The sequence below is a fragment of the Monodon monoceros genome, unplaced genomic scaffold (genome assembly GCF_005190385.1).
Source record: "Monodon monoceros isolate NGI ecotype Baffin Bay Population unplaced genomic scaffold, NGI_Narwhal_1 Super_Scaffold_18, whole genome shotgun sequence".
NCBI classification, from domain to species: domain Eukaryota; kingdom Metazoa; phylum Chordata; class Mammalia; order Artiodactyla; family Monodontidae; genus Monodon; species Monodon monoceros.
The window spans coordinates 17,879,408-18,001,303 of NW_021703774.1; the positions used below are offsets into that span (position 1 = coordinate 17,879,408).

General features: G+C 39.3%; 2 protein-coding genes and 1 non-coding gene across 3 annotated transcripts; all 3 read right to left on the minus strand.

Moving 5' to 3' along the window:
* Nucleotides 1–5,707: 5,707 nt before the first annotated feature.
* SLC30A10 (solute carrier family 30 member 10) lies at nt 5,708–22,039 on the minus strand. Its single transcript, XM_029229472.1, has 4 exons — nt 21,339–22,039; nt 20,583–20,660; nt 14,327–14,566; nt 5,708–6,661 (listed from the first exon to the last, which is right to left on the minus strand). Exons 1-4 carry the CDS (start codon nt 21,976–21,978, stop codon nt 6,162–6,164), a joined length of 1,458 nt encoding a protein of 485 aa, XP_029085305.1. The 5' UTR covers nt 21,979–22,039; the 3' UTR covers nt 5,708–6,161.
* Nucleotides 22,040–42,315: 20,276 nt separating this feature from the next.
* On the minus strand, nt 42,316–42,444 carry LOC114900158. Its single transcript, XR_003794775.1, has one exon. It is a non-coding gene; the product is annotated as a small nucleolar RNA SNORA18 (small nucleolar RNA).
* Nucleotides 42,445–51,732: 9,288 nt separating this feature from the next.
* Nucleotides 51,733–120,095, minus strand: EPRS (glutamyl-prolyl-tRNA synthetase). Its single transcript, XM_029228428.1, has 32 exons — nt 119,927–120,095; nt 116,104–116,188; nt 113,067–113,166; nt 112,051–112,207; nt 110,626–110,765; nt 109,251–109,345; nt 105,573–105,699; nt 104,682–104,874; nt 102,669–102,840; nt 101,029–101,262; nt 99,864–99,948; nt 99,370–99,429; nt 94,856–94,966; nt 91,590–91,726; nt 89,980–90,187; nt 89,254–89,366; nt 85,712–85,829; nt 79,943–80,299; nt 72,777–73,010; nt 71,483–71,745; nt 69,533–69,584; nt 68,846–69,055; nt 68,388–68,460; nt 66,983–67,062; nt 66,629–66,730; nt 65,436–65,591; nt 64,772–64,969; nt 64,127–64,300; nt 59,487–59,647; nt 57,005–57,083; nt 52,193–52,257; nt 51,733–52,086 (listed from the first exon to the last, which is right to left on the minus strand). The coding sequence occupies exons 1-32, from the start codon at nt 119,970–119,972 to the stop codon at nt 51,936–51,938; spliced, it is 4,536 nt and encodes a 1,511-aa protein (XP_029084261.1). The 5' UTR covers nt 119,973–120,095; the 3' UTR covers nt 51,733–51,935.
* Nucleotides 120,096–121,896: the final 1,801 nt, after the last annotated feature.

Genomic DNA, 121,896 nt, shown 5'->3' on the forward strand with positions numbered 1-121,896 from the left:
GAGCAGCATAGATCGTGGTGGGGAAGATGTCTGCATAAAATCGTTTCACCAAAAAACTTTGTTCCTGGTATTTCCCCAATCTGCACCCTCCAACATCCCTCCTACAAAAGCTTAGCGCCGCTGCCTTAGAGAATGAAGTCTCAGCTCTCCAGATGGGTTGTCCTCTCCCTGTTTCTTCACCCACTGAACTACCCCAAGGCTAGTTTCAAATGGAAACCTTCTGCGCTGTGCTTGACTCTTCATTCTCTCCTCTTCACTTTTACCCGTGTTGACAGTACCACTGTTTAGTGCCATTTAGCTTTAAGGGGTATTTAACTGACAAAATGGGATTACAGAGATGAGAGGAGGTGGGATAAGAGCAGGAAGGATGCGAACGTCAGATTGAAAGCATAAGATAATAAAATCCATTGACACTTAACTCTGCTCTCACCTATTTGATCTCCTAGGATTCCTACAATAACCCTGTAAGGAAGATAACACAGGCTTTCATCATTAACCTCAATTATAGATAAGAAAACTGAAGCACAGTGAAGTTAAATGATTTGTCCAAAGCCTCCAACCCGGAACACCAAGTGCTGAACCTATTCATTCATTCATTCATTCATGTGCCAGGTACTGTGGCACTGTTCCAAGCACTGGGATAGAGGCTGAAGAACACAGTGGTGGATTATACAAAGCCTTATTCTACTTGGAGAGACAGGAAATAAACAAATGCGTAATATAATGTTACCAAGCGACAGTGCTACGAAGCAACATTAAGGAAGGTAAGAGACACAGAGAGAGGCTGGGTTCTCTCTTAAATGGAGTAGTCAGAGATTCTGCAGCCTAAGCCCTAGAGTACTGAGTACTTTCACCTCTGCTCCATACTCCAGACTCTTACTGCTGAAGGAAGCTAATGGTCCTGAAATATTATGTAACCCTCTCCTTTTGCAGATGCTGCCCGGGGCTTAGAATGTGCACATCTGAGCACCAGAACCCGTCCAGCACAAGATCCCCCCACTCCCCGGCCATCCAGGCTTCAGGTAGCTCTCTTTAAACTCCCACAAAGGTGGACTGCCTTTTTCACATATAGATTATAAACTCCTTAGAGGCAAGAAGCACTTGTACATGGTTTACAATAAGTATAAGCCAATTAATCAGTTGACTGATGGGTAGCATAAAAGCAATTGAAAGAAATGGAAGACTGTTCCCCTTATTCAATAGTCAATTCATTGGAGAGATTTTCAGATCTATAGGGTCTCTCCCCAAAAAAGCCTAACCTCTCACCATTCCCTAAATCCCAGGAGCTCCCCTCCTACACAAACCCATTGGGTAGCCCCCACTAGAAAACCAGATCAGTCCAGGTTACAGTAAGTAAGGTAGCTGGGTCAATTGGTGACATTTCTGCCAAGAGTGGAGAGCGGCAGAGGGGTGTGAAATGGAGACAGAATTAGTCCTGAATTATTAAAATCAATCCACGGAGTTACTGAGTGGAAACTGACTATGGAGTAAGTGACAAAGACAAAATGCGTTCAGCTACTCTGCGTTACCGGTTTAATTTTCACAAACATCTCTCAGTCATATATTTATTTGAAAAACTTTTTATTGATAGCACCATTGAACATCTTCACTTTTAAAGGTATGCGTCTGTGCATACATCACTGGGGGACTTCACATGCAATTAGCGATGAGTTATTGAAACTTTGTGTCTTAGGGTTTCAATAATTCCCCCAAATGTGACAATTATACTTTGGCAAAATCACCTGTGAGGACAGAAGGAAGACTTTAAGCAACAAAACTCCACAATACTGTAACATAATTTCAGACCTCCAGGAAGGGGTTATTCTCCCTTGAAAATCATCATCCTTTCCAGATTATTCCCATCAGAATTCAGAGGAGGTTCAGTGTCTCTGGCCTGGCTTTGTACCAAGAGGAGCCCACTGATCCATCTAGCAATAAGCAAGAAAGTTCCACGTAAACAAAAAAGTCCAGAATGAAACACCTGAAAAGTTCCAGAAAAAAATGCACATTTTCATTAGCTAAACTCCAAATTCATAAGAACATTGAGATTACAGTGAGGATTAGGGTCTGAGGCAAGTTCCATTTGAGCAGCTACTTCCCCGATTCAACAGCTTCATTCCTGTTTTATTCCTGTGGCTAATCACATGTAAATACACTCAGAAGCACAAATAGGTGACAATTTATCAAGTGAACGACAAGGGCTATACAATAGGCATGCTTACTCAGCCTAAATTAGAAATCCAGATTAGGTTGCGTTTCGTCGTTTTTTTTAAACCAGTCTTTTTTGCGATCTTTAATTGCAAGAGTGTGAAGATACATTACACGCGGGGTAATTTAAAAACAGGAAATGTATTTTGTACTCTTGGAAAAAAATGGATATGATTTGGCAAAGGATTAAGTGAGTCATGAACAATAAAAAAATGTATTTAACATCCGAATTTGTCATAGCACTAAGATGCGCTGTTTGTCAGAAACCAGTAACAAAAAAATATCGTCAAGTTTAAAATTGGTAGGAAATTAAACACCTTAACTCCAAGAATCAATTGTGCTGATGTAACCCCTTCTAAAGACGACTGTATTTTTATAAATAGTTTTATCTAGCCTTTAAAAATATTTTTTTAAAGAGCAAATTCTTCAGAGTGATTATATTAAAAGGATTATTGGGCCCTGGAAAGGCTTTCATCAACAATATCCCTCAAGGACCCTTAGGTTAAGTCAGTGGCTCAGAACTAGGGGCTATTCTGCTCCCCAGGGGACCTGTGGCAATGTCTGGGGACATTGTTGGTTGTCACAACTTGAGGGGATGCTACTGGCATCTAGGGGGTAGAAGCCAAGAGATGCTGCTAAAAATCCTACAAGGCCGAGACAGCCCCACACAACAAGGAGTTATCCAGTTCAAATGTCAAGGACAAGGAGATTGAAGAAGCATAGCAAAAGCTCTTGCTACCTCAAAAGGCAGTTTATTACAATCCAAAATCTACCCCAGTGATTTCTTTGACATTCAAAGCACCCATTCCTACTGAACTTTGAAGTTCCTGATTTACCTCCACTAGAGTTTGGCCAGCTGGTGGCAAAAAAAAAAAAAAAAAAAAAAAAAGAAAGAAGGAAAAAAAGTAACTAAACATGGAGAGTATTCTAAATTGTTCCTCAATGTCTCCCTATTTTATTGATCAAAAAATTAAAAGGATAATATTTTTTTCTGTCAACAATGGAACCTGGTAGCCCCACGGGTATTCATAACGGACAAATGTCATGATAAAAAACGTAACCTCTATTTTCACAAACAGAGTTGAAAGTTGGAAAATAAAAGTAGACTTAATTTTTCCTATAGCTGGTGCTGAAATACGGAAAGGACTCTTTCCATAGAAATAGGAGGCTATCCCTCATCCCCAGGTTAGAACACCTGATGGCTGGTCCTGATCTGACACCCAGAGGATTCCCTAGACTCTTAAAAACTTATTTTCAGTTCCTAAAAAAAAAAAAAAAAAAGAGAGAATTTTCTGGAACTAACCTATGCACACAGGAACGCGAAACTGAGTAGCAGTATTTTTGTAATCTCAGGAAAAAAAACACTGTTGTTTAGGCACCACTGCCACTTTGCAGGGCTCATTCAAAGGAAAAAAGAAAATTTTTGTGTTTCCTTGGGAGAATTAAAATGCAGGACAACTAAAGGGAGAGTAAAACCCAAGTAAAAACACCATACAGCAGGCATCACGGTGCCTGAGTGGCAAATGCAAGCACCTAACCCGATAGAAAAATATTGCACTTAATTAGCTTGTTTGGACATTATTAAACACACCGAGCCCAACTGTCTTCAAAAGGTACTATTTCACATTGACTGCACTCCATAATTTGGTATGTTCATAAATGTCCATCGAGATAATTTTCTGAGGTTAGATTTAATTATGTTGGAATTAGCCTTTTCCTTTCCAGAAAAATACTTTAGAGATTAATTAAAGAACATTATTTGGATGTAAACTAATATGCATTCCTTTACCCAGCTGCACAAAAACTATAAAATTATAATTTTTCCCTTTTAATAAAAGCAGAATGATATGAAATCAAATTAGACCTTCAAATCTGGAAGTGAGAGACATTTCTTCTTTGGCTCCAATCAGTGTATCTCAACCAACATTTATACAAGAGAATTTGGTCCACATTTTACTGTGGTGAGTTTCACAGAGAATCCTCTGTTTTGTGTGAGTACATGCCATGCTTTTAATATTAAAAGCAAAAATGTTGCCTTATATCTACCCCCATTTTAGCTATTAAGTACATACTATATAATAGCTATAGTACATACTATATAATACTATTAAGTATATATGCTTAAGAAACTCCTAGGGATAAAAACATATTTAGGCATTTTTCTATTTACCTAATTCATGGCCAATTTAAACTCGGATAATAAATTTTCAAGGAATAAAAATTTTCCTATTCTACTGATCACAGTTGCTTCTTTATTTCAGCCTTAGAATTTAAAACTAAGACACAGTTTTTTAAATGGTGTTTGTGTTGAAAAATGTGGGTGCTTTTTCTGTTCCCAATCCAGCATTTCTGATGAGAACTGTGAAGATTCTAAACTGCGCAGACTCAATGCTTACAGCCTGAGGGATGATCTTTTTCAGTCAATTTTGCAACCCGTCAAAAAAGATTCTAGGGCTTCCCTGGTGGCAGCAGTGGTTGAGAGTCCGCCTGCCGATGCAGGGGACACGGGTTCGTGCCCCAGTCCGGGAAGATCCCACATGCCGCGGAGCGGCTGGGCCCGTGAGCCATGGCCACTGAGCCTGCGCTCTGCGACGGGAGAGGCCACAACAGTGAGAGGCCCGGGTACCGCAAAAAAAAAAAAAAAATTCTAGTTCTTTAGCAAGGCACCTCCCATTTTCTTATACTTATTTTGAGACTGTTCTGGTGAAAATATTGCTGCCTAAACAGTTTGTTAAATTCATGTCAGATGTTTCTCCAGTACATGCAACAAAAATCAGATTCCAATAGATGTATTTGAACTTGATAATATGGGTCAAGAGACATAAAAGAAAAAGGTAAAAGCTCCTTGAAACACATTAAAGGCAGCAATTTAATTCTCATTTCTCCCTTGGACATACACTTTTCCATCAAATTACTAGTTGGCAACTATAGTAAATACCTTAAAATATGTCTAATTAAAGGAAAGTCAATCTAGCTTATTTTTTGGGCAAGAATGCATACTCAATGCCATATATTCTCCTATCCCGAGAATACTCATTTTCTCCTGGTAAATGCTACATAGATCAATGTGATCATATAAAAGAAGACTGAAGGGAAATTTGGGCAAATAAGTAAATCATTAATAAGCAATAAATGAAAACAGTCCTAACTAGACTGACTCTAAAAGACAGTATATAGGTACTGTGTCATACTTAAAGGAGTAGAAATATTCCCACACTTCCAAGTGAAAAAAAAAGCATCTTATGTATTTGAACATTTGAAGCATCCTATAGCTGTAGTTCAGTTCACAGCAGAAAGTCTTTTTCTCTCTACCTCTCAAAATGAAGAAATCATCAAAATGCATTTTCTTCCTGCCTTTCCCCACCCCCAATAAACCTGACATCCTCTAATGTTCTGAGAATATTTTCTACCTTACTAGGTATTCGTTTTACGTTTATTCAAAAATTAGTCAAAGAAAAAAATTTCTGCAGTTATAGGACTACTTAACTTTCCTCTTTTATGATCTCCCAGTGGAATAGAAAAGAATATAGCTATTATGGTTCTTAAGTTTTTGTTTGATGTGCTTGGCTATGAGCTCACCTGAGAGTCAGCTAGCCATTCTAAGCAATTCCGAACAAAAACTACTTTGAATCCTGTTTCCACAATTATTGAGACCCAGCCTTCAATGTCCCTGATATGTATACTAGTGCATTTGCTTCGGAAAATAAATGTTCACACAAAACTGTTGAAGAGCAGCATGAAACACCCAGGATAATGTAAAAGGGTTCTCGGTCACATAAAAATTAACAGACAAGTTCAACTAACATCCCAAACAGCCAAAACCCTTATTGAACACAGAGCGTGTGCACACTGTGAGCGTGATCAGAGTCTATGACCCACAAATCTCTTCCCACAAGCCCAGCTAGTGGTTCCAAAGTGCCTCGCCTATACAGCTTACTGATGTGGGCACCAAACTAAAAATGTGTGCTGTTGACATAACGTGAGTCCTCCTGAGATTTGCTAAGAGCTTGTCCATGGTCACTCAGACAACCTTCCAAAGATACTTCAAGAGCCACTTCTGCTGTTTTTCGTCTCCCAAGGCCATCACTCCGGGACAAGTCCAGTGGGGGACAGCCATTGTGCTCGGCACAGCCATTGACATGGGCCAGAGGCAGTGCCCCGGGGGGACAGCACAGCTGCTTGGTGCAGTCCTTGGAGATGCAGGGTGAGCTGCAGAGCAGCTGCAAGTCCTTCTGCCCCAGGGGCCCCTTCAGGTCCACCTTCTCAAACTGGATGGTCACATTGTGGATTCCTGTGTTGTGGAAGATTTCTCGAATTTTTATACTGGCATCCTGATCTCCCCCATCCTGCTGATACTTGATGTGCAGCGTGGCAATGATCTTCCCACTTATAAGTTCCCAGATGTGAACTTCATGGACACTGCTAATTCCGGGCACGGCAGAGAGTTTACTCACTAGAATAGGGGAGAGAAAACAATAGCCAAGGTGAAGGTTCCATTTGAAACATGGAACCACCATGGGAGGATAGGGTCCCCTTAAGCATTCTCACCAGAATGATGTAGTTACTAAGAATAACAGGAAGCAAAATAGCTGTACCATATATGGCTACATCTTCCCATACATTTTCCCATAATCTTCTTCCTCTCTGAATTCCTCTACCATACACTGTTAGCCCATAAAAGGCAATTCAAGGGGCTTCCCTGGTGGCGCAGTGGTTGAGAGTCCGCCTGCTGATGCAGGGGACATGGGTTTGTGCCCCGGTCCGGGAAGATCCCACATGCCGCGGAGCGGCTGGGCCCGTGAGCCATGGCCGCTGGGCCTGCACGTCCGGAGCCTGTGCTCCGCAACAGGAGAGGTCACAACAGTGAGAGGCCCGCGTACCGCAAAAAAAAAAGGCAATTCAAGAAAATAAGTTTCATAACAATCCTCCCCACAAAATGCCCAGGGTGGTTGAGTTTACAAGGCATTTGACGCTCTGATGGACTGGAGTGGGAATATAAAGTAGGATGCCTTTTTTAAAGGGGATTTGGCAATGTGGATCAAAAACCTCAACCAGCAATTCTAACACTAGGAATTTAACTGAAAGAAATAACCAAATATTTATGTACAAGAAGGGCTCGGACAATGCTTTTTGTGTTAATGAAAAAAAATGGAAATCATTAAATCAATTATGTGATAGAATATGACACAGCTGTGAAAAAGTAAGTTGCATATTTAAGGATATGAGAAAGTGTATATAATGTATTTTTAAGTGAAAAAGCAAATAGCTAGAATGTATATGTGGTATGATAGTCTTTCCTCTTTTTTTTTTAACATCTTTACTGGAGTATAATTGCTTTACAGTGTTGTGTTAGTTTCTGCTGTATAACAAAGGGAATCAGCTATATGTATATATATCCCCATATCCCCTCCCTCTTGAGCCTCCCTCCCACCCTCCCTAACCCATCCCTCTAGGTGGTCACAAAGCATAGAGCTGATCTCCCTGTGCTATGCGGCTGCTTCCCACTAGCTATCTATTTTACATTTGGTAGTGTATATGTGTCCATGCCACTCTCTCACTTCGTCCCAGCTTACCCTTCTCCCTCCCCGTGTCCTCAAGTCCATTCTCTACATCTACATCTTTACTCCTGTCCTGCCCCTAGGTTCTTGAGAAATTTTTTTTTTTTAGATTCCATATATACGTGTTAGCATATAGTATTTGTTTTATTCTTTCTGACTTACTTCACTCTGTATGACAGAGTCTAGCTCCATCCACCTCACTACAAATAACTCAATTTCGTTTCTTTTTATGGCTGAGTAATATTCCATTGTACATATGTGCCACATCTTCTTTATCCGTTCATCTGTCGATGGACACTTAGGTTGCTTCCATGTCCTGGCTATTGTAAATAGAGCTGCGATGAACACTGTGGTACATGACTCTTTTTTTTTTTTTTGCAGTACGTGGGCCTCTCACTGTTGTGGCCTCTCCCGTTGCGGAGCACAGGCTCCAGACGCGCAGGCTCAGCGGCCATGGCTCATGGGCCTAGCTGCTCCGTGGCATGTGGGATCTTCCCGGACCAGGGCACAAACCTGTGTCCCCTGCATCGGCAGGCGGACTCTCAACCACTGCGCCACCAGGGAAGCCAACATGACTCTTTTTGAATTATGGTTTTCTCAGGGTATATGCCCACTAGTGGGATTGCTGGATCGTATGGTTTTTAGTTTTTTAAGGAACCTCCAAACTGTTCTCCATAGTGGCTGTATCAATTTACATTCCCACCAACAGTGCAAGAGGGTTCCCTTTTCTCCACACCCTCTCCAGCATTTATTGTTTGCAGACTTTTTGATGATGGCCATTCTGACTGGTGTGAGGTGATACCTCATTGTAGTTTTTTTTTTTTTTTTTTGTGGTACGCGGGCCTCTCACTGTTGCAGCCTCTCCCGTTGTGGAGCACAGGCTCCAGACGTGCAGGCTCAGCAGCCATGGCTCATGGGCCTAGCCACTCCACAGCATGTGGGATCTTCCCAGACCGGGGCACGAACCCATGTCCCCTGCATTGGCAGGCAGACTCTCAACCACTGCGCCACCAGGCATTTCTCTAATGATTAATGATGTTGAGCATGCTTTCATGTGTTTGTTGGCAACATGAATATCTTCTTTAGAGAATTGTCTATTTAGGTCTTCGGCCTATTGTTGGATTAGTTTGTTTGTTTTTTTGATAATGAGCTGCATGAGCTGCTTATATATTTTCGAGATTAATCCTTTGTCAGTTGCTCCATTTGCAAAGATTTTCTCCCATCTGAGGATTGTCTTTTCATCTCGTTTATGGTTTCCTTTGATGTGCAAAAGGTTTTAAGTTTCATTAGGTCCCATTTGTTTATTTTTTTTTCTATTTCCACTTCTCTAGGAGGTGGGTCAAAAAGGATCTTGCTGTGATTTATGCCATAGAGTGTTCTGCCTATGTTTTCCTCTAAGAGTGTTATAGAGTCTGGTCTTACATTAAGGTCTTTAATCCATTTTGAATTTATTTTTGTGTATGGTGTTAGGGAGTGTTCTAATTTCATTCTTTAACATGTAGCTGTCCAGTTTTTCCAACACCACTTATTGAAGAGGCTGTCTTTTCTCTATTGTATATTCTTGCCTCCTTTACCAAAGATAAGGAGACCATATGCACATGGGCTTATCTCTGGGCTTTCTACCCTCTTCCATTGATCTATATTTCTGTTTTTGTGCCAGTACCATACTGTCTTGTTTACTGTAGCTTTGTAGCATAGTCTGAAGTCAGGGAGCCTGATTCCTCCAGCTCTGTTTGTCTTTCTCAAGATTGCTTTGACTGTTCAGGGTCTTTTGTGTTTCCATAGAAATTGTGCAATTTTTTGTTCTAGTTCTGTGAAAAATGCCATTGGTAGTTTGATAGGGATTGCACTGAATCTGTAGATTGCTTTGGGTAGTAGAGCCATTTTCACAATGTGGATTCTTTCAATCCAAGAACATGGTATATCTCTCCATCTGTTTGTATCATCTTTAATTTCTTTCATCAGTGTCTTATAGTTTTCTGCATACAGGTCTTTTGTCTCCTTAGGTAGGTTTATATCTAGGTATTTTATTTTTTTTGTTACAATGGTAAATGGGAGTGTGTCCTTAATTTCTCTTTCAGATTTTTCATCATTAGTGTATAGGAATGCTACACTATTTCTGTGCATTAATTTTGTATCCTGCTACTTTACCAAATTCATTGATTAGCTCTAGTAGTTTTTTGGTAGCATCTTTAGGATTCTCTATGTATAGCATCATGTCACCTGCAAACAGTGACAGTTTTACTTCTCTTCTGATTTGGATTCCTTTTATTTCTTTTTCTTCTCTGATTGCTGTGGCTAAAACTTCCAAAACTATGTTGAATAATAGTGGTGAGGGTGGGCAGCCTTGCCTTGTTCCTGATCTTAGTGGAAATAGTTTCATTTTTTCACCACTGAGAACAGTTTCAAGTTCAGTGCTTGTGATTGGTCTGTTTATATTTTCTATTTCTTCCTGGTTCAGTCTTGGAAGTTTGTGCTTTTCTAAGAATTTATCCATTTCTTCCAGGTTGTCCATTCTATTGGCACAGAGTTTCTTTTAGTAATCTCTCATGATCCTTTGTATTTCTGCAGCATCAGTTGTTACTTCTCCTTTTTCATTTCTAATTCTGTTGATTTGAGTCTTCTCCCTTTTTTTCTTGTTGAGTCTGGGTAATGGTTTATCAGTTTTCTTTATCTTCTCAAAGAGCCTGGAAAAGGTTTTATTATTTAGTTTTTATTTTGTTCCATTGATCTTTGCTATTGTTTCCTTCATTTGTTTTTCCTTTATTTCTGATCTGATATTTATGATTTCTTTCCTTCTGCTAACTTTGGAGTTTTTTTGTTCTTCTTTCTCTAATTGCTTTAGGTGTAAGGTTAGATTGTTTGTTTGAGATTTTTCTTATTTCTTGAGGTAGGACTGTATTGCTATAAACTTCCCTCTTATAACTGCTTTTGCTGCATCCTATAGGTTTTGGGTCGTCGTGTTTTCATTCTCATTTGTTTCTGGGCATTTGTTGATTTCCTCTTTGATTTCTACAGTGATCTCTTTGTTATTTAGTAGTGTATTGTTTAGCCTCCGTGTGTTTGTATTTTTTACAGTTTTTTTCCTGTTATTGATATCTAGTCTCATAGCGTTGTGGTCAGAAAAGATACTTGATCGATTTCCATTTTTTTAAGTTTACCAAGGTTTCATTTGTAACCCAAGATATGATCTATCCTGGAGAATGTTCCATGAGCACTTGAGAAGAAAGTGTATTCTGTTGTTTTTGGATGGAGTGTCCTATAAATATCAATTAAGTCCATCTTGTTTAATGTGTCATTTAAAGCTTGTGTTTCCTTATTTATTTTCATTTTGGATGATCTGTCCATTGGTGAAAATGGGGTGTTAAAGTCCCCTAGTATGATTGTGTTACTGTCAATTTCCCCTTTTATGGCTGTTAGCATTTGCCTTATGTATTGAAGTACTCCTATGTTGGGTGCATAAATATTCACAATTGTTATATCTTCTCCTTGGATTGATCCCTTGATCATTATGTAGTGTCCTTCTTTTTCTCTTGCAGTAGTATTTATTTTAAAGTCTATTTTGTCTGATATGAGAACTGCTACTCCAGCTTTCTTTTGATTTCCATTTGCATGGAATATCTTTTTCCATCCACACACTTTCGGTCTGTGTGTGTCCCTTGGTCTGAAGTGAGTCTCTTGTAGACAGTATATATATGGGTCTTGTTTTTGTATCCATTCAGCCAGTGTATGTCTTTTGGTTGGAGCACTTAATCCATTTACATTTAAGGTAGTTATCGATATGTGTGTTCCTATTACCATTTTCTTTCTTTCTTTTTTTTTTTTTTGCGGTACGCAGGCCTCTCACTGCTGTGGCCTCTCCCATTGCGGAGCACAGGCTCCAGACGCGCAGGCCCAGCGGCCATGGCTCATGGGCCCAGCCGCTCCGCGGCATGTGGTATCTTCCCGGGCCAGGGCACGAACCCGTGTCCCCTGCATCAGCAGGCGGACTATCAACCACTGCACCACCAGGTAAGCCCCTTATTACCATTTTCCTAATTGTTTTGGGTTTGTTATTGTAGGTGTTTTCCTTCTGTGTTTCCTGTCTAGAGAAGTTCCTTTAGAATTTGTTGTAAAGCTGGTTTGGTAGTGTTGAATTCTCTTAGCTTTTGCTTGTCTGTAAAGGTTTTAATTTCTCTGTTGAATTTGAATGAGATCCTTGCTGGGTAGAGTAATCTTAGTTGTAGGTTTTTCCCTTTCATCACTTTAAATATGTTCTGCCACTCTCTTCTGGCTTGCAGAGTTTCTGCTGAAAGATCAGCTGTTAACCTTATGGGGATTCCCTTGTGTGTTATTTGTTGCTTCTCCCTTGCTGCTTTTAATATTTTTCTTTGTATTTAATTTTTGATAGTTTGATATGTGTCTTGGTGTGTTTCTCCTTGGATTTTTCCCTTATGGAACTCTCTGCACTTCCTGGACTTGACTGAATATTTCCTTTCCCATATTAGGGAATTTTTCAACTATAATCTCTTCAAATATTTTCTCAGTCCCTTTCTTTTTCTCTTCTTCTTCTGGGGCCCCTATAATTCAAATGTTGGTGCATTTAATGTTGTCCCAGAGGTCTCTGAGACTGTCTTCATTCTTTTTTCTTTATTCTGCTCTACAGAAGTTATTTCCACTATTTTATCTTCCAGATCACTTATCCGTTCTTCTGCCTCAGTTATTCTGCTATTGATTCCTTTTAGAGAATTTTTAATTTTATTTATTGTGTTGCTCACCATTGTTTATTTGCTCTTTAGTTCTTCTAGGTTCTTGTTAAATGTTTCTTGTATTTTTTTCATTCTATTTCCAAGATTTTGGATATCTTTACTATCTTTCCTCTGAATTCTTTTTCAGGTAGACTGCCTATTTCCTCTTCATTTGTTTGGCCTGGTGGGTTTTTACTTTGCTCCTTCATCTGCTACGTGTTTCTCTGTCTTCTTATTTTGCTTATCTTTCTTTTTTTAAAAAAATGAAACATCATTGTATATATACACACACAAAAATGATTTTTTTAGATAGATTAAGTCTTGTTTTATTGAATGACTGACATAAAATATTAAGAGTGGTAATTTCTGGGTGGTAGGATTATGAGAGATTTCTATTTTCTTATTTAGGCTCTTCTATATTTTCCATACTTTCTAAAATTAGTATGTATTTAGAAAGATGGTATTGAACAGTGATGACGAACAACCTGTAGCCAGCTAGAGTTTGAATCCCAGCTAATCATTTACTACCTGCATGACCTTGTAAAATTTACCCAGTCCCTCTGTGCCTCGGTTTCCTTATCTGTAAGTTAGGAATGATAATGACAGTACCTCATAAGTTTATTTTAAGGATTAAAATGAGTTAATATAAGTAAAGCATTTGGACAATATTACCTAGCATGTAATAAGTATCATAAGAGTGTTCCTATTGTTATTACACTCTAATTTTTTTAATATCTGCTTTTCAATATATCTATATTATTTTGTTAAAAGGCAATATAAGCCAATATATATCACAAGTTGCTTTGTATATGCTTCTTTTGTTTTTTCCATTGGCAAACAAGCCCCTGGAAGGAAAATGATGTGGTATATCTGCTCCTCGGAGCCTCTTTTACCTCTTTCGTCCTCTGCCTACAGCACTGGGCAAAGAGTAGGCATGCAGGACAGTCACACTGTAAATCATGCCTGTAGGGGGAAAGGCTATCCACGGCTGTTTAATATATTAAGACCTATCAAATCTAATTTCAGCTATTTGTCATGAAATAAGGTCTTCCAACTTTCAGCTGCATAGGGGGCCTGGGCTATAGTTCATGTTTACTGGCTCACTGATGAAGTAATGATAGATAGAATAATAGCAAATATTCATGAAAAAAATTGTTTTCCTATAAAAACTTCATCTCCATTTAGAAACACTAGAACTAAAGTTGCACATTCAGTTTCTCACCAACATCTGGAGAGTTCCCATTCAGACATCCTATAAAGTCTGTAAAAATGTTCTATCCTCAGATGCACATAAACTCAAGTGAGAGTTTGACCTTCTATTTGAGCAAAGCAAAGAAACAGATTCCACTACTGAATGAGTGAATTTAAATATGGTCCATTTTACTGTGTTATAGGACACACGGTGACTTGTGTGCCCACAAGAATTAGTTAACTAAAAAGCAGGATCTAGAATAGGAAGGAATGACTCATGTTTTCAGAATAGGGGGAATAAAAATCAAGTCCTGGACAGAGTGGCCTTATCTGAGTTAGAATAAATCTCTGACATGAAGGTAAATAAATAGCCCAGGAATAGGTATTGCCCAAGCAACACATTCTTAAAACTTTGCAGTAGAGTCAGAGAATGATGAGCTAAAAAGGACCTTTGGTTCTCGGAGCTGTGAGTCATCTTAGTAGCAACAGTCATCTACAAAACATGTGAGGATGTCTCTATTGCTTTGTGATTTAAAGTATTTCAGGAGACAGAAATCAAACACTGCTCTGAAATAATGCTGGCCCTTTGGCCTGAAGAACAGTCACTGGGCAGTGGTTCAAGATAAGAATTGCATGACTTACTCAGCTCTTCCATGTTGACGCCTTTGGGGACCATCTGCAGCAGAATGGCAGCAGTCTCCTTGATGAGTGGGAAGGCAGATGACAAAATAATGATGACCATGATGACAGTCAGGCTGGGGTCAATGTAGCACTGCCAGTTACATGGGTCCTCATGCTTCAGGGGAAGCACGTAGAATATGATGGCCGTAATCACCACAACCACCGACCCCAGGGCATCTCCCATCACATGTAAAAGTACACCTGTAGGGAAGAAAGAAAGACCAATAAAGCCCACGTGACACTCACTGACTTGGCTTCCCAAGTCTATGAATACCTGTTGCTATTTGTTCTCTGTTCAGTTAGAGCAGCAGGCTGGGTTTGAAAGCAAAAAACAACGGCCACTGCTGCACAAAAAACAAAACCTCAGGCCACCATCCCAGGACCCAGAGAACCTGGAACAGCCTAGGAAGATTCTGAGCTGCAGACACCTGCGGGAAGAGGGACTGTCCCAGTTCAAGGTGCCACATTGCTGCCACCTACCACCCATCAGAGGGCACCAAGCCGGAAACAGACGCTATGCAAATGGTTTCTTTTTCTTTCAGACAGGTGTCTGTGATTTCAATTGTTTCAAACATTTCTCTTTTTTTTGGGGGGGGGGGTGCCATGCCACGTGGTTTGTGGGATCTTAGTTCCCCAACCAGGGATCGAACCCAGGCCCACGGCAGTAAAACCACAGAGTCTTATCCACTGGACCACCAGGGAATTCCCAAACTTTTTTTTCCTAATTGAATTATAGTTGATTTACAACGTTGTGTTAGTTTCTGGTGTACAGCAAAGTGATTCAGGTATACATATTCTTTGTCATATTCTTTTCCATTATGGTTTGTTACAGATAAATATAATATTTATATTTATTTATTCTTTGTCTTCCCTCTACCTTGATCCATTTTCCCCTTCCCTAAATGCATTTACCTACTTCTCACTTAGCCTGTGGTCACTTAAACTGCCTTTGGTTTAAGAGGTCCTCCACAGTGTCCAGCAACATTCCCACTAAATAAAGAGCCCTTTGTAACAATAAAATCACATTTACATTCTACAGATAATAACAAAAATTGTGGATGCCTTTACTTAAGGGAACCACTTCGAAAGTTTTCGGTCATGAAACAGAAAGCATGTAATTCTAAAGAAGATCTAAGTGTCCAGTTGTTTGTTGGACACAGACTGAACTGGGATTTAGTGAATGGAGTGGAGATTTGTTAGGATTATAAAGTATAAACACAAAGGTTTTTTCTTTACAGAAAGCAACATCAGAATCTTTCTTTCCAAAGTATGGTTTGCAGACCAGAAGCACCAACATCACCTAGAAGCTTCTGAGAAAGGTAGAATCTCAGGCTCCACCTCCGATCTATTGAATCGATTCTGCTTTTTTTTTTTTTTTGCCGTACGCGGGCCTCTCACTGTTGTGGCCTCTCCCGTTGTGGAGCACAGGCTCCGGACGCGCAGGCTCAGCGGCCATGGCTCACGGGCCCAGCCGCTCCGCGGCACGTGGGATCTTCCTGGACCGGGGCACGAACCCGCGTCCCCTGCATCGGCAGGCGGACTCTCAACCACTGCGCCACCAGGGAAGCCCCGATTCTGCATTTTAATAAGATTCCCAGGTGACTGAAATGCACATAAAAGTTTTCAAGGCGCTGCTCTAGAAGAAAGTATATGGATTAACCCTCCATGTATCCGAGATTCACTCAGTAGAATTAATAATCATCCAAAATACTAACAGCTCACTCATGGCTGCAACTGAATAGTTTCACTTAGAAGAGGCTACTTCCTCCTGGCAGCACTTCTAAGATTCTGAGTAGCATCATAGGTCGAATGGCATTTTGTAAACACACTAAATGTAGTTTGTGGCAACCTCCCCCCGCCACCAAAAAAATACAAGAATAAAAAGAATCCCCACATCTCCTTCTGGCTGAGTGTTTACTTATGGTAATAGGGTCCCGATTCAATAAATACATTAAGTAGTCCCATTTTTAAATTCTGTGCCCCCTTCTTCCCACCCCACCCCTATGGGGGCTTCTTACTCCCCAGTCCCTGTCCTCAGCCAAAAAGAGAAACTCAACATGTTCCCAAGAGTTGGTCTCTACAGCTTGTTTCTCCAGGAGGAACTGAAGATCAAAGCTCTAACCTTCTCCAGGACAGTACAAAATACTACCATAAAAATATGAAGACCAAACATTTCCTATATGCACTCGACATCATTTTCACAGCCTGAGACCATCTGTTATTCTCTTTTTCATGGATGTCAGCCTCGTTTCCTCCATTAGACTATAAGTAACATGAAGGTGAGGGTCGTACCCTGCATTTCCTTTGTTTGTATTTTAGCACTGGAGGCATACAATCTAGGCACTCGGAAAAAAACAGTTTTCTGGTTGGTCAGTCATAACTCCCGCGACACAGAGTGCCTTCTGCCTTTTACTTAATTATAATAACTGTAATGCTAGCTAACATCTATGCACCAGACATTGTTGTATGTTGCAGGTATTTACACATTAAGTCCTCTTAAGGACTCTCTAAAGTGGTTACTCTCTCCACTCTACAAATGAGCAAACTGAGGCACAGAGTAGCTTAGTAACTTATCCAAGAGCACACAGCTACAAAGTGTTCGTGTGGGGATATAAATCTCCATAGTATGACTAGAGAACCATTGGGCATCCTGCCCCATCGAAGTCCTAAATTCCAGTTTCAAGTTCTCCTTCTGAGAAATCTCACTACCGGACCCTAAGAATTATATAAAAGAGTGTTCAAACTTATTTTTCACAGTAAGAATCTTATTTTGCATCCTAGCCCAGGCACAAACGCACACTGAAACAAATGTTTCTCGAAAAAACAAAACCTATCCTTACATGGGACTTATTACTATTTTCTATTCTATTTCATTCAATTCTAGTTAGTTTTCAAAATGCTGATCATACTTTACTAAATTGATTTTACAACCCAAACCATCGTGACCTTCAGTCTGAAAAACTGCTTACAACTTCATTTCACTAAATTCCTGAGATACTGCGGTGTGTTTTCTGGCCTTCCGTGCAAAGATGGTCATGATCTTCTGGGGACCTCAGTCCACTGGCAGGGCTCTGGATAAGTGCGTCAGTAACTTCCAGAGGGAGGATTATTCCCTGTGATGAGAAATCTCAAGAAAGGCTTCTCGAGACATGGGCAAGACTCTGAAGAGGAGACAGGCTTCAAAAGGCAATAGTCCCAGGCAGAGAAACTCAGAGAAAAGGTGTTCCAAGCAGAGAACTCAAAGGAGGCTGCAGGAGAGGTGTGCTTGTCAGGCAACATGGGAGACGGGTGCGCTACATTTAGAGTCACAGACCTGACAGTCTCTGTTGAGTCATGGATCTTGTGAAAGTCAACCTCTCTGAGCGGCAAGATTCTCACTGGTGAAATGGGAATAAGAACAGCATCTGCCTCACTTCTCGAAGAGGCTAGTTCTGAAGAGGACGTGATACTAGAAAAAAATGTGTATAAACATCTAACGAAAACAAAGCCGGTGTGTGTGTGTGTGTGTGTGTGTGTGTGTGTGTGTGTGTGTGTGGCAGGATAAACTGTTGAAATACTGCCGTGATTTGCTTTTTGCTATTAACTGTCAGGATCATAGAATAACAAGAGAGTCAGTAGAACGCTTGGAAATTAATATGACCTAATCTGGAGCTCTGAAACTTGTTAGTGACTCAACTATCTTGAATACATTCGTGTTGCATGTTGCCATCTCAAAGACTTTCAGGGATAATGTCTTATTATCATGCTAGTCAAAAGATGTTTTATTTGCTATTTCTATGTCTAGCTGAAATTTGAGTCACTTACTATGCATATATAATTTATAATAAAAATAAAATGTTGTAGAAATTTAAAAAAAATAGAGGACGTGAAACAACGTCTGAAAACCCACTGAGAAGTAAGTGCACAGAACTGATGGGAAGGCAATTCATTATGTGAATCCTCTGTGCTGTTCCCATCAGCCATGTATCTCTCACAACAACACAGAGATGTCAGCACTGCTATTATCTCCCTTATGTAGATAAGGAAACTGAAGGTCCAAGAGGGAACGTTACTTGCCCAAGGTCACATAGCTAGTGGAAGGCAGAGACAGAACTCAAACCAGATCCGCCTGCCTAAGCCCTCCTCACCCCACTATATGTATGTCTTAAATGGTGGTGAGACAGGCTGGGACCTGGGACCCTTTGCTGCAGTACTTGCACCTGGACAAACGTCTCCTTGAGCAGCAAAATCAACGAGCTCATTTGTATGAGGCATCTTTAAAAAAAAAGGCTCACAGATACAGAGAACAGATTGGTGGTTGACAGAGGTGGTGGAGGGGTGGGCAAAATGGGTGAATGGAGTCAAAAGGTACAAACTTCCAGTTATAAGATAAATAAGTCATGGAGATGCCATGGACATCAGGGTGAGTATAATGATGAACCTAGTGGCAGGGCAGGAATAAAGACACAGACATAGAGCATCGACTTGAGGACACCGGGTGTGGAGGGGGAAGCTGGGACGAAGTGAGAGAGTGGCATGGACATATATACACTACCAAATGTAAAAGAGATAGCTGGTGGGAAGCAGCTGCATAGCACAGGGAGATCAGCTCGGTGCTTTGTGACCACCTAGAGGGGTGGGATAGGGAGGGTGGGAGGGAGACGCAAGAGGGAGGGGATATGGGGATATATGTATATGTATAGCTGATTCACTTTGTTATAAAGCAGAAACTAACACAGTGTTATGAAGCAATTATACTCCAATAAATGTGTATTAAAAATAATAATAAATAAAATAAGAAAAAAAATAACCCTGTACCATATATTTGAAAGTTGCTAAGAGAGTAGATCTTAAAAGTTCTCATTATGAGAAAAATTGTTACTGTGCATAATGATGGATGTTAACCAGACACTGTTATTCATGTATTTATATTTATACTGTGGTGATCATTTCACAATACATACAAAGATCGAATCATTATGTTGTACACCTGAAACTAGTGTTATATGCCAATACTATCTCAATTAAAGAAAGAATAAAAAAACAGAATGTGCTTTGAAAAGGTGAAGTGCTATGATGGTGAACTCCATCTTAAAAACCCATTAAATATATATATAGAATATATATGTTATTAATATATATTATATATGTAATATATATTAATAACATATATATTCTATATATTTATATTTAAACTGAACCTAAAAAAAAGGATAAACTAAAGGATTATGAGTTTTCATCACAGATCCTCTTTCCAAAAAGATTCACCACCATGTTTTTTAGGAATTCCCCTGTTGCAGTTAAATTTTTTTAACTAATTCATTTAGAAATTTTTAGGAGCTCATGTGCTGCTGTCGTTCTTTTCTGATTTTCCCTCCAGATTCATTCTGGGTATCACTTTGTAAAACAGATGTGAGACTCTCAGAAATGAAGGCATTTCCTGCATTATTTGTTTTTCTTTGTATTATTTACCTCTAAGCCCCACTTCAGGATTCCTCAAACCATCTAAAGGTAAAGGGCTGCATAACTTTTGTTGAAATTCTCCATCAGATTGGGAATTGGGCTTTCTTGAATCGCTCTGAAGCAAAATCTGTGCCCAAGAAGTTGGAAAGGGGAGATGTACTGTACCATGTTGGTGTCTGGTGAGAAACCCACTTTTGAACTCCCAGGGCTCAACTTTGCCCTGGGTTTGTGACCTTGAGCGCATGGTAGGAGGGATGCAAGTGATGTGCCTTCCTCTGTCTCCCCAGAACCCCTTCTTTAGACCTTGAGGTGGAAACTCAACTGAACCAACAGACCATCTCAGGAGCAGTTTTCTGACCAAAATAAGTGAGGCAATGAGGGTCAGTCAGCAAGGTCACTTGGGGCGTAACCTTGGATAGATCCCACCTACTCTCTTCCAACCTTTATCAAAATGATATCCAATTCAAACAGGCTGCATTTTATGTTAGCAATATCCACGGGCGGGCAAAATCAAGCAGTAGCATGCCAAGGATCTGTGAGACTCTGGAGCAGGCAGCGTGAGCATGGGCCTAAGTGGAGCAAGGATAAATCATTAGCAACTCTGACTCCCCCAGAATCGATGCCGTGATTAGGCAAGAGATCTAGGTAATAGTCTCTGCATGTAACCAGCCTACTTTCTAACACACCTATGAAAAGGCAAACAGAAAGGAAGAGTCCAGCCCAGTCCATGCGTAACACTGAAAAGGATTTCAGCTTGACCCCAGGTCAATCCTACCTCTGATATTCAGGGCTTCGGACTTCTTCTCCTTTTTCATAGTCTCTTCTGGTTCATTCTGCGTAGTCAGGGAATCACCTGCATTCAAAGAAGAAACCTTGTGTTGTGTATAAGTTCTACAAACAAAAAGAACCAATGGACTCAAAAAAACGTTTCATTATTTTCAAAGCCCACTACCTCATCAGCCCCCCCACCTCTCCAAACACACAGCCCAGAGTGGCACATTTTGGCCTTTAAATCAGCCTTGTGATTCACCTTTGGACTTCCTTCACACTTTCATTCAAGTTCAAACAAACAAACAAACAAAAAAAGAGGCAGTGGGAATCCACCCCCAACCCCAAACCCATAACTCCCAGGGGGATGGACGGATGGGCAAAGGGGGAGGGAGAAGAACAAAGTGCGGATAGTATCCAATGGAGGAGGGATAGGTGGGGAGTGCTATCTGTTGTCCAATAATAATAACTGATTTCCGAAAGAATCAATACTCCTATACAAAGAGAATAGGGGAAGGGGAAAAGAAGCAAAGGGGGCCCGAGGACCCAGGAGGAAAAAGAAAAGAAATCGGGGGAATACGTTCAGTTAGCGGCACAGACTTAAAGCCGGCCAGCAGAGGAAATAGTTGTGGGTTTTTTGGTTTTTCTGTTTCTTTGTTTTTAAAGCAGACATGTAAAAAAGGGGCGTGGGGCGAGGAAGAAGGGACCGGGCGCGCGGGGGAGGGAAGGGCAACGCTGTCCAGAAGATGCAACCGAAAGGCACCTGCTACGTTGGAGAACACGGTTGCCCCCTTCTCGTCCTTCCTGTCCACCGAGGCCACTCGGAGGGTCACGGCCGAGTCGCGGCCGGGGGCTGGCAGGGCGGCGGCGTGCCAGCGGCCCTCGGCGCCTTGGGGAGCCGGGAAGACGCCGCGAGGGCCGCCCCCGGCCGCCGGCTGCTGATGCCGCTTCTGCTGGTGGCGGCGGCGGCCGCAGCAGGCGAACCAGGCGGCGCAGTCCCGGAAGATGAGCAGCCCTACCACGTTGACGGCCAGCCCCAGGGCGCCCACGATGAGCACCAGCTCGGGGTCATCGATGCGCTCGGGCCGGGCCAGGCGCAGCACGGCCTCCACGAAGATGGTGAAGCAGAGCGCGGTAAGGAAGACGGCGTTGCCGAGCGCGCCCACCACCTCGGCGCGGGCGTAGCCGTAGGTGGCGCTCAGGCTCCCGCGGGGGCGCCGGGCGATGTAGCCGGCGCTCAGCCCCACGCACAGCGAGATCAGGTCCGACAGCATGTTGAAGGAGTCGGACAGCAGCGCGATGGAGTTGCCCAGGTAGCCCGACACCAGCTCGGCCACGAAGAAGGCGATGGTGAGCACGAGCATGAAGAGCAGCCTGCACGTCTTGCCCGAGTAGCGGCCCATCCCCGCCCGGCCGATCGTCCCGCCGCCACAGGTCGGGGCGCGGCGCCCTGGACTCCGCCGTGGCCTGGTCCCCGCCTCCCGGGCCGCCCTGCCCGCCGGCACCCGGGCTTCTTATAAGGCGGAGGCGGAGGCAGAGCGGCCCCGGTCCCCGCACGTCCAGAGTCTAAAGGAAGGGCCGGGCGGCAGTATCTAAGGGACCTTTCGCCGCCTCCCCGACCCCTGCCCCTCCCTCGCGGCTCGGCCTCCCTTGGCACGTGGCCACGGGCCAGTGTCTTTCCTTCTAAGGACGGAAGTGGGCAGAGAGGAAAGCTGCCGAAAAGAGGGTGCGTGCCTGGATGGCACCCCTCACAGACACCCCTTAAACACAAGTGGTGTTCACCCGACGACCCTTTTTCTCCAGTCCCTCCAATCATCCCTGCCGTGACTGTCGGCTTTTAGTGATAAGGACCTTGACTGCTGCGGGGTGTGTTCGCAGTGGTGGACGTGAACACCTTCGCGTACGTGCCCAGACACCGATTCATTACAGATTCCCTAATAAGCTGGAAGCACCGACCCGTCCCACCCTGCCCTTCCGGGTGCTTCCTGCCTTGCATTTTGCGAAGTTGGAGCTGATTGCTCACTTGGCACTCCCACTCCAACACCACACATGGTGTAGCTATTTTATCCTCTCTTCTTGCTCACAGCCTTCATAAAGGGCACACTATCGCTTCTGTCACCCCCTCATGGCCCAGCATCATCCCTGTCCGCCTTTAGGAACTTGGCTCACAAGGTCACCTTCCAGAGGTGAACTGCAGGCAGCCCTGGGGGAGAGCTCAGATCACACTTCTGTGAGCCTGGCACTCCCTCCCAGCTCTCAGAAATGCAGTTTCTCTGTCATAGGTGCAGGTCCCTTGGCCACCAAAAAAAACAAGGCTGGCCTCCTCTGTGTACTTGTCTCCGTTCTCCATTGGAGAGAATACTCTCCTCACCCCCATGGGTCCCTCCCAGCATGACCTGATAGAGTTCAGTGACTAACCTATGTGAAGGCTTATTCCAAATAGAGCCTTTCTGTTGACAACAGGCTGTGTTCCAAGTAAACGTTACCCAGAAAAGGACTGTCTCCAGGACTCGGGGGAAAAACCAAGGATCGGGGTCCTTGAAGATGGGTGTTTGCTCTTGGTCAGTTCAGGGACCGGGGTGGAGGAACCTTGCAGGTTTCTTTATTGGTTTGTTTTGGTTTTATACTCTTGTCTCATTCCGAAAAAGATCTGAGGGTGAAGTCTGATGATCTCTCTTCTCCCTCCCCCATTCCCAACCCCTGAACTTTAACCATTCCTAAAAAAACACATCTGCTTTTGGCTTGGAGATGAATAAAAATGTCTCACTCCAAAACAGCCACAGAATCCATTCAGGGAACATTCTAATTCTAGTCCCATTCATTGCCTTAGCCTTGTAAAGCATGATCTTGTCTTTTAATGGTCCCCAAGGGTCCTTAACAAGATGCAAAAACTTCTCGGATCTGAGGGTTCCACCTTATACAAGATGAGCCTCGAAATTCTGGGACCCTGTGAGGCATTCCCTTCCCACCTCCAGGAAAATACCCCTACACTGAGAACTTGAGGAAATTGATCATTTAAAGTCTTCTCTAGGGACTTCCCTGGAGGTCCAGTGGTTAAGACTCCGTGCTACCAATGCAGGGGACACGGGTTCGATCACTGGTCAGGGATCTAAGATTCCGCATGCCCCATGGCGCGGCCAAAAATAAAATTAAAAAATAAAAAAAACCCACCACCGTTATTTCAAAAATAAATCAATAACTGAAGTCTTCTTCAAAAATTAGTATTAAAATTAGTATTAAAATGATCAAAAACTAAAAAGCAGTACGGATATACAGGCTGATGAAAGTTTTGAGGCTGAATGGTCTTGCACAAGTTCCTTAATCGTCTGGGCCTGTTTTCACGACCGTAAAATGAGGGTAATAATAGTGCCCTCTCATAAGGTTGTGAGGATTGAAGGGGTTAATAGGTGTAAAGTGATTATAACAGTGCCATTGTAACAGATTATAATAGTAAGCACTCAATAAATGTTATAACTGCTTATTTAAAAAATAAAAAAAGAAGCAGACAGGAAGAAAAAGAAGGTGTGGGATGAAGAAGAGAGTGGGCAAGAGAAGGGAAGAACGAAGTGGTCCAAAGGGCCACATGATAGTATTAATATTAGTAATACAGCATGTGTAACAAAATTGCTATTGAGCCACAGATGACACATTCTAATACAAGAAGAAGCTATGCCCAAGTACTGCAGACTATGAAACCCCTGAGACATGTAACCTATGACAGAAAGCCAAGCAGTCAAAATAAGAGAGAAAGGCCTTTCGGAGATCACTTGACAGCGTTAACACAGTCCCCGCTGACTGCATTTCTCTGTAATTCACAACTGCAAGAAAAACCTGAGACCAGCAGAAATATATCCCTTGTGTCTGTTGCCCAGTCATTCTCCTAACCAAAGGCATATAAGAAGAATCATGTCATTGCCCCGGGAAGGCAGTCAGTGGAACTAGAAAGCCAGCGGCTGAGGAAGCGTAGTGCCCTGCCCAGGGCCTAGTTCCTGACTTCAAGGAAGTCTAAAGACTAAGGGTGTCAACCAAAAGCACTTAAGGAAAATGTGCTGATATATATAGTTGTGTGTATATGTATATACATACATGTTGCTGTGTGTACATATATATATAGTTGTGTGTAAATATACATATATATAGTTTGTGTGTGTGTATGTATACATACACATCTATATATATATAGGTTATACATATATAATCTAAATTAATTGCCAAAAATTTAGACTTCATCTTATAGTTACTATGAATTATGTGGTTTCGGTAGCTTTTTTTTTTTAATTTTTATTGGAGTATAGTTGATTTACAATGTTGTGTTAGTTTCAGGCATATAGCCAGTGAATCAGTTATACATATACATATATCCACTCTTTTTTCTTTAGATTCTTTTCCCATATAGGCCATTAAAGAGTATTAAATAGAGTTCCCTCTGCTATACAGTAGGTCCTTATTAGTTATCTATTTTATATATAGTAGTGTGTATATGTCAATTCCAATCTCCCAGTTTATCCCTCCCCCCAACCCCCTGATAACTATAAGTTTGTTTTCTACATCTGTAACTCTATTTCTGTTTTGTAAAGTTCATTTGTACCATTTTTTTAAATTCCACATATAAGCAATATCATATGGTATTTGTCTTTCTCTGTCTGACTTACTTCACTCAGTATGCCAATCTCTAGGTCCATCCATGTTGCTGCAAATGGCATTATTTCGTTCTTCTTTATGGCTGAGTAATATTCCATGGTATATATGTACCACATCTTCTTTATCCATTCCTCTGTTGATGGACATTTAGGTTGCTTCCATGTCTTGGCTATTGTAAATAGTGCTGTAATGAACATTGGGGTGCATGTATCTTTTTGAATTATGGTTTTCTCCAGATATCTGCTTAGGAGTGGGAGCTTTTGGTTATTGAGCTCTGACTCTCTGCCTAGCCCTTGTGCTGAGTACTTTATAGTCATTATCTCATTTCATCCTCACAACAGCCCCATAAAATAAGTACAGGAAGACTTCAGAGATACTGTGGGTTCGGTTCCAGATGACCCCAATGACGGCCAGTGAAGCGAATATCACAATAAAGTGAGTCACACAGAATTTATGGTTTCCCAGTGTATTTAAAAGCTATGTTTACACCATACTGTGGTCTATTAAGTGTACAATAATAGCATTATGTCTAAAAATGCAATGTACATAACTCGATTAAAAATACTTTCTTGCTAAAAATGCTAACCATCACCTGAGCCTTCAGTGAGTCATAGCAGTAACATAAAGATCACTGATCACAGATCACCAAAACAAATATAATAATAATGAAAAAATTGGAAATATTGTGAGAACTTTCAAAATGTGACACAGAGACACGAAGTGAGAAAATGCTATTGGATAAATGGCCCCAATAGACTTACTCGATGCAGGGTTGCCACAAACCATCGATTTGTAAAACACACAATATCTGTCTACCAAGCATAATTAACCAAAGCACAAAAAAAAAAAAAAAAAATGAGGCATGCCTGTACTACTTTATAGGTGAGGAACCTAAAGCCCAAAGATTTTAAGTAACTTGGGCTTCCCTGGTGGCGCAGTGGTTGAGAGCCCGCCTGCCGATGCAGGGGACGCGGGTTCCTGCCCCGGTCCAGAAAGATCCCACGTGCCGCGGAGCGGCTGGGCCCGTGAGCCATGGCCGCTGAGCCTGAGCGTGCGGAGCCTGTGCTCCGCGACGGGAGAGGCCACAACAGTGAGAGGCCCGCGTACCGCAAAAGAAACCAAAAAAAGCAAACAAAAAACCTCTTTGCTGCTACACATCCAAGCCATATCCTGTAATATGTCATATCTATAATAAGGTTGGTGTTATGTTCAGCTATCATCTGTCTCTTCGCTATCAATTGCTTCCAAACCTAGGAGAGTAAGAAAGGGGTATTCTTAATTAGTACCTAAAGCCCTAACATGCTGGTGAGTTGGCAGGAACCTTGAGAAGGATAAAGGTGAGAATCTAGAGGCCAAACTAACACATGGAGATTGAGGCTTCTGGTGAGGCCAGGGCAGGCGCTGTTAAGTTTTAGGTCTCCAGTAAGTGTGAGCCAGGCAGGATTTTGACCTTGGCAAATGAAAGCAGCTTATTGCCTACAGAAGAATGGTTGTTGTTATAGATGTTTAAATAGGCCTTTGAGAGCATGAGTTTTTAAGACTGTTTTTTTACTGTGTGCTTCAGTCTTACTGTGCAAAGAAAGTGAGAGAGAGGGTAGTTTGCTCTCAAAAACAAGGACATTGCACCACAGGATGAGAGAGTTTTCTTCAGGCTAGACAAATGCAGAAAAGAAAAGGAGATGCACATCTATCTAAATATACTTAAAGAGGGGATTAGATTAGATCAGACTGGGAACTGGGAACCAAAGATATCTTTCAGAGACAGGAAGCAAGATTTCAGATGGCTGATTGGCATCTAGGAATGCACCTCACCACTCCCAGAGAAACCAGATGCAGGGACCTATTAAAAGTCATCCTCTTAGAACAGACTTAGGGTTGCCAAGGGGTGGAGGGGAGGGATGGACTGGGAGTTGGGGATTAGCAGATGCAAACTATTATATACAGGATGGATAAACAAGGTCCCACTGCATATCACAGGGAACTATATTCAATATCCTGCGATAAACCATAATGGAAAAGAATACGATAAAGAATGTAAATATACGTATAACTGAATCACTTTGCTGCAGTAGCAACTAACACAATACTGTAAATCAACTATACTTCAATAAAATAAATTTTAAAAAAATTTAAAGAAAGAGTCAATAGTCTTAACAAAAAAGGCGTCCTCTTAAAGCTATGATACCATCTGAAATAAAAGCAACTGGGGAATACAGCAATTGTCCCACATCTGCCCCATTGTCATATGCTGGGGATCTGTGTGAATGGAGATGATGCCCACCCACTGTGGAAGTGGATGAAAGTCCAGCCCAAGGGGAGGGGCATGCTGGGAAATGCCATCAAATGGAACTTCACCAAGTTCCTCATTGACAAGAACGGCTGTGTGGTGAAGCGGTACGGTCCCATGGAAGAGCCCCTGGTGATAGAGAAGGACCTGCCGTGCTACCTCCAGCTCCACAAGTGTGCTCCCCCGACCCGAGCCTGCCACCTGTGCCCCTCGGAGCCTTCCACCTGGTGTCCATGATAGTCTGCCTGAAAACCAGCCCCTGGTGGGGCAGACCCGAGAACCCGGCGTGCACCCCTGCCGGAGGAAGGTTCCTCGGCCCGGCTCACGGCTTGGCAACCCCACCCCCTGCTGCCTTGTGGGAATAAAACACACAATACAAATTGGAAAAAAACACAAAAAGGCCCTTTCTTTGTTTCTTTAGTTCACAGATCTTCAGGGTGGGGATGGAGGGGAGAAGACTTAAGGAGCTGCACCTGAGGAGCCTCATTTGCTCTGGGCCCCGAATAAGATGACAAGATCCTGAACGTGAAGCTGATGCCCTATGAGATGAGACTGTAGGGGTTTGGGGGGCAGCAAATGATTTTGTCTGTGGAAATGACGTGAACTATAGCTGGAGGGCAGACCGTGCAGATCGTTTTTTCCAAAGATGCCCACAACCATATCTCCTATTCCACAGGGAGACCTTGATGCTTCTATCCAGAAGTGTGTCTGAGGGCTTGATTCTCCTTCCATCTTGTCACTTGCTTGTAACCCATACAATCTGAGGTCGGGCCAGAAAAGGCATTGAGGTGTTTACCTTGTTTGATGGAACACTCATGTTTGAAACCTGACCCACCGTGGACGATGTCCTGAGGCCACGCTGTGTGAGGAAACCAAGCCCCACAGCAAGGGCATGTGTAGGGGTCCAGTCAGCAGTCCTGGACGTTGAGACCTCCCAGCCCAGGAGCCAGACATACGATGATGCAGCCTCTCACCATCACCTCGCTACCCCCAGCCTTTGAATCTTCCCAGCCGAGGCCTCAGACATCGTGAAGCAGACAAGCTGTTCCCACTATGTCCTTTCCCAATTCTGGCCCAGAGAATCGTGAGTATTATCAGACAATTGTTGTTTTACGCCACTATTTGTGGTGGTTTGTTACACAGTAACCAGAACAGGGAACCACCATGTAAAGACTGACAGAGCTATACCAAAGCTTCTACACAATTTGGAGCTATCTGAGAGGAGAAGCCAGGGAGATTAGCATAGAATATTTAAGGTGTCATTAGATGTCCTTCAAAGCAAAACAGTTATCGTGGATGTGGCGGTTTGCCTGTGTCCTGTTGGACAGGTCAAAACCAGACAGAGCTAGGACACCAAGGTCAGGGAGAAGGAGGATGAGACGTACTGAAGGGGATCAGGCAAGAACATAAAAGTGTGAGTCCAGGCCTGGCTTAGACTTTTGGTTTATTTGGAAAATGCTTTTCAAGTGAGATGATCCAACTCAGAGAGGTGAGAGTTGACGAGATCTGTTTGGACAACAGTTAACAGTTGCTTTTGGCAGATCCATAAACACTGAATTCATTTCCCTCACTGTGATAAGAAAAAAATCTATGTTGGAAAAATAAATGTCTGGCCCAGAAAACAAGGACCAAGTAAAAGGAAAAAAGTCCAACAAAAACACTAGCCTCATGTGGGGTAGAGAAGGAAAGAGAACAACTTTAAGAACTTATTAAGCCACGAAACCATGAGCAACTCAACTTAGCCTTCCTGAGAGAAGAGCACAAGAGGAACAAAAGCACTAGAAGCCCCTCCTACGCTTCAGAAGATTCAGCAGGAAGATCCACTCTGCAAGGCCTAAGGCAATCAAAGGCTGTGGGCAGACAATCTCTGGAGGGTCGGAAAGCAGCAGCACGAACAACAGGATGAGCTTCCAATGTTTCAAAACAGCTTCAGCTCAGAAATCCACGGAGACTGACCCTCAGGCTGAAACAAAGATGGGAGTGAGGGAGAGGCTTCCTCAGGAGGCAGGAGTCACAGGCCTAAGCAGCTCTGCAGCTGGAGACAGCAGCAGCAAATCCCTGAGGTACAGGATTAATAAGAGCCCACTCACAGGAGAGTGAGTGTAGACAGAGCGGAAACAGGCACTCAAGATGGAAATGGAATTCAGGAGTTGGCTTACTTGCATTCCTTCCTTCCTTCCTCCCTCCCTCCCTCCCTCCCTCCCTCCCTCCCTTCCTTCCTTCCTTCCTTCCTTCTATCTCTCTCTCATACACACAAACACACACACACACACACACACACTGACTAGGAAGGAAAAGTGCCACAAATAAAATCTGGAGCCTAGGATGTCATTGCTGCAAATTTCTAAACTCTGCAAGTAGACAGGGAATATTTTCAATGTCGCTCCCTGAAAAAGGATGCAGTGGCTTTACCAGATACAAAAATCTTGGTATCATTATTAACCTCCTGTTGTGAGGTCTGTGCCAGCAGAGCCAAGTCTGCTGGCACATACCAACCCACATCTTAGAGAGGCAGAAACCAAGAAGACTCCATCTGTCATTCACCCTTTCCTCTGACATCCTTGAGCCTCTGCTATGATCCTTGTAAGTAGTAATGAGGGCCTGGCTCATACTAACTGCTGAGTTCTGGGAACATAAACTTACCTCTATTAAATGCTCTAGCTCTGGGATAATATTATGTGGTTCTGTCAAACTTTTTGGACGCTTCAAAAAGTGTGGCAGGAAATTAAGAAAATACTCAGAGGCCAGAAATGAAGTGAAAGCCCAAATCCAGAAAGGTGAGTCGAAGCCGGAATCCGACTTAAGGATATCTGTCCAATAGACAAAAGCTCTAGCCTTGGATTTTAATAGCCACGTGATCAGGTATGGCATAAGAGACAAAAGTTAGATCCATGCAAGATGAGATCAGAGATTCCCCTCATAATGGTAAATCCTTTGGTGAAAGTTTGAATCAAAACAAAGCAAATGATAAAATAACAAAAACTCACTACCTCAAAGAAGACAGCATGGAAACTTGCATGTTTCAGCCTTGGTTTTGGGTGGGGAGAAAAACATCCCCTATGGGAAGTTAGAACGGTACTGTGGCCTTCATGTGGGAATGAAGTCTAAATTCTCACAATAATAATAATAATAATAGTCCTCAAGCAAAGAATTTTTAAAGTGCTTACAAGTTGGTAATGGCTTCAGGGACCCGATGGAAAGAAATGCAAATCTTCCGTGGAAAAATGTACTTACAATCTATTCCTCTTCCTCAGGGGGTCAACAGACTCCAAGTGGGAAACCTGAATTTCCACTTCCATCTTACAATAACAAAGCAGCACCCCCCTCCTCCCACCAGCACCATGTCAGAGAAGGCCTGCTCAAACAGAAAATTTAAATAAGATCCACAGTCTACCCCAAACGTCCAGGATTCGTTTGAAAATCTTTCATCATACCGAAAACCAGGGAAATCTCAACTTAAGTGAGAAAGGTCACCAGTGCTGAGATGACACAGATGTTAGAATTATCTGATGAGGACTTTAAAGTAGCCATTATAAAAATACTTCCACAAGCAATTGTAAACACAATTGAAAGAAACCAAAAAGTAGAAAGTCTCAGCAAAGAAAGAGAAGATATAAAGAAAAATCAAATAGAAATTCTAAGACTGAAAAATACAATAACCAAAATTTTAAAATTCAATGAGGAAGTCCCTGGAAGTCCAGTGGTTAGGACTCCATGCTCTCACTGTCGAGGGCCTGGGTTCAATCCCTGGTCAGGAAGCTAAAATCCCACATGCTGCACAGCATGATAGAAGAAACCTCCGTGAATAGGCTCAACAGTAGAGTGGAGAAGATAGAGGAAAAAATCAGTGAACTTGAAGATAGAATAACAGAAAGTTCCCTATCTGAGCAACAGAGAGAAAATAGGTGGGAAAATGAACAGGAGCTTCCAGGTCGTTGAACACATCAGGATGCCGGGATGGTGGTATACTCAGAGAGGGCATGGGAGCTCCACACCCCCTTAAATGTAAATGGTCTAAATATACCAATTAAAAGGCATAAGATTGGCAGAGAGACACCCAACTACCTTCATACCATGGAATAGTCACCAGTAAAAAGAAACCAACTACTGATACACAGAACAACTGGGATGGATCTTAAGGGCATTATACTGAAAGGAAAAAGCCAATTTCAAAGGTCACATATGTATGATTCCATTTATATAGCATTCCTGATATTAGAAGATTATAAAGATGGAAAGAGTGGTTTCAAGGGCATAGAGATGGGGAGTGAGGGTATGGAATTATGGGTATGATTATAAAAGGGTAGCATGGGGGATAACTTTGTGGTGATGTAATCATTCTGCATCTTGATTTTGGGAGTGGCTACACAAATCTACACATGTGGTAAAATGTCATAGAACTATATACACACATTGCACCAATGTCAATTTCTGAATAAGTGCAGGTACATCTAAAGAACTACCTAGACTACCTAGATTGCAACACAGAACAACAAAAAGTAGAAAATATGAAAAACAGGTCACAAGACATGGAGGACAGAGTAAGAAGATCTAAAATTATCTAATTACTGTTGCAGAAGGAGAAATGGGGCAGAGGCAAAACTAGAAAAGATCATATCTGAAAATCTTCCAGAATTTATAAAAGCTATAAATGCTTAGATTTGCGAAACGTGACAATTCTCAGGGGGGATAAATAAAAAGAAATTCACATTTGGAAATATTGTAGCAAAACTGAAGAACACCAAAGGCAAAGAGAAGATCTTTAAAAGGCGGTGAACTTATCCAACCTTGGATGTCCTGAAGGAATGACATCTATTCCAGTGGAAAACAATCCAGATTAAAACTACTGAAGGGATCATGACTCTCCCAGGCCTGAGAATGAACTCAGAGGAAGTTCCCAAACTGAGGAAGATTTGGTGTTTTGTGATTTTGTTTTGATTTATCTTTGATCTGGACTTTAAGTTAATAATCAGGGACTTTGACTTCTTCAGATAGAAAGTCATAAGGTCAAATATATTTAATTTTGAATTTTAATTTTTCCCTTATAATTTGATATTAACAGGGGATCCATGTTATTTAAATTTGGGGCATTTTAATATTACTGACATTGAATTATTAGACTATCTTGATGCTATCATTTCATGTCACTGTGTAATCTCTAATGAGCAATAATGAACATTTTTGGGGCCTCAGAGTTCATTTAACTTATATATTTTCTGTTCTAATCCATTTTAGCCGTTGAGGGGATGGGTATCAAAATTGCTTAACACTGGTCACAAGGAAAATACCCACAGGAAACAGTGGTTATTGTAGGGGATGCAGGCCTTGTGAATACTGACAGCAATACTATCATGATAACTGTCTATCTAGCTCTTCAAGGGGAGCCCCCAGTGAAGAACACATAAAGCTGGAGAGTATTGGGAGAAGATCGTTCCTCTGGTCTTGTGTTTCCATGAGAGGACCACCACGTAGGCTCTTACTGACCTCTTCATTCCCTCTCCAACCTCCATGTGAGAAGTCACTCCTGGGGTGGGAAGGTCTTCTCTCATTGGTGGGCTTAGTAAAAGGAATAGAAGTTTGGTTCAGCCCTCCCGTGCTTTACACTTTGAACTACCTGTCCTCGGAGTGTCCATTCTCTCTGCTCCTGGGTCCAACTCTGTGCCCCCCGTTGTTGAGCTTGGCCCCAAAGAAGATGGGTATGTTTACTGCTGAGATAAGTATAATATTAGGAAGCATTCTGGGACTTCCAAGGTCTATCCTCCAATTCAGTTTTTTCAAAAACAGAGCTACAATTTTTATCGCCATCTGACTATCTTTGATCCCTTAGTTCTGTTAGCTCTAGACTCATGAGTAGACATTATTTATTAGCCTCATAAAGTCCCAACAATGCCATCAGTCAACTCTGGTCAGGAGCTATAAAGCTGGTTACCGGCTCCCCTATTTTCTCTCCTGCAAAATCTCATGGTGGTTTCTTCAGGTTAACAATTCGACAGAAAACAGGTGGTCTGTCCAGGCAGTTCCTCCTTCAACCTGACTTCCTGGCTGCTCTCTTATAAGGATCCAACCTCTAGTTCTCATTGGCCTGAGTCAAGGATCATCTTTTTTTTTTTTCCAATGTCTCTTGGGCTGATACATTTCTAGTGTTGTCAAGGCAGATAAAGAACAAGACCACAGATACAGTTCATCGAAAATCACTTCCCTCAAAATTCTCTCAAGACACCTTCTCAGATGTAGACAATAAATAGCAGGACACAGATGTTGGAAGACATTCTTCTAAGAAAAAGGAGTCTCTAGATATCATTGCCTCTTATAAAAAATGATGACAAAACTAGTCTATGTCATAATCATCAGAGGGAGTTATACAAAATGTTTTATATAAATCTCAATGACTAATGTCTCCACAAAAGAGCAAGGAGGAGGCAAAAAATAACAAATATATTCTTTATATCTTGTAAGCATCTGACCAAAAGAAAAAAAAATAATAAGCTTACTTTTACCCCACTTTCCTGGAAAATTAAGCCTCTCAGTAAGGAAAATAGGAATATCTAACTAGGCAGAACTGCAGGAGAACGTTTAAAAGGCAAACCATCTTATGGCAGAAAAGAGGTGTGGAAATGCAAAGTCTTGGTTCTAACATCAGTTTTGGGTTAACTATAAAACACTTCATGTCTCGGTTTCTTCATTCGTAACTGGTAAATATGTGACTTGGAAATACGAGCTACATCTGCATTATTTTAATGAGTGATATGTTGACATGTTAATACCATTACAACCGTTTAAAATATATAATCTTTAACAGCTGAAAAATACAAGTAACGCCCTTCTACAAAGTGCTATCTTGAGCACTGAAGATGAGGAATGTAACATTTACGAGAGCCCTTAGAAAAATAATGCATCGTGAAGGTATTATTATTTATCAAAAGAAAAGCATGGAGATTCTTTAAAATAGGTGTAATGATACCTGAGATGAGGCTCATATGATTAAGTGTCTTCTGCAGGGTCAGACCCAGTGAAAGAGGGAAGAAGTTCCAGAACCTGTATTTTCCAGTTACAGTCCCTGCTCCAGCTGGTTCACCCCACTAAAGATGCTACTAACCTGTCATCAGGAAGACATGTGTTTTGTGAGGTGTTCCAGGAATGGCGACGGATCTGTATGGACCATACGTATGACTAACAGCAAACCGTTGTGTGTGTTGGCCCGGGATGAGGTCAGCTGCCAGTCCGTGGATGTGAAGTAGGCAAGGACCTGTCCACAGAGGGATCTTACTAACATTTCCTTTTTCCTTGTCCCTTCAGCCCTTGGACACTCACTACCAACCACCACCACCAAGTGTCATGTTGAGCAGTTTATACATGCTATATCCTTTCATCCTCACAACATCCTTAGGAGATAGATAATTCCCCACTTTACAGATCAAGAAACTGAGGTTTAGTAAGTTGAAGTAACTTTCTGGAGGTCATTTAGCTAGTGGAATTAGGATCAATTTGTGGTGTATTAATTTGCACTTTTTGACATGCAATTTTGTGATTATTTCCAAATAAGTTTTCACTGTCCATGATTTTTTTTTTCTTTCTTTGGTCAAGCAGAGTAGGTTTTATAATTCAATCTTCTAAGTCTTTGTCCTCTACCATTAACTCGCTGCATGATTGTGGTCCTGACTCTGTTTCTGTTTTCTTATCTGAAAAAGTAGAAATAGCAAGTATTCTTTCTCACTAATCATTTCACAAAACATATAATGCTCCAAATGTATGTGATATGCTGCTGTGATTATTCTCCCTAGACTTTCACAGCACCTGACAACTCACAGATGTCAAGAAAGACTTGGTTTTCATTAAGATTTAACTCAGGTGTCAGAGTGGCCTCTGCATATTAGAAAAATATGGCTGAGAACAGGGAACTGGTTTCTTTATCTTCCTTTTTTTATTTCGGTTGAATTTATTTCACAAACACGAAACAGGGGCTTCTCTGGTGGCACAGTGGTTAAGAATCCGCCTGCCAGTGCAGGGGACAAAGGTTCGATCCCTGGTTCAGGAAAATCCCACATGCCGCTGAGCAACTAAGCCCGTGCGCCACAACTACTGAGCCTGTGCTCTAGAGCCCGCGAGCCACAGCTACTGAAGCCCCTGCACCTAGAGCCCGCGAGCCACAACTACTGAAGCCCCTGCGCCTAGAGCCCATGCTCCGCAACCAGAGAAGCCACCGCAGTGAGAAGCCCGTGCACCACAACAAAGAGTAACCCCCACTCACTGCAACTAGAGAAAGCCTGCACGCAGCAATGAAGACCCAAAGCAGCCAGAAAAAAAAAAAAATTAATTATTATATTTTTTAAAAAACATGAAACGGCACATATTTTTCAGTCTTCCTTTAATCTTTCTTACTCGTTCCCTATAACTGACCCAGAACCCGGTCCCTGGGCAGCAAGAGAGGTGAGGCGGTACGCAAGCTGGCATGCACGTACAGAAAGAGACATAAGAGCACCTGCTCTGGAATAGATGCTGTGATCTGTGGTGGGTGTGTGTATACTTACCACTGAGTGCCCCTGTGGAACTGAACTGTTCAAAACGCTTGGAAAACAACAGTGAGTGTCAAATATGGACAAACAAGAAAGTAACAGCTTCTGGGAATGAAGCATCATACTTCCTAAAACTGTTTAATAATTATTGCAAACGCCCAATCATTGCAATCCTGCCTCTGAAGTAGAAAGAGTACTCAGGGAACCAAGATCTAGAAAGCCTTCTTCCCCTTTCTGGTTTGAAAAGCCGCCTTCACTTGTGAAGTTTCTGATCTCTGACTTACTCCGCGACTTGCCGCCGGGAGAGAGGCAGCCAATTCCCCCACCACCACCCCCAACCTTGCCTCTCCTAAACCCTCGGATCCCTGCCTACTTTGCTTGTCTCTAGATAAAATCTGCTCTAAAAGGAAAACGAGTTACTTTCAGTGTCTACAGGACTGTCCGTGTAAAATATTCCCATTAGGCTACAGCACTGAGTCAACGAGAAGCTTGTGAGAGCAGCTAATCAGAAGCCTGTTAAAAGCCACCCCAGCAAAAAACTTGGCTGATTACTGGGCTGGCACTGCCTCTAGTAGGTTGGCTGGGGAAATGTAATGCCACAAAGGTGGTGAGAGAGAGAGAAAGAGAAAGACAGGGAGGGAGAGGGAAAGAAAACAGTTTGGAACCCAAACAAAATGAACATAAATAAATACACAGGAAAGGTATTTTGTTAAAAAGTTTTTTAAATACAAACAGATGTTTTAGATCTAAATTGTTGTACACGGCAAGCCTATCCAGGACAGAGGTGCACGAAATTACCTTTGGTTTAAAATAAAAGCCAATGTACAGCACAGTATTTGTTCAAATGCAAGTCAAGGGCAAAGAGAGTTCTGTCCATTAAATTTTAAAGAAAACTCAAGCCTGAAAAATAATCAAAAAGAAAATGCAAACAGAAAAGATAATGTGAAAGTCAAGGTAAATTTAATAAAGTAAACAAGGAGTAGGAAAAATGCAAACAAAGCAAGTTTTGTCCCTAAATCTAGAGAAAGAAGGTAGTGGATGCCCCGTATTTCCTAGGATCTGAATCGACATGTTGTTTTCACCTCTCCTCCTCTTCCCCAAACACATTTATAACTCTCTTCCCCCAAATACACTCACACATATAGCCATCCAAATTTTGGACTTTAAACCTATTTTGTTTGCTTTTTTCTTTTGTGCTTGCAATTTTTACTTTTTTCATTTTGCTTTTTACTTTAGCCAAATCTGCTCCACCATCGCCTTTTCCTGTCGGAGATGAACACCCACTGGCTAGCTACTGATCTAAGGCTTCCAGACTCCCTGTCTCAACTAAATCTTCCAGACATTCTTTTCTCCCAGGTGATTTTTTAAATTTCTGCCTCCCTCTGTCTGATTCTTCAAAGTATCTCACTCCATGAGTCCTAGAGAGGTTTAAAGTCTTTACAGTACATACAGTCTGTTTTGCTAATATTTAAAATAAATTAGTGGTCTTATTTCCTACTCTTCTGTGATCTCAGACATAAAATATAACTCGTGTCAATTCCTACACCAGACAAAGCAAAACATGTAAAAGACCCATAGAACCGGGAGAGACTAAAGGCTTGCTAAGTAAAACATTCTCTTTGGCCACAGATCCCACCAAAAAAAGTGATGGATTATTTGATTCTGATCACTAAATCAGGAGGTACCACGGTTCTTTAGTTTTTAGGTACTTCAAAATGCTTTGAGCTAAAATTTAGATATATAGAAAATCTTTATCCTAAATTTGGGTTGAATCTTTTGAAATCAAGAACCATTTTTTCTTCATATTTTACACCTCCTGGTTTAAATCAATATGTATGGATTAATCACATTTTTTCTTACACTAGGAGATAGTTGGGTTAATGTCAATAAGTAAGATGTATCTAAGCCAAATATTTACTCTTTAAGCTTATTTTGGTGATGGGAAGGATATCAAAATGTATATTTTAGTGAAAGCGATAAATACATAACTCGAGACATAAATGCTAAGAAGCTAAGCAGCTATCCTAAAATCACTTGGAGGATTTCTAAATTTCTAATAGAAGAATTTCTAAAATTTCTAAAGATTTCTAAATAGAAATAGAAGATTTCTAAAATTTCTAATAAAAGAATTCAGCAATACAAAAGCTGCCAAAATAATAATTTTAACATAAGAACATGGACCTTAAAGCATTAGCGATGTGTGTATAGTACCTAAAATAATAATTTAAACATAGAACATAAATCTTAAAGCATTATCTATATGTGTATATAGTACCTATCATTACAATTATTTAAAGTAGAACACTATACAGCATCAAACACTTCAAGAGAAGACAGATAATCTGGAATTAAGACAGTAGAAACCCACGTGGTCAGGGTGAAATATTTGTCTTTAAGACTCTTGTTATCTGAGCATGGACAGAAACATTGGAAAGCACTGCTTCCCAAACAAGGGCTGAACTAAGATTTACCTGATAATAATTCAATTTATAAAAAAAAGAACTATGGCTGTCTACCAATTTTTGCATTGGTCAAACTCTTTGCCTAAATTGCTTTTGCTATATGCAGGTAAATATCATATGTCTAGAGTAAAGACAAAATTAGAACTAAAAACACAAGTTTAGTAATGGTGACACTACCATTGTCAATACTAACCATGGGTTTGATCAGCTTCCTTGCCTTAAACTTATACTTAGCAGTAAATATTTTTTTCTTGTATCAAATATGTGAATTTTATGATCTGGAACCTCAAGGAGAAATTTTTGCATGATGACTAATGTAAACAAGGCATAAAATCTCAAGTTAACTAATTATTGCCTTTTACAAAAGACGAGGTCCTAACTGATTCATTAAATCAAATAAAGATACAGACTCTAGTTTCTTGTCTGTTCCCTTTTATACTTAACACATACTGTAGGGATTCTCATAACATACATTCTACCAATAGGAAAACTTAGACCAAGATAGAATAAAGGACTGCTCCCAGCTGAGAAAGTTTACAATGGCAGGAAAGACAGCAGGAATAAAATAAAAGATGCAAACTCTTACTCTGAGGTCCCTGGGCTGAGTTATATGATGCCTTGACTAGTAAGAGAAAACTTTTTAGCATCAAATAAGAAAAATCTTTAAATTTCTTAAAATCCAGATAAGCAATTAGAATTCAGTGATACTGGGTGATCACATAATTCAAAGCCTTGCATTGTGGTTTCTTTAAAAAAACAATAACTAGTCTATACCAAGTGCCTATTAAGTGCTAAACACTTAGATTCCCATTGAGTCCTTACTGAGTCCACATTACAGGTGGGTAAACAGCCAGGTGAAGTAATTTGACAGCTGCCCTGTAGGAGAACCATGATTTGGACCTGGTCTGTTCATGCTATACGACTCCTTAAAAAGCACTGGGAATTGCTCTTCTGCAAGAAGCTTTTTTTCTTTTTTTTTGCGGTACACGGGCCTCTCACTGTTGTGGCCTCTCCCGCTGCGGGGCACAGGCTCCGGACGCACAGGCTCAGCGGCCATGGCTCACGGGCCCAGCCTCTCCGCGGCACGTGGGATCTTCCCGGACCGGGCACGAACCCGTGTCCCCTGCATTGGCAGGCGGACTCTCAACCACTGCGCCACCAGGGAAGCGCTCTGCAAGAAGCTTTTAACATATATTTTTAAAATTCCTTTTGTGGCACTGAAGAAACATGGTTCCATCTGATAATTTATCTTTTGGATTTATATTTTTTTGATTTATTTTTCTCTTCCAAGATTTAACTCAATCTTTTGAATGGATGACCCAATCAGTTTTGTACCCACTCTTAAGTCCCTCCTAAAGATTCACATGTAAATAAGCTTTCCTTTTTCTCAAACAGGACAGATGTCTACAATAAATAAATACAAATATTTCCATTCAGAAAAAAGAGCTAAGTTTACTAGATCATCTTCTTTATTTTTTCTCTCCCTTTTACATCACATTCCTTGAATATATTCCTAAGAGTTGATCTGCCTAACCAATTGTTTGCTCCTTTGTTCCATGTGAGCTGGTTATGTACCCCAATATTTTTTGAACATATTTTTAGGGGACATTGAAATATTATTTTTAAATTCAAACATAGTCGTGTCATGTCTGGGTAAACAAAAATGAGTCACTAATTAAAGCAGACTGCTTTCAATGGCGCCTCCACTTTCAAAGTGCTCCCTCTATGGCCACAGTTTAGTGCCTTTCCCCCTGTCTGCCTGTCTGCATATTTTTTCATTCCCTGTGACTAAAAAAGACCCCCAGCTGCCACCCAGCTCATAAGGAACTTTGGACTGAAAGCGACTCTTTGGAGAAAGACCTTTAGTAAAGTCCAGGGGACGAGAGGGTGATCAAATGAATGGGGGCCCTCTCCATAGCACCCCCAGGGGCCCCCTAAGATAGCACCTGCCAGGACTCTGACCAAACTACAACATCTGAGGAGCCGTTTACCTGTTTCAGCGTCTCCCTGGGGCCCTGGTGCCACGCAGTAACAGCAGTCCAAGAAGATGACATAGTTAAGAACATTGAAGAGCAGCCCTATGACTCCAGCACTGAGAATCAGCAGTGGAGCCTCTGTCTTCTGGGGATCAATATACCTTTTGACAGCTTCAACCAGGATGTTGAACATCAGGGCCACAGCAAAAATGGAGTTGCCAAATGCTCCCACAACATCTGCCCGAAGAAAGCCAAACGTGCTGTTCCGGTGCTGTTTTATACTGCTGGCCCTTACGCCAAAAAGACCAATGATCATGGAGACCAAGTGGGAAAGGACGGCAAAAGAATCGGAGGCCAATGAGAGGGAGTTGCCTATGTGGGAGGTCACCAGCTCCATCACGAAAAGGAGGGTGCTCACAACACACATGAGGATTAAACGGAAGCTTCTTCCCGAGTATCGCCCCATGGCGCTCTGCTCTCCACTGTCCCTCTCCCTTTCCTGGGAAGGCTGAGCTCTTAGGGGAGCAGCTACAGATGTAGTGATTACAGTTCCTGGATAACTCTCCCCTTCAGCCTTTCAGTGCCTGTCATATTTGAAAATCATCTTTTACGAGCTGCTATAAAGCCATAAAACAGTTTAAAGGGCAATTAAGCAAGAGATGTCACGTGAGCGGGGACTTACTGAAACGATGACACTGACTTCCAGATATGAACTTGAGGGCTTTCTTTTGTTTATTTGTTTTTGTGTATCGTTACAGAAGTTAAGACCCTCTGTGTCTGAATCACGCAGAAACTCACACGTAGCTGTGGCCTTCTCAGATCCCACGCTCCGTGTTTGCAATAAGTGCTCCGGTATCTGAGATAAACAATCGTATCTTGTTGACCTGGTGTGTAAATGGTTTTGAATTCTGTTTACTGCATGGAACAGGGAATATTCTAGGGTCACTAATCCAGACATTAGAGCTACAGTAAGTGAAAGACAAAGGAGAAGCTAGGGTGATTTTTTTTCTACTGCCTTGCCCACTGATCTGGAATAAACAAGCACCCTACTTCCAAACGTTCTCCATAAATAAGACAAGAAAAACATTCCTCCTGTTCAGGAAAGTTATAATACCTTTAAACTGGAGGAGCTAAAGACATAACCACAGTTAGTTTCAGGAAGAAGGTCAAATTCTAATTACTTGATTTAACTGATGCAAGGAAATTTTTTTTTTAATCTTATCATCTGTCACTTATAACCCTTAAAGGTTTACCAGTTCCCGAATATCTAAAACAGTAGCAGCCTCTATTGTTTTGAGTAGACTGCCTACAGTCAATCCTTTAAAGAAATATAGTGAAATCACTATACCCAATATTTTCTGAATTTGAAGTCTGATTACGATGGTTAATTTTTTTAAAGGTTTTTTTTAATTATGTGTAACACAGACAAAATTATTTAAGTCAACAAATTTTTAAGGAATTTCACATGTTCTGATTCTTTCCACTGCCAATCGCCTTAGTTCCTCCAAACTCATAATCTTCAAGATAAAATAGCCCTTTCAAAAAGAAGTTATCATGTAAGTCAGCCCACAATTCTTTTAGTTAGGCTTCTTTGATCTCCAGTGAAATATGGACACACTTCAAAATTCCCCACCTGTAATCTTTGGGATCCAATTTCCTCAAGCGATTTACTTTAGGACCATGTTTAGGGTCAGAAGATGGATCTGCCTGGTTCTGAATTTGACACCCTCTAAAAGTGTATTAGGTTCAAATCATATTCACTCCTAAGCCATCACACTCTAGAACAGTACAGATCACTGGGATATGCCAATACCTAAGATAAAAAGCTTGACTGTTAGGTTTTTCATAGTTTACTTGGCAGCTCTGTCTTGTAGTTCTTTCCCACAGATCTAACAGATAATTCTACGAGTAAAGGAAACCACACAGTTAATCTATGAGGCATTTCCAATAATGTAGGTTTACAGAAAAATCCCTGATGGTTAATTTTATATGTCAAATTCACTGAGCTTCCAGGTGCCCAGACATCTGGTCAAACATTATTGTGAGTGTGTCTGTGAGGGTGTTTTTGGATGAGATTAACATTTGAGTCAGTAGACTGAGTAAAACAGATTGTCATCCTTAATGTCAGTGGGCCTCCTCCAATCAGCTGAAGGCTTGAACAGAACAAACTAGCTGACCCTCCTGCAAGTAAGGGAGGAGTCCTCCTACTGACTGCCTTCAAGCTGGGACATTGGCTTTTTCTTACCTTCAGGCTCAAACCAAAAGATCAGCTCTTCCTATGTCTCGAGCCTGTGGGCTAGAACTTCACCATTGGTTCTCCTGAGTCTCCTGCTCACCATGTAGATCTTGGGACCTTCTCAGCCTTCCTAATCATGTGAGCCAATTCCTTTTAATAAGTCTATATTTATATACACATCCAATTGGTTCTATTTATCTGGAGAACTTAGACTAACACACTGACTTTGACTAAAACCTGATACTTTAGATGCAGCCTTAATAAGTTCCTTAGCATTTCATAATCTCCAATTCAGTTGATATTCTAACAGTGAGACTTCTAATACAACCAGGTTGTAAAAATTATTGCACTAAGACTATCTCGTTCATCCATCCATGCAACAAATACTGAGTTCCTACATGTCACACACAGTTCTAATCTCTGGGGAGACAGCAGTGACCAAAACAGAGAAAAATCCCTGACGTCATGAAGCTTACATTCTAATGGGGGAAGACACAGATAATGAACAAAATAGATCATAAAACATATTGCATGTCAGCTGATAATAAAAAATGATGGAGACAAATGAAGCACAGAAGAGGGATAGAGTGTTGGCAAAGGGGTGAGGTTGTAATTTTAAATAAAGTGGTCAGGGAAGAATTTACTGAGATGTTCTTAGAGTAAAGGAGGTAAGAAACTGGGCCATGAAGACATCTGAAGAAGATCTTTCTAGGCAGAGGAAGCAATGGGCATAGGAAGTTAAAGGACCACCCAAAGAGTTCAGCACGGTTGAGGAGGAGTGACTGAGGGAGAGAAATAGAATATGAAGTCAGGGAGGTGATGGAGGGAGGGGGCAGATCACATGGGGTCCTGAGATGGGAGATTATGGAGAAGAATGACAAGATCTAATTTATGTTTTAAAAGAATAATTGGATCCCATGTTGAGATTACATGGGGCAGAGATACCAGTTAGGGGGCTGTTGGCAATAATCTAAAGGAATTATGGGTGACTTAGACCAGGTAGGAAGTGGGAACATCCAGGCAGAACTAGCTATATAACTCATGCTTCTAGTACAATGGCAGTGCAGGATCCCTTGTTCAAAAATTACTGAGTTTTTAAATGGCACAGCCACTATGGATGGTATGGCAGTTCCTCAAAAAATTGAAAATAGAAGTGCCATACGATCCAGTAATCCCACTTCTGGGTATATATTCAAAAGAATTGAAAGCAGAGTCTCAAAGGGATATTTGTACACCCATGTTCACAGCAGCACTATTCTCAATAGCCAAGAGACGGAAGAAACCCAAGTATCCATTGACAGAAGAAAGGATAAACAAAATGTGATCTATACATACAGTGGAATATTATTCCATCTTAAAAAGGAAGGAAACTTTGACACACGTTACAACGTAGAAGAACCTTGAGGACATTATTATGCCCTGTGAAATAAGGCAGTCGCAAAAAGACATGCTGTGTGATACCAATTGTATGGGCTATTTAACATAGTCAGATTCATAGAAACAGAAAGTAGAATGATGGTAGCCAGGGGCTGAGTGGAGGAAGGTGTGAGGGAGTTGTTGCTTAAAGGGTTTTGAGTTTGTTTTACAAGATGAAAAAGATCTGGTGATGGGTTGCCCAACAGTGTAAACATACTCAACACTGAAGTGTACACTTAAAAATGATTAAGACGATACACTTTATGTTATTTTATCACAATTAATTTTTTTTCCTTATTCACAGTTTCAACACAGCAACAGCAGAGCATTAAAGCAATCCCAGAGCCCTGAATATATCCAGGATATATTTGAAGTTAGAGTCAACAGCATTGGCTGAGCAATTGGATGTGAGGTATGAGAGAAAGAGAACAGTCAAGGTGACACTAAGGGTTTTGGCCTAGAAGGATGCCATTGCAACTGAAATGAAGGTAAAACAAAGGTGACAGCTGTAGGAACAGAGTGGGAGCAAGAGGTGGAAATGACGTCACTTGGTGTATCTATTAGACATCCAAGTTGAAGCGCTAAGTGGAGAGTTAAACAAGGGGGTCTGGAGTTCAGAGGAGATGGATAGGCTGGGAATACATGATCTTGAGAGTTAACAATATACAGATTTAAAAGCCATAAGACTGCCTGAGATAACCAAAGAAATGAGAGAAAATAGAAAAAGAAGATACAAATACATAAGAGGGAAGGACCAGAGGGATGAAAGGGAAAATAGGAGAGTACAGTATTCTGAAGGCCAAGAAACAATGTGTTTCAAAGAGGAGGAGAAAGGATTAATCTCCAAAATTTCCAAGCAGCTCATGCAGCTCAATATCAAAAAAACAAACAACCCAATCCAAAAATGGGCAGAAGACCTAAATAGACATTTCTCCAAAGAAGATATACAGATTGCCAACAAACACATCATTAGAGAAATGCAAATCAAAACTACAATGAGGTATCACCTCACACCTATCAGAATGGCCATCATCAAAAAATCTACAAACAATAAATGCTGGAGAGGGTGTGGAGAAATGCGAACCCTCTTGCACTGTTGGTGGGAATGTAAATTGATACAGCCACTATGGAGAACAGTATGGATGTTCCTGAAAAAACTAAAATTAGAACTACCATATGACCCAGCAATCCCACTACTGGGCATATGCCCTGAGAAAACCATAATTCAAAGAGTCATGTACCACAATGTTCACTGCAGCTGTATTTACAATAGCCAGGACATGGAAGCAACCTAAGTGTCCATCGACAGATGAATGGATAAAGAAGATGTGGCACATATATACAATGGAATATTACTCAGCCATAAAAAGAAACGAAATTGAGTTTTTTGTAGTGAGGTGGATGGACTCAGAATCTGTCATACAGAGTGAAGTCAGAAAGAGGAAAACAAATACCATATGCTAACACATATATATGGAATCTAAGAAAAAAAAATGGTCATGAAGAACCTAGGGGAAAGATGGGAATAAAGACACAGACCTACTAGAGAATGGACATGAGGACACGGGGAGGGGGAACGGTAAGCTGGGATGAAGTGAGACAGTGGCATGGACATATATACACTACCAAACGTAAAATAGCTAGCTAGTGGGAAGCAGCCACATAGCACAGGGAGATCAGCTCGGTGTTTTGTGACCACCTAGAGGGGTGGGATAGGGAGGGTGGGAGGGAGGGAGATGCAAGAGGGAAGAGATATGGGAACATATGTATATGTATAGCTGATTCACTTTGTTATAAAGCAGAAACTAACACACCATTGTAAAGCAATTATACTCCAATAAAGATGTTTAAAAAAAAAAAACAAAAAAAAAACAGGAGGAGAGAACCAGCTGAGTCAAATGTTGAGAGAGCAAGAAACATGAGGACTGGGAATGATGAATGGATTTAACCCCATGGAGGCCATTGGCGACCTTAGCAAGAGGGCAAACATGAAGTGGGTTCAAGAGAACAGAGAGGAGAAATCAGAAATGGCAAGTACAGACAATTCTTTCAAGGAGTTTTACGGTAAAGCAAAAGGAATATGGAGCCAAGAAAGGGTATTTTTAGGTTGGGGAAGATAGCAGCACATTTGTAAGCTGATGGAAAGATCCAGTAGTGAAGAAGATGTGATGACACATGGGGAGGGTTGCTGAAGTGCCACCATTGAGAAGGCCAGAGGGGATGAGAGGACAAGTGCACAAGAGGAGGGGTTGCCCTTTGCTATGAGGAGTTCATCTGCTTAAATAGACATTTCTCCAAAGAAGACATACAGATGACCAGCAAGCGCATGAAAAATGCTCAGCATCGCTAATTATTAGAGAAATGCACATCAAAACTACAATGTGAGGGGCTTCCCTAGTGGCGCAGTGGTTGAGAGTCCGCCTGCCGATGCGGGGGACACGGGTTCGTGCCCCGGTCCGGGAAGATCCCACATGCCGCGGAGCGGCTGGGCCCGTGAGCCATGGCCGCTGAGCCTGCGCGTCCGGAGCCTGTGCTCCTCAACGGGAGAGGACAAAACAGTGAAAGGCCCGCGTACCACAAAAAACAAACAAACAACAAAAAAAACCCCTACAATGTGATATCACCTCACACCGGTCAGAATGGCCATCATTAAAAAATCTACAAATAACGAATGCTCGAGTGGGTGTGGAGAAAAAGGAACCCTCCTACACTGTTGGTGGGAGTGTAAATTGGTGCGGCCCTATGGGAAACAGTGTGGAGGGTCCTTAAAAAACTAAAAATAGAGCTACCATATGATCCAGCAATCTCACTCCTGAGCTTACATAGGGACAAAAACATAATTCAAAAAGATTCATTTACCTCTATGTTCATAGCAGCACTATTCACAATAGCCAAGACATGGAAACAACCTACATGTCCATCGACAGATGAATGGATAAAGAAGATGTGGTACATATATACAATGCAATATTACTCAACCTTAAAAAAGAATGAAATAATGCCATTTGCAGCAACATGGATGGACCTAGAGATTACCATACTAAGTCAGAAAGAGAAAGATAAATACCATATGATATCACTTATATGTGGAATCTAAAATAAGACACAAATGAACATATCTATGAAACAGACTCAAAGACATAGAGAACAGACTTGTGGTTGCCAAGGGGGAGGGGGAAGGCAAGTATTGGGAGTTTGGGATTAGCAGATGCAAACTATTATATATAGGATGGATAAACAACAAGGTCCTACTGTACGGCACAGGGAACTATATTCAATATCCTGGGATAAACCATTATGGAAAAGAATATGAAAAAGAGTATAACTGAGTCACTTTGCTGTACAGCAGAAATTAACACAACATTGTAAATCATGTACTATACTTCAATAAAATAAGTTTTAAAAAAAGAAGACGGTTTGTCTGAAACAGCAGAGAAGGAGGATATATGGACATATGAGCGGGGTAGATGTGGTGGAGGGTTCTGGGGGTTCTGTCCATATTTTCTCTCTTAGTGAAATAGAAATCAAGATGATCAACCAAAAGTCAGAAGGGGGAAGTATGGAAAATCCCAGGAGAAAGAAGTTATGAAATAATTGTCCAGGAGAGTGGAGAAAATGAATGAATGAGGGAAATATTATCCGATTACCTATTTAGCACATATAAAGTAACCCCGATGTGAACACTGTCGCCAGTCTGTTAAACCCCAAGCTCCTCACTCATTCAGCAGGTATTTCTCAATCACAGAATGTGGTTTTGGTGACATACTTAAAATATATTTGAAATACCCCTATTACATGAGACTTATTTAATAGGATCTGTTTATATCATTTCAGTACTATTGATGTTCCAAGCTCTTAAATCTTCCAGTAAAGTTGAACAAAGCCACTAGTTTAACATCACCTACTGAGCCATAGAAATGTGTTTGTATTTGTTGTATTAAAGCCTGATGGTGTGGCCGAATAGGGTAGTTTAATTTTCCAGCTGTTAACATCTCAAGTGTAGGGTAGTTCTCAGTGTGCTATTGGCAAGGATCATCTCATGACGTGTCAGTGTCAGTGTCACTAGGCAATGGCCTCCTACCATTGCTCCATCTCCCTGTCCACTTGATTGCCTGATTTTCCTTCTAAAATAGAACAGCTTTGAGGAGATAAAGCCAAGAAAGGGAAAAAGCGTGTTTGGTTTAACTCACTACTGTCTTCTCTGGCACGTTGTACAGAGCGAGCACTCAATTTATTAAAGAAATAAATGGCTAGCGTTTTCTAGACGTAGTAAAAATGACAAAGGGCCAAAGATATGTTTGCAAATAACAGGGTAGGGGTAGCTGCCTCCCCAAACTTTTGATGATCCAGACAGCCGCTGAACACCACAGTTATATGATAAATGACTAATATCAGTATTTACAACTAAAATCAAATATAAGCAGGATGATATATCCACACTCTCTAGTCACAAGGCCTTGTTTCTGCTTGTCTTATGGAGGGTTCCACTGCTGCTGATCTTAAGACTCAAAGCCTCTCCAGTAGCAGCCAAATGAGTTGCTGTTAATGTCCAATTCTCATAAAGGCTTCATGTGACTTACTGGCATAATTAGGAACTTTTTTTTTTTTTGGTCTGTGCTGGGTCTTCGTTGCTGCGTGCGGGCTTTCTCTAGTTGTGGTGAGCGGGGGCTACTCTTCGTTGCGGTGCGCAGGCTACTCATTGCGGTGGCTTCTCTTGTGGAGCACGGGCTCTAGGCACGTGGGCTTCCGTAGTTGCAGCACGTGGGCTCAGTAGTTGCAGCACGTGGGCTCAGTAGTTGTGGCTCGTGGGCTCAGTAGTTGCGGCACATGGGCCCTAGAGCTAGAGGGCTTCAGTAGTTGCAGCGTGTGGGCTCCGTAGCTCCGCAGCATGTGGAATCTTCCCGGACCAGGGATCAAACCCGTGTCCCCTGCATTGGCAGGCGGATTCTTAACCACTGCACCACCAGGGCAGTCCAGGAACTATTTTAAACACACTGTCATGGATAAACTAGAGATTGCTAACATGTGATCTATACCGGAAATCCCAGTGAGCAGAGCCAGTAGTAAATACACCTTGACTTGTCTGTTTTCTTTTTGCAAACCACAAACGCTAGGCACACAATTACTTTTGTGGCTGTAAGTCGGGTATCTAGTTAGTGGTTGTGGTCTGCAAGTAAAAATGGTGATTATTTCTTAAAGGGTATTGTTTGGAGTCAGGTTTATACGCCCTCTTGAAAAGCACCACCACGCTTAACGTGTCTCAAAGAGTTCTGATATTTTAGCTGAACCTCAATTTAAGAAAATAGACAATTTATCACATGTAGATTTGGGGTGAAGGACTCCTTCCTTAGCATAACCACTTACTGTAGAGTTCCTTTAAATAGTAGATTCCCTTAAAGGAGCAAAGGTCAAGCTTTTCTGTGATCAGCTCTACTTATCTGAAGCTTCAAAAAATAGCTTGGGGATTTATCTTTGCGACAGAGATGGCCACCTCCAAAATGGCCAGGGGCTACAGAACAAAATGTGGTTATGAGTCTTGATCTACTTTTCAGGCTTTTGTCAGGGACTGGCTAAAAATACCCTTGTCCTTTAAAGCATTTGCTAGTTTGCAGAAAAACTAAAACCAAAAAAAAAAAAAAAACCCCTAGGCACTAAGGTAGTATTGGTTAACTAGAGCTATAAACAAGGAGCAACTTCCAGGTGACCCTGCATCCCTGCCGTAACTAACATTAGCTATTATAACGTGCTAGGTATTGTTCTGAGTAATTTATAAGGTAGAGTAACTATGAAATAGATATTAGACTTCGTCTCCATTTTACAACTGAAGGAATAGGGAGCTTACACAGCTACTAAGGACAGAAAAACAAGATAAAGCATCCTGAGCGGCCACAGATCAATAAGAAATACTGATTCTGAGGACAAAAGTGTGGCCCAGATATTTAAGCTAGGCATATGAATATACATGCTCAAAACACCGATCTTGAAATCATGCTGTACTTAATCTTTCATTTGACAATTTCTCATCAACTGAAGGACAGTGTTGCTGTGTTCATACACAGCAGATACTTTGAGAGGCTTTGCATATGTTGTTCCTTCTGCCTGGAATGTTCTTCCTCTTCTATTTATTAAAATTCTACTCACCCTTCAAAACACAGCTCGAATTTCAAGTCCTCTTTTTGAAGCTTTGCCCTTTTTTGGTATATTTATCACTACAAAGTAGGAAAGCATATTGGAGCAGGGCACTGAAATAAGGAGCTATACCAAGTAGACTAGAAATGAGGGATAAAAGGCATTTCAGGCAAAGGGCCAGAGGTGAGAAATAGCACGTTGTTTTTAGGAAACCCCAAATGGTTAGGTTGCAAAGGACTCTGCTGGATTGGTTGAAAAGGAGACTGGACAGGCAGGCTGAACCAGAAGAGGCTAAAGGGTTTACATTTTATCCTGTTAGTGATTGATGGTGAGTCACGAAGGGATTTTAAGGGGAAGAAAAACATCTTAATAAACTGTACACTAGAAAAAAAAAAAAAGCCTGTGGAAATGTGGAATCTGGCCTGGAGATGAAACTGGAGGCCAGTATAGTAATTAGCATAAGAGGAAACAGGCAAGAAGGCAATCCAGATCTGTGAAAGGGTGGACCCAAGAGACATCAGAGGTCATAGCTGTTATGTTTTACAGCCAACTGAGTAGGGCTGCTGGAGGGGCTGCCTAGGAGGACTCTTGCGGTTCTGGTTTAGGTTACTGGGTCCATTTTGGTAACACTGATCTTTCAGGCAGGAAGCACTGCAGGAGGAACAGGTCTGCGAGTCAAGTGTGAAATGAGGTTTTGAGACAGGCTGCCCTGAAATGTTGACGAATACTCAAGGAAATCCAGTATGCAGTTGGAATAGAGGTCTAGAGGTCAGACTGGGAGATAAAAATGTTGGAGTCATCGTCCTATTAATGCAGTTTGAAACCATGGGGGTGAGATGAGGCTGATTAGGGAGCAGAAGAAGAGGACCAAGTATGGACACTGAGCTCTAAGAAGCAGGCCAAGGAAAGGAAGCCAGTGGAAGACACCTGACTGAGAAAAAGAGGCAGACAGGTAGGAGGGCAAGTCTCAGGAGTAATTTTAGTAAACACGGGAAACGTGTTATAGCAGCAGAACTGCAGCACAGAGCTATGGCAAGACAAGGAACTAAGAAGTTAGCTTTGGGCAGCAGTGGCAGCATGAGCTCCGTGAGAACAGTGGTGCGGTGGAGGCAGAAGCAGCGTGAGGAAGGACGCAAAACAGGAAGCAGAGAGGTGAGGAGGGCTGACCACTCTCTCAGAAAGCGTGACTGGGTTTCTGAGGACCCCAGAGTAACTACGAGACACAAGAGGGAGAGAGGAGCTCAATAGAAATCGCTTTTGTTACATTCGTGGTTGTGTTTTGCTTTTTAATCCGAAAGATTTAGGGCAACTTTAAATTCAGTACGAGTTACGGAAAAGAAGTACTCCAACAGAGAAGAAACAGGAAACTGGTGGTTCAAGGTCTGAAACATGAGGGATACTGAGATCAGAGCAGCTATCTTCACCTCTTCATAGGAATTTCCCTGTAGCATAGAATTCAGGTATTTCGGAAACAAATGAATACATGGAACAGTATTGGTTCATGATATTTATTACTGGGGTTGTTTACAGAAAAGTTTCTTTTCCACTACTTAGGCATAAGAATAGATATTTTTCTCATGTGACCTCCTTTTAGATCCTTTATTTAAAAAAAAATCATAAAACTGTCTATATCTGGGGAGATAATAGTATCAATTTTTTAAAAAGTGAGGAGGGTTGGAGATGGGGTTCTGTCTTATCCCTTAGTAACTACGACCAAACAAGGTGTAGCACTTGGCAGGGTTCTTGCCGCAGACGCACTGGGCTCCAGGCTGCAGCTCACAGAGTGGTCTGAAGGGGATGCAAAGGCTTTTAGCTCCCATCGACGGGGCACCAGGTTCAAGATCTTGATCCCTGAAATTAAAAACAAATAAGAATTCCATTCTTTTATGCCATACATTTCTATTCTTTTTCACTGCAATACCTCATGGGTTTTATCTGTTACATGTAATTATCTTACCTGGCAGTGGTCTTTTTGATCCAATCTTCACAGTCAATTTCCCCACAGAATGGAATCTGAGCAATCTAATAAGGAAAAACGTTCAGTATTTACATTCTGTAAAAGGAACATTTGAGTTCTCTATTAAACCTATAAGCAAAAAGGATAGGTCTCCCAGTCTTTTTCAGGCCATGGTACTTTTGCAAACCTGCTAGCAACTCCGCTCAGAGGTACTCGAGATAACAAAGAATGTCTTTCACTATCCCAAACCCACACATCATATAACATCCGGATGTAACAAAGAATCGTTGCAATATACTTAAATGTCCAAATAAACTGGCTGCAACATAGTGCTGAAGAGAAGGAACAAAGGGTGAATTCTGAATCTTTTTCATTTCAAATTTGCACTGCTGCCTGCTCTACCTGGCCACGTGGTTACGAGGAGGATAGAGGGGAAAGGACAAATAGTAAACTGATTTTTAAGTTGTTGTTAAAATAACAATTAACAGGGGCTTCCCTGGTGGCGCAGTGGTTGAGAGTCTGCCTGCCGATGCAGGGGACACGGGTTTGTGCCCCGGTCCGGGAGGACCCCACATGCCGCGGAGCGGCTGGGCCCGTGAGCCATGGCCGCTGAGCCTGCGCATCCGGAGCCTGTGCTCCGCAATGGGAGAGGCCACAACAATGAGAGGCCCGCGTATCGTAAAAAATAACAAAATAACAATTAACAATCAAGTAAACCTCACTTTATACATTCTTATTAAAAAAAACCGTGCTGTTTTTAACATGTTACAGGTAAGTGAATCATTTTTCAAGTCCAAGGGTATTTTAAAAGTCAAAAAAAGGGCTTCCCTGGTGGCACAGTGGTTGAGAGTCCACCTGCCAATGCAGGGGACACGGGTTCGTGCCCCGGTCCAGGCAGATCCCACATGCCGCAGAGCAGCTGGGCCCGTGAGCCATGGCCGCTGAGCCTGCGTGTCCGGAGCCTGTGCTCCGCGACGGGAGAGGCCACAACAGTGAGAGGCCCGCGTACCGCAAAAAAAAAAAAAGTCAAAAAAAAAAAAAAAAGTCAAAAATCATTTTGTATCAGAAACAAAAACCTCTCAAATTTTCTTTCATAGACCATTTAGAATAATAGGCAGTGGGACTTCCCTGGTGGCGCAACGGTTAAGACTCTGCGCTCCCAATGCAGGGGGCCCGGCCAGGTTCGATCCCTGGTCAGGGAACTAGATCCCACGTGCATGCCTCAACTAAGAGTTCACATGCCACAACTAAGGAACCTCTGTGCCGCAACTGAGGCTCTGGAGAACTGCAACTAACGAGCCCAGCTGCCACAATGAAGACCCAGCACAACCAAATAAATAAATAAATGTTAAAAAAAAAAAAGAATAGGCAGAATCAAGAGACCTGGGATTTTATCCTAATTTTGAAATTCACTGCCTATATGAAAATCTCTAGCCCTGAGCTTTCTTTTGTAAAATGTGGATACTGGACTAAACAAGAATTAAGATTCCTCACAGCTGTGAATCTTAAATTTTTCATCTCATGTCTACTTCAAAATGAGGCTTGTCTGCAATAATAATTATGCATTAGTCCTATAAAAAATTCCTGTTAGTAGCAGAGAGATCAAAGACATGGATAATTCCCAAACGTTAGAAATGCTAGTTTAAAAGCAACTAGAAGGTCATCCAGCTTCTTTGCCAACTTCCCATCAACTAGTCCCAGCCACACCTTCCATGCTCAAATCGAGTCCCTTCTGGAAACCCTTCCTTGCACTTGGGATTTAGTTAAACATTTTTCAAAAGGCTTCTCTAAGAAGTAAAGTAAAAGTAAATAGAGATGAGGACATTACAAAAAAAAGAGTAGTTCAACAGGAGAACGTTATTGCAGGGCAAGGAAGGGTTAGTTTTCTACATCTCTTGGGTTGACTAAGCAAAATATGTTAGCCAAATTCCCTAAGTTGATAAACTGTTATTTTGATGATGTGCATTAAGACAATAAAGAGGTGGTCAATTTCTAGGTATGGTGGGTGGGACGAACGGGTGAAGGGAAGGAGGAAAGGATGGTAATAACAAGTATTTTGAAAAATTTTAGTATAGGTTTTAAAATATATACTTAAATTATATATTAACAATTATATAATTATTTTAAATATATACTTTAATTAAATATACAAATAATATAAAATTAATAATTACTGGATATATAAATAATACAAAATTTAAATATAGAAATTGTTCAATGAAAACTGAAGCAAAAACAAACCTAGAGACATAAGAGCTGAAATAACACAAAGTTATTTACCTGTATTGAAACTTGGTAAATCATTAGCACTTATGCAAACAAAAAGCATGAAAAAACTGTACATTCATAAAAGAATTACAATTCATTCCAAAAGACAGAATAGGGGGAAAACTTTAATCAGTCTCTAATTATGTAATGATAAAAATATTAAGACAATTACAAAGAATGTTTTTGAATAATAAATTTGGCTTCTCAGAAATTTTACTTTTGTTAACTCACAACACTTAAAGCTATTTTTTATAACTTCCACAAAGTTTACAGTAAGTAGTCTTATTTTCTTTTCTCCAAGCAAAAAAAAAATCACTAAGCCTTGAGAAAGTATTTCTAAAGTAATAATTTTTAAAATTAAAATGGTGCAGCATGTGAACAAATTCAACAAAAACTGTTATTAGCTTCAAAGTGAAGTTTAGATGATATGACCTGAAATTTCTTTTTACTACGCACATAATTCACTAATATGAAAGGAGAACATGCATTTTTAGGCTATTTATTCAGCCATGGAAAGGTTTTTACCTTTTTATCTTTTATTATTTCTACATCTATGTTTTAAAAAGACACAATCTTTTATAATATATAATATCTTGAACTCTGCAACAGAAAATGGTAATGACAAGAAATATTCAAAAATCATTGATCAATAGATTAATAATGAATGTCAACAGTAATAAGTATGTTACATATAAATGACATTTATTTTTCATTCAGTTAAGATCATATCCCCTTGGAAAAATTTGCTAAAATCAAGTCCTATAAATCAGACATAAAAAAAATGTTTTTTTTCATTTATACCAACAGGGAAGAGTAGAAAATCAAACTCTCACCTACATTCAAGTTCTGAAGATCCCTTCCTCCTTCTCCCCTCTCAGTAAATCCACCTTTATAAACAACAGCCTCAAAGCTTGCTTGATGGTCAGTCAACATACCTAAGCTGACCAACCGTGAGGTGAGATGAGGGATGAAACTGACTACTGAATACAAGAAACAAAATCTGCTTGGTCTCTACACGATCTTTGGACACACAACTAAAATACTATATTCTGGTTCAGGAGAGATGTTGAAATCTCTCCTGTAGCTTATCTAATATTAGAATAAAAGATATGATTCCACTAATATTTGCTGAGATTCATTTCTTTGACAGCAATGGATTAACTGATACTCTATCGATTTATTAACTCTTATGCAATGTCTTTAAGACTGTACTGCAAAAGTGACTACCGTGTTTCTATAATAAAGGAAATTTTAAAAGTCAATAATTAATGGAACAAAAAGTTATTAAAAAATAAATTAGAGTGAAAGAAAAAATATACACGGAATCAGATGGCTATCCATTCTCCAGGCAGAGGGCTAGAAGAAATAGAGATTAGAAGTATATAGTCTGAAGTCACATGGCAAATTTCAGACACCAGAAAGGTGGAAGATTACAAACCAAGAATAACAGAAGGCTAAATACTGAAGAGTTATGATCTGAAGGGGATTTTGTACTCATTTCACAGATTAGTAAACTGAGAGCCAGAGAGATTAACATTTTCTCAGCTCATGCAATAAGAGACATATTAGGAGGGAATGAATATAGCCAAGCAAAGTTTTGTCTTACACCCTCAGCATGAATTAAAAAAAAAAAAAAAGATACAGAGGAAAGTACATTAACACATTTTTGACCAGACACATATTACAGCCACAGGCATTAGTTTCTGCAAAAATCCCCCAGTCGATAATGTGTTAAGCTGAATCAGAAGAGAAATCTAAATCCTAATACCAGGTCTGCTTCTGTACGGCTTGGGGTAATTTATTTAGACAGTGGTCCATGGTTTTCTCATTTATAACCTGGGGACACAGGACTGGCTGTATAATCAAACACGTGCACCAAAGTTCATGAGTGATTCATTCCAGGAATTAATAACTTTGCAAATCAAGACCTCTTCTTTATGAAAATTAAGTTTCGGCTGGCAACATCTGCATATACACAACACATAAAGCTGATAAAATCTTGAAGAGCCATTAGGGAAACCTGTGTGGTTTTAAGGAATCCAGAAGTACACAATCATTCTCAAAAACAGACTTAGAAATAAGTAATATGTTTCACTTATTATTCAGAAAGTTCAATCAGTTAAGATCTGGGTAAGTATATATGCTCAGAGAATAAAACGGGCCTTCCTTATTTTAGGAATCTGCACATTACATTTCTAAAACTAGAACAATGCTTACTTTAGGAACTTATATCAAACTGAGAAAACAAAATTTTTCAATAATAAAAATATTAGGGGTCATACAGAATGAATTTTGTCCAGCCAGCATAATGAGCATGAGAAAAAAACTTTTACATAATCAGTTTACAGTGTTATCCGAAAATGATATGTTGTAATGCTGCAGGAAAGACAGTGGAAAACAAAAGTATGTAATGCTGAGTAATATATAATCCTTTTGTGTGACAGGCTTTGAAAAAGGGATTAACATCATGCATAAATTCAGTGAGTCTTAAAACACCATTTACTGAAATATGTTTATATTCAAAACTTTGCAGAAGTCTCTTACCTTCCCAGAATCAAGTTCCTTCTGAAAGTCCTCCATTGTATTAGCCACAACCATATGAGTCTTAAGGTCTTCAGAAGCCCTATCAAACAATTAGAAAAGAATAAATATTTTTTCTTACTAATATAACAAAGTTTTTTTTTAATAGCATAATTTAATGAAAGAATAACAACCTGGAAGAGAGAAGAATTCAATATGAACGTCAACTCTGTCTCTAGCAGTGACATTCAGTAAATCTCAGTTAGCTCATCACTGCATAATCATGAACACTAAATAAATGGAGAATTTGCCAAGCATGCACAGGTAACAATTACTTTTGTAATCGCCATTAAATCTCTACTGATCAACATTCTAATTCCTGGCATTACCACTTATTACCTACAAGAGTCTGGGTTATTATTTAAACCTCTCTGGTCTTAGTTTTCCCTTCTACAAAACTGGAAAAATATTCAAACCTAACTACCATATCAAATTGTTGTTAGAATCAAATACAAACGCATGAAAATGTTTAAGAAAGGAAAAACACATAAATATACATTATTCGAGCTATTTTCACATACTATGTAAGTCTTTTGTAAGAACCTCAGGTTTCAGAAATGGGAATATTATTTTCTTCCACACTCAAAGTCACACATTACATGAGGTGGTGACCAAGGAAGAGAAGGCATATTTTTCTTTTCTGAACCTCAGGGCTAGACTTGTATGGACCCTGGCAGCAACTTGCTAGCTGTCCACCAAATCTGTTTCCTTTTCTTCCAACTTTTTTGCAGTGAGGTGGGCCCAAGTGACTAAGTTATAGCCAGTGAGATGCAGAGGAAGGAACTCGCCACTTCCCAGGCTGAAGCCTCAAGTAGAGAAGAAAATGCACCTTTTAGCAACTTACATTAATAAATTTACTGAATAAAAATGTCAACAAAAAACCCTGCTTTTTAGTCACTAAAGCAGTGGTTTTCCAACCAAGGGTGTACATGTGTATCACAGAGAGAGCATTTTAACATTACAGATAACCCGAAGGTATCTTTTTTTAAAAATAAATTTATTTATTTATTTATTTATTTTTGGCTGCATTGGGTCTTCACTGTTGCGCGCGGGCTTTCCCTAGTTGCGGCAAGCTGGGGCTACTCTTCATTCTGGTACACGGACTTCTCATTGCAGTGGCTTCTCTTGTTGTGGAGCACAGGCTCTAGGTGCATGGGCTTCAGTAGTTGTGGCTCGCGGGCTCTAGAGCGCAGGCTCAGTAGTTGTGGCGCACGGGCTTAGTTTCTCCACGGCATGTAGGATCTTCCTGAACCAGGGCTCGAACCTGTGCCCCCTGCATTGGCAGATGGATTCTTAACCACTGCGCCACCAGGGAGGCCCGACCCGAAGGTATCTTAAAACTAATGAATCAGAATCTCCAGGTACGAGGCTCAGGTAAGTTTCTATTCCCAAAGCTCCCAGGTGAGCCTGAGGAGAATCTCTGGAAAAGAACCTCTTTACTGAGAGCACTGTTCGAATGGCAGCAACAAGGACAGGCAGCTTTCTAATCTTTCGTCTCTGACAGTATCACCTGTTCTGTGTTCAGATGAACTTCACGTGAATTATGAATTTGTAGGCCAAATAAATCCGTGAAGTAACCCTTCAAAAGATATATTATCATTCGCATTTTCGGACAAGCAAGCCAAGAGAAGCAAAATCACTTGCCTAAAATCACATAAATAAGCACCAAAGCCAAGGCTAAAACTGGTTCACTCCTTAAATGCAAGATTTATTGAACATGAATATGAATCAGGCACAAGGTATCAGAAGATAAACGAGTAAGATACAGGCACTACTCTCCCCTAGAAACTGAGCCTCTATCCCCAGTGGCCATGGGCCTTCCTCTCTGCTTCAGGTGGGTAGGAAGGAAAACAGGGTGCCACACATATGCCACCAATCTTGTAGTGCCTCTGCCTTGAGATCTGTGATTCTAAAAGTCCCCTCTCCAGAGGTCAGGGCAGCCCCGAGGCCTCCCCTCACCTCTCACCCCCAATCCCAATCAGGAGGTTCTTAGCCTTGGTGACACATCATAATCACCTAGGAAGCGTTTAATACTCTAGGTGCCAGGCCCACTCTAGACCAGTTAAATTAACATCCCCTGGGGAGAGTCCCAGGCACAAGTATTTTGAAAAGCTTCCCAGGTGCTGCTAATGTGTATCCAACAGGTGAGAATGAATGCCTTTGTCCCTCAAATTTTATATATCATGAAAGCCTGGATCTAAAATTAACCCAAATTACTCCATGGGGCAGACAGTCCATCACTGCAAACTTAGTAGGGAGCAGAAAGCATACAGAAAAACATTCATAATACAAGTTAAAAAACACAAAGAGAAAGGCCAATTAAGAACCATGAGAGTTCAGAGGGAAAGAGTACTTTCCATGGGGCAATCAAGGATTCCTGGGTATACGTCTCAAAGGCTGAGCACAATGTGAAGATGAGAGACACAAGCAACTCTAAGGAACTGACCGGGTGAAGAGGTTAACATGGATGTCTTCCAAAATAGCGTGAAGTTTCGTCTCAGCCTCATTTTCAGCAACTGTCAGCTTTTCTCCAGTGTCTCGTCTGACAGCAACAAACTGACAGCTCTTCATATCACGTGGCCCGACTTCAAGCCTAATCGGAACTCCCTAGGAGAAAGGCAGTTAAACATAATACATGCATGTCTCCAATTGAATATATAGACTTATTCCATGGCTTTACCTACTATAAGTCATAAAAATCCAAAAAACAAAGACAGAAACAAACAACTTTAAAAAGTAGGTAACACTCCTGAGATATTACAGAAACTTCTTCCAATGAGAAGGCATAAACCTAAGGAAAGAAGGTACTGCCCGAGTGGTTCTGAGCTAAGAGTTTAACGGGGAACCATAAGGGTGGTTGCAGCTGTCTAGCTCAGTGTTCCTAACTTCTCTCCCATAACGCACACATAGAAAATTACACTTGTATGGCACATGGGGGTAAATACAGAAGGCTTCTTGAGGCTGAAGCCACCCCCCAAGCCACCTTGGTACATCCTTGACTCATTCATGGCATGTGGTGTGCTTTGGTTGGGAAGCCCTAGCTCTGGCTGCTCTAACCTGAGTATCAGAATCACTGAAGGGCTTGTCCAAGCACAGACTGCTGGGCTCCACCGCCCGAGTTTCTGATCACAGTAGGTCCAGCGAAGGGGCCTGAGAATTTATATTTCTAACAAGTCCTCAGGTGATGCTGAGACTGCTGGTCCTGGGACTGCACTTTGAGAACCATTCCCCAGTAGTCTATGGTTTTTACAGAGGAGCTTAAGGACCGTACGCAAGTTTAAGCCTTGGAAATGTTCAATCCTTGTTAATGCACATAAGGAGTCTGTTCTGTCAGTGGATCAAGGCTTAGCGAGGCCTCACTTTTAGGGCCTGGATGGAACCTTACCTGACAAACAGTAGGTTTTTAACAATTTTTTTTTTTTTTTTGCGGTACGCGGGCCTCTCACTGTTGTGGCCTCTCCTGTTGCGGAGCACAGGCTCCGGATGCGCAGGCTCAGCGGCCATGGCTCACGGGCCTAGCCATTCCGCGGCATGTGGGATCTTCCCGGACCGGGGCACGAACCCGTATCCCCTGCATCGATGGGCGGACTCTCAACCACTGTGCCACCCTCTAAAACTAATTTGGGGTTTCTGAATTTAAATTAGAAAACTCTATATACGGTTTAGCTGATAGGTGATCCCCCAAATCAATGTCAAAGGAAAAAATTTAAATGCTACTCTAGAAAAAATCACCCCTAGAGAAGACTGACTTTATAAACTATCGGGAACAAAATACTGTATACTATTATTTTATGGTTTTCTTTATTCATGCAATGCACGCGTGTGTAAGAAACAGTGCTAAGTGCAATGAGATTTAAAAGATGAATAAGAAAGAGATCCTGTCCTCAAGAAGCTTCATGTTTTGCACGGTAAATAAGGCATGCGTACAAATAATAAAAATCAGTACAGAAAATCAGAAGTGAGAAACTATCCTCAGTTGGAAGAGAAAAGAAAAGTTACTGGAGAAGGCAAAAATTAATGAGTAAATTCATCAGAATTGAAGAACACTCTATAAAATAACTGACCTATATTTACAAAAATGTCAATGCCATGAATGACAAAGAAAGGCTGAGGAACTACTTCTGATTAAAGGAAACTAAAAAGACATGATAATAAAATGCAATAGAACTACATCCTGTACTGGAAAAGGGGAGAGCTGGGACAGCTCAGAGCAAGGTTTCAAAGCTGCAGCTGGGTGAAAAGGCATCTTCACAGGAGAAGAGCCTGGCACGGGGTGTCAGAGCCCATGAGGGATAAGGAGGGCATTCATGCAGGGGAGTGGGTGGCAAGAGCAATGAGAAAGTGGATGAACACAGGGGGACCAATCAAATAAACATACTAAGGACAACTGGAGCTAGGTTTTTCACTGTCAGAGAAGAGAGTTAAAATTCGGAATGGGAGAAAACTAGATTGGGTCATGTGGGTTTTGACTGGAATTGAAGGTATCAGTGTGAACTCACGGTTATCAAATTACATAGATGGATACAGAAAAATAGATGTAAATACATGTGAGTATGTACGTACCTGTGTGTGTGTGTGTGTGTGTGTATGTACACACGCACACGCATTCCATAGCTCCATCTACTGAGAAGGCTTGGAAGCAGTGAGAGCTCAAAAGTGATGGGCATACCCACACTAAATACCATTCTTTCCTTAAAAGAACCAGGGCTTCTTAGATATATGGCTAATTGCAGAGTTGGGGGAGAGATCGAGAACAAGATAAACCCTACAAGATCTTCTGCCAAAAAGCAAGGACGTGCTAAAGAACACAAAAGTTAGCTTTAAGGGATCCTACTGGTCCCATCGAAGACAAATTTGAGCATCAAAATAAATAATAATAGTAACAGATTATAACCCACTGAATAATCTCAGAAACCATGGGTCCATAAAAAATTTTAATTAAGTAAAAAGCTAGTGAGGAATGTCAAGACCATGATAACTAAAGAAAAACTGAGGAACTATTCCAGACTAAAAGAGACTAAAGGGACATGATAACTATATGCAACACATAATTCTGAACTAGATCCTTCTGCTATGAAGGACACTAGCTGGACAACTCACAAAACCTGAATGGGTCCCAGAATTAGATGGCAGTAAGTCTCAATGTTAACATCCTGATTTTATAGGCTTTATTGTGATTATAAAGGAGAACATGTTTGTAGAGTGATGGGGCATCAAGGTAGCATCTTGTTTTCAAATGGTTCAGGCAGGAAAAAAATTTTTGTACTGTACTTCCTTTATTGTAAATTTGTGTTTGTTTCATGATAACAAATTTTACAACCCAAGTGGAAGAAGCAGCACAAGCAAAGACACAGAGGAAGAAAAATAGACTGAGAAGAGGGAAAAGATCTATGAAAGGGGATAACGGAAAACAAAAGTGGAAAGATCATCTGAGGCCAAGTCATACAAGAGGCATGTATTTTATTGGTAGTTTTTCTAAGTAACTAGTTATGAATTTACTTATAAGGGACTCCTGGTTTTTGTTTGTTTTTCAACAGCAATACAAAATTATCTTAATCATCCAATACAGTAAAAAAAAAAAAAAGTGGTTAATTCACTCATATTATTTTCCCCTTTCTATTTCCCATTTTCCCCTATTTTCTAACTTAGAGTTATGGGAGTCAGTCGCTGGGTCCTAGTCTGGCAACCAAACCATACATCTCATTTATTAATCTGGGTGAGCTTCACAATACATACATCACACACACACACACACACACACACACACACACACACACACACGTGCACACACTTTACAAAGTGAATCACTATCGAATAAATATGAATCTAGATATCCCAAACTGTTTTCTTTCCTTGGAAATTCCTGGCCTTTAATGCAGTAGCAGTGCTTTTCACTAGCTAACAAACTCTCTTTCTCAGTGTTCTTTAATTTTCAGCATCAAGTTTAGAACTTAGGGGCTTTGTTTTCTTTCCTAACTACTGTAGACAAGGAAGCTGCAGCGGAGCCAGGTCACACTAAGGTGCCTCCCCCACATAGTACAGGTTCACCAGGGTACTGCAAAGAAGAGGGACAGAGACAAAGTCACGTCAGTCCGAGGAGGAGGAGTGAGATCAAAGAGGAAGGGAAAGAGGAGAGACACAGAAGTAAGTGTGGATGACTTTTGTTCTTCCCTTTCAGTCCAGCTAGTAGCAAGGAACAGGTTTCTTTTTGGTACCTCAGGCAAGTACAAATGGGTTTAGACAAGGTATTACTGCAATCACACAACCACTATTTCAAAGTAAGTAAAAAAGACTGCAATTAAAGGGACATTACAGAGAAAATATTCACCTTTAAAGTCTTCATTAAAGGTAAGAGAGTAATATATTTTTTTCCTTTGTTAAAGGAAAAAATGTATTACAAAAAGGAAAGCAATATCAATATAACTACTATTCTTCAGCACAGAGATTTATCTTAGGGGCCATTTAAAACAAATATGGGGATAAAGATTAGCAACTTTGGGAACCCGATATGTACACTGAATAATCCCAGATTACTGAGTTTCCATATTTGAAAGATTGAAGCTGCAATGTCACTACACCTTCTTATCCACTGCCTGTAATACGAGTTTATAAATTCTTGACTCCTAATTGCTAGTTCTAACAAGATCCCCGTCTCATCATAAGAAAAAAAGTTAAATCCCAGAAGTTTGAAAAATGGAATAAAGAATACAGATCATCTATTAATGACAATGTGCAACAAATAAAATTTATATCAAAAACATTAAACCAGAATTTAGACTAGCCTTGAATATACAAAATAAAAATCAACAAACCGCTGTGAAACAATGTGGCGTGAAAAACCAAGTATGAAATTAATCTCTGACTAGTTGTAACAATGACAGCTAGTTGATGCCCATGCACCACTATTCTGATAGTCTTACTATTTAAATAACGTATTTATTTTATGAATTCTTGATATAAACATTTTAGTAACAACCATATGAGGTTTATTAACCATAAACAAGGTCTTCACGATCACTTTAATTCTAGTGTACCAAAAATCCAAATTGGGAGCGTGGGAGTAAAATATGCAACTGAAGAATTTACCTTGAGCTCCCAGTGATTGAACTTCCAACCTGGTGAATAGTTATCTCGCAAATCAGCTCTAACTCGAATATTAACACTGAGTAACCGCCTTCGATAATCATTGCATTTTGCAATCAGAGCATCTCTGTCTTCTTCAGAAAGTGCATTTGTAATGCCACAAGGAATAACCACCACCTAGAATCCAGCACAGTATCACAAATTTATACAAAGGAGCAGTATATGGAAGTAATGAAGTCACATCACCACATAGTATCCAGGAGTCAAAACCTCCTAGTGACTATAAGCCTTCACACAAATCAACTTGGATGGTTTCTAATCTACACAGAATACCTAGCAACTATTTAACAGCTGCATATTGTTTGTCCATGCTCAATACATCTGTTTTTCATTTAACCTATTATGAACCATTATTCAAAAAATAATTTCTAAAACTTTTATAAAGTAGGTAAAAAAATTAAAAAACAGTAACACAAATAATATACATAGTTACACAATACCAAGGTCTAGACTGCATTCTACGCTGTTTCTGTATCAGCTAAATCTACCTGAATGACACTCAGAAAAAAAATCACACTTTAAAATTTTCTTCGCTAAATATGGCTTGTATTTTATAAAAGAAATGATAAACAGAAATATTTTCCTTACCTGAACACAGGCTACACGGGGTGGTAATACTAAGCCCATGTTGTCCCCATGAACCATGGTCATAACACCAATAGTTCGAGTTGTCAGGCCCCAGGAGTTTTGATAGGCAAATTGCTTCTCTCCTGGTGTCTTTGGATCTTCAAAACTGATTTCAAACATTTTAGAAAAGTTCTTCCCTAAATGATGTGATGTTGCTCCCTAAAATAGAGATACACACCTTTTAATTTTGATAACCTATTAATGCCTTTGAAAATAATTACTATAAGATCACACACCTTAAGATGGCACTAGACCTACTTTACCTGCCCTGATTTTTTATATTAAATTTTTAAAGCATAACTGATACAACAAAGAGACTAAGATTAGTCAAAAAATACACAGTAGCATACAGCTATGAGCAGCCCCTCTTATAGGAGTTACTTTAATTACAAAGGTTTTTAAAAAATCCATGCTTTGGTAATTCAGGATATAAGCCTTGATTTAAATGACCTTGGAGATTTACAGGGAATGGGACAGATTGGCCTGAAATTACAATATGGCCTTAGAAAACATGTGATATACTGATTTTTAAGAGTCTACTTCTCTGATGACAGAAGAAGCTGGTCAGATCTGCCCACGGGCTATGCTTACAGTCACCCAGGAATCCTACGCAGCAGTCTGATACCTGGATAGCCCTTCCACTGGCAGATATAAATGCTTCTACTGTAGTTGTGTAGTCTCCTCCCGCAAACTTCTCCTTTTCAGTCTTTCTTCCCTTTACAACAGGAATTGCCAGGAGTTCTTCATATACCTTAGCATATAAGTCAAGTATCTGCAAAACCTGTAATGTTTTAAATGAAAAGTGTTTAAATTTATGGTATATTTATTGATGATAGATCTATAAAAACTGTACTATTTAAAACCGATTGTGGGGCTTCCCTGGTGGCGCAGTGGTTGAGACTCCGCCTGCCAGTGCAGGGGACACTGGTTCGAGCCCTGGTCCGGGAAGATCCCACGTGCGAGAGAGCAACTAAGCCCGTGCGCCACAACTACTGAGCCTGCGCTCTAGAGCCCGCAAGCCACAACTACTGAGCCCACATGTCGCAACTACTGAAGCCCACATGCCTAGAGCCCATGCTCTGCAATAAGAGAAGCCACTGCAATGAGAAGCCTGAGCACTGCAATGAAGAGTAGCCCCCACTCGCCGCAACTAGAGAAAGCCCACGCAGCAACAACAGAGACCCAACTCAGACAAAAATAAAATAAATAAATGTATTAAAAAAGAAAAGAAAAAAAAACTAATTGTGGTGGGAAAAGCACTTCAAACAATAAAAATCTTTTTTTATGGAAAGGTCAAAGCAGCCAGTGTGAATTTATTAAAATATTCAACAAAGCAGTACGCAAAATAAGTGGAATAAGTTTTTAAAATACAAATAACTTTAGAATATAAGAGAAAATAAATGCTTATGAAAGATACACAGTAACCAGGGTAAAAATCTCCTGAAGAATAATTAATTTCACCCATGGGATTATAATTTCTTCTACACATTGAAGTCCAAAGCTATTTTCATCTGAAAATTTAAAACGGCACATTTTCTAATAAAATTTCAGTAAGCAGTTTCTTAAGTCCACGTACATTTGAATTAACTTGTTTCTTCTTTTAACAGATACATAAATTTTAAGGAACAAAATAATTTATACCAGGAAATTATCTTTTAATGTCATTTTGAGATCAGGCCAAATTTCAACTTACAGTTATTTACTGAATGATTACTACGTAAATAGATAGCACTACATTACTTACAGCTGCGGGGGGGGGGGAAGCACAGCCTGGACAAAGAATTAGAACATAATTAATATGGAAGACAACTGTTATACCTCTTCTGCTGCCTCTTCAAATGTAGCAAATGCACTGTGCCCCTCCTGCCAAAGGAATTCACGAGTACGTAGGAAAGGCTGAGGATGCTTGAACTCCCAACGCTGGAAGAGGCAAGAACACAATTTAATCTTTAGAGAGAGCTTTTCAATTTTTGGTAACAACTTTATACGGTAAGTAATCAGAAATCATAATTGTAATCCAAAATACTTCAAAAATGCTTCCATACTCCCAATCCTTTGAATATAAAAACAAGAAAAAAAAATGTGTGTGTTTGTGTGTGTGTGTGTGTGTGTGTGTGTGTTTAAATGAATAAGAAGAATAATGAAAGAATGTAAGAAGGGGTGTGCACCTACCACCACATTGCACCACTGATTGAGCCTGATGGGCAGGTCTCTGTGGGACTGCACCCACTTCGCGTATGCAGGATACATTACTGAAAAGACACAGGAAAATACAGGCAGTTAGTCACTAAAGGTTTTATTCCCCTTTGAAGGCTGGTTAGTGTTAAACAGGAAACATAATTAATAGGAATTAAAATGCTGTGCTTGTGCAGGTAAGTGAACGGTATTGTATTCCATCAAACGAATTAGTCAAGGGAATAAGTCCACCTAAAACTGACCATATTTTATTTTCTTCACAATGAGATTTACGTTTAATTTTATAGCTTTTCGGCTGTTTTACTTCTAAAAACACTAAGTGAACATCTTATAGTATATACTGTGTTCTATGTTAAGTTCTTTCCTTTCATTATCCTGTTCAATCCTCACATTCAACCCATGAAATGGATATCATAATCTCAATATTGACAACGTGGAAGCTGAGCTTAGAGAAGTTAAATCACTTGCTAAATCCAGCACAGTTACCCATCAGAAACAGAATTTAGGTTAAATCCATCTGATGCATCTACCCAGGGTCTGAAACCTCTTGCCATCAACTGCTAATTTAAATGAAGGTGCCTTTCTTATCATAGGCCATTCAGGATTATCTATAATTAATAAAACAAAATATAACTTTGCCAATTTGGTATGTGAAAAAAAGCTGGTGTCATAATTTTAATAATATATCATTATATACTATTATACAAGAGTATCGCTAAAAGTATCAAATGAAAAGCAAACAATCCTTAACTCTAAAGATAGATAATCCCTTTGGAGACAGTGACAAGCCCAAAGACTCAAAATTTCCAAGCGGTACTCCCATTTATTATGTGCAATTTTAGGAAAATCATTTAACCCTTCAGAGATCTTTTTTTTAACCTGCAAAATGGAAATAACAATAGCTGTCCCTACTTTCCTAACTACACTACTGTTAGAATAATACAAGGTGTAAATGAAATCACTTAGTAACCTATAAAAACCCTATATAAATGCAAATGTAATATTAAAATGACTAATTTGAAGAAAATAAGGCAGTAAACATTAGTGTTTGCAATTTTATAATCAATTCCAAGAATAAAAACTATTCTAAGAATATAACTTCTTGGAAAGCTCTGAAAAATTAGAGCATGAAATTGAAAATGATTTAAAAGTGCTTTAAAAAAAATCTTTATCCTAATGATAAACAGCTCCACAATGAATATTGTACAGAGAATAAAATTCTATGCCACTTAAGTCTGCATTTATCTTCATCAACATTCATTAAACTTGATATCATCAATAAGGATTATAAATATCACAAAATAAAAGGTGAGACTCAACTCTAGAAGCTGTCTCTAATGTTCAATGAGCTTTTCTCCTGTGTTCCAAGGCCCATCCTCACCTGTTTCACTGGTAGGACGAACAGCAATTGGTTCTGCCAACTCTGTTTTGCCAGATCTTGTCACCCAAGCAACCTAGTAAGATGAAATCATTTTTCATACATTTTTTAAACAGCACTTTAGAGGAAGAGCACAGTTATAGTCAAAACTCTATTTCAAGTTTTGCTATATCAATTAAGGCAAGTTAAAGTAACTGCTTCTGTTCACTGTGAGAAAAGGTAGATACTTACCGTCTTTATAATGTTTACTGAAAAGTAAAAGCCAGTTAATTAGCGAATGTAACAAAAAGAATCATGACTTGCCCTGATGAAAGAAATCTAATTTTTTTTAAATGGTTTTACATTTCTCTAAGTTGGCTGCAGTAACTTGCCTTTTAAATTACTATTCAAGTATGAACTGAAAATATACTTCTGAGTTCATGACAGAAAACTGCAAAAATAAATAAAGCAGGCTAACTTACCTCAGGGGCAAAGTCAGCAACGTGAGTCTTCTCTTTCTCTAATGCACCTTGAGACACAAACATGGGGAAATAGCAGTTTTCAACACCAAGTTTCTTGATCTCAGCATCAAAAAAGTCCTTGATGGATTCCCAAATGGAATATGCCCAGGGACGAAGGATATAGCAGCCACTTACATCATAGTATTCAATCATTTCTGACTTTGTGATGACCTTTTTAAAAGAAAAATATAGTCTATGAAGCCTAAATTGAACCAAAATTATAGTATAAGTGCCAAGAGTATGATAGCCAAGCTTCAAGTCTGGAGGCTTCCCCTGTTGGTGCATCCTCTTAATGTGCGTGTAAAATGGATCATTCTAGACTGAGAAACACCAGGGCTCTAAATTCTTAAGACGACTTGAATTCTAACCTTGCTTCTGCTGTTTCACCATTTTGTGACTTAGGACTAATCCCTTTACCTCACCAGAAAAACAAAACAAAATAAAAAATCAAATAATGACTATCTCATAGGGCTACTTCTCAATTCAATACTTTCTGTGACATTGCTTTGAAAACTGACATGTTACATGACTATGCTATGTATTTTAAAGGCAATATGCATTATTACTTTGTGTCTGGATTTCAGAATCTAAATATAAAGTAGCCTTTGAGAAATTTAAAACATAAAAATCAACAGAACCCATACTCACTTGAGAATACCAATCTGCAAGATTTTCTTCTTTTTTTGCCTCAAGACCCAACCTGCAGATATAAAAAATACAAATCTCTTCATCCAGCAATTGCTTTGTGGCTGAATGGAAATAAACCTCTAAACCTCAAAAGAGCTTGGTTCTCCTTCAGTCTGAGTTATTTCTATATTTATATCTCTTCTATATTCATTCCCATGTTTTTAACCTAGAAAACAGTTCAATCATCTCTTAAAAGATCGTGTGATGCTATCCACCAAAAGCTAGGAAAACTAATAAGCGTAACAAAAGCTATGATTTTAATGCAGACATTCCTTTTACAAAGTTCTTTATAAGGAACTGTATTTGTACCAAAGATAGAGCCTATTCACATAGTGTTCTCACTAAAAAATAAAAAGAATCTTTTGCCAGTTTCAATCCAGATAAAAATATAGTTAGTAAGATCAGTGTCTCATTGAAAGTAATATGTAAAAAGTAGTAAAGACAATGGCTATATGTATACATGTGTCAATACATAAGTGTGTATATATATATATCCTTACATGTAAGTTTTTTTCTATAAGTTTTTCCTTTAACCACAGTAAATAGAAGTTGCAGAGACAGATGCTTCCAAAATAAATTAGATCTGCAATAAAAAACTATTCTAGAGATATGGGAACATATGTATATGTATAACTGATTCACTTTGTTATAAAGCAGAAACTAACACACCATTGTAAAGCAATTATACTCCAATAAAGATGTTAAAAAAAAGTTTGAAGTCATTAATGATGGTGATTGTGCAATAAACTCTAAGAAATTAAAAAAAAAACTATTCTAGACAATAATCTTTTTAATGAAACACCATTATTCAGGAAACTGTGGTCTTATGATCCACATAGAAAAATCTACCCATTAGCTATGTTTTATAAAAGGTACATCTTTTTAGAGTTTACAAACAAGGCTTTATTGGCTTAAAATCTTAATGTATTTATGTTTGAATTCTGTTGTTTCACTTTGATACATCTCAACAAAATGCCTACATGAAATCTGGCCGTTTCACAAGCAGCCAGAAGGTACAAAATGAGAAGTTCTATTCTCACTTCTACTATTCTATAATGCTGATCACCCAGTCAATGGGCAAGAAAATAACTGTTGTATTCTCTTGTTTGAGGAGACACTGTGTGTATACTGTGAGTGATGAGAGGCAGAATTTGAAATTCAGCTAAACAAATCTAACACCAAAGTATCTCTAAATAGTAGCTGCTAACAACAGCCTAACTTAGGTTCAGCTTAGAGCGAACCTCACATAAAATTCACTCTAATTTTGGGATGTGGATAATGGGGGAATCATATTGTTCACATGGATTAGAAGATATTGAAACACCATCTATTCCACAGTGCTGTCTTTAAACCAGCTTTGTTTTATATTTAACCAATTTTAAAAGCCTACTGAGAACAAAGTTCTTGTTTAGTCCCCACAAAAGATTTTCATTTGAAAAATCTGCTAAAGTGCAAAACAACGTGTACAGCTAAGCTAACAATTGTGTTACAAGGGAGAAAGAAGAGGAAAAAAAATATATATATATCTATATATACACAAACACATATATATTTGTTTTTACTTGTGTAAGCAAATGAAAATCTCTCAGTGGACAGGGAAGAAACTAGTAACAGTGGTTACCAATTCATTATGGTGGTAGGAGGACCTGGGAAGATGGGAAAGAAGCATAGGAGTGAGACTTCACTGAACTTTTTATATTCTAAGATTCTTGAAGCAAGCAAACGAATGTGTTACCTATTTAAATAAACAGAAAATGAACAAAAACTGTCTGCTGACATTATACCTTTAGCATTCTCCAATTTAATGTCACAGTCAAACTACCCAAAATTTGTTTCTTTAAAAAAATAATTAAAAGTTCACTTCATCCAAAACTTTGCTTCACTTCCAATGAAGTTTCCACGTTTTATTACCTGGTCTGCTTCTTAGGCCCTTGTCCTTCTCCTGGTCCACTTGATGACAGCCCACTTCCTTGGTTTTTAGAAGAGTCTTTCTTTTGGCCATCGTTTTGTTTCTGAGTTTTATTCTGCTTTTCAGATTTATTTTCCTTTTCTTTCTTTTTCTTATCTTTTTCCTCAGCCCCATTGGCAGAGACAGGCTTATAATCTACTCCCGTCAGAGACTTGTACTGTGCCTTCAGCTGAAGGAGTTCTTGTACAGCTGTATCTACTTGATCCTTTAATAAAAGAGGAAAAAGAGAAGAGAGCATTTAATTCAAATCACTGTCTAAGCACCAATGTCCAACACTTTATAAGCAGATTTGAAAACACAAAGGCAGAGGGTATGGGGTAGGGGTGGAGAATGTTAAATACACACTACTGAAAATGAATAAAAGAGCATGAGAAGCAGAAACAGAACTGGAAAATACTGACTAAAAAACTGTACTATAACTGCACTGTTCAAAGAATAGCCACTGGCCACATGTGGCCGATTAAATTTAAATTAAATAAAACTTTAAATTCAGTTCCTCAGTCACGGAGCCGCATTTCAAGGGCTCAACAGCCCTTGCGGCTAGTAACTACTGTACTGGACAGAACTGTTAGAGAACATTTCCATCATCTCAGAAAGTCCTATTAGAAAGCACTAGGATATAATATGCATTCTACTTTAAGTTGAGTCATTAAATTATATAAGTTGAACATTTCACAGTTATAAAAAATGACAGTAATCAAGTTTCTATATTACTGGTTAAACTTCAAAACCTATAACGACTTACTGTTTTCCACTCATCTGAATCGGTACCAACAAATCCATCTCCTATAAAGATAATACAACTAGCGCACACTATACTGGAGCTCAAGATAAAACTTGCCATTTGAGATTGACAGAGCTTTAGGAGAATGAGTCAAACAAAGAGTACGCATCAAGGGCCTACAATATGCCAGGCACTGATATGGTCTAGGTCCCTATTCTCAAGGATCTTACAGACGAGAGAGAAACAGACAACAATTAAACTAGCTGTTAAACGATTTAAGTGTTATGTCAGAGAAAGGCAGTGTCATATGAGAATGACCAGGCCACTCTAGCTGGGATGGAGGATGGGGGTTAGGATCAACGAACGCTTCTCTAAAAGGCAAGATGAAAGAGCTGAGAACCGACATCGTGAGTAGAAGTTAGCCAGATCTGACGGGACACAAAGGGTTCCAGGCAAAGAAAACGGCCTGTAGTGTAAGAAACAAAAACACACAAACCTAATACCACACTAACCTTAGAAGCTTTTTCAGCTTTAAGTTTTCGAACTACTTCTCCTTGAGTTGCTACTTTGTCAAAAAGTGATTTGGCTTCTGGTGTTTCTGGACCACGAGGCTCAGAGCTTCTGGATGGACTTGAATCTGAACTTTGTGATGATGGGGGCTGACCAGGAATGTACTCCTTCCCAGTTTTTTCTTTATACTGAGCTTTCAGGGACAGTAAGCATTCTACAGCTTCATTTACTTTAGCCTGAGATAAAAGAGAAAAAAAAAAGTATTTAACGCTTTCTAAAATTTCTGAAAATTTCAGTGATTATTAAAAATCATTAACTACCACCAAAATATCCCTGTAAATAAGCTTCATGGAGAAACCCAAGCACAAAGGAGCTAAATCATCAGCCTAAAATAGCAGATGAAAGCTAAAGAAAAGTTCAAAATATAAATATAAATCTATATACAAATCATAAAAGTAAACATAAATGCACATACACATCTAATACTGTGACGTTACACTTTACATATGTAAACAGACAAATTATAGAACATCCCAGCAAACTGTCCGTTTCCAAGCCCTGCGACGGTAAAGAGTGGAGCCAGAATTTACAAAACCAGAATTTGCCTGTATGAATCCTTATTCTCTTCAGCCTATTAAACAGACACTAAATACAGCACTGGAAAAAAAACCCACAGTATGGACTCAACTAAAGAATAGCTACATCACTCTTAAAAATTTACAGTGAAATGAGAAGGTATGTTGAGGTTTTAATTAGACATTCACCTATATATATCAGCCTCTGATACTTCAACAGAATTATGATGAAAAAAACCGAAATACTCAGCCCAACTGAGACACTTGTGACTTCAGCAGAGAAGGACAGGCAAAGGACCCACGCTGGACACCTTACCTGAATGGTGATACCATCTAACCACAAACTACACTATATACTATATACTATACCACTGGAAAGTCAAGGCATCAATCAAAACAGAGAAAAAGTGCCTCCCAATTACCTTATCCAAGTTTTATGGCTACGGTCTAACAGTGCTCCAAATAGCTAAGAGGAACCCAACACAAGCAGAAAGAATACTAAAATGGGGGTCAAAGGAACACAGGCAGAACCGGTATACCTTCAAAGAATTTGCATGTACAAAACAGCAACTGACATTTCCTTGTCTAATGCTTTATGATACAGCTTTGCTGCCTGTTAGCGTCTACCACACTAGGCATCACAGAGGAAGTAAAGGTAAGAGGAGAAATTGCAAAGAGAAATGAGTAGGTTGTCTGATTTGTACTCCTGACCTGTCTCTTGTTTATATTCTGTCTTTAGAACTGAATGTTTCCACAACAAAGTCCTAAGAAAAAGAACATAGTTAATCAGACACACAAGAATCAAGAAACTTCCATCAGCTAAAAGAAAGAAAATGGCATAAAAGAGTTAAGCGACTTTCCTGTAACCATTTCTACAAAAAGAGGTCTATTTAAAAGAAGTTCCATTTTATACTATAAGCAGGTATTGACTAGAGTTTGAAGTCAGATGGCACACATTTCACAAAGGAAAAACCCTTGTGTGGCAAGATTACAATTTGAAATATTATAAGGAGAAAATTAATATGGACAAACCACTTCATTACTGAATGAAATATCCTAAAAGTGGAGTAAAATTATATATGTCTATATCCTCTCCAACTAAATTATTATTAGTTAACTAAATTATTCAGGCTATTTTTCGAAACAGTGAAATCATACTACTTGCTATGCAGTCTTATCTGATGATTTAGAAGGTACCTAAAGATTCTTGAAAGAAGTAGGATTATCAATATAAAACGTAATTACTATCATTTTATGGCCTATTTACTCTGTGCCAGATACTATGCTAAGTGCTTTACGTGGACCATCTTATTCAATTCTCAAAACAACCCTGATCCATTTTATAGAAGAAAGAAGAAAAGCTTAGAAAGATTAAGTACCTTACCCAAAGTTATACAGTAAGTGGCAGAGCGAGAATTTTAATCTACGGTTTATTCTAGTCTTTCATCTTGAACACAATAGTATGCATCGCATTATAGAAGGTATGAGACAATGATCTAAATTTCAACGTTCATTTTAATCCTACTAACATGCCATGAACACTGCTTTTTCAAAAGAGGTCTTTGATTCTCACTTGAATACGTCTCATAGAATGAGAAAAAAATAATTTCTTTTAATATTCTAGTTTTCTGGATCAAAAGACATTTACAAAGAGAAATTGGATAGTACTACTCAGTAGTACAAGATTACACAACAGCAGAATGTTAAAAAGCACTTGTTAATAGATCTTAAGTCTTTAATGGACAAAGGCTGTTTTAAACTCACCTAACATGTGCCAACACAGACAAGAAAAAAGTTTTCAATAAATAATTGTTGATGCGGATGAATGAGAATGGAAACAGCCTACAAAAAGACTTCAGTAAAGGTTTAAGATGGGAATTTGAGGAAGTAAAAATGACGTTGAAAGAATGATTTAAAACATGACTGAAAACGTAGAAAATGGACAAGAACACACCTGGCTGGAATGCATGAAAAGTACACAAACTGTTTTTGCGGCAGCCACTAGATGGAAACACTTCCCCATGGGGAAAGGCGGCAACTTTAATAAAAAGAAAAACCTAGAACTTAACCAATTCAAAATAGTAAGAACAGAACCTTTCAAAATGGCCTCAGCACCTCAACGATCAGTGAAAAAAGCTTTAAAAAATACTTCTTTCAAACTGTATTTTTTTCCCAACTCTATTCACAGTCACCCACCTTTGCTCCTCACTAACACAGCTGAGGGAATTACACCTCCACACATTAATGACGACTCCCCAGAGCAAAGATTCTCACTTCGCTGGGGGGGGGGGCGGGGGCGGAGGTTGGTGGTGAATGGTAATCAGAAGAGGGAGTCTTTCAAATGTGGGAGAGGGAGTGTGAAGCTTGTATCATATTAAAAAGTCTGCTTGGGGGCTTCCCTGTTGGCGCAGTGGTTGAGAGTCCGCCTGCCGATGCAGGGGATGCGGGTTCGTGCTCTGGTCCGGGAAGATCCCACACACCGCGGAGCGGCTGGGCCCGTGAGCCATGGCTGCTGAGCCTGCGCGTCCGGAGCCTGTGCTCCACAGCAGGAGAGGCCACGACAGTTAGAGGCCCGTGTACCGCAAAAAAAAAAAAAAAAAAAAAAAGTCTGCTTGGAGATTTAGCAAACTTAAAGTTTGAAGGTTTTCAAAGAAATGCATTTTTTCTCTAAATCAATGGATCAGAAATCTATGTTTATCTTAAGCCTGTAAGAAACAGCCTATTAGTGAACCTGGATCCCAGGAACCAATACAGCACAGGAAAGGGCCCAGACTCCTCAGTCAACCTGGATTAGAACACCTGTTTTGCCATTTCTCACCTGGTTCACTTACCTACATCACAATGCATCTGCTACTTTTCTGACACAAATAAATCAATACAAACTCCTCTGATTTTCCTAGAAGATCCTTCAGCTGAAATAAGTCTTGTGAAATGTCTTCTTTCACAAGATGGTTGGATTTATACTTGCTTAGAGCAAATTTAAGTTTGCATTAAGTACCACATACAAATATAGCAGAAACCCACTAACACAAATTCCAAACAAGAAGCTCAAAACCATCAAGGGAAAGACGGGTTTGTTTCTTCTCATTTTCTCCGCCTACGACATTTATTTTTTGGCCTGAGAATTCTTAAGGCTATTTGGGGTGGGTGTGAGGAGTAGTGGTTTTCCAGAACAGCCTGTTTAATGGACAAAGGGATATAACAATGTGTTTCCTTTCTTGATAAACTGTGATTTGGGTTTTAAAACCAAAAACATTGGTGTAAAATACAAAAGAGTAAAGGTTGGTGAAACATTTAAGATGAATTACTGGGGGCATGAAATGCAAGGTGCTGTGAATTAAAATGCTGCAGGCGCAGAAGTAAAAGGTGACCAGCACCCCCTCGACACAGACGAGGTTTGACAAGACGAAACAATCGTGGATTATTATTTTGATTCAACGTAGTCATCATCTGATTTTGCTGCCATTCATTACTTCAATTTTTAAAATCCTTAACTATAAATGTTCTGAAAAGTCTTTCCACTAAGGGAAAGACTTTTCAATAATAAAGGGCCCAGGCCAGACAGTAAATATATTAGGCTTTGCAAGTCTGTTGCAACTACTCAGCTCTGGAATTACAGGGCTAAAACGGCCATGGACAATATGTAAACTAGTAAGTGTGGTTGTGTTCCAGTAACATTTTACTTACAGAACACAGGTGCAGGCCACAGTTTGCCAAGCCCTGTCCTGGAGTCTGAAGTGTCATAGTATTCCATAAAACCTTTGATTTACCATTTTCTGACTCCCATTTCAAGAAATACTATAAATTCATGTTCAAAACACTTCACTCACAAAAAAAAAAACAACAACACTCAAATTTCAAATCAGAGGAATCTGTTCAAAATCAAAGCTTTATTTTTTGGAACTGTAACTTTAAAACTTTCAAAGTTAATACTTAAAATGTGAAAAGTGGCCTTAACTATTAAAGTAACTCAGCGGTAAGAGTTATTAAATATTTGGCGTGTTCTTGGATTTCCACCTCACACTTTGCTTGATCCCCACTTTAATGCAACAATCTACTGGGCAGGAGGAAAAGGAAAGGGGAGCAGAAGGTGGACTTGAAGGGGCACTGAGGGTGAACTTGAAGGTTTTTATTCTTTGCCCACATTATGCTTATATTCTGCCTTCATGCTTAAAAGTTCGTGCACGGAATCACCGATCTGATCCTGAAAAAGAAAAGGGGGTGGGGGGGAACGAATAGAGGAAGAAAAGTCTCGTTGAAACCTATAACTATAAAACCTCAGCCGACCACTTTCCTTACTTTAGTGGTAGTAACATGACGTAGGAAATGGAATGATAAAGCGGCTTAGATAAATTACGAATGTTAAAACAAGCACAGACTTGCTTAATAAATAACAAACTAGTAAAACCATGACTCTCTGGTGCTTAGAATGTCTCTAACTGGAAATAACTTGGGAATGAGTCAAAATTGGAATCCACGCTTTGCAAACTTCAGGAAGTTACTTTTACATTCATATTCACTTCAGAAAGTAGTTTCTCATTGGCTACTAAAACCAACAAATAAAAAAAGGAGTATTATTTGAATGTATGTGGTGTTGTGAGGATTAAATGCAAAAATAGTAATGTATAGTGAACAGTGCCAGATATAGTCTACATAACACTTCCATTCAGAATAACTGTGTTGGTTCTCTAGGAAAAAAGAGCAATTTACTACTGTTAGCATTTAGAGAAAGAAAAAAAATATATATATATAAGTAATATTTTGAAACACAGATATGGTATACATTGTAGGCTTTCAATAAATGTAGGTTAAACTACACTGAAGTCAGATTCATTTCAGTACCACATTTATCATTATCAAAAAGCACCTAGTGAAAGTACCTGCCCAATTTCCAAAGAAATTTAGAGTTTTTTACCCACAGGCTGATTTTCATAACTTCAGCAGTGCTATTTTATGAATGTAATCCATTAACCCAACAGGATGGGAAATAAGAGTTAGCTGTTGCTCTGAGTATAATGGTTGCCGTTGTTACTACCCCACACATAAGTAGCTGACCAAGAATCAGCACAGAATATCACATGCTCTACTCAGAATGAAGGAATTTAAAGAGCAAAGCCCTTCCCCTCAAATTATATCTAGAAAAGGGTCCATGGTTAGTGTATGACATATACAGAGAGTACAAAATGCTCCTAACCTCACCACAGGATAGGAAATATCAAGGGTTTATATGCCGAACCCATACACCTACCAGCCTTTATTCCCTGAAGCAAAGCTGTTTTAGAGCATCACAGCTATGCAGGACTTCAACAGGCTCATTAAAGAGAAAGGAGAAGAGATTTCTCACACTTCACAATGAAGAGACAGAAAAATAATAACTTCTGGAGCAAAACCCAAGATCTCCCCAAAGCGTTTGCTCTCCTCAGCAGAGGTCAAATGTCCATGAATGAAAGTATCTTAGGGGACAGGGTCAGATGCAGAAAAACTTGTTAATGAGGTGAGGAATTTACAACCTCAAGTTACTTAATCACTCTCCAACCAAAGCCCAGGATGTTGACCAGACCACAGATCCCCAGGAACATTTTAGAACAGATCTCCTCCAGTCACATAAGTCAAGCCTAGTGGTTCATCACACCTCTCTGTGTTCATGCCACAGCCCAGATTCTACAGTTTTTGGTAGCTTATCCAGTTACAGCACTACTAGTTTGATCATGTTTTAGAACTATGCTACTATTTCAGTAGAACCACATGTCTTGATTATTAAACTTGATTCTTCTCTATCCCAGATGCCATTCCTTTTGCCTCTTATTTAGAACAAGCAATCCTGTTCCACACTCAGTGCTACCACCCACTTGGCTAAATGTTTTGCCTAAAGATACCGTTAAAACGAGAATGAAATTTATACTTCAGTCAAAATGTGGTATCACTTGAGGGCTCCCCTACAAAAAATCTGAAATAGTCACTGGTCAGAAACCTCTTGACAACTCATTATTCCCTGAATACCCCTTGACCTTTTGCTGGTGCATCTTCTACACCCAGTCCCAGGCTAGCGGCATCAGCACCGCCTGAACAACTCTTTACAAATGCATACTCTCTGCATGCTCTGGACTTACTGAAGCAGACACTCAGGAGGTAGGGCCCAGCAGCCTGTGTTTTAGCCAGCTCTCCGGTAATTCTGATGCACAGTAAAGCTTGAGAACCACAGATCTACACTTAAGAGTACCTCCTCTGAAAGTCATTCACCTTAAAGGGCTTTTTCTACTTCAGGACTACTTTAAATATCCTTTATAACTGTTCCCCCTTGCCTGCCACTTACAGACACAGACACTTCTGAGAGCCATTTATACATATCCCACAGGATTACAGTCTGTGCATGGCTCTTGCTCAGCCCCACGCCCCCACTAGATGGTAAGCTGCCTCGCACTAATATTTCCAGAGCTTGGCAGATAGCACGTATCAATAAATGTTGACTGTTACGTCAAAATACTCAATCGGACAGTCTATAGACAACACGTCTCATAAGATGAGACTAGCCTAGGTCGTTTGACCTCATAAGCTTACTTACAATGTGTCTAAACTCGTTCCAGGATACTGACCTTAGGGGCTTTTTCAGCTTTCAGTTTACGAACCACCTCCCCTTGTGCAGCAACTTCATCATACAGAGATTTACTTTCCAGAATATCTGATGACGATGTAGAAGAAACATTCTGTACTATCGCAGCAGGAGGATTTCCAAGTTTATATTCCTGGCCAGTTTTCTCCTTATATTCAGCCTTCAAAGCCAAAAGCTGTTTTACAGCTGCATCTATATCTTCCTTTGCTGCTTTCTTGGCTTTTAATTCACGAACCACATCCCCTTGAACAGCCACTCTGTTGTAAAGGACCAAGGAATCCTCAGACGTAGCACAAGTATTATTCAAAGGAGCTGACATTGTCTTAAGAGGAGTAGCTTCCTACAGAGGCAGAAAACCAAAAGTAAAATTAATTCATGTTAAAAATCTTTCCACAAAATTATATCAAACTGTTTTCTAATGTTTTAAGTTAAAAACAAAATTTAAAAATTTTACTCCTTAAGAAGTTTAAATGAATAATCTCATTCCTAAAAATTTATCCTAATGAGAAAAAACAGAAGTAAACAAAGGTAGAGGTACACAGATATTCACTCGAGCATTTTTATTACAGCAAAAAACTGAACCTAAATCATTACCATTAGAGGACTATTTAAAGAAATTATGACACACCCACCAGATCTGAGAACAAATCACTGCTCTACCACACACTAGCTGTGCAACCTTGAATTAGTTACTTAAGCCAGTTCTGCTTTTTAACCATAAGGGAGGGATAATAATTGCATTGAACCCATCAGGTTGATGGGAAATAAAAGGTAATAAATCTATGTAAAGCTCTTAGTTACAAAGGCTGAGAAAATGTAAATATCAATGAGTTAGGTATTATTACTAACTTTTTAAAAGATGAGATATATCTAGATTGTTGACAAGGCAAGAGCTCCATGAAATACTGTGAAACAATTTTATAGTAATGCTGTGAAACAATTCCATTTGTGTAAAATTATATATTTATAGGCATATGGTTGTATATAAGCATGTGCAACAAATCCAGAGATATGTTCCCTAAACTGATTTCTGGATAGTGAATAACTATATTTATTCTCAATGACATGCTCTTCTTCCGCTTAGAATGTTCTCCTCCTACTGAAACCCTTCCAACTTTAAAACCCTGCTACACCATACCTTCCCTGTGACTTTTTTCTTTAATGGTCTTCTACTTAATCTTTCAGAATAATCTCATACATATTCATTGAGCCATACGTATTAAACTCCAAAATGTTTGGCTCTACTCCAGAACTCTGTCCTGATACCAGACCCAGTATTCTGAAAGGTCTTCTAGACATCTTTACCTGGATAGCTAAGAGGCACCTCAAGCTGTATCAAAGTTGCATTTTACATGAAGATTAGGTTCTAAAATCACCATGTAAGTCAAAAACCACATACACTAAAAAATTAGTCCCCCCCAAATTCCTTAAATCACTCATAATTTATAGTATTTTTTTAGTGAGGTATATATATATACAATCATAAACATTAATATGCATATATAAGTGCATAATATTATATAATAAGGGAAGACTACAATAAAGGAAGCCATTGTATCAAAACTATATACAGGGCTTCCCTGTTGGCGCGGTGGTTGGGAGTCTGCCTGCCGATGCAGGGGGCGCGGGTTCATGCCCCGGTCTGGGAGGATCCCGCGTGCCGTGGAGCGGCTGGGCCCGTGAGTCATGGCTTCTGAGCCTGCGCGTCCGGGGCCTGTGCTCCGCAGCGGGAGGGGCCGCAGCGGTGGGAGGCCCGCGTACCGAAAAAAAAAAAAAAAACTATATACAGTCTGTTCTGCTACACTTATTTTTGGTAAGATGAACTGACTCATTCATGGTTGGTAAACAGGGGAGCAATATCAATATAATGCTGAAAAATCACATCACCTTGTACGTGCTTTCTCCCAGTGTGTTAATGTTTTATATCAAAGGAGCATAAAGGAGAAAGCTTACTCACAATTAAAGAGAAAGCTTTAGGAATACATGACAATCTTACAGGAGAATGAGAAAGTCTGTATAAGTGCATTCCTTTAGGGCAGGTGGTACTTTAAAAAAAATGTTTTCCATAACATTAAACCATCTAATGACGGTGTAAGCATGGATGAAGAAGCTTCAAAGATATATATCCTCTTCTGCTCAAAAAAAAAAAAAAGTGTTGAAGCAGGGTACTCCCTGGATCAGACTTTAATTTTTTTTAAATTAATTAATTTATTTACTTATTTATTTTTGGCTGTGTTGGGTCTTCATTACTGTGCGCGGGCTTTCTCTAGTTGTAGTGAGCGGGGGCTACTCTTTCTTGAGGTGCGCGGGCTTCCCACTGTCGTGGCTTCTCTAGTTGCGGAGCACGGGCTCTAGGCACGCAGGCTGCAGCAGTTGTGGCACGTGCGCTCAGTAGTTGTGGCTTGCAGGCTCTAGAGCTCAGGCTCAGTACTTGTGCTGCACGGGATTAGTTGCTCCACGGCATGTGAGATCTTCCCGGGCCAGGGCTCGAACCCATGTCCCTTGCATTGGCAGGTGGACTGTTAACCACTGCGCCACCAGGGAAGCCCCAGACTTTAATTTTGATAACACCGGTATCTACTGGAGGCAAATACCGTCAAAGATCCATATATCAAAAGAGAGAGCAATACCCCTAAGGTTTAAGGCTGCAATGATGGTTGACTGCAATGTTGGGTACAAATGCCTGTCAACTGTATTTTAACTTCTATTAGGATCTGCGCAGGTTTCAAAGCTTTTCCAAAACCTTTTGGATACTCCTCCCACCAAGAAGCCTCTACATCCTCTCCCTTGAATCTGGGCAAGGTTATGACTGCTCAACCAATACAACATGGCAGAAGGGACTCTATGTGAGGTTTCCGAGGTTAAATCATAAACCATACAGTGATGCTTCGAACCTGTCTACTGGACACTCACTTTTGGAGCCCTGATCTGTCATATACGAAGTCTCACTACCCTGACACTCATGCTGCAGCTCTCTGTCAACACCTCCACTGAGCTCCTAGCCAACAGCCAGCATCGACTGCCACCCATGTGGGTGAGCCATTTGGGATGTCCGGCCTCGCTGAGCCTTCAATGACTGCTACCCAGCCACAATATGAATGAAACCATAAAAGATGTAGTTTTCAGTGGTTTGCCCCAATCCTATTTTTCCTGATTAGTATGTCATCTTGTAGAACATAAAGTTTTTCAGAACACACGCACTGGGGCTTCCCTGGTGGCACAGTGGTTAAGAATCTGCCTGCCAATGCAGAGGACACGGGTTCAAGCCCTGGTGCAGGAAGATCCCACATGCAGAGCAACTAAAGCCCGTGGGCCACAACTACTGAGCCTGCGCTCTAGGTGCTGCGAGCCACAACTACTGAGCCCGCATGCCACAACTACTGAAGCTCGCATGCCTAGAGCCCATGCTCCGCAACAAGAAGCCACCACAATGAGAAGCCCACACACCACAACAAAGAGCAGCCCCTGCTCGCCACAACTAGAGAAAGCCCATGTGCAGCAATGAAGACCGAAAATAAAGAACACATACATTAACTCATAGCATAATGCTAATAACTTTACAGGAAATGTAAAAGATGAGAGGCACAGGTGTAAATTGGGACCAATGAGGGAACAGTAGCCAAATTTCCCATCTCGTGCTATTCTAGTATATATACTAGCAGTTCTCAAGGTGTGGCCTACAAACCCCAGAGGGTTTCTGAGACCTTTTCAAAGGAGGTCTGCAAGGTCACAGCTATTTTCATGATAATAAGATGTAATTTGTAGTTTTTGCTCTCACTCTCTCATGAGTACACAGTGCAGTTTTATGGAGGCTAAGGCAAATTAAAAAGATTTGCAAAAATGCAAAACCATACCACTCTCCTAACTAAAAGTTTTCTTTTAGAAAACAGTTACTTTTCTAAAAAAAAGTTATTTATATAAACATACAGTTTTTATTATTGCTATTTTTTAAATGAATTAATAAATTCTTTTAATACTTCTCAATTTTAATGGCAAACACTGATAAATATAATCCATGTAAACGAAGGTCCTCAATCATTTCTAAGTGCGAAACCAAAAAGTTTGAGAACTGCTGGTATATAAATAGCACAGGGATACTGCCCTACTTAAATTCTTACTTCTCTTCCTTTAATTTTCTTTTGGCTAAGACTACATAGCTTTTAGTTTGTGTAAATTAAAAGCTCAATTCATGACATTCCCGCTCTTAACAGCTCCAAACTTGTATCTCCTAATAAACTGTGCTTCGGTCTTCCCTAGCTCAGGTTATTTACCACTCACTTACCTAGTCAACCAAAACAAAACTAGAAGTTACTGTCTTCCTATTTTACTACCTGAATTCATGTCCTACTTTATTTCCTCCATGCCCTCATGCTCTGGCTTCCTGACCACTTATCACACCTTCTAATCCTACATCCAATCCACCCTCCAAACTGTCTTCTTCACTGCTACCAAATCTTCAATGACTACCCAACTGCCAACACCTATGGACCCCAAAGTATGCAGCAAGGTGTTCCAGGGAGCCACTGGAAATTCCTAGGGACACCACGGGATGTTTTAAATATCTAAGGTAAACAGTAATATATCCAACATCTGTCAAACACTGCATACTACAAGTTCAAGGTGGCTGGGTTTCAACATTAGTTTGTGCTACATTCCTTTCAATGATGCCATATCTTTGCAAAGCTGGATTTTTCACAGCTGTTTTGTTAAAAATCAAATACCACAGGAAAATCATTGTGGAAACAGAAAATAAGCATGGTAGTGTCCAATCTGAGTCCAAGGTTCAAGAAAGAAATAAAAGTATTATTTTTTTCTTTCAATTGATATGTCATTTTAAGAATGAAATAAAAATAAGAATGTAATTTAAATATCTAACATTTAAGAACAAAATCTTTTATAAATGAAATTTAAGTTTCTTTTCCTTCAATTTATGCATATTATTTTTTTCAAATGGCTACTAAGTTACTGGGATATAAATATTTATCTAGTTGCTTGAACTTAACTACTTAATAAAGAGAACAGTTAGGAATTTCATTCAGCCTAGAGGTGTCATGAAAAAAATTACTGGGAAACTAAGGGTGCTATGAAATGAGGAAGTTTGAGGACCTCTGGCCTGCACAATAAACCCCCTAATTCTCTAGACATGTCACGGCCTCTCAAATCCACATCCTGTAAAATGAGGACAGAAGCTGTGTCTCTATCTGGAATGTCCTCCAGACCCGGACTGCCAGGAAGATTCCTAACTCATTCTTAAAGACAGAGATTAAGCATTACCCCCAAGATGAAAAAAAACCAGAAAGAGGCAAAGTTTCTCATTTGCCCTTTTTCTCTTTTCTAACCCTCAATGACTGCTGGGAGCTCTTCTCCAAGATGCACTGGAGTTTGATAAAGTGCAGACAGGGAGCCAGAAAACCAGGTCACTGTCCTAACACTGTCGTAACGACTTGTTTTCTTGGGCAAGGATCTACTACAGCTCTATTAGAATTAAAAAAAGCCTTTTCTAAAAGATTCTTTTAATCTAGTCTTTCTTACTCTTTCACATAAAAAAAATTAACTTTTGAAAATCTTGTTTTGCAGGGTGTTTTAAAACCTTACAAGAAAGAACAACAACAACAAAAATCGCAAAAGTTAGAGTTATTGTCTTCTTCGATCTCAACAGTGAGGAAGACAATCTTTGTAAACAAACAGACTCTAAACCCTAGGACAGAAAGATCACTGATTAGAGACATATCCATAAAAGTAAATTATTTACCTCATTCTTTGTTGTTTCTACTTTGGCCTTTTCCTTTGACCCAGATGTTGGCATTTCCTTCGTATGCCCATCAGGAATGTATATCAGAATGCAAGGAGCTTCTATGCAACTATATGGACTAAAAAGAAAATGCAGGGACAAAAAAGTTTGTTTCAACAAAATTATCTGAACAGCAATTAAAACTGAATTCCCAGATTAATTCAATGGCACTGTTAATACTTTTCAAGGTATAAGTAAATAGTCCATTCTCTTATTCAAATCAGAGTCTCTTCAGAGTAGTTTAAAAACAATATATAAAAATTGACATGTCATATAAACTTTCAATTTATGAACTTTCGTGGATATGAAAATGCTAAGTCCAGGACAAAGTTACATCTACTTTGGCCACCAGAAATGGCATTAGTGGATGTTCATGGTCTCACTCTTGACTTAAAAGAAATGCATCTACATACCACACCTAATCTGCTTATGAGCAGAAGAATTTCTGTAAAACATTTATTTTGTAAGAATTTCTCAATTCTAAAGGGTACAGTCATTAGCAAAATCCACTGCCCTTGAGACTACTCATAAGCAAAATATTTTTTTGAATTTTGTGGCAAAGGCCACAGAGTAAAAATAAGTGAGAGAATTTAATAACAATAGAATGCTATACATCTCTTCAGTATTTCTGAATACGGCCTTATTGAAATATAATTCACATACCAAAAAATCCACCCTTTGAAAGTACACTATTCCCTGGTTACATAAAATTGTGCAACCATCACCACTATCTAATTTTAAAACATTCTCACCACCCTAAAAAGAATCTTTGTACCCTTTATCTATCACTTGCCAGTCTCCCATGCCTCTGGTCCCTAGCAACCACTAATCTAACTTTGTTTGTAAGAATCTGTCTATTCTGGACATGTCATATAAATGAAATCATACAATACGCGGTCTGTTGCGACTAGCTTACTTCACTTAGCATAATGCTTACAAGGTTCACGCATGTTATAGCACGAATCAGCGCTTCACTTTTTTTTATGGCTGAACAATATTCCCTTGTATGGATACACCACATTTTGTTTATCCATTCATCAGCTGCTGGGACATTTGGGTTGTTCGTACCTTTTGTCTATTACGAATGATGCTGCTGTACATTCATGTACAAATTTTTGTGTGAACATATGTTATTACTTTTCTTGGGTATACATATAAAAGTGGAAATGCTAGGTCAAATGATAACACCATATTTAACTTTTTGAGGAACTGCCACTTTGTTTTCCAAAGTAACTACATCATTTTACAATCCTATTAGCAATGTATGAGGGTTCCAACTTCTCCACATCCTCAACACTTGTTACTGCCTGCCTTCTTGATTACAGCCATCCAAGGGGATATGGAATTATATCTCACTGTGGTCTTGATTTGCATTTTCCTAATAACTAATAATATTGAGCATCTATTCATGTGCTTATTGACCACTTGTATATCTGCTTTGGAGAATGTCTTTGTCCGTTTTTAACTGTCTTTTTATTATCAAGTTGTAAGGATTCTTTATTTATTCTGCATACAAGTCCTTTATCAGATACATGTGCAAATATTTTTCTCTCATTCTGTGGACTGTCTTTTCACTTTCCTGATGGTGTCCTCTGAAGCACAAAAATTTTTGATATAGTCCAATTTATGTATATTTTCTTTGGTTGCTTATGCTTTAGGTGTTATATTTAAGAAAGCACTGCTAAGATTACAAAGACTTAAACTTATGTTTTCCTTTAAGAGTTTTATAGTTTAGCTCTTACATTCAGGTCTTTGATCCATATTTGAGTTAATTTTTATACATGGTATGAGGTAGGGGTTCGTTCACTCTTGCACGTGGTTGCTGATACAGCACCATTTGTCAAAACGTTCAACAATCTTTCAGAATAAACTGAGAGCCTACTCTCTTCTGGGCATGACTCTAGTTGGTACCATCACTATCACTACCACTACCACTACCACCACCACCACGACCACCATCACTAAATATTTAACAAGGGCTTAATAAGTACTGGGCACTGTGCACGCTGTTTACACACATGGTCTTATTTGACTAACGGCAACGTGATACTAAGATGAACATGAAAAAAGTATCTGCCCTTAATGAATTTCCAGTGGTGGAAACAAGATAGATAGATAGATAGACAGACAGACAGAAAGATAGATACAACAGCATGTGATAAATATTCTAAAGAGGAAAGTGCTCGCTGCAATGGGGACACATAGGTTGGGTGCCTATCCAGATTAGAGGAATACAAGAAAGCTCTGGAAGAAGTAACATTTGAAAGGTTACCCAGATGAAGAAAAAGAAGCACGGCCATTCCAGGAAAAAGCAAGAAGTTCAAAGGTAGCTGATGACTTTGGAAAGCCCCAAGCAATGCAGTATCTTGAACAGAAGGGAGGAAGAGGTCAGCTACAACACAGATGGCTCAGGTGGGTCGAGAGGCCATTACATGGAAACTCTTGCACGCCAAACTAAGAAGTTTAGATTTTCCTCTGAAGCTAACAAGAATTATTAAGCAGGGGGGGATAATGTGATAAAATTGTTACTCTGAAATTTTTAGACCGGGGGCCATATGAAAAGTGGATCAGAAAAGTGCAAAACTGGAAGGAAGAGACTACTTTAGAAACTGTTTTGGCAATCAAGGAAGAAATGCTAAGGGCCTGAAACAAAGGCAGAGCAGTAGAAGCACAGAGATGAACTAGGCAAGCAGTACAAACAACAAGGTTTACTGATTAGAATGGGGGATGAAGGAGAAGAACTGAGGAGAGATGGTAACTAGGATCTTGAATTTTGAAGTTTGAGGTCCTTGAAAGTTATCTATTCAGAGATGTCTAAAAGGCATTAATTAGATTCACAAGTCTGGAGTTCAGGAGTGAGGTCTGATCACAAAGTTAAAGAGATGCAATAAAAAAACAGCAAAGACAAAAAAAAGAAACGCGAACAAAAATTCAGAGACTGAAAGTTCTCCTAGTAATTCTATTACTTCATGGTTTAAAAAAAACACAAACATTTGTTATAATCCTCTAACTGTACCTGCTATACTATTTGTATTCTACAATATATCTAATTAAAGTACACTATAAAGAAAAGCTGCCTGTGATAAACCATAATGGAAAAGAATATGAAAATGTATATATATATATGTGCAACTGAATTACTCTGCTGTACAGCGGTAATTAATACAACACTGTAAATCAACTATACTTCAATAAAAAATAAATTTAGAAAAAAAAAGGTAATAGTTATAATGTTTATCCAAAGATAACACTGAAATTTTTTTCTTTGTACTTGGACCATGTGAAGATGAATGGTTTAGTTCTAGAAATAAAATTTGTTATTATGCTGTTTCAAAGTTAAAATTTGTTACAATGATGTCTGAAACAGTAAATACAGAAGAACAAATGAAACCGAACAGAGAATTGTCAGGTACAGTATTTTAGTGGAAGTTCAATCTTTAAAATATTATTCATTATAAGAATTTTAAGCATTTTCATTTAAATGTTCAGTTACACTGATTTACCTAATGGGTTCATAAGGTTGATCACATATGAAGAAGCCTCTTCTCTGGAGTTGTATAATGTCTCCTTTTTTCAAATCCTTAAGGCAGGGATCCCCCAGCATTAATTCTTCATGCTGTAAAGATGGTATAACACCAAAATACACTTTCTTGAACATCAGAGCACTAAAAACAACCCTAAAATGCAAGCAGCTTTTCCAGTAGCTCTAACAGGATATGTTAAAAACTTTACTACTTAAGCACATGCAGTAAAACAGTGAAATATTAAAATAAATAACAATTATTCATTATATTTCTAAAAGTTAACATTTATATACTGATGGGCTTCATGAACTTTTTAACTAACTTGATTGGCGTCCCTTCAGATATAAAGAAATTTCCCACTATAAATATGAAGTACAATACAAGAAGCACACAGACCTAGCTGAAAGGCACGCTGGCGCAGCACTAAAGCACAAGGGCTCTAGAGCCAGGAGGCCTGGGTTTGAACCCCAGCTCTACGCCTTATTTCCTGTCCTCAAGCAACTTACTGAACCTCACTGTGCCTCCGTTTCTAGAATTTATAAAATGGGAACATTATTCTTTTGTATCATTTTTAACAAAATTCTAGAAATCTTTTCCATTTTATCTGAGGAAACAAATACTTAAAACTAATTTTAAAAATTATAAAGAAAAGGTTATACTGATACAACAGAGCAAGATGAAATAGGGTTTCTTTCAGGAGGCTACCTTACTGTTCTTGTTGACATACTGCTTAAAGTCCTCGTCTTTTCCCAGTACGGGCTTTGTGATCAAGTGCTCGTAAGTGACACAGATTGCTGGGACAGGAAGAGCACGTTCAGTCTCGGCAAGCCATGTGATCTTAGTGGTTTTCTTATAGTCTTTGTTCTCCAAATTCAATTTTGCATCAAGAGATACAATTTTTCCTTCTGCATTTCTAAAAATAAGATAGGAAAGTGTTTTCAGAAAACAAACCTTAACTGCCACAAATGCATTATTTTGTTCTGTACCTGTAAAAAATGGATAGGGAATTTTCTTTGGAAAAATTTCAAATAAAACATTTGAGTTTCTAGTAGGTGCCAGACATTAACTGGTTAAGAGATGAATGAAGTAGAGTCCCTGCTATCAAGATACTAATATGTGGACAGATCCCCCATACATCTGATGAAGAACATGAACATGTTTATGAATTTTAGAGTCACCTGGAGTAAACATTAAAAAATCTAAAACACTGTATTTTCAAAACATTTATCAATTACTTGACATCATATGTAATGACACGACAATTGATATTTCAGAGTTTACTATATTAATCTTAGCATACTATGTCCCATTTGTGTAATCTTAAGAACTGTTAAGTGTAGCACACTATAATAACTGGAAAGTTCATATTCAGCACAAAACGATTAAATTTAAAGTAGATTTTAGTGTCCATCAACAGAGTAATGGATAAAAAAGATGTGGTACGTATATACAGTGGAATATTAGCCATAAAAAGGAACAAAAGTGGGTCATTTGTAGAGACGTGGATGGACCTAGAAACTGTCATATAGAGTGAAGTTAAGTCAGAAAGAGAAAAACAAATATCGTATATTAACCCATACATGTGGAATCTAGAAAAATGGTATAGAGGACCATATTCGCAAAGCAGAAACAGAGACACAGACGTAGAGAACAAAAGTATGGATACCGAGGGGGAAAGGGGTGGGGCGGGAGGAATTAGGAGACTGGGACTGACACACATACACTACTGATACTAGGTATAAAATAGACAACTATTGGGAACATACTGTATAGCATAGGGAACTCTACTTAATGCCCTGTGGTGTCCTAAATGGGAGGGAAAGCCAAAAGGGAGGGGATATATGTATATGTACAGCTGATTCATTTTTGCTGTGCAGCAGAAGCTAACACAACATTGTAAAGCAACTGTACTCCAATAAAAATTAATTAATAAAAAAAATTTAAAAATAAAAAATAAAGTAGACTTTAGGATATACAGAATGTTATACATACAATTTCTGTCCAAAGGATCTCTCCACCATGCAATCGCATTCTGAGAATTAGATGATAAAAGGGGGGCCTAAAGCATTAGAATTATTTTTTATATCTACATGCTGTCGTTTTCAACATCACCAGCAATATCCTAATACTCTATTAATGTAATGAAATATATATGGAAAAAAACCTTAATGTGTCCAGAATCTGCAGCATCTACGCCTGGGTAGATGTACCAGCCAGCACCATCAATGGGTCTGAATTAGGTAATTTTTAATAAATGAATAAACATAAAAGACTTTCCTTCCATATTTATTTGAAAACAAACAAAAAGTTCTTACCTGTGTATTTTAGTAATATTGATGTTGCCCCAATTTATAAATGTAACCGTCTCACCCTCTGACAACGTCTCTGCGTCAGCACCTTCAATGAAAACTTTAGGACTATACCAGACGGGTTTCAAGCCAACATCAGGATTCTGATTAAAAAAAAAAAAAGGGAATGTTGGTTGAAACAACAACTATTGAACCCAGTATGAAATTTCTACATTCATTCATTTTATTCCTTAACAAAAACAGAAGTCATCTGTATTAGTCTGATTCCCAGCTCTGTGACCCTGGGTCAGACACCTGACCAATAATATACTGGAGTCAGATGACGGTGGTCTGCCCCTGAGATTACTTCCAGCCTAAAACAATCATTCTTTGTTTTTACAGCTAAGACAGTATTTGTCTCACAGTGTCCCTCCAACCAGAATCTGCTTTGCTAGCCCTCAAAAATCTCACTGCTTTTGCAGCAAAGGAGAAAATAAAGTCATTCCTCATCAGTGGCTGTGGAACGTCACTATAGGAACAGATGTCATCTTAGCAGGAAATGGTAGATCTTTCACATTTTAGGAGACAAATTTGAAAGACAGTAGCATACATGTACAGAAAGATGAATTTTCTGCCTTTTCAGTATATATTATATGAAGAAGAAAAACAGATCCAGAAAATACAAAGAATGCTATATTTGTTAAATTTCAGATTTTTGTTTGACCGAAATCAAAAGAAAAAAAAGTGTAAGAAGATCCTTTGAATAAATGTTAAATAACACGCGTTCAATAATTGTTCACTGAATGCACCAATGCACTTGAAAAAAGTCAGTATGTTGCAACAACTTATACTATGCTGGGCTCAGAACAGAATACTGACAGGCTAAATACAGAACACTTTGTGAGGGAAAGGATAATGAAAATTCCACAGAGCAAACTGAGCAATCCAGTCATCATTTAAAGTGTTTCCTAATCAATTAGTTATTTAACTATTACTTATTCTTTATTATTACAAATAAGCACCCTTAAAAGTTTTATTCTCACCGTTCAAATTTTAAAACATTAAGCTTCACATTTAAGCTAACTGTAGTGGGCGATATGATACATCAGAAACCACCATTCACCTGGTTGAACCCATCAGATGCAAGATAAAGGCAACAGTAAAGCCAAATCAATCTCACACTCACACACACTCACACACACACACACACACACACTCTCTCCCCAAGTCTTATTAGGGGTACCCTTAAAATAAGTCTTCCAAATTAAAAAGAAGCTAATGTCATACAGAGAAAGGCAATCATAGGTTACCACTTAAAACACTTATAACTGTTCATGAAACATATCACCTTACACCTGAGTAAGTCTATGAACGTAACATAGTTATGAGTAAGGTTATGAATATATTAGTCTATTAGTATATGAGTGAGTTAGTCTATGGACGTAAGCTTCATTAGATAATAAAGATATTTACAGACAACTCACAAAGCTAGAACAAAAGGATCTATTTTTTCTTCAAGACTATCAACCTAGCAGTTATAACCGTGTGAGACAACAAACATGGCTTAACTAAGAGGAACTCCCTGCTACCTGTATTTAAGATTTATATTCCGAATTCAGATAGACAAATTTCATTGTCACTTCACTGATATTTTCTAAAACAGAGCCAATGGCAGCATGATAGACTCTGGACTCAAGCTGTGATTCAATACTATTAGGTCAAATGTTTTGGCTTAAAGGCAACAGCGAATAACCCAGCTAATAGAGAATGCACCTCAGCTTTCACACAGAGATAAGAGCATGGATTATATAATACCTCCAGGAAGAAATAAATTCTTATTATACACTAATATGCTATCTCCACAAAATAAAAAATAGGCACCGAGTGTAACAGTTCTGTGTGATGTGCTGTGGATAGTAATACTGCTAGAATAAATTTCTTCAGTAAGAAATCCACAAAAACATTTACTTCAATTAGTATCAAATTCTTAAACAGCTCATACAATTCAACATCAAAAAAATAAACAAGCCAATTTAAAAATGGACAGAAGAAGTGAATAGACGTTTTGCCAGAGGAAATGCAGATGGCCAACAGGCATATGAAAAGATGCTTAACATCGATAATCATCAGGGAAATGCAAACCAAAACCACAATGAGATACTGTAACCTTGCGCCTGTCAGAACGGCTACCATCAAAAAGAACACAAATAACAAATGCTGGCGAGGATGTGGAGAGAAGAGAACACTTGTGCACTGCTGGTGGGAATGTAAATTGGTGCAGCCACTGTGGAAAACGGCATGGAGGTTTCTCCAAAAACTAAACATAAAAGTACCATAAGACTCAGCAATTCCACTCCTGGGTATATATCCGAGAAAAACAAAAACACTAATTCGAAAAGATACATGCACCCCCATGTGCATAGCAGCATTGCTTACAATTGCCAAGATATGGAAGCAACCGAAGTGTCCATCAACAGATAAATGGACAAAGACGTGGTGTGTACACACACACACACACAAACACAAACACACATACACACACACACTGGAATACTCAGCCATAAAAAAGAATGAGATTTTGCCATTTGCAGCAACATGGATGGACTTGGGAGGCATTATGCTAAGTGAAATAAGTCAGACAGAGAAAGACAAATAGTATATGATATGACTTACATGTGGAATCTAAAAAATACAACAAACTAGTGAATATAACAAAAAGAAGCAGATTCACAGATACAGAGAACAAACTAGGGGTTACCAGCTGGGGAGAGGTGGGGGACAGGACAATATAGGGGTGAGGGGTGGTAAGTACAACAAATGGGTGTAAGATAAGCTCAAGGATGTAAAACACAGAAAATATAGCCAATATTTTGTAATAACTGTAAACAGAAAGTAACCTTTAAAAACTGTATAAAAAATTGAAAAAAAAATTTTTTTAAATTAGTATGAAATCCTGACAAATAATGCTAGATCAAAAATGGTCCCCAGGACTTCCCTGGTGGCGCAGTGGTTGAGAGTCCGCCTGCCAATGCAGGGGACACGGGTTCGTGCCCCGGTCCGGGAAGATCCCACATGCCGCAGAGCAGCTGGGCCCGTGAGGCATGGCCGCTGAGCCTGCGCATCCGGAGCCTGTGCTCCGCAATGGGAGAGGCCACAACAGTGAGAGGCCCGCGTACCGCAAAAAGAAAAAAAAAAGGTCCCCAATCATGCTATTGCCACCAAAGTACATTTTTCTTTTTGATTATCCTGCTCCTTTAACAGAGAGAACAACATTGGTGAAACCGGAGAGCGACCTTCGGGTGTCTGGCCACTTCTTTCATCTCCTCCTGGGCCTCAGGGATGTCCACCGGGATCACCTCTTTCTTCAGTAACGCGACATATCGTGGAGCCACCGGGTCAATAACCTGCAACAAAGGCGTCCTTGTGTTAGAACATTCAGAGATTTTTTAGAACTTAATCAATAAAATAAGTAATAGCACAGGAATAACAACTGGCATTCTTTGTTACTGCATTTACTAATTTTTTGGTTTACCAGCTAACTCTTCTCTAACATTTAGCTGTCAAGTAGAAGAAAGAAAAACAATCATAAACAAAGACTGCATGAAGGATTTAGAGTTCCCTTCCAAGAATAACTACTGACAAGTGAAAAGAAACCAATAGTTAAAGCATATTAGAAATATTCTGAAAGTAATTTTTAACTCTGATATTAGAAAGGAAAATTATCCTGTGGGGTTATGTAACAGTCCTACAGGTAAATGTGATACTCCATTTTGTATTGTTGGAGAAGACTCTTTTGAAGGAATATAGAAATATGTGTTTTAGTATCATTTTCTATAAGCAGTGTTAGGCAACACACCACCATCAAAAGCAGAACAGCATTAGGTCACTATAATAAGGCAATTCTATAGATTAAAAGTAAACAAGTATTTCTACTGGTCTGCATGCTATATATATACACACGTATATAGGGACCACTGTGTTCCCAAGGGCCTGGCACATGCAGGTAGTCAACACATATTTACAGGTTAACTGAATGAATGGTAGTACTCATTACATTCTAACCTACTCTACCTCCAAAACAGAAGCAGCACCCCCTTCTGGATCCGATGTATCTTTCTCATTTCACTATTCAATTTAAAATTATCCAAGATGACCAATCACAACAGCAGTATTTAGATAGTAAATAAAGCATTTGGAAGAAAAATGTAGACAGAAGCAAGTGCGGAGTCAAATAGCTAAGTAAAGTAATGAAAGTCATTTTCTTCCCATTAGAAGGATGCAGGAAATAGTGGTATGGCTAATTAAACTTGGCTGTGTCTTTTGGTTTATATTGGGTTTTTGTTGCTATTGTTTGGCTGGTATTTTGTTATTGTTGTTTGCTTTGAGAGTATTTCTCAGAAATTCTGAATGAACTTAGAGAAGAAACCATGCTCAGAGGGTGAGTCAGAAAAGTCTGAAAAGCCATCTAACTTCCCCTTGATTGCTACTCCTTACCTGCTTATATTTCATGCCAGTACTAAATCAGCACCAGCCCCCCTCTAAACTTACTGTTTCATTCTTCCCTTCCCTGAGGTTTAAAAGTCATTCTTACTGGTTAAGGGTTCCTTCTTTCAGCTTCTACTGGGTTAGAATGATCACAGATTTAATTTGTTACTACTCAGTTTAGTATTTAAGCCAGTAAGATACAATTTCTTCTTTTAAAGAAGCTAAAACTAGACAATCCAACCTGAGAAACTCACTTCAGTTCACTGCAGCTCAGTTTCCTCAACTGACAAAGAGAGCAGAAGACTGTTTCCCACACTTGACTAATTACAATGATCCCTTAGGGCACTGGCTGGCACAGGGTTTCATGCCACTTAACCCTGAACGACAACGATTCTAATTGTCTGAAGTAAAGTCTGGAAATTTTTTTTTTTTTTTTTTTGCGGTACGCGGGCCTCTCACTGCTGTGGCCTCTCCCGTTGTGGAGCACAGGCTCTGGACGCGCCATGGCTCATGGGCCCAGCCGCTCCGCGGCATGTGGGATCTTCCTGGACCGGGGCACGAACCTGTGTCCCCTGCATCAGCAGGCGGACTCCCAACCACTGCGCCCCCAGGGAAGCCCTGGAAATCTATTTTTAAACAAGCATTCCACTGGATGGTTAGGATCAGACAAGTTTGGGAAACCTTGGATTAAAAGATTTTTAAAGTCTTCTTCAGTTCTAAAATTGTACAATTCTCAAAATCTCTGGATCAGTGGTTTTAAATTACTCCAAAAGGTCCAGAGACTCTTCTTCTGAAGCTGAGGGTTCTGCTCTGAGACAACGGTATTAAGAAAATGTATGATATTATATGTCAAGTCCCCAGAGTTTTCCCCAGTCAGTTCCAAAGCCCTGGCAGTCAGACCTTCACACTTCTGGCAACTTGACTGAAAGAAACTCCTCTGGAAAAACTGCCTAGTCCAAGAGATGAGATGTAAGGTTACTGACGTCGAGGCTTTTCAATTAACCGGCCAGCCAGACCATCTTACAGTGAGACACAGCTGACAAGCCCAATCTTTTTCTCAGGGCTTCCAATCCCTCTCTCAGTCCCCTGTGTTAAAGATGAGCAGATAACCAAGGCTCACCAGATGTCTGAGAAATGCCTTTAATATCAAAGAAAAAACAAAATCAACCTGGAGGAAAGATATAAGAAAAAATACCATTGATTATATTATAACCATGAAATAGGAACAGGAAGTTATTCTGAAAATTCAAAGCAGAAACGAGAAATCTTGGAAATATGACAGCATAAATGAAAAACTCAACAAAAGTTGAGAAGATAGGGCTGAGTACATCTACCAGAAAGTAGAGCCAAAAGATGAGATGGAAAATAAGAGAGAAAACAAAATTAGAGCAACAGTCCAGGAAATCCAACATGTGCTCAAGAAACGTTCCACAGAGGAGAAAGACAACATAGTTGAGAAAAAAACAAAGAAACAGAAGGAACTTAGGAACATTTCCCAGAACTGACGGAATGAGTTTCCAGTCTGGAAGCCACATGTTCTTCCAATGGATATGAATGAAAACAGACCCACCCCAAGGCACATCATTGTGAAATTTCAAAGTGAGGAAGCTGTTCATATAAAAGTCTCAAAAATCTTCATCCCATGCTCCCCTTCTCAGGGAGCTACCAGAGGATATAGTACAGCAAAGCAAAAAGGCAATAAAAAGAGAAGGAAGATCCAAGAACCAGATGATCCATCACAGAAGAAAAGCAAAGGGAATTCCCAGGATGATGAGGAAGATTGACCTGGGAGCACAGATGGGCTTCAGAAGTTAACAGGTCTCTCATCTAGATCAGATGTGAGCAGCACGAAGGCCCGGGCAGAGACGTCTCTAACGTGAAACTGAAATACCTGAGGCATGTGAACATTCTGGCAGGAAATTCAGATAACTTGCGCAGAGTCTGAGACGGAATTAGAAAATTAAACAAACGAGGGAAACAAAACGAAACAATTAGCCACAAGAAAGCCAACGAGTTATGAGAAAAAATAGGAGACCTAAATCCTCATCTTCCATTGTTAAAAGTAAACCGATGATGCCTAAAGCAAACAAACAAACAAAAAATCAAGAAGAAGCAAAACACACATCTCATTTAGAGATATGGGCAATAAATACCAAAAAAATTATCTAGAAGAGCTGAAAGTGATTTATCTAGCGAGAGAAAATGGAAGGAAAGAAGACAGGGGGATACGCTGTTCATTTAACAGACCCTATAGAATTATTGGCCTGTAGTGAAATGTATTTCTTATATTTGAACTAAATGTACATGGATTATTAATGAAAAGTATTCCAATGTTACCTCTGCCTATAAGTTTTGAATGTATTTATTAGTAACTGCAGCAACAGAGCGAACCAATTAATAATTCCATTATGTACCCAAAAACTGACTAAACACAAAAGACAAAATAAATTCAAGACACATGCGAGACAAGCAACTATTTTTTGAGGCAAGGCATCAGCACGATCAAGCAGCAATACAAAGAAAAAGAATTTACAGAACACAATCACAGAAACCATAGTTTAAAACATGGCACTTCAATGATTTGCCTTATTATAGTGTCTACGCATCTGCTTCCAATTAACAATGTCAATATGCAGTATTCCTCATTTGACTTTTATGTAAGACACAGCTTTTTTTTTTTTTTAAGCTAGATTCAATAAGACACAGGGATTATAATTAATGAACCTTCAATACAATTCAATGAAATCTGGAACTTTAAAACTCTATGTCCTCTCAGTAAACAAGGGAACAGTAGAATGGAGTTAGCCAAATCTTCCCTTTGCCACTAAGAAAACTAGAGGACATGTTTTTTTAAACTAGGAATAATGCATTTCAGTGGGTCTGTATAAGCAAGTCTCATATAAATGTGATTGTGCTTCAAAGCTGTATAACATCTCAGGTTATAACATGTAAGATGCTAAAAGCTATGTGCTAAGTAAGGCAAATAAAAGCATTAAGTAATACCTTCTTACAGAGAGCTCGCAGCTTGAAAGCAGAAAAATGAAATGCAAAGTGTTCAAAAAAGATTTAAGGAAAAAACTGTTACCATTCCCCATAACTCCAAGTTTGTTTTAATCATTGTTCTTGTTTGGTATCGTTTATAGACTTAATGCACTTTATATGTTTAAAAAAGTAAAACATTCCATTTTCCTGAAAACTCTGCAAAACTGTAATATTCTTCACAAAATTTTCCCTGCCATGAGCACACTAATGAATTCTACACGTAATCTATTACTTAGGAGTTAGGCATGAAAAAAAGAGGACCAGGAGTCAAAACATGTACCTTTTTGTTAAATGCCCAAATTTTGTCCCATTCCATGTTCACAACTGAACGTGAAGAACCCTAGAAAAACAATAATAGAACAGCTTAAAGGGCAAGAAGTATTAACCAGAATATTTTCTTTAAGTCAAGCATGCCAGAAAATAAACCCAGTCAACACTTACAAGTTTACTTCCACTGGAATATAAAACTTAGTCTGTACACACTAATCTCGTTACCCTGAACAGTTAAGAGTCAACAGTCATAGATTTCACTGGGTGAAAACACCACAGCTGCCTCTGTCCAACCCTAGCATAGTTTAGGACATTCTCAATTTTCCACTATCATAACAGCGTTTTTTTCAAAAACATTCTGCCCTCATTATAAGCAACAAGCAAAGAACAGAAAGAGCAACAAGCAAAGAACAGAAAGAACAACAGGAGTAATAAAGACTAAAAGGATATTACTAGATACTTAAAAATCCAAACAGAGGAGCTGGAAAAGAAACTATAACTCACCTGAGCAGCAATAAACTGTTTCAGTCCTTCAACTGTCATCCCTCTTCTCAGCACACCGCGAACCGTAGGAAATCGTGGGTCATCCCTGGGAAATACGGCAAAGTTTTAAGAACCAAGAAGACATATTTAACATGTAGATGCAGAGAGTACAATACACCTTATTGCATAACATTATATTCCGTTTGTTAAATATTTCGACTAAGAGCTGGTTATAATAATTAGGCAGATCATAATACCATTGAGCCCAAGTTCATGGAAGAAGAAAGCTGCTTACTAGTCAAAAATTACTCAGTAAAATAAAGGCACTACTGGAAACAGTAAAAGTACGTTTGAAAAGAGACACAAAGGTGACATTTTCAAATACAGAAAACATATGCATTACAACATTTTTATTTGCTTTTTATTTAACAAACATACAAGATCCCTATTCTACATATGACCATGAGACACAGATAAGAGATGGTTAGCCTCTCATTCATGTACAAATACACTTTATAAAGCTTTTTGGGTTGTAAAAAATATACACATTGGTTATTAATATTCTGCAGAGATCTGCAAACTTCAGTAAGTTTGCAATAACACCCTTCGTATGCGGCCCAAGGTAAACTTCCCCTTTATCAAATTCAGCTCCACAGTAAAACACTCTAAAATCACATATTATTCAATATATATTTAATATGTGTCACTATTACATGATACTAATAAAAACTAAACTTGTTAATTCATGTAAAAAAAAAAATTCTTAGGCTTATAAGTATGGTAACCCAACTGAACAGGTTTCATTTACATGGATACATGCCTCTAAGATGACTTTAATTTTTATACTCATTGTTCTCATGGAAATCCCATATAGGTTACTAACGTGCTACAGAGATTTTCAAACTATAGGTTATTAATGTGCTACGGAGATTTTCAAACTTTTTCTAGTCCCAAACATGGACTCCATCTTTGTGCCCAAACATGGGCACTCCATGTTTGCTGCATTAAAGCAAAAGACAGCAGTACCTGAGAACCTGGATAAAATAAAGACAAGGACCAGAAACCCTATAGCCCTATCCATGTCAACCCCTCCCATTCATCCTCCCCACCCCTCAAAGCAGTTTAAAAATTAGTGATATACCATGTCCTGACTTCCTCTCAAAATTCTAGGTAACAGCAAACATACCATCCGTCTACTAGACCTTCATTGACAAACCATGTGAGCTTTCTTTTGGATAGCACTGTGTTGTTGAGATTTAGCCGACTATATTCCCAAATGTACGGTTTTCTTAGGCCTAAAGCTTCAATAATCCAGTAAAACTGTTCATCTCTGTCATGGTATTCTGTTGTTCTCAGGGCATGTGTAACACCTTCAATGCTGTCAACTATGGGGCAGGCAAAATCATACGTCGGATAAACACTAGGAAAAAAAGTGAATATGTTGAAAATCAGTGAAGGATTTTACCCTTTTCACCTCAGATTAGGCATTATAAGCAGCAGTACTAATTTAAAACATAATTCTTTACAAGGTAAGAATTCCTTAAAAACCAACAGGTGTTATGGCTCATAATACTCAAAGTACATCAAAACATTTTTTTAAATCAGACTTTAAGGACAATGACTCAGTTACCCACTCAATACTCAAACACAAAAGCAAATATGCAACTTAACAGACAATTGGATACTGGTGCAGTGAATTCTATAATCATATTCCTGTAATGGCCAATGTATACCATGGTAAGAAGCAATAATAATTTCAAGGGAATTTAGCTTTTCAATATCTTAATCCCACACTCAAGTAAATCTCTAGGTTTAATACTTTCATAAGTAAATGCATTCAAGAATAGAATGTTTCCTCCTCTCTCAAGTAAAAGAGAAGAAAATTATTAGGTTGATTAAAATTCCATTTAAGATGGAATAGTCTTAAAAACAATTTCTGTCTAAAATAATGTACACAACACATCCACAGTCTCCATTTGAATTTTTAAAAATGTATTACTGCATTACGCCTTCTAATTTTTAAGATACAACTTCATTAAGATGCTACTGCACTATGCTTTGCAATTATCTGATACTGAAAATGTGTATCCAAACTCACTTTTCCAAATGTATTCAAAGTATCTGTTTAGTAAACAAGGAGCAATTGCCCTGTTAAAAATTAAGGACATATATATACACACATGAAGTGTTTGTCCAGATACAGACACACATACCTGTACCCACAAGTGTAAAGAAAGTTATATTAGCTACTCAGGAAATCATTTACATTCACCAATCTCTTCAGAAGTTACAATTCAGCATTTGTATGTAGTAGGCTTCTTCAAAGTACAAGAAAATATATTCTATGGTTACTTTATAAATTAATGGCCAGGTGGGGGAGATTTAAAGAAAAAAAAATCTATTAACCTGAAAACCACACAGAAAACTAACCAAAATTAGAAAAAACACGATACTTTCTTGTTCATATTTCTTTAAATCTTCTATCATGTTTACAAATAAACTTATGTCTAGCAGAATCAAAGTTTATAATAGGAAAAGAAGTATCTTCATCTAAAGAAACACACCACAGTATACCTGATCAATACATAAAATGCAACTTTAGGCAGACTCAAGGACTTTTATAGATGGAAATGATCTTAGACATAACCTAGTATAACATTAATTGATAGGTAAGTAACGAGAGGCTACATGCTTTACCGAAGGCCACGAATGAACAAAGATCCAGATCTCTTGACTATTCTGCAGCTACTCCCTACTCCATGTTCACAGAAGCATCAAAGCAAAAGCATAGTAAGCTACCGAGCATAATGAGTGAAATACACCTACTTGTATTTATTTCCAGTTCTTGGGTGTGGCTGAATTTTGCAGCGATAAAGCGTTGGGTCCCTCATGCACCCATTGTTACTACTCATGTCAATTTTTGCTCGCAGACAGCAGGACTGACCAAACTGGCTTCCTTTTTTCATTTCTTCCCACATTTGTAGATTCTTCTCAACAGCTATAAAATGATAGTTATACTATAGTTTATCTAATGTATTACTCATCTGGTTGAATTCAAATTATTTTAACAGCCTTATAATTTGACAGAAATTTTCACATTCTGATTTTATAAGCACACTCCACTAGTTTAAAAGTATCGTAATAGTTCCAATATTTGATACCAAGAGTAAATGCAGTTTTTTTAATGCAGAAATTCCACAAAACACTTAGGAAACGTACTCTCTCTCTGGTTTAGAAGTCAATACATTCCACTGATGTAGCACTGATGAAGGGTAAGAGACGATGTCTAAGGCCTGAAGGCTTCTCTCAGCCAGTGTTTTCCATGTTCCCATCATGGCACAACTGGCCGATCAGTCGCCCCCTCCAATTTAACACTGTGTGTTGGAAGCAGAAGCGTTCTGTTCCTTTGCCACCTCACACCCATGGGACAGACCGGTTTGACCCGGCCCAGGCATTGGTACTGCAGCACATGCCCATCTAAAGAACACATCTCTGGCTGAGAGCCTGAGCCCCTCGGCTCCCCAAAAGCACCTTCAGTCATTCCAGCAGAAAGCAGGATACTCTTGGATCCCCAAAAATGAGAGATGATAGAAACAGTGATACAAGTTTATCCCAGGGAAAAAACTCTATATCCCCACTGACTACGGTCCTACCTATGTCAGGTAGGTACCTGCCCCATATGAATAAGAAAGAACTGTTAAACAATGATTCTCTGTGGAATCTACTGAAGATACCATGGACACTTTACCTGTTCTCAAAGAATCAGGTTAGGTCTAAAAGTCCAGTTGTTAACTATCTGAAAATGTAGGGAAACATTTAAAAGGGGGTAAAAAAAAAAAAAAAAAAGACTTCCATAACACTTTGAATTTACTACACTTCCCAAATGTGACACTCAAGATTTATCTTAAGTATAGGGCTTCCCTGGTGGAGCAGTGGTTAAGAATCTGCCTGCCAATGCAGGGGACACGGGTTCGATCCCTGGTCCAGGAAGATCCCACATGCTGCGGAGCAACTCAGCCTGTGTGCCACAGCTACTGAGCCTGTGCTCTAGAGCTCACGAGCCACAACTACTGAAGCCGCGTGCCTACAGCCCATGCTCCGCAACAAGAGAAGCCACCACAATGTGAAGCACGTGAACCACAACGAAGAGTAGCCCCCACTCGCCACAACTAGAGAAATCCTGTGTGCAGCAACAAAGACCCAACACAGCCAAAAATAAATAAATTAATTAATTAAAAAATAAAAGTATATATATATATATATATATATATACTAAAAAAAGACTGGATAATAAAATTTAAAAAACTTTAAAAAAAAACATTTAATTATAGTAGTGTGGAAGTTCTGGAACATAATTACAGAATAAAAACAGCCAGATTCAGAAGCTCAGGAACAAGTAATAACAAAGATATGCTTCTTTGTTAAGTGATATTTCAGACATAGGGTAGCATCAAGCTTACATATTATATTCACATTTACTCACATGCTGACAGGAAGATGTGGGTATGGCTAACATTATCATCAAACATTCTAATTAGAAAGGCTAAGTATTTAAATTGAGAGAACTACAAAAAGCTGCAGAAGGAATTACATGGAGTGAATGCAGTGCAAAGACTACAGGTAACAAGTGAGATGCTGAGAGCACACACATGCTAACAAAGTAATAACAACGTAAAGATGATAGAGAAAGAGAAAAGATTTCTAAGGGATGAATTAACATATGAAAGATATTTCCAAACATGTTTCAAACCATCATCTTTCACAGAAATCATTTTCTACTGAAGAAGCAGAATACAAGAAGAGTATCGATTAAAATATAAAACACTAAATGTGCCTTACAGTTTTTTCTATGTTTGGATTCTATCCTCTGCTCACGTTCTGCTTTCATCTGCTCAGCAGGAGTATCATCCACATAAGCCTTCCCTTCCTGAATTAGCTTCTCTGCATATTTCATTATAGTTTCAAAATGATCCGAGGTGTAAGTAAATTGATCTGGTTTGATATGCAACATTGCAACATCTTCCAAGATAACCTGCAGTAAGAATCCAAAATAACCATCAGTTTATCTTTCGCATTTTCTTGTGTATTTTCAATCCTTGACACTGCATTTGGGCAAATGTAATAATACACCATCAGTCTTACAGAGCCTGGAAATGGCTGTGGAAGCTGTATATTAGATCAGAAAAGAAAAAAAAAAACAAACAAACAAAAGAGAGAGATATTCATTACACTAGCCTCCAAATTTTCAGCTGAGAAAGCTGATCTCATGGTGCTTTCCATTTATTCTGGAAAAGCTGATTATTATTGGTCATGCTGACAATTATTTGCCCTCTCTTTGAATATATTACAGTGCTTCTAAACAGATGATGTAAGAGGCTAGGAAACCTTCACATTTTCCAATACCTACTTAGTGTTCGTTTCATTCATAAAATTATATGACAAAAAGGAAACCTGCCTCTAGCGACCAATTCATTTAAGAAAGTGATACTTGCAGGAAAATGTAACACTTAAGTAAATTCTACAACAGTTGAGGAGGAAAAAAATAAATTGACGTTTTTTGGTATGGGAGCTCAACAATTCTTGGCTTAGGTCTCAGGCAAAGAATATATAGATGAGCAAAAGAAGCAGCTATGAGAACAAACTTAAATTTTCATACCATGAAGGTACCGGGCCACCCTCTAATTTTAATCAACTTTACTGACAAAGGGTCATCACTACACCTTTAATTACCTTCTCAAAATCTTCCTTTTCTTTTTCAGGATTTGTGTCATCAAATCTCATGATCAGTTTCCCTTTAAAGTTAACCTGGTAGTGCTGGTTCAGAAGAGCAGCTTTTGCATGCCCAATGTGTAAGTAACTAAAACAAAAACATTTTACAAAGAAACTCATTAACATGTTTTAACTAAATACTTAAACTTAACCTTTTTGAGGAGATGAGAACTAAACAGAAATCCTTCTAGTTGGTATTCCAGTCTTATTTTATTTGCTAACAAGAAGTACTGTAATAGAAAATCTGCCTCTGAGGAAGAAAAAAAGACTACAACATTTATAAAATAATCATAAGAAACAATTTCATATGTAAACTCTCACAAAGGAATAAGTTATTTACAAACATTACAACCTTAAGGCTAATCTCTATTTTCCTTTTTTTTTTTTAACTGAGGAATGAAAGGTAATTTAGTTAGAGGAAAACTGCTTCCAAAACTGTTTGCAATGCTACACAACAGTGGATCTTTACTAAGACCAGATGCTACTGAGAACTGGCAGCCCGTCCATTGCAAACAAGACAGAAGCACCTCTGAGGATGCCACTGTGACTGTGACAATTAAATAAAAGAGCACATGAGAATTAGAAAGCCACAAGAAAGCACTTTACTTCTCTAGGCTTTAGTTTTCTCAGAAGCCAAAATGAAAAGATTTTAACTAAATGATCTTGAAGGTCTCATCCAGTACCAATATTCCACAGATCACAACCTATGAAAACACTATTCTGTTCTATGGGCAGCTGACCATTACATAGAATAAAATAAATCAGAGGCACTGTTAATATTATGACATATCAACATCCTCCTCTATCAATGAAGTGGGTAAAAAGCAATATCCTAAACCACTATTGTTGAAAATACACTTTTCATCAATAACAGCAGCCACAGTTGCACTGCTCTACAGTCACCTAGTTTCATGCACACCTCTGATCTCAGCTGATATCAAGAGCTCCGGGAGGGAAAAGTACAATGATATGTCTTTATATCATTTCTAAAATCAGTCTATTTCTTTAGATAGTCACACAGCATTCTAGGTCAATGATTCAATTTTAAAGAGTTTATATGCATAGGTTAATGCAGACAAGTACAATGCAATGCATTTAGGGTTACTCAAAACTTTCTGCATAAAATAAAGCACCATAAGTAGCATCCCAGATGAGATCCTGGAAGAGAAAAAGGACATTAGGGAAGAACTAATGAAATCTAAAAAAGTATGGAGTTTAGGTAATAACTATATATCAATATTGGTTCATTAATTGTGACAAAGGTACCACAGTAATGTAAGATGTTAGTTAACATTAGGGAAAACTGGGTACAGGTACAAGGTAACTTTTGGGGTTTCTTTTTTTTCCTGCAATATTCCTATAAATCTAAAACTACTCTAAAATTTAAGGTTTATTAAAAGTAAAACAAAGGACTGTGAGTTCTGAAAACGAAACAGAAATACTTTGTGCAGTTTTCACTGAAAGTGCTACACCCAATAACATGTTAAGAAGAGAAAAAAGAAGACTAATAATCACTGACTACCTACTAATTGACAGTTAATGTGCTTTACATACAGGAATTACCCTAAGAGGTGTGATGAAATCAAACTATTACACTTAAAGATACTATCTCTGAATCTAAAATAATGTGTGCAATTCTAACAATTCTAAACCTCAAAAAGCTAACAGGACTATAAAATATTCACAAGGTAAGTAAAATAATTGGCTCAAGAGACAACTACATCAGGAGAGCTAAAGAAAACTATGTTCCATGCTGCATTAGTTAGTACTGATGCTATACTGGGCTTTTCCCACACAAAACAGACATAGGCACATAATTTTCAGTCATATGGATTCCAGAGCCAGACAGCGTAGGTTAGGATTTGGCAAGCTGCTAAAACGTTGTATGAATCAGTTTCTGAAACCATTTGGAAAACGAGATAATAACAGTGCCTTCTTCACAGGGCTGACAGGATTAAACAAGTTACTACATGTAAAGTGCTTGGTAAGTACCTGCCCATAACAGATGCTATCTATGTGTTAGCTATGAATATGAATAAAAGGCAAAATTCAAGCCTTCTGGCCTTCATGAAAGACACAGGAAAAAAAAATGATTAAAAAACCAATTAAAGAAGACTTGTTTTGCAGTATAAGGAGATAGGATCAAAATTATGAATGTTTTTAAACCTGAACACTGACTTATATTCCAAATTCCAAAACTGTATTCAACTGTTGGACTGAAATGACATAACTCACAACAAATAAACATATTTTATACAGTAAATAATAAATATGAGGAGCTCACTATTCCAAGAAGTGAGAGTGACAGAAAATATAAAAAGATTCAAAAGGGACAAATGTTCAAATGGCATAGCTATAAACAGCCATGGCTAAAAAACTAGCTTTTATCAAACCATTAAAGTCACTACCCAACGGAACAACCATGACCTCTCACACCAAGAACACAAGAGCAGAATATTGGGTGGTAGGGACCCAGGATATCTGAGGGAATTAAACTATGTAAAATAAGTATTATTTATGACTGACTCCACTTAGCTATCAATCAATCATTTAATGATTCAGTCTGTGTATTTCCCAGAACCGTTATTTCCCTTTCATCTCCTTCTACCTGTCCTTTATTTCACCACCTAAATCGGCAAACTTAGAAAAGCAGAGAGAAAATGTGGAATTCTAAAACTGGCTTGCTGTTAATGGCACTTATAAAATAGCTTGTGAAGAACTATATTAAGAACAGCTAAAATAAAATAGCTTCCTTATCTGCCACTTCCTACTGTCTACATACTCCATTTTATCACAGATGGGTAAGAATTTGGCTATAGAATACAAAATCTGAAATTAAACAAAATTTGGGGGAAAAAAACCATCTCATGTGTAAAACATGACACAATACTTTCCCAATGGCTAAGTTCCTGAGGCTAACTGCTTTAACAAAAGGCATTTTATTATATTAGCATCACCGGAAGGGTTCTTTTACAAAGTTCGTCCAGCATGAGTCACAGAGACTGACATGTGCAAAGGCAGAGACTGCCCTCAGCCTTGGGGAATGCTGGGCAAGGACCCAGGCAGACCCATGCCGGTGGCTCCAGCCACAGCAGTCCTTTTCCCTAACAAGCTAGTCATATATTATTATTTTCTATGGCTGCCAAAAGTGAAAAGGGTTTTGAAACCTACTAATAGTGGAAACTAATGAATAGGAATGGGCTTTTCAGGACTCTACTTACTTTATTTGGGAAAAAAAATAACTTAAAATACGTCTACCATAACTTCTTCGGCTAACTGAAAGGATTGCTCAGGGTACAAATACAAACCCTTATTAAAAGATACCCCCAAAATCTCAAAATGTAAATAAAACTTAAGCCTTTCTATTAATGGATGTTTTTCTATTTACAATTAAAATTCTGCCTGGAATAAAATTAAAATGTTATTTTTCCTATTGCTTTAATAAGCGAAAACTACAAACTTTTTATAAATTAACTATCAATAATTTTAAAACTATTAAGATGTTTAGAATTTTAACTCCCACAATTAAAATCTTACTTATTTCCTTCTATATATTAACCCATTGATTTTTAAAGTATTTGATAACTGTCTTAAAGCTTTTCCACTAAATGTATCCAATTATAAGGTATATTTTCTTACCCACTAGCCTCTGGAGGAAATCTGACGGTAACCTTTCCCATCTCAGCACCTGGAAGCTCAACAAATTTCCCAACATCTTGCTTTTTCTCAGGTACCTGAAAAGCAGAACAACAACAACAACAAAAATAGTTACATGGTTAAATGTTTAAAGAATAAATTCATTCAACAAATACTTACTCAGTACCCACTATGCACCAAGCTTGGTTATGAGAAAAAACTGGCTAGAATATTGTCCCTGCACTTGAAGATTCAAAATCAGTTGAAGTTAACCAACAGCATTTAGGGTCCTCAGGAAAATGCTTAAAAGGAGGCAAGAACCAAGCTGCACCTTGAAAAATAAATGCAAACATATCAGATGGAGAGTATACAAGGGCAGTCATTCTAAGAAAAGGAATAACAGCACAGGTAAGACTCAAAGTCAGGGAAGAGCAGTGCAATGTTAGGAGTGCATGTTGAGTGGGTAGGCAAGACGCTGATAGTCGATTAAGTCCAAAACATGAAGGCCTTTATAAGGTTGACTTTTATGTTTCTCGCAGTGGGGAATCCTCAGGGGTATGGAATTACTTATCTGTATTTTCTAAAACTATACCCAGTACACTGCAAAGTCTCAACGAGAAAAAAGAAGAGACCAAAAAACAAAAGGAAGTTCAGTGATGAGATTATGGTCTTAAAACAAACTGGGGGTAATGAGGCCTCAATAAAAATCAACAGCAGTGGAGATAGAAGACAAATCTATAGATACAAGAAATAATAATGGAACTTGTTGACCAGTTAGAGGTGGAAAGTGGTGAATACTTTCTCAGAACAACTGAGGTGACTGTGGTGTCTTTACCCAAGCAGACAACAGTTTTCAAATTGTACAGCATCAGAGTAAAATTTGTAATATGTAAATATGTAAACATATTCTCTGTAATATGTAAACAGATCAAAGTAGAGCGACTGTAATTGGGGGAAAGGCCTTTTTCTACTGTATTCAATGTCACGTCTTCCTACAGAATCAACAAAAAGGCTCTACAGAACCCCAGGACTCAAAGGTCACAATGGTTCAAAACCCAGAGAATAGAAAATCTGGGAGGAAGAAAAGATGGTATAGTTATAAAATAATTTAAGTTACTTGGACTTTGGATTTCCTAAGGGACGCACACTGGATGATCATAATCATCTAGAAATATAATTATGAAGATTAAGGCTTAACGTAGGCAAGCAGTTAAAGGCAAGCCAAGACTCAACAATGACAAATTCTTCCAAGAAGATCCTTTTTAACTGATCAGGAAAAAAAAAAACAAACAACCAAACTATGAACATAATTTTCTTTTCAGATCTAAGATCTCAGGCAGACAAGATGTGAGCATTAAAAAAAATTTTAAAGGCTTACCGCTTTAGCTTTGGTTGTTGAAACATTCCACTTGGTGCCTACTGACTGGAAGGCCTGCTGGGCTTCAAGAAAACCAAACCAGCGTTTTACATGAACTGGAGCTTTGTTCTTTTCCAACTGTTCCTGCCATGCAGCATTTCCTATTAGCAAACATAATTTTAAAACCATTCAACATATCTGCAAATTCAAAAGCAAAGTTCCAGTCGTGGTTAATTTAAGTAAATGAGATGGCTTAAAGCTGTGCTTCTATAATGCAATTTTAAAAATCTGGGTACACATGGAAGTGATTTCTAATACTTCAACATATTTCAAGAATTCACAAAAATTAATTTAAAATATTTTTTCATTTCAGTTCACTAGAGTGAATCTTAAATCCTGCCCTCACCACTGCCACACACCCAACTAGAAGGCCAATGCTACATTTCATAATTGAGGAAAAGCTTTAAGTGGATCCACTAGAGAACAAAATAAAAATCAAGATCAAGAAGTAGCTCTTTTCTTCAGTTGTAATATCAAAAATGGTACTGAAGGAAAGTTTACGTAATTCTTTAGCATCACAAAGCTACCTCCATAAGATATTATCTTCCTTTTATGAACATTAACTCAAAAATCGAAAGACCAAAATGTCATAAACCTACAGATGAAAAGTTCTAGCTAGGAAAGTCCTTCATTTTACATTGGTTATTATTATAACAATTTAATTTAATTTGGAGAAAGGTTAAGCCACAAAAAAAAGTACAGAGAGGGAGTTCTCTGGTGGCCCAGTGGTTAGGACTCCATGTTTTCATGGCCGAGGGCGCAGGTTCAGTATCCCTGGTCAGGGAACTAAGATCCTGCAAGCCACGGGGCGTGGCCCAAAAAAAAGGTACAGAGTATATTAAAGAAATTTTTAAAATGCTCACATAACCCAGATTTAAAGAATGATAAAACATTTTGGCATATTTGCTGCAGGGTTTTTTTGTTTTTTAAATAAACTAACAAAATTCAAGCCCCCTTTGTGTCTCTCATCAATCCCATATTCTAACTACTCATAGAAGATGGAAAAAGTGACCTCCCAGAGAAACAACTCCAGCTCACCCCGCACCCCACACACATACTGAACAACCAGAAACAACAGTAACTGGAGTTAAGTAATGGCTGAGACAGAAAAGGTGCTGACATAAATGGGATGAGGAACAAGGCCAGCTCCAAAGGCAAGAGAGGAGCTGCAGTAGCAAGATGGGGTCAACCTCCAGGGACAGCAGAGGATGGGGAATTCCTGTAACCGGAGAGGAATAAAATAGCCAGGGAGGTCGTTCCTTTGTGAGAAAGTCCTAAGTGACTGCCATGAGGTAGATAGATGCTCATATACGTAGAAATATATGTACCTCTTATCCAGCAAAATATTAATTAAAATAGAAATTCTTCAAGAAGAATTACTGATACCTTTTAGGGTGGCCCAAACACATAAATCTGCTAAGCTCAAGGAATTTCCAACTAAGTATGTTCTCAGAGATAGGCAATGACTGAGTTCGTTGATTGCAGAAGTAAACAAATCACATGAAGACAATTTTGTAGCACTAAACTCCAACCAGTGATCAATCTGTGAAAAGAAATGCATCCCAGGGTTTAGAGTTAAACAAACAAGCAAACAAACAACCTCAGTTAGAACCATGCCTGTCTCATCTCAATTACAGAATTTACCATTACGTGGATTTAACTGTAATTGCCTGGGATCTAAACTGGCACTTAAACACATATGGTTATTTTTCTCTGTTTTCTTTTTTTTTTTTGCAGGGGTGTGAAGAGGCACTTCAGGGAAGAAAAAGGAAAATATGAGAACTGGAAGCAGAAAGGAATAACGAGCCTGACCGAATGCAACAGACAGTACCCAGCCAAACAGATTCATCCACTTGCAGAATTTAAAAGTAAATACTTGGAAACTATTCTTTGTATTCTGAATTTTGTAAGATTTAAGGAAGTTAGAGCTGAATACAAACGGGAAAAAAAAGGCATCTAAAGTGCCGTATTGAAAGTTAATCTACTACTGCTATAGTTAATAAGGTATATACTTAAAAAGGAAAATGTGTGTGACCCTGAGCCCTTGTAACTTTTCAAGAACTGCTGCCTCATCTGCCAGGTAAGAAAGCTGCATAAGAGCATAAGACAACCTTTGCAGTCACATCCAGCTATGAAATTCCAGGAATCCAGGAAGAGGAAGACAGCACTAAATGACCCAACAGCTGGTATGGGTTTGAAAGTGCAAACTTAGGAGCTAAGACTTTTTTTTCTGAAAATAAAAACAGATGAGAATTCCTTAACTTGGTCTCTGATTAACACTCTGTTAATATCCTTAAATAGAGTAATAGTCCATAAGCCAACAATAAAATGAAGTTCGCAAAAGAGCCAAAGCCTAAATCAAAACAAAATAAAACACACCCAAGGAAACGTTCATTCCTTACCTCAGTATGTTCCAACAGGTTAGAGCCATACAGCCCAGCTGTAGTTGCAATTCTAGCCAAGTAGCGAAGTATGGAATTTATATCCGTGAATACCACATTTCTAGAATATATGAGTATGAGATAAAATATTACTGTGGCTCTAGCAAATCAGTAAGTCATGAGACTTATGAAAAATGTAAAAATAGAAATCTTATAAAAGAGACAAATATATGCCATGTATTTTCTAGTATAGTAAAAAAAAATAGATCCAATTTGTTCTTTACTCTGTTCTATCAAATTCTAATTTGTTTTGAGATGTTCAGCTAAATCCAATAATTCACTTCAGAGTAGACTACCTATTGGTTTCTATCTATCTTTCTAACTATTGGTTTCTACATGTCTATTCAGTGGTGAAAATATGAAAATTGGGATATCGAGAATAAAGTGATTTAAAATAAATCAAGGCAATGAATCCAAGGATATACCGTCATAAAGAAGCTGGTTTTATCAACTTGCAGGTAAACATGGTAGATCAAACCTCATCAAAACTGATCCTATAAGGAAAAAGAGACTAAGGAGAAGAGACAATAGCAGTAAAATTTCAGAAGCTAGAAAGCAGATGGAGTTAATAGGCCTGAAAAAACTGAATCTTAACTGGACAGTGGACAAAGCTGAAAACCAACCCAATTTAAATTTTAGAATCCTCTAAAGACTTACGAATCAATGAAACCAGGTATCCTTGGAAGTGAGAGTGAATTGGGACTAAAATAAGGAGGCTTGGTTGAAAGTCTACTTAAAAATCAGTCAGAAACACAGATAGCTCCAAACCCTATGCTGCAGAGCTTGGCTACTCCCCTTACCCAATCCTGGCAAAAACCGGAGCCTTATTCTCTAAAGACTAAAACAGAGGGTCTCTCAAATGGGGGAAATCTGGCACAGGTGCAAGTTGGGCTATAGAGGTAACAAAGAGAATAAAAGAATACACGTATACTGGATGCTGAGATCCTCAGCTTTCTTCCCACCCTCAGCTCCCAAAATATTCTGGCACCAGCTCTCCTTCACCTTCCGAACAGGAGACTGAAAGTCGTCTCTGGACAGATAATCTGATCCACCCAGGAAGAAAAGAACCAAGGATGCTAACACCAGAAGTTCCTTCAAATGAGCAGCTCAGTCAGATCGCCCCAGAGTAAAGCTCAGAACTGACAGGCTCACCTTGGAGTTCAGAACTTGTAAATAGCTTTACTCTCCCAGTTAAAATCTAAGAAAGCCATAAGAAGTTACCAAATATCTGAAGAAAGCCTTTAACTTAAAAGGTAGCAACCAAAACAAACACACAGATGTAAACTGAACAAATCAAGGAATAGAAAACTTTAAAAGTAAGTGAATAAATTTCCTCTGAGCAATGAAAAAATATAGTGCAGGGCTTCCCTAGTGGCGGAGTGGTTGAGAGTCCGCCTGCCGATGCAGGGGACACGGGTTCGTGCCCCTGTCCGGGAAGATCCCACATGCCGCAGAGCGGCTGGGCCCGTAAGCCATGGCCACTGAGCCTGCACGTCTGGAGCCTGTGCTTCGCAACGGGAGAGGCCACAACAGTGAGAGGCCCGCGTGCCGCAAAAAAGAAAAATCAAAACAAAACACAGTGCAATCGTAAAATAAGAACAGGATACTATATCTAGATAATAAATAATAGAAAGCTCAGATACAAAAAATGTAACAGCAAAAACAAAAACTCAATAGAAAAACAGAATAAAAAAAGTTGAAGAACTCTCCAGAAAGTGAGGAAAAATGAAAAAAAAAAAGGAAAGTGAAGGTGACACTTTAAGAAAATAAGAGGACAAATCCCAGCACCCACATAAAGAACAGAAAATGGAAAGTTATCACAGAAAATATTTTCTAATTCCCCAAAAGAGGATTTCTAAGTTTCCACATTAAAGGGAGCAATCAAGCACCCAGAAGAACAGATGAAAAATAGATCCAGACTAAAGCATATTATTGTGAAATTTCTAAATACTGAATCCTAAGGGAAGATGTCCGCAAACTTCCTGAAGTCACACAGAAAAGATAGGAATCAGAAAGGCTTCAGAAGAGAACAAAGCAAACAACAATAATTCCACGGAAAAGTAAAAATTGTACATGAAGAGCAATCATACATACGTTGTATACGTTGCATATGTTGCCCTTCCCCAATACAAGTCTTTCTGTCAGTTTATTATAGACCATTTAAACCATTTCAGAATTCTGCATCTTGCTTGAGAATACCCTTGAAACCCTCTTTCAATGTGGTCCAAATTCCACCATCTGGCAAAATATTCTTAAAAGGATCTGAAACCATGTTGTGTTTATTCCTTAGTTTCGTTAAACAAGAGAATGTTTCCCTTCCCAGTTCTTTTAAATTCTTTTCAGTGGGTTCCAAAAGAAAGAGATAAGTCCGAGGGCATGCAATCTTCCCTATATCCTGGGATGCAAATAATCCATCTTAATCAAGAACATACAGTATATGCTCATTACAGAAAATTCTGAAAACACAGAGAAGCAAAAAGAAAAAAACAACCCCACAATTCCAAAACTCAGAAAGAAATAATATTAAAAGTGCTGTATACTTCTCATTTTTTTCTTTGTAGATATGTAATTTTACATTTATGTCTTGCTTTTTTACTAACATTAGATTATGAACATATCCACCATTAAAAATTCTTCATAAGCCTTTTTTTCACAGATGCCTAATATTCTATGCTGTGGACTTACCAAATTTATTTCCTATTATTACTGGTTTTAAAAACTTCCAATTTTCCACCAGAATACATTACAACAGAATTAAAAACCCATATATATAAATCCTTCTGTACATCTCTAGTTTCTTTCTGACAGATTAGATATATGATCAGATAGTGTGCTGACAGATATGTCTCTGGATATAGTTCTTTTAGAATTAGGAAGAAAGTATATTTCTTTTTAGGGACCGTTTACCAGTTAGCAAGTGAAACAAGCATACAACATTTAATCCTAAATATTTTAAAAACGCTGTTCAGTACTGAAAACCAGATATAAAAGCACTTACTCAGATACATGAAGAATATTCTCTTTCCCTTCTTCAACAGAAATGCTGACGTTGTCTTTCACATGTTCTACTGCCAACAAAGCTCCTAAAAATGAGATGAAAAGATTTCTCTTTATAAACAATGTGGTATTTAAAACCTGAATCATAAAGCAATGAGAATGAGTCAACAAACCAGTATTAAGACCTGCAAGGAGTAAACATTTTTCCCTAGAGTCTGTAGACGCAAAGTATGGCCTTCTGGTCTTGGAGAAGTAACAAACCAGAAACCATTCCCTGGCATAATCCAACTGCTTTTGAATATACTCAGTGTCCAGTTAGGGACACTGAAATTAATCTTTCCCTCTCTCAGGAGAAAAGAAGAAATTAGAATAGTTCTTTGCATAAAAGCTATTGTTGATAGTATTAGAGTGATTACTATGCGGTGGGGATTGTGCTAAATGCCTTACATTCATTATCATTTTTAATCTCTGTAGTAACCTTAAGAGGTAGGCACCTTTATCTCTGTTTTATAGAAGAGAAAACTGAGGCTTGGAGGGGTTAAATAACTAGCCCAAAGTCCTTGATTAATATGTGGCAGTCAGGATTTGAACGCAGGTCTACGGCAGTCCAGAACTCATATTCTAAAACAGTGATACGTGCCTCTCAACGCATCATAAAGTTTACTAAATATTCATTAATCCGTTGTCCTTAATTTATCTAAGATGGACAACTGGTAACCAGATACTGGTTTCTAAATACCATGCTCCACTGGAGACAGGGCTGTGGTAGGGAAGGTACAAGATAAACCTGGAAAATTTCACTGTGCTAGAAAGCAAGAAGTACTCAAAGAATGATAAGAGATATGCCAAAAGGACACAGAGGTCAGCCTGGAGGGGCTCCCAGTGGCAAATAGAGCCAATTTAACCACTAAAGTAAATAATCTAAGTTTTAGAGTACCGACACCAAAGAATCCTATACAGCAAATTTTGAAACTGAATTCCTATTACAGGCAACGAGATAGATGAATCTCAAAGAACTATCCTATGTACAAAAGAATAGTTTCATATGACTCAATGTATATGAAGTTCTAGGAAAAGCAGAAAAAAATAGTGACAGAAAGCAGATCAGTGACTATCAAGGGCCAGAGATGGGGGAAGGGGACTGACTGCAAAGGGGCATGAGGGAACTTTCTGAAGTGAGGGAAGTATTTTATTTCATTATTTTGGTGGTTACACACTGTACACATCTGTCAATCAATTTACAACTTAAAAGTGGCAAACTTTATTATATGCAACTTGTAACTCAATAAAACTAATTTTAAAAATAAAAATTTTTAACTTTAAAAACAGAAAATGAAAAATAATTCGGAGTATAACCTATTAAGTATATTTTGCTATGAATTTTTTTAAACGAGAAAAAGATCTTCTCAGAAAAAAATGCCAACTAATACATGTGGAAAGAACGGCAGAATGGAAGGTCACCATCTGGCATCATCTTAATCATAATCAAGTTGGGCAGGAAGCACCAACGGATGCTGAATCCAGTGGGTAAAGGTTTGATGGGGAGTGAAATGTTTACATGGTACCAGAGCATCTCCACACAAAATGCCCGTTAACTGCAAAATGGAAAACTCTGCAGTGGGGAAAGCTGTCAGACACCATCTTAAGTACTCAAGATTAGATCATCAGTAATGGGAAAAATTCAGGTACCAATTATTGGGCTGCAATGAAGAACAACGAATTGTTTCTATGCTATTTCTGCCAAAGATCTGTAGCCTGAATCTAGTCATGAGGGACCATGAAACACCTGATCAGGGGACATTCTTTAAGTAAGCGGCCTGTAATCTCCAGAGAGGTTAAACCTATGAAAGACTAAAAAAACCATCCCAGATTGAAAGAAACTGGGGAGACGTGATGAGTAGGTGCAAGGTATGATCCTAGATTTTGATCCTTGCACTACGAAGATGGATGAATTGTATCAATGTGTATTTCCTGATTTTAATGGTCCTGTGAAGTCATATAGAGTTTTCTTACTTAAGAGAGATGTATATTGGAGTATTCTGGGGTGTTGAAGCATCATTACCTGCAGTATGCTCTTCAAAGGCACTGGAGAAAAAGTGTTCTTTGTTCTATTCTTATACCTTTTTAAGTGTGAACTTATTTTAACATTAAAAAAAAATGGTGAATGCATATAAAATAAGGGAAATTCTCACAATGCAATCTGTTCTTCTGAATGTTTCATCTAATTATATTGATTATTTAAAAACAGAATGTATTTGAATTAAACAATTGGGAACAATTAAATCAAAAACAAAAAAAGGAGGGAGAGAAGCAAATAGAAACATATATTCTATAATTGGACTATAGTTCACAATGACAACAAATTTCTTTAAGACCCACTTCCAGTATACTGGCAGATGTGATTCTCAGTATTATAATTCACTAAGGAAACAGATCTATCATATTCAGGGTGATTTTCTAAATTACATCAGTAAAAACGACAGCTATTTATTGAGTATCTACAGTGTGTCAGGAACTTGACCTGCAGTCTCATTTGATTCTGGCAAGCAACTGTATGTGGGAGATATTATTCCATGTTTCTCAAACAAGGAAACAGTGGGAGATGCCAAAAAAGGAATTGCCAAGGTTCCACAACTAGTAAGTGGCAGTCAGGATGGACCTGGTCTCCAAGAAGCAAGTGTCGTTGCCCTTAACCATGAGGTCACACTGTTTAGTGCTTTCCAACTGCAGAATCAAACCCAGTTCTTTCAGAGTTCAGTGATTTGTGTGAGGTTAGCCCATAATTACTTGAACCAATATGCTAAAAGATCATTTTTACAAGTATTTTAAATGGCTATTAAATTGTGTTTTTTGTTCCAACAGACGCTAAACACCCTGTCATGAGAATGTACTGCGTAATCATCAGCCCTATGTGGGCAACTGTATCTAAAAGTCTAGGCCTCTCAAACATTAGGAAAGTACTTGCATGCATATGTTAAGAAATGCATTAGCAAATATGAGCTCAATAAACTGATTATTTTGTGTAATTTCTGAAAACAATAGAAAAAAACAGCAGAAAGTCTAAGCTATCTATCCACAGTAACCTTGGCCACGTTGAAAATGCAATTCCAAATCGAATTTAAGATGTATCAGGAAGATGACAAGTCCGACCTTTTCTCTGACGTTTACTACCTCCATCGATGTGTAGTAAACCAACCCCATCAGTCCGCAGTGTACTTGGGTGTTCCAGCAATCACCCTTCAACCTTTAATTAATATAAATGCAACCTCGGTTAAAATTTTAAACGCTTCTACGACCATCTTCCTCGTTCCCTTTGAACCCAATGAAACGTAAAGAAAAGTTAAGTCAAGGGGGTTGAAGATCTTTTCTGAGGACGAAGGAAGGGAGGTAAAGATAAGTGGATTTAGGGGAAAACGCTAAAAGAGGGGGAGCGAAGTAATGGGATTTCAAGTTTTAAAAATGTTATTTCTACGTCCGGTGCTCGGTCTCCAGGAGACATCATTTCTAAAAAGGAGAGGAGAGTAAGCTGGGAGTCATCCCTCTGGGAGAGAAGGTCCGAAGCTGAGCCTCGGGTGGCCCTGCCCCGGCTCACACAGCGCCCACCTCCACGCCCCAGAAAAACGTCTTCAGGAGCAAATCCACCTGGCAGGGACATAGGGCGAGGGGCGCGGAGCCTACCCCGTGTACACTTCGGGGGTGAGAGGCAGGCCTAACCTCCCAGACCGTGACCGTCACTGCGCCAAGACTGGGCGCGGCGACTTTCCCCGCCCCGCACCCTCCCGGGCTGATGCAACCCACACAGGTTGGCGGCCCCGGGCCCTTACCCAGCGGAGGGTCTCCCGAATTCACAGTCAGACAGAGCGTCGCCATCTGCACTGCTCCGCCGGTCTATCTATCAGTGCGCCTGCCCTGCCACCCGAAAACACCGACTCGCCCAAGGCGAGAAGGTGCAACGTGTGCGAACGCCTGACGCTGCGGAAGCCCTCGCCCCTCCCCCGCGCCGCAGCCAGCGTCTTGGCGCACAGCACAGTGCGTCATCACCGCCCGCCGCAGCCGTCTGGCGGCTGCTCGGGGGACCTTCGACCGTGCCCCGGGCATCTAGGGTCACGAGGGCCAACGTGCAGCTTCAAGCCGCTGAAGGGGGAGAGACGCTGAAACTCACGACATTTTTCGACAGTTCGTAAAGCGAGCAAAGTAAGTGGTAAGACGGTTTCTGCAGTGTAATGGGCGTTCACCGGAAGCCCAAGACAAAACGCACAAACGGGTGGTATACTTGAGGCAGGAGGTAGATGGGCGCCCCGCCCCCAGGGTGATTAATTGGAGTTCGTTCCCTGTGGACAGAAACCCCGAAATACCAATAGCAGGGCAGTCAAGAGAGGAGGCTGGGCCCTGCACAGGTAAAAGATAAGAGACCACCTATTTCTCCTTCTCGAAGTCGAGGAGACCTTCCCGACTAGAGAGCTCCTTGGAGGTCAAAAGGGGAGTGATGCCAAGCTGCCCATAGGCCTCTTCGCTGGAATCCATCTTGGCTGAGAGATGCGTGTGCACATGGGAGGAACGTGAGATAAACCAAACATGGACTCAGAACCAGGAGAATCAAAATGATTGGCCAAAGGGAACCCGGAAGAAATGCCCCTCGTTAGTGATTTAAACTACGCCAAGGGCACGACTCTCTCAGAGTCCTCCCGTGTATCTATCCACATGTACTGTACCCTTTTCCTCCTAATAAATACTTGACTTGTTTCACTGCTTTCTGTCTTTGTGGGAATTCTTTTCTGCAAAGCCGAACGGCCAGGGTTTTGTCACTGACCACCGGTCTAATTGCTAGGATTTGGCGCTCTGTGACCCAACCTCAATCTCTGGCCGGGAACCGAAACCCTGCTTCAAGCCACTGCAGGCCGAGGCCACCAGAGATCATACTGTTGGGGGGGCACTGTATGTAAACACAAAATAAGTCCTGGAAGCATGTAGACCAACAGCCATGTTTACACTGGGGATGGGGGAGGTTTTTCTCATGTTTCCTCAGTTCTTTCAAAAGAAGAATATTTTAAAAAGTGATCTTCCTACTTGAATAATAAAGGGTTTATTTATAAAAGGCAATGCTAAAAGCCATTGCCCCAGTTTGTCTTGGCTCTGTTTGCCTGGGCTGTGCAAGCGTGCCTTTTAGAGGGTTGTCTGTCCTCCTCTTAAACCTTGTGACTTGTGTGCTGGCGAGTGTTCTGCAAGCATACTCCAGGGGCCGGTATTAGAGCTTAAGGGACCAAGGACTGATTACAGAAATACCTCAATTTCCCAAAGACATCTCTATTATCACTAGGAAGTGAGTGTTGCTTAAACTAAATATGAACCTTGAGTGCTTAATACAGCTATAGAGGCGTTATCCGTGCCTGTCCTAACCCACTATCAGAGATGGCTCCGTCTTATGTATGGCTATCCTCCAGAATAGGTAAGGTACCTGCATCAGAACAGGACCAGTCCCCTTACCCCTACCTTCCTATTAGAATCTGTAGGGCTGGGATCCATAATCTCATTTTATCAAGTCCCCCAGGTGATCCTATGTATACGGCACCTTTCTACCTCTTTGTTGAAATTGATTTCCCTTCTGCACACTCTGCTAGCTCTCCACATTCTTGTTTGCTGAAACCTTATCTTACAGACATCCTTGGATTCCCCACAATGCCTGGCACATACTATGGGTCCTTCCTACTCTATCATAATTGGTACAGGGAAAAGGACAGAAAGCCATTGATTGCTGGGGCAGTGGGGAGTGATACAAAATTGACTTTGAGGACTT

Coding starts and splice junctions, on each gene's coding strand:
- SLC30A10 (XM_029229472.1), bottom strand. CDS start 21,978: ATGGGCCGCTACTCGGGCAAGACGTGCAGGCTGCTCTTCATGCTCGTG. Junction 20,661..21,338: donor CGTGTTCTCCAACGTAGCAG/GTGCCTTTCGGT, acceptor CTTTGAATGCAG/GTGATTCCCTGACTACGCAG. Junction 14,567..20,582: donor CGAAGCCCTGAATATCAGAG/GTAGGATTGACC, acceptor TCTTCCCTACAG/GTGTACTTTTACATGTGATG.
- EPRS (XM_029228428.1), bottom strand. CDS start 119,972: ATGGCGACGCTCTGTCTGACTGTGAATTCGGGAGACCCTCCGCTGG. Junction 85,830..89,253: donor CAACCTTATGAACCCATTAG/GTAAATCAGTGT, acceptor TTTTCTTTTTAG/TCCATATAGTTGCATAGAAG. Junction 73,011..79,942: donor AAGCTGAAAAAGCCCCTAAG/GTCAGTATCCTG, acceptor CTTTTATCTCAG/GCTAAAGTAAATGAAGCTGT.